The sequence below is a fragment of the Mytilus galloprovincialis genome, chromosome 6, assembly GCF_965363235.1.
Source record: "Mytilus galloprovincialis chromosome 6, xbMytGall1.hap1.1, whole genome shotgun sequence".
NCBI classification, from domain to species: Eukaryota; Metazoa; Mollusca; class Bivalvia; order Mytilida; family Mytilidae; genus Mytilus; species Mytilus galloprovincialis.
Genome location: NC_134843.1, coordinates 94098252 through 94242430, shown reverse-complemented (window position 1 = coordinate 94242430; position 144179 = coordinate 94098252). Strand labels below are relative to the sequence as shown.

Below are 144179 nucleotides of genomic sequence, written 5' to 3'. Positions count from 1 at the left end.
GAAAATTTCAAGGAGAAGATAACAGAAATGAACATCGAAGAGTACTGGACTCTATTTAAAACTCACCTTTTTCAAGTAATGGACCTACATATACCATCTAAAAATCTGACATCGAGATTTAACTTACCTTGGGTGAATCAACACATCAAGAAGATGATACGTAAAAAAGAACGACTATATAAAGTTGCAAAGAAATACCAAACTAAAGAGCACTGGGATAAATTCAAGCAATATAGAAAAGCAGTAAAGACAGAACTTGATATATCGCATAAGAAGTATATATTTGATATGTTAGAAGTAAGTCCATCAACATCAGAAGCTTCAGCAAACACACAAGACCAATACAGAATAGGGAAAAAGTACTGGAAATACATCAAATCTAAAAAGAGAGAAACAGTGGGAGTATCAACACTCAAAGTTAATGGAAAAACATTAGACAACAGCAAAGGAAAAGCAGAAGCACTAAATGCACAATTTCAATCAGTATTCACGATTGAAGACTTTCAAAGCTTCCCTAAGATAACTGAAAATAAAACATCAAAAATACCAAGCCTACACATTAGTACAGAAGGGTTAATCAAACTATTAAAGGGAGTGAACCCAAGCAAGGCAAATGGTCCAGACAATATATCATGTAGAATATTGAAAGAGTGTGCAGAGTCAATATCACCATATTTACAGTTAATCTTCACCAAAACACTGAAAGATCAAAGTGTACCACAAGACTGGCTTATTGCAAATGTCATCGCACTATTCAAGAAAGGGGATAAGAGTCAACCAGTCAACTATCACCCAGTGTCCTTGACATCAGTTTCATGTAAAATAATGGAACACATTATATTCAAACACATAATGAACCATCTTGACAAGCATAATATACTTGTGGACTTCCAGCATGGCTTCAGAAGTGTGAGTCACAACTAGTCATAACAGCAGAGGATATAACTAGAAATCTGGACAATAACCAACAGGTAGATATGCTTATATTAGACTTTAGTAAAGCATTCGACACAGTACCACACCAGCGATTGTTGAAGAAACTAGCATCATATGGTATCGATGGAAACATACTTGCATGGTTAGAAGGGTGGCTGACACAAAGAGAACAACAAGTCACACTGGAAGGAGAAAGATCAAGTACTGCTAAAGTAACATCTGGCGTACCACAGGGAACAGTTTTAGGACCATTGCTGTTTCTCCTATACATAAACGACATCGGGAACGACATTACATCAAAAATTCGCCTGTTTGCAGATGATAGCCTACTTTACCTAGCAATCTCATCAAAGGATGACTGCAAACATCTTCAAGAAGATCTCGACAAAATGGTAAAATGGACAAAAATTTGGCAAATGATATTCAATCCTTCAAAATGCTATGTCCTTACAATAACCAAAATAAGGAAAACCATCAACTTCAACTATAACATCAATGGTCATATCCTGGAATCAGTCGCATCAAACCCATACCTAGGAACTGAACTCACCAACACCATGTCATGGGACAAACAAGTTAACAAAGTTGTCACCAAAGGAAACAAAGCACTAGGCTTCATACGAAGAAATGTTGGATCATGTCCAGAGGAAGTAAAAAAACAAGCATATCTTGCCCTTGTCCGACCGCACCTTGAATACGCTTGCAGCGCATGGGACCCTCACCTACAAAAACATATATATCAGATTGAGATGGTCCAACGCCGTGCAGCACGCTTTATCAAAAGCAATTACTCAAGAGAGTCTGGAACAGTAACAACTCTTCTAGAAGAATTAAATCTAACACCACTAGAAATAAGAAGAAAAATAGCACGTATAACGCTCTTTCATAAAGCCATCCATGAAAGAGTTGCTATACCTATTCCAACGCACATTATAAAACCAAGAAGAACGTCGAGACTCCATCAACCGAACACTAAAAGATACGTACAAATAAGGCCAAAGAAAGATATCTACAAATACAGCTTTTTCCCTAGGACCATCAGAGACTGGAATAAACTACCAGATGAACTATTAGAGATCGAGAGCAGTGAGGAATTCAAGACCAAACTCACCAAGCTCCTCTGTAGTGGCTAGCAACATAGTCAATCGAGATTAGTAGAAAATGTTTTTAACCTGCACCTGTATATAAATTTTTAGCACAATTTTGGAACCATTGGTTGTAAATATTGAAGGTTTATTGTCATGTTGGAGGACGTCAAAAGTTAAACTATACTTGAGTGATGGGTCGAAGTACCCTTTTCGAGTGACGACTTCGCTATGTCGTAGATGTAGATGTAGATGTAGATGTAGAAAAATAAAACAGCCTTGCCAGAATGTCATAATTATTTGCACTATGATATGTGTTGCCAGTTGGTTTTTTTCAAATATATTTTTCGTACAAAGAATTAAATAGTGAATAGAACTTATAAGAAGTAAAAACCTGAATGCCATGTATAATAAACACTTTCTCAGCATCACTCAACAAAGCATCAACCATGATTTTATCATAAAACTAATATCAACAGGGAAGCATGGTAAGAATAAATAAACCGGAAGTGTGAAGAATGCGAAAAACGTCATCAACAATTGGAAAATGTCGGCGCCCTGTGCCTGGTGATCCCAAACAAATCTCACATCAAAATTCCTTCTTTATAGAATGGATGACCCTCTGTAAGACTTATAAGCAAAACTTTTCGTAGTAGAATACACTATTTTCCTCGAAACGAACAGAAAAAGCATACATAAGAGAACAAAAACATGTTTATTCACCTGAAATTCCTCATTGAATCAGATTATCCAAAAAGATGTGATATTTCTTTCACATACATTTTGTTCCACTGATAGACTAAATGTAGCTGAAACAATGATAATTAAAAATAGAAATTCTTTTAATAAAATGGCTTTTTGCAAAGGCAGTGGCTATTTGACCGGCACCTGCAAAATAGGAAATTTGTTTAGCCGGCACTGAATAAAATTGTTCATTGATGTGATTAGTCATGGTAGTAGAGAATAAAAAAATCTTCATAATAATTTAAAATCTTTTTATCACAATATCAAGCACTAAAAATACAGTACAATCAAAAATAAAATATTGAAGATGTTCATCAGTCAGGGGACTTACTGACATAAGTGATTTTTAAATCACTTATTTGAGTAGCAAATTCGAAGTTTTGTCACTAATTAGGATTTTGTAGTTTTTTCAAAATTTTAAACACATAGGTGTTAAATAATATCTTTTAATTATTAAAATTGAAAAAAATGAACTTTTTGCTTCTTTTAAGTAGCAAGGGTTATGCCTTTGATGCTATCATGTAGCTGAAAATTCTATTTTAGTTGAAAAAATGCTATAATAATGGCTTTACATAATGAACTGATACTTTCTTCAAAGGTTTCCCCCAGCAGTGGGAGTATTTTTCCTGTGAAGTTCAAGGTTTCATCTTTCAGATTATGTAATAAAATTCTACTGTTCGCGATAAAAATTTCACTGTTCGGGGATGTTAAAATTAGTGGAGGTTTTTAAAATAATGATACTTAAAGAAGTTATTTTTGGGAAGGAAATTGGTATGGTACTTAAACAAGTGATTTTTATGTCATTATCCTAGATTCAGTACAAGGTCAAACTTGAAATGACCTGGTCATCCTAGACAACACAGATGTTGGTTCTGATAAGTTTAGAAACATAATTAGTTCCTGGATCATTAGCAGTCTGTGCCAAAAACTATTTGAAGCACTAGCCCTATCGGCTAGTTAAAAAAAAATATTACTAGCCCAAATTTATATGTACTGGACCGAATAAAATCTGTGTCACCGGTGAGGATCACGAAGTGATCCGAACCAGCTAGGGGGGTATGGGGGCATGCCCCCCCAAGAAAATTTTGGAATATTAGATGTAAAATCCTGCATTCTGAGGTTACATTTTTATGCAGTTAATCTGCATTATGCGAGCACCCTAGATTTGTGGTCTACCCAAAAAATGCTGAAATACTTGCCATTGTTATTATCTAGCTGGCTACTATGTTATATATAACTAATTGAACACTTTTTTAATACTTTTTATTCTAGAATATAAAAAATATTACCATAAAAACGTTAAATGGTCGTCGATTTTCCCAAAAGTTTTGAAGTTGCACATAGGAAGTAGTGCTCATTAGGAATTCTTGTGTAGTTTATTATCGCCTGTGCTTTTGGCTAAGATGTCAAAAAATAATTGTACGAAATATTTAATCGCCGAAAATCTTTCAGACAAGTAGTTAAGATTTCCCAAATGGCAAAAGTCGTAGGAATATTGTTTGTCGTCAATACGTAGTACAACTACGTCAGTAGTCTATTATATAATAAGTTCAACTGTTCATGCTGTTGGCGGCAATTTCAAATTAGAAGACGAAATTCGTATCTTTTCAATTTGGAGGCAGGGGTTCAAATTAGCGGTGGTCCAAGGTCCGCGACCTTCCACTTCCGAATTGGTTACTAGCCACGCCCGACGGGCCTTCCACTCTGAGACAACTATATCACAGCTAGAGTAGTCTCAGTTCCACTTGAAAGAAAATAAAAAATAGCTTTGCAAACCTTTTCGCCAAAGTCTCCAAATCAACGATCTTAAAACTTATTTTAATCATTATTATTCATGACAGCGATGTCAATTTTGTTCAATCGCTAGCTATATACAGAAAATCGCCGACAAAAAATGTGTTAATACGAGTAAAATCGTATCTGACTGACAAAAAACAACATTTGAACACAATGACAATGGCTGCCGTGAAAAGACAATTACAATTTCGGATCCGATTCCGGAAGCGGATAAGGGTAATTCCGGGTTTTCGATGAATCCAGGCAGGTGACAAAATACATCTATGTATGGTATATGAATAATATAAACACTAGAATTAAAAACCAAAAGATATTTGTAAAAGAAAGAAAAAGCAGAAAAATATTTTAAACAGAAACTCAAAATCACTTTTGACAAATTTTAATGTCAAAATCCAATACAATGTGACAGCTTGGAACAGTATATCTAACAATATATGTTCCTGGTCACACAGTTTAAATTTTCTTTATCAGTGATAAATGTTGATAATGCATGTAAGATGCTTTTAAAGTGTAAACATTTTACTGCAATTTTGAAGGGGTATTTTTTTTTCTCAATTTTGAAGGATCAGTTATAAAAGTAGCTGGAAGATTCTTACTTTATTTTCACAAATAACTACCTGAATGTAGGCAAATCATATAATATATAGGTGGCGTCCTTTGGGCCACTCTACCCCCTCCTGTTTGATAACTTTGAAACGGATGACCTCTCAACCATATACATTCATGTATGGGACTATATATATAACTAATCAAATGAAATATAAGGGGAGTCCATGGGGTGACCCACCCCCTCCTGTTTGGGAACTTACGAAACGGTCGAGATCCCCACCCCTAAACAATATATATTGATGTATGGGTCAATATAACTAATTAAATGAAATATAGGGGGAGTCCCCCTACCCCCTCCTGTTTGAGAACTTGGAAACCGATGAGATCCCCACCCCTAAACCATATATATTCATGTATGGGACAATATAACAAATCAAATGAAATAAAGGGGAAGTCCCTGGGGTCATCCTATCCCTTCCTGTTTGAGAACTTGAAAACCCTCGAGATCCCCACCCCTAAACCATATATATTCATGTATGGAACAATATAACAAATCAAATGGAATATAGGGGAAGTCCCTGGGGTCACCCTACCCCTTCTTGTTTGAGAACTTGAAAACCCTCGAGATCCCAACCCCTAAACCATATATATATTCATATACAATGTAACCAGACAATATAACAAATCATTTACATTTACTATGGGCTGGTCAGTCAGACCTCACCTTTGATCCTTGTAGTAGTGAACATTTGTCTGATTTGTGTCGCATAACTATTGTACTATATATACTCAGTTTTCTTTACAGGGAAACTAGTCCATTCATACTATTACATGTTCGTACTAAGTCAACACGTACTACTAACAGTCAACTAAAACCAACGTTAACTACCAACTAGAACAACTACAATCATTGCGAACTTGTACCACTGCAGACTCACCATAAAAAATATACATTTATATATTCATTGCTATTGAAACCTTGATCACATATAAATTATTTGCCTTAATAATTAATTCATTAGATAAACATAAATGTACAATATATGAATGTTTAATGCCACATCAGAGGCGGATTTAGAGGGTTTTTCAGTGCCCCCTTTCCTTTTTGAGAAAAAAAATTGGTTGATTATATAGGGAATCACTGAAGCATGACTGGAGCAGGTCCTCTGGTAGGCAGGCAGTGGGCCCCCACTTATGAAAATTTCTGGATCCGCCACTGCACATAATTACGTTTGCCTGGTTTTTGGTTAACTGCCTTCAGCGCTTACAGCGCTTTGATTGTATCTGGAAGTGTATATAACTTTTCAAAATTATAGAGTTTTTTCTCCATGTAATATAAAAAATTCTACTTTCCTTAAAAAAAAAAACCTTCTCAAAACTGTTGACAAGACTGTTTAAGACTCTTTTCTTTGAATTTAAGACATACATGTAAAATAAATATTTACATGTAGATATAAACCCCTTGCCATCACATTTTGTTTAAATTAATTTCTCATTCAAATTTGACTTTGGAAGTTAAAGAGATCATCTTTTCTGATGCAGACCAAGAAAAGGAGAAAAAAGTCAATAAGTTAAAATTTTATTCTTCATAATTTTTCATATTATTTTTCAATTTGCTGAACAACTCCTGTTCAAATACAAATACAGATACAAATTTGCCTCCTTTTACCTGCTCCTTACCAGTTAATGAAGCTACAAAACATAACTAGATTCTCGTACTGGAGCCAGGGTCAGGGACGACCGTTCGTTTAATGAGTTTTAAATTCTCGGACCCGTTTATCCTCGTATTTTTTTTAGCCTCCGTAACTTGGTCGGACTTGCGAGACGGCCTTTTTGGGTGCCTTTCATGGTCTCGCACTTTCCGACAGTGAAGCCATGTATATTAAACGATGTTTGGGACCAAAATTATGTGTACACTTTCGAAGTGAAAACAAAACTGGTTCCACTTCTTCATAAAATTAACGGTAACCAGTCACTGAAGTCGTCCTAATAACCAATCGTCTAAAATACACACGATGTCAAGCGGGCAGTTACGAATTAATATCTTCCGACGCAAAAATGTTCAATGTTTTTTTATTTTCTGTTATGATTATATTTTATTTAGTCTAACGATTAAAAAAGTGCACACAGATATGCACTAGACCAGTCGGACTATCGGCAGTGTACGTTAACTAGTCCGAGCTTATTTAAACTAGACACGGGCTTCGGGCTACCGCTTAACGTCGCAGACTGCATTAGTATTCTATATTTAAAACTACAATAGAATTAAAATTACTTAGTCTAGTGATAAATGTGTACTACTTAAATAGGTGATTATTAAAGAAAGACAACTCTTACTTTCAACCTTTTTGAACAAAATGTTACTTGAATCAGTGATTTAGAAAATCACTCATTTAAGTAAGTCCCCTGACTGTTCATACAAATAAATAATTTATAACTTAAAAATATTAATTAAAAGCATGAAAACACCATCAAAAGATCAAAGAACTAGCTGCAAACTGCAGTTCAACTGAGGAACTCTGTTTAGTCTTTAAGACCAACTTAAACCAGAGTGTGGTAAATCACATCCCGCACAAAACCCCTTAACGAAAAGACAGCCTGCCTTGGCTCACACCATCAGTATGCAAACTTAAAAAACGCCTTGACAGATTGTACAAAAACATAGAAAGTCAGCTGAACTTGCAATAACATCAAAACTTAAAGAAACAAAGAGAATGGTACAAAGAGAGCTCCGTCGTTCAAATTTTCTACCAAGGACACATACAATGAATACGAGTTTAAATCCAGATGCAATATGCCAGGTCAATATCCCTTAGCAGAGGAACTCAACATCACAGGAAATGGTTTACTCAAACTTCTGAAAAATAATAAATCCAAATACAGCAGCTGGACCAGATAATATAAAACCTAAACTACTCAACGAACTGGCTACAGAAATAGCCCCAATCCGAACGTAACACCAGTATTCATTAATAGAGTACGCAAGTCCAGTATGGGACCCATACTTTAAAACAGAAATAGATTGTCTAGAAATGGTCCAGAGACGAGCAGCAAGAAATGTGTCCAACAAACACCATAATCACTCAAGTGTCAGCAAAATTAGTGAGCACCTGGAATGACCATCTCTGCATGGGAAAAAGGAGAAAAGACGCTAGACTAACCATGTTCTATAAAATAGAATACAACAAAGTGGCTGTAACTAAGGAAGGTGGTCTTATGCAACCAGCACCACTGTCGAGGAACATGCACGACAAAAGTTTCCAAATTCCAGTTGTTTGATACGAATTTCAAAAGGACACATGATTTAACATTTGCAATTCTTACAAAACCAATTCTTAACCTTTAAAAGTTGTTTTAATCTAGCACAAGATAAACTTTGCCACTCCAAACAGGAACTACACATAACACTGGCATCCTTTGAATCTGCACCATGTGTGCATATGTTGCATATGAAAATAGGGTTCTTTTTCTTCTCTTTATATAGCTTTACGCTCTTAATAGCTTCCCATGCATCTTTTTGACAATACTTTTTGATTAAATCAATGTTTATAATTGAGTCCAAACAAGGGGCAGTTAAAAGTATCTTGCTTCAACTTGTTCCTCAGATGTATTAGTATTTTAATTTTTAAAATATATATATTTAATTTGATAGTTAAAAGTTTAAGTGTTTATATGAGTAACAGTTACAAAACTTTTTTAAATACAAAATTTTGATATATAATTATCATTCTTACATTTTAATTCCATTGAGATATAAATTATTCAGTGCCGGCTAAATAGCAAATTTGCTATTTAGCCGGTGCCGGTCAAATAGCCACTGCCTTTTGCAAATGCCTGCAGTCAATTGTAGATGGTCAAGTTTAGCACAATTTTCAATATAAAATCAATCAACTCAAATAATTTGTTTATCAGGGTGTGCACTAGTCCAAATAATTATAATAATGAAGTCTGGCAAGGCTATTTTATTTCTTGGATGCCTTCCTATGATGTCATAACTTCTGGACTTTGAGAGCAAATTTTGGGGGGAACTTTGCGACCTAATTTTGACATGAAATTTTTATTGCCGGCTGGAAAATTTTACGTAGTTTAAAAGTCCTACTTTTTTTGTGCTTATTGATGCAAAATATTTCCAGAAATATCCAAAAAAAATGATAAATTAAGACAGTGAGGGGACTTACTTAAATGAGTGATTTTCTAAATCACTGATTCAAGTAACATTATTTCCTCAAAGGTTGGGAGTAAGAGTTGTCTTTCTTTAATAATCACCTATCTAAGTAGTACAAATTAATCACTAGAAGAAGTGATTTAATTTTATTGTACCTTTAAATATAGAATACTAATGATCCAGGGACTAATTATATTTCTAAAATTATCAGAACCAACATCTGTGTTGATAGGATGACCAGGTCATTTCAGGTGATGACCTTGTACTGAATATAGGATAATGACATAATAATCACTTGTTTAAGTATCATATACGTCAATTTCCTTCCCAAAAATAACTTTCTTTAAGTATCATTATCTTAATAACCCCACTAATTTCAACACCCCCGAACATGGAAATTTTTATCGCGAACAGTAGAATTTTATTACATAATCTGAAAGATAAAACCTTGAACTTCACAGGAAAAATACTCCCACTGCTGGGAAAATCTTTTAAGAAAGTATCAGTTCATTATGTTAAGCCATTATTATAGCATTTTTTTAACTAAAATAGAATTTGCAGCTAAATGATAGCATTAAAGGCACAAACCTTGCTACTTAAGGATGTACACCTCTGAGGAGCCAAAAATTTCTAGAATTAAACTTTTTTTCTTAACCTGATTTTTGGGTTCATAAGACTGTAACAAAATAATTGGTGAAGAAAAAATCATATGGTGGTGCACTTCTTTTTTCGCTACGGCCCTTTGAAAATGGCCAAATTTGGTGATTTTCCCATTTTTCATCGATTTTTACCTATTTTTGGACTATTATCGTGAAAAAAATCACAGTTCCACAATTAAACTTTTTTTCATACTTTCTATAAAGATGAAGTGGACCAATCTAAATAAATTTTACTGAAAAAAACTATAGGTAGGTGTTAATATAAGAAAGTTTTATCATATTTTGATGCTTTTTTGTGTAAAATTTACCATGCTGTCAATTTTCAATTTTTGTGATTTTTCTCAGTTTTAAGAACAAAGTGCATAATATTTCAACTTTTTTGTTATAAATGATTGAAAAAATACATATCTAAGAAATTTGAAAAGATCAAAATAATATGGGATGTACATGATTCTTGTAAAATCATTTTTCGTATCCCTCACCCATTTTCTCAAAATTTTGGCTTAAAATACTGACTTAATTGGTCGTAAAACTTGAAAACTGGATTACTCAAAAACCGTTCATTGTAAATACACAATTTTTTCACAGAGTTTTGTTTGATTATTATATTTTTAAAATTTGTTGATATTTTCCACTTGTATCACATGTTTTGGAAATAATTCAAGAACGAGATTTCAACGAGACTGAACGAGACTGAAAAGTCAGAGGAATACATCCTTAAAAGAAGCAAAAAGGTCATTTTTTTTCAATTTCACTGATGAAAAGATATTATTTAAACCTATGTGCTTAAAATTTTGGTAAAACTACAAAATCACAATTTTTGACAAAACTTCGGATTTGCTACTTAAATAAGTGATTTAAAAATCACTTATTTAAGTAAGTCCCCTGACTGTAAGACACAATTCCATTTGAGGTGGACAAATATTTATATTGCTTTCAACATGATATCCCAGAATTCCAAAGAAACGTCACTTCAAGTGAATATAAAATATAAAACTCAGTAAAATTTAATGGACCAGAATTTCCGGAACGTTTGATTTACATTATCCGGAAATTCGGGTCTGTCAAAATTTTAATTTTATACTTTTCGAAAGTGACATATTTTGGTAGTTCTGGGATATCATATTGAAAGCAAAATAAATATTTATCCACCTCAAATGGAATCGTATCTTATTTTAATATTTTTTTTGGATATTTCTGGAAATATTTTGCATCATAAGCTCAAAAAAGGTAGGACTTTGTAACTGCGTAAAAATTTCTAGCCAGCAATAAAAATTTCATGTCAAAATTAGGTCGCAAAGTACACCCCAAAATGTGCCCTCGAAGTCCAGATGTAAAAAATGGCTTCAGTGTTAGGCCAAATAAAAATATATGTGTGGTTCCAGTATTTACAGTGTTCTCCCCAGGTCTTTTATGCACAGCGCTTTTCAGCGCTATTGCAATTCCCCGCTGTCCTATTGCACTGACCGCAGCGCTATCCCACGCAAACGCGTCGCTATATTTTTTTTCGTATTTTTCAATTTTTTTCAAATTTCCCGCTTATTTTTCACTTCGGATCATGTGATCGACTGGTTTACGATTTTTGAAAGAATTATTTCCGTTGTATTAAAGTAACTCTGCGGGACCAGTCTAATAAATTTTACAAAATGGCGTTTTTGAAAGATCAAAATAAACAAAGATTTCAACATTGACATCTATTTTTTCAATTAAAAGAATATATATAGAGGCATATATGAATGAAATGAGATGAAATGAAATGAATTGACCGCATTTCCCGACGTCACTCACAAACTTGTTTTACGAACTTTGAACAAACGAGGATTTTAAAAACGATCAAACACAGGGGTCTGTTACAAATTATTTGCCGGGTTTACTATCCATACGAACCCCGGAAATGAGCAAGTCTTTTAAGTATTCATTATCCCCTATTCGAACTTATAATTGTTTAGTCAGAAATTCTACCATTTGAGAGCATATGATTAGAAAAACAAACACAAGCTGATACGACTTGAGAAATTTTACTGTCTCGATGTCAAGCTTAGATGAGGCCATTTAAATATTATAAAACGTTAAGGTCATAAAAATGAGAAATCTTTATGCAAAAAAATGTTAATTCCTGTCAAACGTCGTAAGGTTAACAGTACACTGCTACAGTTGGTTACAAAACCAAACACTGAAACAGAAGCTGAAAATGACTTTATTGTTGGTCCTTACATGTTCTGCAACATTACCTGATATATAGTGCTAAGAAATCTTCACACAGGCATGTCTGGTGTAGACCCATCATGGAAAAAGACTTCTCCTCCAGTTTTATACATAGATAGTATGAGGATTTAATATATGAATTTACAATGGAGAAAAACATACTCTTCTTCTTTATCCAGACAATAACATTAACAAACAAAGCCTCATTAAGGGTTACACTGTAACTTCCATGAGCATGATGAGGACATCATAACAAGAGGAAACATCAACAGCATAATATAATAAAAACACATAACAAAACAATTACAAACAAACCGCGCGCCGCGATAAAGTTACTGAGCATTGTCGAAAATTACGCGATTACCACAGCGCTATCCAAAAATCCTGGGGAGAACACTGAGTAACCCGACTGACCCTAGTTAAAACCCCCTGACCCTAGAACTTTTATTTTCATTTCTGAAAAATAAATTTTCAAACGATCAAGTTTGAGGATTGTGAATTAAAATAATTAAATTCATAGATTTCTGAGATCTGAATTTCCATCACAAGTATCTGTTATGGCTAAAATGCAACAATTCATAACAGAATGCAACAAAATTAACTAAAAACTTATCATGACTGTTTATTTTACAACCAAACACATGTAAAAATGGTGGACTTCCGGTTGGGGCGTGTATAATACCGGAAACAATTTCGGTAAACACACAAATTTTTTCAGGATTTTGACATTCAAAAATAAAAATTAAAAAAAAAAAAAAAATTTGCCGACCTACCGACCCTATTTTTAAAAAGTATGTAACTGGAACCACACATATATCTTTATTTGGCCTTATGATGTCGTAGGAAGGCGTCCCAGAAAAAAATAAAATAGCCTTGCCAGACGTCATAATTATTTAGACTAGTTGTGCACAAGTCACTGAAGTCAGGAAAAGTGGGGTCTGGTCTATTCCCTGCCTGAAAACCCCATATTTCTGGTGTTTTTTTAAAATAAACAGTGGTCTACACAGAATTCCTTTGTCTATTTCAATTTAAGACATGCAATGTTCAAAAGGGCACATTCAAACTGCATCAGTGGTACATGTTGTATTTGTAATAAGGTATTTCAGGTACAACAAAACATGAATGAACTGAAAAACATACAAATCTTTTGTTTAAATATTAATTAATCTGTAATCAAGCTGGATGCTCCCCGGATATCTGACATTATCTGAGTCATGAATTTTATTAAAAATGTCTTTTCATTGAATTTAAATGCCCAAGGGATTCACTTTTCTCTTTGTTATCTCCAAATTGATGATTAAGGTATGAATTTGAAAAAAGGAATTGTTTTCGTGGTTCTGTAGTGAATTAGACATACCATTAGACTTGAAATTATCTTGATTTTTGAACAATAAAAACACTAACTACTTGTATCATAAAATATTGTTATTGCATGTACATGATGTAGAACATGTAGAATGTGCCCATTTAAAGATTTTATACCATTAATTGTAATAAGGGAAAAAATCCCTGTATAATGTTGTTTTTTTTTTTTATCCAGAAAACTGCCCAGGGTGTACCCTGAAAACAGGGAATACCCCACTTTTCCTGATTTGAGCCAAACCTGTTTATTTTTGAATCAACATGATCAATGGGCCGTTTAAATACATGACTACACTAGATTGAAAAAAATAAATATGTGAAGACTGTATATAACCCATTGTTTGCTACATGTATTATACTTCTCACCTTTTCATTGCACTGCAGCAACCCAGTATTTATACCAGTATACTTTCCAAGAAGAGAAATAAAACTATTTCATTGTTATTTCAAATCAGACTCATGAGGGTGTCAGAAGTGAATGCCTAGAAAGTCATCTAGCATGTCCAGTCTAACATGTCTAAGGAAGACTGAAAAAGTTTACCATAAAAATGGTGCATGAATAAAAAAAGAAATTGTCTACATATATGCATGAATGCTATAAATAGAATAAAAAAGATTTAATGTAGTAAATGATCAGAAAAGATAAATAATTAGTAAATTTACTTTTACAATTAAAAAAATATGTGTTTATTTCTGCAGAGAATTTCCTGATGGACCAGTGGTAAAAACATTGAGATCCAGACACAAAGGTCCTGTTGAAGATGGGGTCAAGACTATTAATTGTGGACCATTCCTCCGGAAAACAGGGTTGTCCTGGCTTGTGACCTGTCAATATTTGTGGTGTGTGAAGGACATCTGTGGGATAATCTGTTGTGTGTTTACATGGATGTTGATATTGTATGCAGAATATGTTGTTTTATACGTCATGCTTTGGCACAATCCATATACTACGTGGAGTTTTATAAATGCAGTCATCTTTCAGTTTTTTGCTTTCATGGCAATAAGTTCACACCTGAAAACAATGTGGTCCGACCCTGTAAGTATATTAGTGCTTGATACAGGTCTGAATTTGGATTGTAATTAAATATTTGACACTTGCACATAATAGGTTTCTGACACACATTGTAAACATGGTTAATAATAATTTTTGCATGAAGATTTCCATACAGTTAAAATTTATGTATCAGTATTCAAACTTAAAGTTTAGCTTCACAACTAAAATCAATTCAAATTCACCTAAAATTACCAAGCAAATTTATAGGGGAAAAACATCACACAAAAAGCTAGAGTTTGAGCAAAACAATACAGTACAAACCACACTCAAACTGGAATTGAATTCAGGCGTGCTAGATGTAACAGGATCAGCAATGTTTGCTTCACTTGTGATCATGGTGATAACTGTATTAAAGTATGACATTGAAATGAGTTATATACATTTGCACATGAGTCGAAGAACTGATCATATGCATTTTATAGTTAAAGATGGAGATGACACCAGGATATGAGTAGCAACAACAATAACATATATAGCAATAATAAATTATGATTGGGCATGTTTTGATATACAAACTTTATTTTATCGTGAAAATATAAATACAATTTAACAACATTTTAACATGTCTTCATTATTTTAGGGATCTGTTCCAAAAGGGAATGCAACAAGAGAGCACATTTTACGCATGGGACTTCGTGCTGGTCAGGTTGTCTTTAAGTGTCCTAAATGTGTTAGTATCAAACCAGAAAGGGCACACCATTGCAGGTAATAAAAATACATGTCTACAGAGTTTCATTGTTATAAACATTTAAAAGCTTTTATTCTTATTTATATTACGGTACAGAGTTTTCCTTTTTATAACCATTACAAAATGTTCAATTTTATTTATATAAACGTTCTTTGATTCTGACGTTCTTGTTAATTTCATAGAATTTTAATTGTAATCAAAATTTCATCATATTCCTTCAGAGATATATATATAATAACTGTTTTCACAGACAATTCCCTAAATTTGCATAGCATTCTGTGTCATTTGGTTTCTTGTGAATAGTTGTCTCATTGGATTTCACACTACATCTTTTTATATATCTGAAAACCTAAAATGATTCTGGTGCATTTTATAAAAAATGATGATAAAACATGTATTACACTAGTACTGTACACATGTATTTCTAGAAGACATTCTCTCAATTGAATTTAAAAGTATTAAGAATAATTAATAAAATAAGAAGAAAAAGCAGACACCAAAGAGAATAAGAAGTAAAGTTAGCTTTCCTACAAAAGATAAACAATACAAATCACTTTCAAAGGCAATAGTAATATCATTGACGAGCGTTATAATACATTATTAGTTTAGAGATAACTCAGTGTGTATGAACAGTGAATAATAGAATAAGAAATTTCGGAGATGATGTATAAATTTATGTTAGCCTTCAAACTAAAAAGGCTATATTAATGCTATAAATTGGATGTTAAACTTGAAAATCTTAAGAATATATATTTTTACTGACATGTGCTTCACACAACTTTTTGTAATCTTCCACTTATTCTGCTATGGTACTGTGGATGAAATATTATTTGTTGGTTACCAATTATTGTGGGTATTGGTGAACAAGGAATTTAAATGTTCAAAAAATTACAAATTCTATTTAGACTTGAATTAAGACGTTGGCACAAAATAAAATATTCCCCAAAAATGCAAGTTTTCCTCTATCCACAACAATTGGTACCAATGAAAATAAATGAATCCTCAGTACTATATTTTACAGGGGAAAGAAAAAAATGGAGAATTGATAAAACAGTTTCATGAAATATTGGTACCAGACAGGTGTATAGTACTAGTGGAGAGTTGTCTCATCGAAAATCATACCACATCTTAACGGTGTTCTGTATTATCTTACTTTTGTTTACGTTTATTCAGTTTACCATATTTATAACATGGACTATACCAATGTATTACCTTTATTTCAGTGTCTGTCAGAGGTGTATAAAAAAGATGGATCATCATTGTCCATGGGTTAATAATTGTGTTGGAGAAAATAACCAAAAATTTTTTGTTTTATTTACAGTAAGTATTTTATAGGAATTCAATTGAACACTTTTGAGTTTGTTGAATTACGTCAAGAACTATGGTTTTAGTAAACTTCAATAGTGTGTTTAGGGCGTTATCAATTACTTACCCTTGTTGAGGAAAACTATTATGCTATATTACACAAATTATTCTGAAAATTAAATTCTTATAGCACTGCTGTTAATTAGGAATTGTAAATAAATACCTACGAAACATCCATTCTTTCTAGTATATCCTGCATGTTGACAATCATTATTGCTTGATAAACTTTCTTAGTGTAGTGATGAGGAGGTACCCACAATCTGGTAAATGAAGTTATAAAGGTAAATTTGAGGATGTTTCTGGTGAAGGACATTACTTGAAAGGGGTCTATTACTTCCAATTCAGTCATATTACTGTTAAATGTCTTTGGTCAAGTAGAAATAAAGAACAATAATAATCCACTAAAATCACAACAACCAGAGAACGTTTGATATAAAAAAAAAATTGCCAATAAGGAAAACTTCAAAATATCTGAGATACAGTACGGGTAGGGACTTATTTTTATGGATGTCTTAATCCGTCTAGATGTCAGACTGGTCGGACAGTTGTCCCAGTGTAATAAACGCCTGCTGTGCAATATCCAAGTGGAAGGTCGTAAATCAATCTGTACCAGCTTGATTAGAATTAAATTTTACCTGTACAGATATATTAGTATTTATGGAGGATAGATAAATGTAAAATATTGTTTTGTATTCAAAGAGAAAGAATAAAATTAAAATTAAATATAAGAATTAAAATTAAAATTAAATATAAGAATGAAAATTAAATAGAATTTTTTTTTTTTTATAATTTGAAAAAGAAATAAAGACGATTTTTAACAGTATATTGTGTTTCCAATTATTTCAATAGTTTTGTGCCAATAAACTATTTTGTATTTGTATTTGTAAAACGTAAATATTTCATCTAATTTAAAATAATAAGCCTAATAACAACCAAGACTGTTTTCAATAGAAGTTTAAATCAAATTGTTGAGACTTCAATCCCGTAAATTATACGAGTTTTCGTTGATGGTTATATTATTTCCCCCTTTTAACGTCCTGTTCCTTTATATGTTATTATTAGAAACTCAATTTTAAGTATAAGGCCAACGTATCGTATTTATATAATATGTATAGGCATTGTGAATTAAGTTATTTTCCTTTTGATACAACTTTCCCCGTAGGAGCCTCTACATCTATTCACACCTGTCAATCATTTCTCGCAAATGAAACATTTTGGTCAGACAGATCACTCGTGCTTTCTATTTTGACATATTTCCCGTTAATCTATTTGAAAGTCAAACAATTGGTTTCTTTTAATACAATATTTATAACGCCGAGATCTTATTTCGATTCCTATTTTTTTATTATTTTTTTTAAATTGTCGACACTCGAGATAATGCCTTTCTATTTTCATGTCTGAAATTTTTTATGAAAATCGACGGTGTTATAAATATATTTTACAAATTGTATCAAATCGATACACGAAAATCAAAGTTTAACCTTATATATATAGTTTATTGAATAAATGCACATTTATACCCCAAAAGGGGTTGAAGGCTAGTCGTACTAGTCGTGATCAGCTGTCTTTACTTTTTCGTCGTACATCTAGTCATACTAAAGCTCGCGCAGTCAGTATGATTTTTTTAAATCAATGTTGTATTATTTCCGAAGTTTGAAGGAGGTCTCCAAATATAGATTTTTTAAATGGGAATCCGGGAAATGACTGATAAAAATAAAACAAAAAATAGTTAAAGAAGACTAAATCTTGTTTTAATTATTCATGTATGTAAATCGATTAAATTTCTATTCTGGTAAATCGATCAAGAGCCTCAAAACTAAAGCACAATACTGTCAATCCTTCCACATCAAATTTAATCATGAATGGATTTTCCCACGGTCGTTCAGTAAGGTCACCTGTGTTTACTGTGACGACATTTCCCGCCATATAAAACTCTCATGCAGTGGACAAAATCGATCTTTAATATCTTTTATTAGCATTCAATATTATTGTGAGTGGAGTCAAGTTAAAGTTCAACCACGTGCACACACTGTTGATCACTGATATGTGTATCATGAAATTGTCTTTTCACGGCAATTTTTTCTTTTAGATTGCTATAAAAAATATAACATACAAGTTTCCTTTTTTACATGGATTGTGCGTAAATTAATATTATGCAATTAAGTTCGGGATTTCGGGATCTGGGAATTCTTTTTTCGCGATGTCGGGATTTAAATTTATTTAAATTCGGGACATTGGGACTTCGTGTTTTAAGCCCGGGATTTCGAGATCCGGACCCCTTTTACCCCTACCCCCAACACAGACTGAGTATTAAATACAAATTATAGAAATATTTTGTATGTGACCGCATCAAACTAAAACGTATGCAGCAGCACTTGAGACAGTATTCTGCTAATCAATGGATTTACGTGGAAAATAAATCAGTAAAACAAAAATAACCGTAAGCTTCAAGAAATAGAATACATGTAAAAATATATATGTTTAAAAAATTATGCAAACAAATAAGAAAAAGATACAACAAAAAACAAAAAACAAACGAAAAGGAACATAAAATAAAAATAATTTTTTGGAACAAAGAAAATAAATAGCAGTTGAAATATAAAACCATAATTAATAAAAATAGGCTATTTTTATTAAAACAAAGTTTTCTCCAGTACTTCACCTGTAAAAATATTTTATGTCAAATACGATGCAGAACTAATATAATCAATAAAGTGACTGAGAGATTAAAATTACAGGTAACCTGATTCTGAAATCAGTGAACCGTATATTCTAGCAACACCGATTAAGATGAAAGGACCATTCACACCTGGATCTGTTGATTAATGACCATACTACCTACCATAAAAATGTCCGATTATTCATATCCGACTAGACGGATTAAGACATCCATAAAAATAAGTCCCTACCCGTACTGTAGTTGTGTCTGAATGGAGATTTAGGAGCCTGATGAGCTGCTTTTTATGTAAGAATAGTGCTTCTTGCAATATACAATTAACTCATGGATTCAGGCTATATGGTAGAACAATCTTATTGTAATAAAATGTATTTATTAAAGGGATAATTCGCGATTTTTCACTTTTCATCTTATTATGTTCATAATACCATAAAAAACATATTCACCAAGTTTTATTTTGATATGAAATCTAAGAAAGAAGAAAATTGGGAATTATTAATTTTATTTTTTGAAACTTCCTGACTTATGTGACGTAGTTTAAGTCTTTGATGCATGCCGGGAGTGAAAATATCTCATTTAAGTCTTGTTCGTTAACCATCTAATAACGCGATTTAAAGCGCATCGACGACTTTTGGTGTAGCTATTAACCGATGAAAAATAAGTGATAGCCATGCAACTTTTAAAATTAGATCGTGTGGATTTTTTTAAACGAATTTTAATAATAAAAGTAAATCATACACTAGAATATTTTTATGATTTTTTTTCTAAAAATACTTTAAACAAACATATGAAACTGACATGATCGATAGTGTATTAAACATACAAGTTTGTATTCTGACCTTTTTGCTTCATTCCAGCAATCATTTTCACTTGCTTGCACGGTGGAAACAATAAAATGTGTATTATTTTGTGACACCTAAAGAATGTGGAATGCGTAGTTTAACTCAAGGTAATTAAAAGATTAGCATTATGTAATTCTAATCTTTTGATCCTCATTCAGTGAAATCTAGGTGTCACGGTTCACTGGCATTTCAGGTGTGAACAACATTCCGTATCAAATGTAAACGGGAGTCAGACAAAGTTTCAGACACATGAATGTAAAAAAAAATAAAATAATCAAAATTAATTAACGGGAATAATAAAATCGCACAATAACTGGATAGCTGTTGTATATTTTTATATTTTGCATAAGATCACTTTTAATGAATTATGACTTTTGATTACTTTAGTAACGATATAATACTGAATTATTTTAATTGAAGTATTTATAAATTAAAATAGCCTTCTAAACACGAGTTTATGAACTAAAAATTGTACTATTTCAAATTAGGATCGGCAGCCTTAAATATTTCAAACAGATCATTGACAATTGCAATTATATATTTTAGTCCATCCAATTACCTATTTAGGAATTAATGTGCTCATCAAAATATTTTAAATCTCACAACACATGAATACTTCAGATATTTGAAAAAAGATGTTTTAAAAAATTGACAGAAAATTAAAGGATCTAATTGGAATGGAATCAACAAATTACGAACAGATATGCTTTTTAATTGTGAAAAACATCAACAAAATTTATACATAATCGGGAATGTCCTTCTTAAAATACTCTTCGTCTCACACCGTAACTATATATAATACTTTAGCTATTTGAACAACAATGTATTAAAAAAAATGAACGAATTAAATGTCACCTTTCCCTATTTTTTAATGTAATCATAAGTCTGTTTCAACTGGCAAGAATACCACAAAAGCGGACTAGCAGTTTATTCTTTAAATTGCTGCCATTGAATATCAAGAGAGAAAATAAATCCCGAAATTGATTTGAAACTTTTTATACTCTATAGTTTTCCTGGGAAATATTCACATCCCTCGGTATTAGTGTACTTCCAGTTGCGTATACATTACATGCATGTCGGAACAATTGTGATGATGACGAATTTCTTCCTTTTTTCGAGAACAGTCTAATTGATATATAAATGTCCATAACTTCGATGAGCCAAATGAAGTTATATATCGACCTGTATTAAAATCTTTTCTTCTTCCTCTTTTGGTATACAATAGTCTATCGACATTTGATGATTACATACTGTTGGCATACATGGACTTGTCATTTTACAAAACTTTTACCCCAATTTACGCAAAATGTATCTTTCTTTCTTATGTTCTATGTATACATGTATATATTTTAATTTGCGCTATAGTTCCGTAACTTATAATCCAGGCGTATGTACGAATGGTCGACAAGTGCGTACATTTTTTTAAATCAATATTTGTAGTATGTTCCAATCTGTCCTTCACCATTGACAACGAGTATATATTACATTTTACCAAATTTACCCTTGGAAAAAATACGTATATAGATTTATATTTCATCAAATCTTTTTGGTTTTTTTTTTTGGGTATTATTTATATTTTTATAAATAAATTTCTTTTCACCAGAAATTTTGTCATAAACAAGCCTATGAGTTTAGTAATATCACTTTCGGACACGCAAGATAGAGATGTATATTATACACCTAATGGGTCAAAATGGAAAGTTATAAGTTATCGGCCGTGTACACTTATCAATACACTAAGAAGTGAAACGATGCATGAATTTGCAAACTTGACAGGAAATCGCTTGAATACCTGGACGTGTCACCTCACACCCCCTACAATACCTTTGGGAGTAATACCTTTAGCCATTCGGGTGATCAGTGGAGCTAAGATCCTAATTTAGTTGAATAAAGTTTATTGCATAAAAGAATTATGAACTAATTAGATTTCCGAAAACAATTCAAGTTTCACGGAAGATCTAGACTTATTTATGATTTGAAATTTTGACTTTTTCACTAATTCCTATATTATCAGTCTAAAAATAACAGATCATGGTTATTTAAAAAAAAAGAAGAAAATTTTCCGTATCGTTAGTTAACTAGTTAACTAGTCGGATAAAACAACCGTACGATTGACGAGATATGGGCACGCAATTACGACTACATCGGGTTACTGTAGTTTTGGTCCTTAGACATATCGTGACTGCAAATCGGACAAGGTGACAAAATGGCCGACTGCAGAGAATTGATACTCTAAATTAAAAATCGATGGTGATCTCTTATCTAGCAGAATAAAACTTTAATATCTATGAATTTGAGCATTTTTATACAGAATAAACATATTATCAATTTTTGATTTTTTTGCGAAGTTTCCCTTTAAACCTTTAGTACTTAAAGTGATCTAATATATGCTTTACAAAGTAATGTTTATTGTTTTTAAAAATATCATGAAAATTTTAATACGTTCATGATATATTCTCATTTATAATAATGAAATTTGAAATGCATTAATGCTTTGAGTTGTGAAACACATGATGGATTTTCAGGAATTCTCTGTTGAAAGAGAAGGAGCTTTAATACCACTTGTATATGAGTGAAAGTAAACAATAGATCAAAAGCAAATAAACAAAGTTATATCTTAATATATGTTTTATTTTCTATTTCAGATGTATATATGTTTAATATCATTCCATAGTTTATACATGTCAGTATATCATTTTATCACCTGTGTTGGGAAGGAGTGGAAGTGTAAGTATACTTTATACATAGAGGCTACGTATAGTGTAGATGTCAGTATATCATTTTATCACCTGTGTTGGGAAGGAGTGGAAGTGTAAGTATACTTTATACATAGAGGCTACGTATAGTGTAGATGTCAGTATATCATTTTATCACCTGTGTTGGGAAGGAGTGGAAGTGTAAGTATACTTTATACATAGAGGCTACGTATAGTGTACATGGTGTACATGTCTGTATATTTTACTGTGGATTCATTTATTTTAGTGGGTACCAATTTTCGTGGATTGCGGAAAACTTGCATTTTCGTGGATATGTAATTTCATGGTTTTGCCAAAATCTGCATATTACCTGGTAGAAAATTTGTATTTCGTTGAACCTGTACCCACGAAAACCACGAAAATTGGTATCCAACGAATAATAGTGAATCCACAATATCACCTGTGTTGGGAAGGAGTGGAAGTGTGAGTATACCTTATATATTGAGGCTATACATACTTAGTTTTAAGTGTTGCTAAAGGTGAGATAATGAGAATATTAACTATTAGACAGTGGCTGGAGTTTTGCCAGAGCATCATTTTATAACTGGTTTAAAGGTTTTGGCTAGGATTTTGAAGGCTGTAGTCCTCCCATTGCATGGTCAGTAATGATTGGATTTTACTATGGATTAAATATAACTTTAACTAAACACTGGTACATTTTGTGGTGTATCTTGTATTATTATTATATTCAGTAAGCCGGGCCCTTATTAAGGAGTCATAACTTTAACTAAACACTGGTACATTTTGTGGTGTATCTTGTATTATTATTATATTCAGTAAGCCATTATTAAGGAGTCATAACTTTAACTAAACACTGGTACATTTTGTGGTGTATCTTGTATTATTATTATATTTAGTAAGCCATTATTAAGGAGTCATAACTTTAACTAAACACTGGTACATTTTGTGGTGTATCTTGTATTATTATTATATTCAGTAAGCCCTTATTAAGGAGTCATAACTTTAACTAAACACTGGTACATTTTGTGGTGTATCTTGTATTATTATTATATTCAGTAAGCCATTATTAAGGAGTCATAACTTTAACTAAACACTGGTACATTTTGTGGTGTATCTTGTATTATTTGTATATTCAGTAAGCCCTAATTAAGGGACATAACTCTTAAGAATCACTGGTACATTTTGTACTGTATCTATGTATACTGTTATTAGTATTTTTAGTAAGCCAAAATTAAAGGGACATATCTCTAAAGAATCACTGGTACAGTCTGTATCTTATCTTGTATTATTTGTATATTTAGAAAGCCCTTGAAGGGCTTATTCAAGGGACAAAGAAACACTGATACTTTGTGAATCATATCTTGTATTATTATAATTAACATATTATTAAAGTAAGCGCTTATTTAGGGGACATAACTCTAAGAAAACCTGGTACATTTTGTATCGTATCATGTATTGTTAGTATATTTAGTAATCAATAGTTAAAGGAGACATAGTAGTGAACACATGGTAGGGACATGCACAATACCAGAACCTGTAAGGATGAATACACAATATTTTTTTTTGGCAATCAAAAATAAAATTTAAATAAAGAATTGATGACCTACTGACCTTTTAATTTGGCCTAAAGAATCACTTATACATTTTGTATCATATCTTGTATTATTTGTATATTTAGTAAGCCCTTTTTAAGAAGACATAACCTTATGCCACACCAATTTGATTCCTTGTTCGACGGACCTGCCCTCACCTATTTTTTTCAAAACAGAATTTTTTTATTTTTTGGGATACGATTGCTTTCAAGCAATCTGTAGACTTATACCGGTGGCTCAAAGCATTGTCCTCACGTCAATCGTTTTACTCTAAACATTAAGGAACATCTCAGATTCTTATGATTGTCTTGCTTTAAAAGGTAAAAACAAACAAAGGGATTGAACTTAAACATTTTAAACAACTTTCCTATAATGTTCTTTTCATAATCTTCATGTTTGATAATTCCCTTGACTTATATGCTTGTTTTTAACAACACGGAAAATCAGAATTAAGCAGTACTTATATTTAGTGTTTTTATAAATTTAGAAACACGTCAGAGGGAATTCCCAGTTTTGATAAAATGCGAAAGTTCTCTGAATTCCGATAAATCTATTTCTGTCATATAAGAACTGAAGTGGAGTTTTTCTTATATGTTACCGTTATGAAACTGATATTTGTGATTGTACTTCCATAAAGAAATAGAGAACCATCTAGGTCGTTTAATAAACATATAACATGTATAATATACGTTCTTGATCCAGGGTTTGTTTTGGAATTATGCGCATGCGTATGGTTTTCCTGACTTCAAGGGGTTTTAGATTGAATGGTTGCTCTGGATTCCCCACTCAATTAACTAATTTATAACTAATGGGATCTTTTCTATGTATGTCTGCTATTGAGGGTTATTGTTGTTGCATAATTTTAAATCATATGCATCATTTAAATTAAAATAAATGAAGTCCACATCGTAGAACACCCCTTCAGGTGAAATGGAGTCTTCCATATTATCGTTTCGAGTTGTCTCCCTTCCGGAAGTAACTTCTGTGAATTCTGAATCAAAACAACACGTCGAGTATTAGCTCGTTCTGTCAATAAACGTCGTATTATATTAAAAACGATCGCAATTTAAACCGATAAATGTGTACGGAAAGGAGTCATGATCACTGACCAAAAGGAAATTCAATATTTAAGAGTTAGGAATGGGGTTCCTCCTAGAATTAACGTAGGAAAATAGGTGATAAGATACGAAGTGAAATACCTTCTCTCACTCGGAGTCTCAGTGACTGCTGTGGAAAATAAACTTGGAATTGATAGTACAAAAATAAAACACAATAGGCCTAATTACATTGTTCATACACTTTTATCCGGGGTTGGCTATTTTGTAACTATTTTACATGTGCAGTTGAATTAGTTATGGAAATAATATTATCCAGCTACATGTATACATGTTTCAATGAAACAAGGGCAATCGTATTCCTCAGAGCAATCTGCTCTTTGATTTTTACATTCCTGCTTGCATCCGGAAATTTAATCATGTCCATTTCCCGCACTGTTTTTTTTTGTAAATATTATAAAAAGATATCTACATTTGTTTTTAAAATCACAGTCTAACCTGTATGTAACGATTTTAAACATAAAAGCACCCCACCACACTTTGTAAATATCTGTGAGAATATTTGTTTCAGCATGAAACCTATTTATCCAAAGTGGGAGTGCTCCGATATAAAATTAAATTTATAACAGCGGAAATACCTGTAAAGAACAAAAAATTGGTTTCTTTCCCCCTTATATTCCCTATCAAAAAATGTTCGTTGTTTGGATATATAAATTAAATTGTTGGTTTTCCTGTTCGAATTGTGTATGCTAATAAAATTTGGGGTCCTTTATAGCTTGCTGTTTGGTCTGTATCAAAGCCCTGTGTTAAAGGCCGTACTTTGACCTGTGTTTGTTATTATCAGGTTGAGAACAACCCTCCCTCAGACAAGGGGTCATTTTACTGATGTAGAAAAGAAAATAGAAATACCAAGGATTTGTATAGTTCTTCTATACAAAACCTTTGAAAACTTAGAATTTTGTACCCAAAAAGAGGAGAGTTACATCATATTTTAAACAACTTTTCTAAAAGAGGGGTCCACTTATTTTGAATAATATTAAACTGTTAAAGTAAATGTGTCCAGGAATATTACAAAATTCTTGGACATGTTTTGACCATTTAATACCAGATAGATATATAGTTCTTTGAGAAAATATGAGCCCTTTTGTACAAACAAATATATTATAACTTATAAAACATGTAAAAGGGATATTTATAACATTAAGGGGTTGCCCCCAAACTGATTATGACTTGGATGGAGAATTGTCTCATTGTCAGTCACACATACATAGACCAGATTTAATTATTTCTTGGTGAACAGGGAAAAAATACTTCAGAAATTTAAAAAGAAATGTCAAAGTGCAAGTGATAAATCAAGTTTTAATATTGTCAAAACCTACTATTGTATGTTTACAAAAAAAAATTATAATCGCTCGCCTTTACTTTTCAACCTTCGCCTCAAAAATTTGCAAATTAAATATTTTTTATTAAAATTTTCAAATTGCTCGCTCTCCCCAAATTTTGGAGTCCAAAAATCCGTAGAACAAGAAATTAAATTGGTGTGGCCTTAATAAAGAAAACCTGTTTCCATTATAGTATTATAAGTATATCTAGTAAGTCCTTATTAAAGGGACTTATCTCTAAAGAATCACTCAAACATTTAGTATTCTATCTTGTATTACTAGTTAATATTCAGTAAGCCCTAATTAAAGGGACATAACTATAAATAATTTCTGGTACATTTTGTTTCTTATCTTGTATTATTAAAATTGAGAATGGAAATGGGGAATGTGTCAAAGAGACAACCCTACCATAGAACAGACAACAGCAGAAGGTCACCAACAGGTCTTCAATGCAGCGAGAAATTCCCACGCCCAGAGTCGTCCTTCAGCTGTCCCCTAAACAAATATATATACTAGTTCAGTGAAAATGAACGCCTTACTAAACTCAAAATTGTACACAAGAAAATAAAATTAAAAATCATACAAGACTAACAAAGGCCAGAGGCTCCTGACTTGGGACAGGTGCAAAAATGCGGCAGGGTTAAACATGTTTATGAGATCTCAACCCTCCCCTAAACCTTGCACATTAAAATTCAGTTCAAGAGAAGTCCAAGTCAGAAGATGTAACCAAAGAAAATAAACAAAATGACAATAATACATAAATAACAACAGCTCCAGACTTCAATTTAACTGAATTAAAGATTATGTCTTCATCATATGATTATCAGGCACAATCCTTCCTGTTAGGAGTTTAGTATCATACCATCATAACATATATGAGAAGAACATAACCCGTGTCATGCCAACAACTAGTTTTTAAATAAATGTGGTAAGTTCTGATGCAAAGACCCTAAGTGAATCAATATTAACGCCAAAATATGCAATCTTGAATGACCTGACAACAGTATTGTAACTCTATCCCTTCTTATTAAGTCTATTGAAAGGTTTTGTTAGCTTCTGAGGTGAATACTGACATTTTTGTGCTTTATATAGAATATTTCCACAAAAAATTGGATGTGAAGTTCCTGAAAGTATAAGAAGTCTGCATGTTGAGCTATATTTACGAATGATGTCCTTATACCGATGATAAAATTTAGTAAATGTTTTGACTTGTTTGTGATATCGAAAACCCTGGTGTAATAATTTTTCAGTAATACATAAATTTCTCTCGTTTAAATCTAAAACATTGTTACATACACAAGCGAATCGTACAAGTTGAGATATATATAAACACCGTAAGATGGTGACAAGGGAACGTCACCATCTAAAAATTAACTAACGATAATTAACGATAGGAAATGAAAAATCATCTCATATATTAGTATATTTAGTAAGCCCTTATTAAGGGAACATAACTCTGAAGAGTCGCTGTTACATTTGTATTGTATCTTGAATGATTATTATTATATTCATTAAGCCCTTTTTATCATGATTACGGCAATATAAGTCTAAGAAATCACTGGTATATTTTGTATCATATCTTGTATTATTGGTATATTCATTGAACCTTGATGAAGGGGACATAAATCTCAAGAAACACTGGTACTGGTACATTGTGTATCATATCTTGTATTTATATAATTAGTATATTCAAAATAAACCCTAATTAAAGGGGACATAACTCTCAAGAAACACTGGTACTGGTACATTGTGTATCATATCTTGTATTTATATAATTAGTATATAAAGTAAACCCTAATTAAAGGGGACATAACTCTCAAGAAACACTGGTACTGGTACATTGTGTATCATATCTTGTATTTATATAATTAGTATATAAAGTAAACCCTAATTAAAGGGGACATAACTCTCAAGAAACACTGGTACTGGTACATGGTGTATCATATCTTGTATTATTTCAAATTGGCATATAAAGTAAACCCTAATTAAGGAGACATAACTCTTTAGAATCACTAGTACATTGGTGTCCATGGTATTTATAAATGTATTTTGAGCTTCTGACTAGTTACATTGGTTATTGTGCCACAAGCTTTGGGGTATGCTTGTCCACAAAGAGGACATTAAAATACCATGCCTCCATCACTTGCAATACTTACTGAATTTACATTATATATAGCTCTCAAGTGAACAATTCTTGCTTTATTCTTATAAAATTCATGTCAAAGCTCAATATCAGCAATTTATTCATTGATCTGGAAAAAGTAGAAAAATCAATGACTTTCAACTATTTTTAATACTTTATATTGGTCGCATATTGGTATCATGTTTGTGTCGTCGTTGTCCTCGCTGTCGTCCGAAGACATTTGGTTTTCGCACTCTAACTTTAGTAAAAGTAAATCGAAATCTATGAAATTTGAACACAAGGTTTATGACCATAAAAGGAAGGTTGGGATTGATTTTGGGTGTTTTGGTCCCAACAGTTTAGGAATTAGGGGCCAAAAAGGGCCCAAATAAGCATTTTTCTTGGTTTTCGCACAATAACTTTAGAATAAGTAAACAGAAATCTATGAAATTTTAACATAAGGTCTATGACCACAAAAGGAAGGTTGGGATTGATTTCGGGAGTTTAAGTCCCAACAGTTTAGGAATTAGGGGCCAAAAACAGGTCCCAAAATAAGCATTTTTCTTGGTTTTTGCACAATAACTTTAGTATATTTAATTAATAGAAATCTATGAAATTTTAACACAAGGTTTATGACCACTAAAGGAAGGTTTGGATTGATTTTGGGAGTTTTGGTCCCAACGAATTAGGGGCCAAAAGGGGCAAAAATTAAACTTTGTTTGATTTCATCAAAAATTGAACTATTGGAGTTCTTTGATATACCAAATCTAACTGTGTATTTAGATTCTTAATTTTTGGTCCTGTTTTCAAATTGGTCTACATTAAGGTCCAAAGGGTCCAAAATTAAACTTAGTTTGATTTTAACAAAAATTGAATTCCTGGGGTTCTTTCATATGCTGAATCTAAACATGTACTTAGTTTTTTTATTATGGGCCCAGTTTTCAAGTTGGTCTAAATCGGGGTCCAAAATTAAACTTCTTTTGATTTCAACAAAAATTCAATATATGAGGTTCTTCAATATGCTGAATCTAACCATGTATTTAGATTTTTAATATTAAGAACCGGTTATTAAATTGGTCCACATTGAGGTCTAAAGGGTCCAAAATTGAACTTTATTTGATTTCATCAAAAATTGAATTCTTGGGTTTCTTTGATATGATGAATCTAACCATGCATTTAGATTTGGGATATTGGAATACCACAAAGGGATGGTAAGAATTGTCTTTGGGAGTTATGGCTCAAACCGTTAAGGAATAAGGTGCAAAAAAGGGGGGGGGGAAGGTTTCCAGGTTAATGGACAATTACTTAAAGTCATATAAAACCAGTGAGTGGTGAAAAATAATGTTTATCCAATTCTTGAACCAATGCATGTTTATATCATAAACTTAGCCCTCTGTGCACCATTTTATCATTTTTTAAGCAAATATATTGTATAATCATCAATTTATTTTCTCTCTATCTGTTATGATTTAACAAATATGGCTGCTCATTAAATGCCGTGTTTTGAAGCCAAAGTTTACCGATTGTCACCTTATAGTAAACAAATAACAAAAAGCATGGGTGTTGAGCACGTGTTTAACATGTACAATCAGATAATTGTTTATTTTAATGACAGATTCGTGCGTATTGCGATCACCGGATTTTTACGAGGAGGGTTACGCTCAGGTCACTATGCATATGGAAAATATGTCGGAGAATTGCTTCCTGGAAGCAAGCAATTAAAAATAAGTAAACTTCTTCTAAATGTGGACAAATTAAAGAACTTTCCTCAGAAAAAAAGTATATGTACATAAGTTGTATAATGCAAACTATCCATTTAATTATAAAAAACATATGCATATTTTTTTTTAATTTGAGGTTTCTTATGACTTTAAGTACAAAACATAATTTAAAAGCAGTGTAAGATTGGTAATTGAAACTCATTTTAATATCTCACCTAAGCTGCTCTTAAATTATGTATATTGGAAATTTGCCAAAAACTTTATTATTAATAAATTCCAATGGAAATTTGCCAAAAACTTTAGTTTAATGAACTTCATTGGAAATTTGCCAATATAAAATGTTGCATTGGAGTTTTCTTTCTTTAAAATTGAGAAAGGAAATGCGGAATGTGTCTAAGCGACAACAACCCGACCATAGAGCAGAAAACAGCCGAAGGCCACCAATTGTCCAGAATAATAGTTAAATCAACTTAAATTGACTGTATGACATTTTATATTTTATGATGTATTTAAATGAGTAGTTATTGTTGAAAACTCCATTAGAAATTTGAATTGAGATCATTTTTGGAATAAGGGAAAGGGGGAGGTGAAAAAAAAATGGTGGGGTTCAATTTTTCTTATTTCAGATTTCAGAAATGAAAAAGAAAATTTCTTCAAATATCAAAGGATTAATATTCAACAGCATAGTGAATTGCTCAAAAGCAAAAAAAAATATTTTAAGTTCATTAGACCACATTCATTCTGTGTCAGAAACCTATGCTGTGTCAACTATTTAATCACAATCCAAATTCAGAGCTGTATCCAGTTTGAATGTTGTGTCCATACTAGCCCTAACTGTTCAGGGTTCGACCTTTGCCTCAACTAAACATTATGAAACTTATACACAATGTTATTACCACAAAACACAGATCAAGTTTGAATTTAGGTGGTGTCATTTATACAGTTCTTGTGTTGTCCCTTTGTAACGTTATATGCTAGTGGGGGCATCATCTGTGTCCCATGGACACATTCCCCATTTATTTCTTTGCTTCGTATTTTCAAGGACTTTATAATGTCAAAGGCATACACTTTTTTCAAAAAAATCTGAAGGCATAGATTCAATATTAAGTGGAAGGCATGTAATAATGATATGTTGCTGTTATGACTATTTTATATCAATAGATTCTCTATGTTCTGGTATAGATATTGATGGTATTACATATTCAAGATTATAATATTATGGTGCATGATTGCAGCTGTCTTAATATGGTAATATAAATTGGAACATGTAATATGCACTTCAAAATATTAATTATAGATTTTCTGGAGTCAAAGAACTTTTGTAAAGTACAAGTTAATTACTCTATTAAGTTCTTAGAGGCTGTGGGATCATTAGGTACAATTTGAATGTCATACTAATTGTAGGTTTGAAAGTTAAGTTCTAAGAGGCTATGGTATCAAAAGGTACAATTAAACTGTCATACTAATTGCAGGTTTAATATGTAAAATACAGGTTTATTCCTCATTCTGCTGTTCAAAGTGTGTGTATAAAATCATGAATATATAATTGTGTTATCAGTTGATATGTGTTTTGTTTTTGTTTTATGCCTTGTTTACTTCATTGAAGGTGTTTATTAAAATTATTTGAGTTTTTTTCTTTCATTGTCTTAAGATAAATATCGAAAAGGTGACTCTATCCTGATATTTTAAAACAGTCAAGTTTTTAGTACCAATTAACTGTCATTCAGGTTTCTAGCTGGGTTTGGTCTTCTGGAACCTTAATTTTAAGAATTGTTCACTCATCATGTCCATCTCTTCCTTGTTTTTGCATGTTGGTACATGTCGTGTTTGAGCTTTTGATTTTGCCATTTGCTTAGGTACTTTCCGTTTCGAATTTTCCTCAGAGTTCAGTAATTTTGTTATTTTACTTTTTGGTACATGTATATATGGTAAATCTATCAAAATAATAATTACTATAAGATTTTGAAGAAGAAAATAATTAACTTTTTAAAAATTGGTTCACATTTGGTGAAAAAGATATAAATTATTTGGTTTGCTGTAAACAATGTCAAGATAAGTTATGGTCTAAATTCTTACAGTATAAGTGAAATGACAAGATAAAGAGGGAAGTTTCTTGGCAATGATAAGTATCAGCTGTTATGTAATTAAGTTGTCTGATTATAGATCAGTTGTGCCAAGGGTATGAGTAGGACAGAAAGTCACTCAGAGGTTATTAACCTTACATGCAGGAAAACAATTTCATTATCTATAAGATATATAATGGTAACCTTGATATTTAACAATGTGGTAATGGTAATTTCCCTTATTAAAACTAAAGATTTGCATCTCTATTACATTTGTCTTGACAAACAAATCTTGATTTAATATTAACAGTAGTTTGAATGACATTGTAAAACTGAGGATCTTTGCATGTCTAAAGGCTCTCATCTTGGATGTTTCACTGTATAATCTGTATTTATTTATTTACCAACATTTAATAAAAATCAATTATACCCTAAAAGTGGGTACTACACGTACTGCAATCTGTATGTCCTTCCATCTATCAGTCTATATGACTGTCCAACTAATATATCAGCAACTTGAATTTGATGAGTAACGAGTTCTAACGTGTTATGACTTCCTATATCTGTCTGACACCAACTTCCTGTTAAATCCATTATCTGCTAGCTATTTCAAGAATAATGTATTTTGGAGTTTTTTTTTCAGTATGCTCAGGGTTTTCTCCACCAGCAACCACAGTTTTCCTGATTTTCCTTATATTTGAGGGGTTGCTGTTTGGTATATTTACAGCTATAATGTGTGGTACTCAACTAACAGCCATCTGTTCTGATGAAACTGTAAGTAAAACAATTACATTTGTATTCTACTGCATTTTTTATGTAACTGTTTTTTTTGGTGGAAGAAGACGTCAAGTCTTCTGAAGACCTATGGGACCGACTTTAAACTCATTGAGCCTCGGTATGCCGCATTCGTTTCTGTGTATTACAATTTTATAACAACTTAAGATTCCTGACACCGATTTTTACACATGATTAAGCATCTGAATCATTTAATTTGTAAATTAGGATTGAAAAACAATCACTATCGTAAATATGACCTTTTTATTTATGTAAATTAATAGATTTCATCTCATCCACATGAAATCCATGAACGTTATTTGTTTACTTGTAACCGGATATTTTTACTGTAGATATTTGTAGTAAGCATGCGTGAATTTGGTATCGGGACAACTCGCCCTGTTTACAAGTTCGCCCTTGAAGTTATGAATTTGCAATCTTGCATACAAGAAGATTTTGTTTTTAATAAATAAAAAGGATCTATTTCTTATTAAATTGGTGTATTTATTCATTGTTTTCCTTGTCATGTGAATTAGATGCCTTTCTACTTCAAATGGTTTGAATCTATTTATAGAATTATTCAAGACTCAGTTGACAAGAGCAGTACGTTACTGTTGGGAGAATTTGATTAAACTCTAAATGCTCATAGAATAAGAAATATAATTGAAACTGAATGTACCTCCTTCTGAATAATTTATTGCAATATAAATATAAATCCCTTTTGACAAGAGAAATCTGACTTTTGTCAGAAATATTTTTTTCACATGTGCAAAGGTAATCACGTGTGGCGGCCATATTGGTTTGTTTACAAATATGTGAAGAAGCCTCTAGAACCATGACCAAAACATAAATAGTCTCTGAAAGCGTAAACTTTATGCAATACTATTTTATCAATCATGATTATTTTCATAAGTATAAATTTGATTATTTAAAGAAATAAAATTTATAACAATTACGATTTTAGATTAGAGATTCTACTCAGACATGCTTTGATCTATTTATAGCCAAATTAGTTTACCTGTGTGAAAATGTAAATAATTTATTTACTAAACAAGTAAAGACAAACTATGGGTGGAAGATAATAATTTACATAAATATTGCAGGACATTTGATTGATTTTAATAAATATAGGATTTAAAAACTGCAAGTGGAAACAAATTTAATCATTAGCTACATAATCAGCTGATAATTTTTCTCGCAAACATCGTGGTGATGTTATTGATAAAAATCACTCCATCAATCCTCCAGCCCTTTCACATATTAAGCAATAGATCTACTTATTATTGTAGAATATTCATTGAATATACATTCATCGTCTAATTGAATATATCGGGTAATCGGATATTTTTAGCTGACATTTTTGGTATCCGATTGTCCGAAGTCTACTGTACTACCATAAATATGATAAAGATAGTAAATAGTATTTTTTTTCACTAATTTATTGACATAATACTGGTTGTAACATATTTTATTTTTGTATTCAGGTTGGGACACACCCCCCCCAATTATGAGTGGTGTCCCTTAAATAAGGGACTGTTCCTAAAATAAGGGGTCATTTTACTGTTGAAATAAAAGAAAGAACATTTTTAAGATTTTTATTAAACTCAAAAGTGGGAAAATTCTTATATTTGGAACAATTTTTTCTAAATGAGGGGTCAAATTAATAAAGAAGATATATTAAGTTTAGAAACAACAGAAAATTCTTTTGACATATTTTGACCATTTAGTATTTAATAGATGCATAGTTCTTGGGGGAAAGTTTCATCAAATAATATGAATAAAAATGTGCTCATTTTTTACAGTGGGTTGTAATGTTCTTCCAATAAGGTTACCCCTCATTTGGAGTGTTGTTCCCAACCTGTTAAAGGTCCATCTTTGTGTGCATAATTCAAAATTGGAAATTTCAACAAGCATCTAATATTCTTACGCAAGAAAATAGCTTCATCTCTTCTACCGATTTAATAACTAGAATCATGCAAACAGACTTAAGAAAAAGGCATGTAAGTTCATCATACAAATATGACACTTTTTCTAGACAATCCAGATCGTGCAAAATACTTCGCTTAAAATTGTAACCTTAAAATTGTTGTTGTGCACTAAAAACCCCTATGGGAACTTTCAAAAGTTGGCGGGTATGTAACAAGCCTTACTATTTTTATGCTCCATTTATGGGCATTATGTTTTCTGGTCTGTCCGTTCGTCCTGCTTCTGGTTATAAAGTTTATGGTCGAGGTAGTTTTTGATGAAGTTGAAATCCAATCAACTTGAAACTTAGTGCACATGTGTTCCTTATGATATGATCTTCTTAATTTTACTGCCAATTTAAAGATTTTACCTAATTTTCACAGTCCACTGAACATAGAAAATGATTGTACGGATGGGAAATTCATGTACTTATGACCTTTTCTTGTTTGAAGAAAAAAACAACATCATAACGATAATGGAACAAAGCAGCCTGGGTTAGTGGGGCTGCTTTTGTGGTAATTCAGGTTACCTTTTATTCACCTTCTTCCACCTCAGAGCTATCAGCTTTTTGATTATTGGCTACTGTTTATATTATGCAATGGATTCCTACTTATTCCTACTTATGTCCCTTTGCACATTTTTTCACTGTGCATTCTGTACAATTTATATTTATGAACAAAACTGATGTCCAAAATCACCAGAATTTAATTTTTGTTTGAAATAAAATGCGAAAAATTTAATATTTACACTGTTACCATGTTTTCAATAATTCGTGAAAGGAATTGTACTGATATAATCAGCCAGTGGTCTCTTCACCAGGTTATCAGAATAAAAGCTGAAACAATTAAGACTTTTAAGTGTGTTTTTGAAATAAAAGCATATACTAAATTTTGTTTTAATCAGAATAAATTTATAATTGACTCAATATATATTCCATGTAGCAACTACTAATTCAGCACTTAATGCATGCTCTTTGCAACCTTTTAGTTTTTCATGTGCAGAACACTTGGCCAATATTTGTACTAACTGTGATTGACAATACATTTATTTGACATTTGTAGATATCTGGATAATTTCTGACAGTATCTGATGATTCAACGAATTTAATTACAAGATTTTGTAGATTATTGAAATGTAACATTTACATTTTGTTAGGAAATTGTCAAACTGTTCTCTACTTGGCAGGAATCATTTTATCAGAGGTGCAGTAGTACATACAAATTATTACAACTTTGTTAACTTCTTTAAAAGTCTGATTTTTTTCTTTTGTATGATCATTAGTGAATTTTTTAAACATGACCAGTATAGAATTTAGAGCTTATTTCAAAGTCTGATTTGATAAAACGTATACTCCTATTTAATTTGTCTGCATGAAGTACATTCCTATCCTTAGTTAATGATATTGATTTTAGGTATTCAGATTTACAATTTACTTAATGTTGAAATGAAAAAGTTTTGATTTTGACGTAAGCTCGTCAAAGCAGGCTTAGTAATTGGAAAAAATGAATTAAAAAATATGATCTAGACAGCAAAATACCATTTAATCAGAAATGATTGATATTTCTCTACAGACAGATATTTGTTATGGAAAAAATCAAATTTTTCGGTTTAGAATTGTGTCAGACTGGTTTAAGGTTTACTTCATTAATTTTGACTCAAAAGGGACGATCTCATTATGGTATTTCTTCATATGAAACTGGAACATCTGAAGCAACAATAGCTGTAAACAACATTATCCTATATATTATTGCCTTCATCATGTTCATATGGGATGAGTACCAAAAAACATGATTAAAATCTCATAAATTTAGAATGACATAACAATATTAAAATATTATGAAAAATACACTGTACATGAAGTATAAACTCATTCTTCATTCTCCTTCAGAAAATTACTTCATATATGACTTGCACTGCATTAAGTTACTACATAAAATTATCTTTCACTACATAGGAAAATTCTACATAAAGTTGACTTTAGCTGCAGGAAAGGTTCCTCATAAAATTGACTTCCACTTCAGAAAAGTTTCGCCTGAAAATTTTCACTGCAGGAGAGTTTCTTCATAATTTTGACCTTGACTGCAGGAATGTTTCTTCATTAAATTGACTTTCACTGCAGGAATGTTTCTTCATAAAATTGGCTTTCACTGGTGGAAAGTTACCTGATGATATCTATGACACTTCCTTATATTATCATGATTATCATTCTGTGATGGGGGATTAATTGGACCTTTAAAATTTTGAATTTGGGGATTGAGGGATTGACCCTTTTAGGATTCGGAAATTCTTTTTTTCAAATTACGGGATGTCGGGATTTAAATTTATTTAAATTCGGGACTCAGGATTTCATGTTTTTAAGACCAGGATTTCGGGATTAGGACCCCCATCTTCCCCCCCCCCCCCCCCCATCTGACGGTAAAAAAAATTCTCAAGTCATACTTTTGTGATATTGGTTTGTTTATCTGTTCACTACAAAATGTCATTAAAACGTGTAAGAATAATTTTCTTTATTTTCTGAAAAGTACATTGAGATCTTTAATTGGCTAAAATTTTACTTATAAAGACTAAACACAGTGGAGGAAGTCTTTGCCGATTGACTAAGGCCACTCATGACAAGAAAAAGGGGGTTGCATTTTTCATCATTTATAATTTTTAAGAAGGTTACTCATTTAAGAACAGTACAAATAAATTAATCTTCAAAAATCCATTTAGAATTTAGATACAATGTTTATGCATATACAGTTTCAATTTTTATGGACATTTTTCTTTGTATCTTACAGGGGATAGAGAACTTAAAGAAAGATTCAGGTGAATCGGAGAAGCAATCCTATTGGTTGAGTTTAAAGTCAGTGTTTGGACATCCATTCAGCTGGAGATGGTTTTCACCTTTTTCCAATCCTAAGTTCACAAATAATGCATCGTACCACTGTGTTTGACTGGAAGGAGAATTTAATCTACAGTAAAGAACAAAAGTACATTTTACTTGACGTTGAATAAAATATTTTGTTAAGCACAGTAGCATAGTTCTATTTGAAATAAGAAATTACGCATACTTTTATATTATGTTCTGAGGTAATGATTAGATGCTGCACAATTTGTTTACCATAGTATTTTTTCAGTGAGGAAGAAATAAACTAGTATCACTGATTAAAATGATTATTATGATAAATGGAAAAACTACACAGTTTTTAAAATTATGATTGCAAAAGGCCTTTCTTCCTATTGAGTTTAGACTCCCAAAAACTGAGGTGGCTGGTTTGAAACTTGGTCATAGCAAGGTGCATTCAACTTATCTTAACTGTTTAGTTTTTCTTACTGAAATTAAGTGGTCTCTACAGGCATTTAGGATTCCTATGCCATAAAAAAACACTGCATCCATGATAGTCAAAAGTGCTAAAAGTGGAGTTAAACTCCAACAATCAATCAATCAATATTACCTTTCACCATTTGTAAGAGAAGCTTATTTACATGGATCTGTGACTGACCACTTCATATATTACAGTACACTCAATTCAATGTATTACATTTAGTTTTGATTAGTTTTGATTAGTGTTTTTTATGATTTTTCTATAGTTCTTTTAAAGAAGAATTAATAAGCTAACAAAGAGTAAATGTAAGTGTTATATATAGTCACATATCTATTTTTGTAGACTATGTTGTCCTTTAAGTAATTGATTTTTGGAAATTTTGTTTTGTTAATTTCTGTCCCATTAATTCATAACTTAAATCTTCTTTCAATCTTACAGTTTTGTAATTTTAAAATCATTGATTATCAGACCTGGTAATGCGCAACATCAAAATTTTATTCCTATATTGCACCTTCTGACATCTGATCTGACCCCTCTCTCAAAATACACATACTTGCATTAGACATCTGTTAGGCAGTTCCTTAACCCAGGCTTACAATTAAGATAGAAAATGTTATTAAAATATACTAAAAATTGAATTACTTGCATGGAAAAATATTAATTGACTCTAGATAAAAAAAATTCTAAAGAGATTTTGTGTCAATTTGCTCCTTTAGAAATTTCATTCAATCTGGTTGATATAGTTAGCATCTTTTGTCTACTCAAACAAGATCTACATGGTATTAACAATAATCAAGGTTATCAAAGTCAGTGTTTAATTGTTTGTTGAACTTACAATATCTGATTTCAACTAAGTTATGTGTCATTACATGTGTATTGTTTATTGTGCCATTTAATTACTCATCCAGAATTTTGTATGGTAACTTCATTATGTGATGGTTATTATCCATCTCTATATATTTAATTGTATTGTCAAGACTATCAATTCTGTATAAAACACAACATTGTGGTTTACTGTTTAAAGAAGTAACCATAGTATTGTTTCATTAAACATACAAATAATTAAGAAATAATTCATGGACGCCATAGATTGTTGGAAATTTACACATGGCCAGGGCTGTGATATTCAAATTTTATCCTGAGCGTTAGCGAGGGATAAAATTAACGAATATCACGGCCCAGGCCATGTGTAAATTTCCAACAATCTATGGCTTCCATGAATTATTTTGATTCTAATAGGACAAATATGGTCATTAAAAAACTGAAGCGAGGGTGGTATGCTGTGTATGTGGCTGTTCTTTTTTACTCCCTGTTAGATAAAGCTCAAATATCTTTATAAATATGTAACTTGCGTAGGTTATTTCGAGAATAACTGCTAGGAAAAAAATTTTTAATTCTTTAAGTTCTCAAACCCAACATTTGTCATTTTTAATTTACATGTTTTTCTCGTAAGCTTCCGTCAAATCAAAAGTTGACATTTTGTAACTAAGGAGCCGCCATGTTGACTTGCTGAAATGGGTAAATATGCGAATAATGCAATAGAATAGAAAATAAAATAAAACCTACCTCAAAAAATCAGTTTTAATACAATATCATACGAATTTCGATGGTTCACGTAACAGAAAACTTTCAAGTTTAGCGGTTTCATTTGTATGATGTCATGTTATGAAATGACTTAAATGCACCAAAAAGATTAATAGACTTTCACGGAATTTTATTTAATTTTTATTTTGTTGATTTCTCCAAGCTCTTGTGCATTACTTCTTTTTATTATGCATACGAATAAGAATAAAAGTTATTTTGTCTTTTTTAATTGCACTTTTTAAAACAATAAAATCTGCAAAGGATCTGCAAATAGGTTCCAATACATGTAGATTAACGTGGGAAGGATATTATAACAGCCATTATTATGCATATCTCTGAGTCTGCGCTAAGTATATTTTATCGAGAATTTTATCACAGTGTTGTTTACAAAGCTAAAGAAGCACATCATATTAGAATAATCAACAATCTATACTCAAGATTTTTTTTCACATGATTTACAAAATATAGGCATTCCCATACTATGTATGTTTTTATGCAGCAGCTCTTAATTTGATTGAATATGACCAAAAAAAATTCAAAGTAACCTATAGCTAGTAACATATTTTTTTATTATTATTTATTATGTTTACATTGTTTATTTATGATTCTATGTAAAATCAATTTCTCCCTCAGAATTTAAATTCAAAGAACACCTCTCATAAGGGCATTTTCATTTTGTGTCAAAAAGGTTCTTTTGAAAACTACAAAATTAGGTCAATGGGACATTACATTGTCTGCACATGATAAAATCAGTAAAGTTTTAAGTATCTAAAACAAAACATTATGCTTAACTCTGCCAGATAAAAATATTTTTCAATTATCCTGATAAGCATAGTTAATTGTTATTTTCTCAAATGTTCAACACTTTATTGGTAGTTGACTACATTATTTGATTTGATGGGAATATAGAATATGATACCTTTTTCTAATCATAGTTTGAGTACTACTTTAAAAAACGCATAAAACATGTTAAATCAGTCCTTGAAATATGATGTTTGTCTTTATATGATTGTTGTCTGTATAATTTGTTGGTTAATAATTTTGTCTGATTAGATGACTTGTTATATTTTGTCAATGCATATTAGAGAACAGTGTCCGATTTATTTTTTGTGTTTTGAGAACATATTTGATTTTATAGAGTATTTATCAATAAAGTGATTTATATCTAATATTATTTTATTTAAGCTTATTTGTGACCTGTTGACTTCATCTATTGTCATTATCTATCTAAAGTTTTCTTTGTATTTTTCTCACATGGATTCTGGAGACAATAGATGAATGTTCCTTTGACTAGCTTACATAGCCTTCAATAACCCTCCCCCCCCCCCATTTTAAAAAAATGTTAATGCCTCAAAAAATTTCCCTTCTTCTATCCGAACTTCTATCATCCTGAATAAGCATGTAATATTTGCTACGGAACATTAAGCAGTCATAAGCAACCAATTAGGACTTATGATACAATAACGAATAGGTTGGCAATTTTACAGACGTCTGTAGATCACTAAAAGGCTAAAGGAAATATGCACTAATAATCTTCTTATAAGTACTTTGACAAGATTTGTCATCGCACATGGCTCTTATTAGAATATATATAAGGGCATTGTTAAAAGGAACACAAAGCAATCCCTTGAAGCATTCAATCACAAAAAAGAGTATTTATTTTAAAAAAAAATAATGTTTATACAGTTCATTGTTTCTTACCCAACAAACATTGTAATTTAAATGATATCTGTTCTTTATTTTGAATATGTTTAAATAAAAACAAAAATTGTAATGTTTTATGATTATGTATAGTGATCCCATTAATTAAAACTCAGTTTTGTATTAGTTCTGACAGAATTCTTTTACTTGAGTTGCAGCATTTCCTGAAATCTAATCGATTAGCCTCAAAGTTTTGTTACTTGATCAAATGTCTCATTTTAAAATGAACACACAATTGTTTCTGCATAAAGGCCTTTGAATTTTTTTTATATTCTTCCTTGTGGTATCTTTTGACTTTTGATTGGTGATGTAGGTTTAATATTTGATCTTAGTTAAATGTATTTTGTAGCTGTATAATTCAATGTTAACAAGGGAATATTTGCAGAACTCCAATTCAGAAATTCTTGTTTAATTAGGAATTTTTGGTCCCCAATGGTTTTATATTTCGAATTTCTTTTGGCCTTTATCATTCTTTTATTTGAGCATTACCAATGAGTCTTTTATAGACGAAATAGGGTCCGTCTGAAATATAAAAATTCAATCCTGGTATTAATGATGAGTTTATTTATTAAATGTGTTTTTGGAGTAAATGTATTATTGTTTTCAAATTTTGTCATCCTAGATCCTTTTAGAGCTTACTTTAAGGTAGCGCAATACAAAGATTTTATAACTCCAACTCCCAAGTTTTAAAATGCTGTAACATCTTAATAATGCTTGAAACTTTATATAAGTGGTAGTTTTGGATAGCTAACAGATTACTCTTTCAAATTAATGCAATGTTAGTATTATGCAACAATTATGTAACCAATTATTATGTTAACTGTGTCTAAAATATTTTTCACCAAATTTCCACTTTCAAATGAAATTAGCTTCGGCATAGGTGTCCCTAGAGGGTTAATTGTATAACATGTTGTTCCTATGGCCATTATCTACAAAATGGTGTCTCAAATTTCAGATAGAATGTATGAATCAAAATTTACACCTAATTAAACATTATCTTCTTTTATGTGGATAGGATGTATACACTAATTAGAAATTTAGGAGAGAAAGGAATACCATAGGGACAATTTGAGACACCCTTTTGAAGCCTATGATGTGTTGATTAAGATTTCGTTGAAACTTTCTGTATAGTTAAAGAGATGATAGAGCTAAATTCATTCAAGTGAACTGACCGAGATTTTGCCACTAATTACATAATAATTGATTACATAATGATTGCATAATACAAATATTGCATTCATTTAAAAGATTAATCTTTGATCTATCTATATATACCTCTTTTATCATTTTTTATGCATTCATAAGAAAGTTTCAGCATTTTAAAGGTTAGTGATTGGAAGTAAAAAAATCTTTGTATTGTGCTACCTTATAGCATGGGTTTTTCTTATTGTTAAAGTCCACTCATTAACACGTTAGTTTTTCTATCTTGGTCCTTTGGTATTTCATGGATAGTTTATATTTTATTGGCAATCATACCACACAATATGTTATTAAGTGAAACAATATCAAAATTCCTTTGAGAATTTGAGTTATTATAAATTGTTATTTTCAGTGTTTTATTGATAACTTCAAATTATTCCATAATTTGCCATAAATGTTTTATATTTGGGATTTCCCCCATGATTGAGTTTTCTATGAAGTACCATGTCTAACTGAAGATCCTAATTAGTTTTGAATTAATATTCAGTCTGATGTATCTGATTAGGTTCTTTTTACATGTGATTTTTATTTAAAACTTGTTATATTTGTATTCTATTTTATGTGTAGTACTACATTAATTATTTATAGATAACGTTTATTACAGTTCTGTTAATTTCAAATCTTGATTTAGACTTCTTCAGTTTTGTTTGGTTTGATGACTATTTATTTAATGCTTCATTACATTTTTGTTTACATACATCATTATTGTTTACTGAACACTTATAGATATATCATCAGAAACATATAAAGTATGAAATATATAAAGATAATCGATGGTTTTGAAAACCAGAGGAAGTTTGTTGTCTACAATCCCATCAAAGGCAGAGAAATTCCTCCAGTTGATAGAGCAAACATACACTGTTGTCTGTCAGTAGTTTTTACAACACTGGGTCGTTGCCTCTGCTGTTGGACGTTTCGTCCTTGAATGTATCACCAGCCCAGTAGTCAACACTTCGGTGTCGACATGAATTTCAATACTATGGTCATTTTTATAAATTTCCTGTTTACAAAACTTTGATTTTTTCGAAAAACTAAGGATTTTCTTCTCCCAGGCATAGATTACCTTAGCCGTATTTGGCACAACTTTTTGGAATTTTGGATCCTCAATGCACTTCAACTTTGTACTTGTTTGGCTTATAGATATTTTGACATGAGCGTCACTGATGAGTCTTATGTGACGAAACGCGCGTCTTGCGTACTAAATTATAATCCTGGTACTTTTTGGATCCTGCTAACCTGTTTAACCCCGCAACATTATTTATGTATGTGCCTGTCCCAAGTCAGGAGCCTGTAATTCAGTGGTTGTCGTTTGTTTATGTGTTACATATTTGTTTTTCGTTCTTTTTTTTTTACATAAATAAGGCCGTTAGTTTTCTCGTTTGAATTGTTTTACATTGGCTTATCGGGGCCTTTTATAGCTCACTATGCGGTATGGGCTTTGCTCATTGTTGAAGGCCGTAGCGTGACCTATAGTTGTTAATGTCTGTGTCATTTTAATCTTTTGTGGATAGTTGTCTCATTGGCAATCATACCACATCTTCTTTTTTATATTTTGATAGATTTTCTTAGTCCAGCCCTGTTTTCTAAAATTCACTCTACCTGACAGAGAAAAAAACATTCTCACTCTTGTTGTTTGAGATAGAAAATAATAACACAAGTTTAAAACATAATTTTAGAACAGGAGTCAGTTTCCCTTAAAAAAAACTTACGACTAAGATTGGTCTTAAGTCATGAAGAAATCAGTATACTTTCGACCAATCTTAGTCATAATTTTTGTTTTTTTGTGAAATCGACTCCAGATCATTACTTTGATAGAATGTTATACAAAACAAAAATTCTGCTTTACAGAGCTTTTCTCTCAGTTATATATTTTTTATTGTTAAATGATTTGAGCCCTGTGTTAATAATGATAAAAGGAAATTTGAGAGAGAGAAAGTTATCAGAAGTTGAATTGCTGTCTTCAGTTTGTTTAGCAACTTTCGATTTGTACGAAGAAAGAACATTAAAGAATTAAATGTTTATTGCAACTAAATATTCAATAGTAACCCACAGTATTTGATCGATTTCTCCTGCATGATATATAATGACTAAGAAATGTCACTTGGTGCAGACTAATACTAAACAGATATATTATCATTACTTAATGAATATCTTTGAATCATATTTTGTTATATTTCATACCAGTTTGTTCAGTGCTAGATTTCTTTCTTTGAGTGTTAAAGTTATTATTTCTAATAAAGATGTTTTATATTTTATTTTTTTAGTTCTTCAATTACATCTTGATATGTAATTGATATTGAAAAGTAAAATAAATTGTGGAAAAAATGAGACATGTTTTTGATATTGCAATCAATGTTTACACATGGAGTGTACATTTTTAAAACCATTATTGAGGGGGTGAATGAAGAATCAACTAAATTAAAAGTTGTATATTTTGTGTTAATTCCTCAAAGTCTTACAGAGGGAATACTTTAGAGATTTCTCAAATAGTTATCAAAGGTACCAGGATTATAATTTAGTACGGCAGACGCGCGTTTCGTCTACAAGACTCATCAGTGACGCTCATATCAAAATATTTATAAAACCATACAAGTACAAAGTTGAAAAGCATTGAGGATCCAAAATTCCCAAAAGTTGTACTAAGGTAATCTATGCCTGGGATAAGAAAATCCTTATTGTTTGGAAAATTCAAAGTTTTGTAAACAGGAAATTTAGAAAAATGACCACATTATTGATATTCATGTCAACACCAGAGCATGTCTCTGAATGTCTTTTAATTATAAATAGAACTGCTACTAATAAGTCTGTTCAAATATTTTTTTTAACTGAATATGTTTTACATTAAATCATTAATGACAACCTCGTCTATAAGCAGCATGAGATTCAGCAATATATTCTATACTGGATTGAGCCAAACCGATGTGCGCCTAAATTGCTATGACACATATGAGCGTTTCAAAGGCGGCGTTTAAGTGCAGAAGTGTTACTTGCAATAGTCGCATAATGATAATTGTTGTAATGTCTAGAGTGAAAGGGTTGAAAATCACATGGCTGATCACGTTTTCTACAATTGATGAACTAAGCATATTTTGACAACTTGGTTTTGATGGACGTTTTCATTGATAATTTGCATACAAGTTTTAATTATTGTTTTTGTAAGTTATCACCAAAATATACATTTTATATAACGATATTCATGAATATCGTTTTGATAATATGGGATATTTAAATATCGATTTGGTTTACCATTTTTCGACAAAGTGTGAAGATTAAGGAGGCTTGAGGGTATAACAATTTCAGAAAATAAATAAACATTTATTTTTCATTACAAATTTTATTTATTACCTTAAGTAGTTGTTGCTTTATCATATGGTACAAAAATCATTAAACAAAATCAATTCGTGTTGGCCCCAGATTACTTTGAAAATGTAGATATCATTGAAAAAGCTCCAAATTATCTCCCTTTTGTGCAAACATGCCATTTTTTGGCATTAAAATTGAAATATCTTTTTTTAACTCATCCGTGACCTATACTTTTTATTATAATTTTCAAATAACCCGTACTTAAACTAAACTATTGTAAAATTTGAGCGATTTTAGTGATTAAGTTCTTTTTTTATTTCGATATTACCTCTATTTCTCCTATTAGTTCAACAGAAAAAAAGTACCTTTACAAAAATGTATGCTTCTTTCGAAGGCAGATTGTGAGCGTAAATGAATGGTGACCCCATTTTTTTTATTATTTTATTTTTCTATTAAGTATGAGGTAAAGTTCATTTATAGAAAAATATAGCGAAATCTTATAGTTAATAAAAAAAATTGATTTAGACCCGCGAGTCCCCTTAACAAATATTATTTAATTATCATAGAAAACATGTATTGCACATTGAGACTGAAAGAGTGCCAAAACAACATTTTCAAGTTACAAAGAAAATTAAAATGTTGAAAAACCGAGTAGATAATTTTAACAGTGAAATATAACTAAGCACGCATGTAAATTACAGGGTATATTGAAAATAAAATAATTTACATTACAAACACGAACAAATTAGAGAGATAACATACTCAGGGAAAATAAGCATATCCAGGTATGTGCATCTCAATAAAACCAGTAATATACAGCAAAGGGCACTTATAATTATTCAAAATAAAATGTAAAAAACCTAATAGCACGTCTACTATAATCTGTTCAATATATATTTTGGACAAGGACTGTTAGTGCATGACAGACTGGTAAAATGAATATATATGCTCGTGTTTGTAATGTAAATTATTTTATTTTCAATATACCCTGTAATTTACATGCGTGCTTAGTTATATTTCACTGTTAAAATTATCTACTCGGTTTTTCAACATTTTAATTTTCTTTGTAACTTGAAAATGTTGTTTTGGCACTCTTTCAGTCTCAATGTGCAATACATGTTTTCTATGATAATTAAATAATATTTGTTAAGGGGACTCGCGGGTCTAAATCAATTTTTAAAGCAATTGCTTTTATGCCGTCGCGTATGGCCATCTTTGTGACCCAGATCAGAGACTCCGCCCAGATCAAGCCATAGTATTTTGTTAAACAGGCTCCTGGTCAGTCATTCTTTAACACCTATGTATGTTTTCTAATGAAATACATAGCTTGAAACTTTAAAAAAAAGTTAGTGGATTTAAGAAGTTTCAGAATATGTTCTTGTAGATGTATTTTTGTATTTAAAGGGTCAACCGTTTGACTATCAAATAACATAGAAGTCCGAGTGAAAAAAGTACATTTTTATAAATGCGATTCCGTTTTCCGCCGTTCGTACGATGTTTCAACAAAATATGGATTCATTTCAGTTGTTGATTTAGTGTTGAAAATTTAACTGAATTATCTCGTAATAAATACGGTTTTTTATGTTTAATTTGTGTTTCTTTAAGAGGTCAGGTGCTCTTGTTCATTCATAAAATTATCGTTCATTCATACATTTATCGTAAAATCAAAATCACTACACAGGTTAATACGTAGTGTCAAATTATTACCTGTAATCTAAAAATAGACAAACTTTATTTGCGCAAATAATTTAGCGGAACGAAACCCTTGTTGAAAACACATAACAATAAGTTCGTTTTCCTTTTCTGTCAAAACTCCGTAATATTTATCGATCACCTTACTAATGAAATGGACCCGTCCAAACGTAGTAGATGCCAAGTCGGTCCAGATGAAGAGATATTTACAATTTGGTATTTTCTAGTTTATTAATACATAGATTGAAAAAAAGTACGTCTTTTTACATATCATGATCAAAACTGGGTTTGCATAACAAATGTCAGATGAAACCATTATCCTCGTCTTTTCAGTGAACAAGTCTACTACGTTTGTTGACACTCGACGGTCCACCGTGTTAGCAATTTTATTTCACATGTTTTCGAAATATTGAAGATCATTTTTCGCAATGTTTCCTGAAAATTGATAAATATCAAAGCAACGTAGAGCTGTTTGTTCTTGTTCGTATAATAAAATTGAGAATGGAAATGGGGAATTTGTCAAAGAGACAACAACCCGACCATAGCAAAACATACAACAGCAGAAGGTCACCAACAGGTCTTCAATGCAGCGAAAAATTCCCGCACCCGGAGGCGTCCTTCAGCTGGCCCCTATACAATATATATACTAGTTCAGTGATAACGATTGAATGTCATGTTTGTCTGTGATGACCCCCCTTTTCGGGATTGCATGAGAATTGTAGTTATCTCGTACCCACACGCACTTGTTTCTATCCATAGGAAGGTCGACTATCCATATAAAACTATTTATATGGATAATCGACCTTCCTATGGATAGAAACAAGTGCCTGTGCTCGTACCGCATCAGAAGGACACATACATGTATCAACTGAGCAATAATGTTTGGAACTTAGTTTTAAAAATGATGACAAAGTAACATTATGAAAATATTTTTATTAAGCTGAAATATACATTTATTCTTTACATGTTTATGTCTTGTAAGATATTTTATTTCTTTCCCGTTTTTTAACATTTGCGTCTGGAAAGTTGAAATGTTTTAACTTAATCATTTGTGTTAATGGTTAAATATAAATTAATAATGAAAATTGTTAAAATTAAATCAATAAAGGAAATTATTGCCAAGGAAGTTACAAACACTACCAGGGGATAATCCATGATGATTTCTTTTTGAGTTATATATTTCAGCACATGTATATTTGACCCCAACTTTAGCCTGGTAAACGTGTTGTCTCCTTGTGAAATATAAAACATATTAAAAATGACTTTCTGCTAAAGTCTTTTATTTATATAAAGTTAAAACCTTCTTACTTTTAACTAGACAACACTCATGTCAGGTTTAATTCTTGTATATATGTGGATGAAAAATAAAAGTCCCCAAACATTAACATGGCAGCAATTGCTTTTACAGCCTTTAAGGCTTTGATTTTATTTACTATAAGAGGACCTGAATGCAGCGTCCATATAGTAAAAAAGGAAATCTTCATATTAAATGGAGTAATTCGAGATTCACTTAAACACAATGGTATGACACATCATCTAAATTGTAAAGTAACAAAAATACCGATCTTCAAGGAAAATTCAAATCTGAAAACACAGACATAATAGGTAACAATGTACAAAAAAGGGGTGCTGCAGTCTGCATTGTGTTATATTTTTATCACTATGAAAAATAAATAGTTATGACAACAAAGGAAAACACGATATGGTCGCTTAAAGACAAAGATACAGATCAAGTGTTAGCAAAGAGGAACGAAAGATACCTGAGGGACAGTCAAACTCATAAATCGAAAATAAACTGACAACGCCTGGTTAAAAAAGACAAAGACAAACAGGCACACAATAGCACACATGACACAACATAGAAAACTAAAGAATAAGCAAAATGAACCCGACCAAAAACTAGGAGTGATCTCTAGTGCTTCGGAAGTATAAGCAGATCCTGCTCTACATGTGGCACCCGTCGTGTTGCTTATGTTATAACAAATCCGGTAAATCGTCTAATTCGGTAGGTCACATTAACGAAAGGGGTAGGGAATTGTAGTTACGATGTAAGGAACATATCCGATATCAATTGTGAAACGGTTATTGCATAGCGGTCAACTAACTCGTGATGGCGTCCGTAAAATTTACGAAGGGATTATTTCAACTTCACCATTTGGAACTCTTGGTTTAATAGCTTCCCTGTGAGCAGCAACCCTCTATCAAGAAAAACATGATAGGAAATGAAAGCACGGGAATATCGTATCAATTTGGAGATATATACCCCGTATGCAGGTGCTGATGGAATTATGCTACTTACAAATGGAAAGTTCACACTTGGAAAGCTGTCATAAAGGTTTTCTTTTCAACCGACCCTCATTGTCAATTTCTAGATGTAAGTCAGGATATGAGGCCGACTTAACTGTATCAGTGGTATCCTTTATCTCTAGTTAGCAACATGACATGTGAACTTTGGTGGCCAAGTCTAAACAAGCATAGAAAAGAACCACTGCCAAGTACTACAACATAACTGATACTGATGACATGGTAGCTGTCGACATGAACAAGCATAGAGAAGAACCACTGCCAAGTACTACAACATAACTGATACTGATGACATGGTAGCTGTCGACATGAACAAATACTTACAAAAGCAGACAAAAAGTTCTACCATTCAAGATTTCATACATAAATACTACAGCCGCAAAAGATTGTAAAAACTAGTCCTTCACAATTGAAGGCTGTGCAAAAAGCGATTGCATAAATCGTCACAGCTAGGTCACTGGAGATATTCAAGACTATAATGACTAATACTAAGTGGTCGCATCAACAATGTTGTTTTTAATTATTTTTTATTGTGTACAACTTACCATAATATATACCATATACCTTACTGAGTTATTACTACACTGACAGATCAATAGAACACAAATTGACATAACTGCATAAGACATCAGTAATGCATTAAAACGAGAAATGAGGGATAATGCAGAATACAAGTAGATGTATAGATATTCTTGTAAATAGGTTAAAAAGAGACCACAAAGTATTAACAAAAATATCGAAATAATGGTAGCAAAAAACAACTGAACTGAAGGAATCGCAAAAGGTACAGTTTATGATACAAAATTGAACTTTCTCTATAGGGATGTGATAATTAAAAGCTTATTTGTGAGCTGAAATTATTTTCGAATGCCAACCGAATTACATTGTTTTGTGTTATTTGAAGGCTTTTTTTTCTCAAATTTTAACAGACAATTCTTAATCAATGATTTGTAAAGTAATACTTACTAAACACATCATTGTTTTATTAAAATTGAAATTGTCTGAAGTAAATAGTCCTTGTGGATATTTTGACTCAATGTCAATTGTTTCTCATTAAATAAGCAATTATCTATTTTTTCAAATATTGTATTTCGGAAATCATAGAAATACGTTATAATATTTTTCTTGCAGCTAATGAAAATAGACGACTGAAATTTCTTTATCTATAAATGTCGAATTGCCGCCCTCAAATTGTCTTATGTGCATATTCATGTCATTCAGTTATTATTTTTCAATATTCATTATCGACTCATTTATCGTCATGATCGTGCTTCATGTGAAAAGGTTTTTACGTTGTAGATTATTACCATTTTCTGGAATTTGCAGTTTCGAAACGTTTTTCTAGAAATTTCATTAAATATTTGACGTCAAATATATGTTTTGTCTACACTACAAACCATTAAAGTCTGAAATGGCCTATATCTGCCTATATCTGTACTCGACTGATTTTTACTCGACAAGTCTGAATTGGTCTGACTTTTACTTGACATTACTCGACGCCAGTCTGAACCATACTCGACTGTACTGAATCGTACTTGACCCTAATCTTTGCCGTTAAAAATAGTCTGAACTATTACTCGACCAGTCTGAAACAGTCTTAACCCATTCTCGACCTGTACTCGACCTACTTTTCCAGTCTAAACCATACTTAACCAAAGGTCTGAACAATACTCGACCAGTCTGAACCATACTAGACCAAATAACCTCTACTTTTTAACTGTCAAAATAAATTTCTTTTTAACTGACATATATAACCATGATAACAACAGCCAACAAAATTTATAAATTGTTTAATCTTATATTAAAAATATATCTATTTTTATATTTAGGATAAAAAATATTATATATAATTTATATCAAAATGGGATAAAATTAAATAAATAAATAAAATTGTTTTTCTGATTAGTGGTGAAATATAAAGTATTACCGCTGCTTGGGGCAAACTCATAACTAAGATCACACCTGGTCAGAGGTATTAAATTCTAAATAACATTTATTCAAAATTGTAACATCCTGTTTATCTTAAATAACAAGGCCTTCCGAATATACTAGATAAGTAATACACGAATTTAAGAAAATAGGGCTTTCTTTTTACCTGTAAAACACACATGTACTGAGGCAATTAGACCATATTGAATTGCTTTAAGTATGCCATGTCTTTAATTTGACAAAAATTACTTAAATTAATTGAAATGAATTTTTACTGTTACTTTAGAACACATTTCCTTTTTTGAAAAGATTATCAAGGATTGCTATGAAAATTATATTATCATGATTATATTAAATTTTTGGTTTAATAAAAAAACAAAACAATTGAGGTCTCATTTTTTAAAATCTTTTCAGTTGTTTTATATACTATTTTATAAATATATTAATATAAAAAAAAACATTCACTGCATTATTAACTAAACTCAACTAAATTTCAAGTTCTTGTTTAAATTTCATTTTTTATTAAAAAAAATATTTCCTAAATTGATAAAATTCAGTTGATAGAAACAAAGAATAGGTCTATGTTGGTTAAAACTTGGTCGAGTATGGTTCAGACTAGGTCGCGTACGGTTCAGACAAGGTCGAGTATGGTTCAGACTAGGTCGAGTACGGTTCAGACTAGGTCGAGTATGGTTCAGACTCGTATAAAATGGTTAAGTACAAATCCAGACTGTTCAGTATGGTTCAGACTACAGACCAATTCAGTCCGGTCGAGTACAGATCAGTACAGTCGAGTACAAATATAGGCCATTTCAGACTTTTACTGGTTTGTAGTGCTATTAACAAGCTTGCTGTGCTCTTTATAAATAGATTACATTTAAAATTAAGGTGGTTATATTCAGTTATCAAAAACAGACACTTCAAATTGAGTTTACAAACACTTTCAAATAAGTCGTTAGGATGTGAGCGTGTAATGTCACTTATGATTGTAGACATTTCCCGTTGTTCCATATTCTCTGTCTTTGGTCTTATCAACGGCTCTAACCAGCTTGCATAACATGCAGAAACAAATATATATTTTGAAACAAGAACAAAAACATTTCATGCTGCAACTGTTTAAATTAAAATAACTACAATACCGAACTTCAAGAAAAACAATTGAGACAGAACGTCCCGTCACGCAATTAACTTTTGTATTTTGCACGTATTTTTATTACATCAGCAACAATTTTTAAAAATTGAACGAGTCATTTACTTTATTCTCCTTACTATATTATCATATTTTGTTTGCATTTGTATTACACCATCATCTTAAATGATATTTAATCATAGATGAATATTTGTGTATATTTGACGTCAATCGACATTAATCAAAACGTGATTACTAGTTTAGAATTATTTTCTTTCTTTTTCACTTCCGGTTTCTGTTGTCCGAATGGATGATTGATTGTTCCTGTTATTGAAACTGAAGTATATTCTTCTTTATTTCAGTTAAACTTTTAAGTGAATTTGGTAATAACCAGAGAATAAGATCAGACGAGTAATTGATGTCATAATGATCATTGAAATGTCAACTTGGTTTTTCATGAGGATATTGAACTTGTTCTCAGTGACTTCTCAACATGAACATTAGTCAGAAAAATATCATTGAGCATAGAATTGCTAGTTTCAAAACCCCTATATAGAGCTCAGTTCTCATCAGAAGATTACAGAATTTTCATTTGGTTTTTTTTTAAGAATTAGTAAAAATAAGAAGATGTAGTACGATTAAGAATAGATAATGATGTTCATTTCAGTAACATTGTAAGTCAGGAAGACATAACGACGCATTCTTGGACAAATATAGCACTTTTTCTAAACTGATGCATGTAAAGTTACATTGTAATTCTAGAATAATTGAAATTGTTTTGTAATACTAGTTACACATTGTAGATATTATGACAACTTTTCAGCAAAAATGTCGTCTTTTGATTTCTTGTTGATAGGAAAAAACTAAAACGAGCTATTTCCTGTATTGCCCTCACTCAGTGAACAAAGTTTTCACACCATCACGACGTCTATTATGGTTGATATTTATTCATAGTAATATTTGTGTACATTTGACGTCCATCTCAGTTTCTCAAACTTGATCTTTTGTATAGAATTAATAAATTAAAAACAACACGTTTTATATTTCATGCGTCTCACGCGCTTTTCTGGATTTATCTTCATCAGGAGCGCTCAAAACCCGAGGATGTATAAATACCGAAACCGTTGATGAAACCGTTGATGAGCTATATGACAAAAATATCTAAAATAAATAGCCAAATTCATCTCAGGTCAACTTTGCCATGGAAGTTGAAACCTTAGTTTTTTTTAATGATTTCAAAATTTATCAATGGACTATTAAGTGTATTCTATTTAATATCTGTTTTTGTTGTTTGATGTTTGATTGTTTTACACAGAGAAACACGTACTGTATACATACCCAGGACGAGAACAAATGAGTATAGGTAAATTCTGCAAAAAGAGTCCACCATGATGAAGGGCTGTAACTTTGAATGCCATTTGAAAAGAGGGCATATTGAAAAGGAAGTTTTTACTTGGAACTAGTCATCTACAGATCCTTTTATTTTATTGCAAGCGTTCTTTGTTGATTGTTGACAAAACATCTTCTTTGAGAATAAAACGTACATTGTATAAAAATATGCGGACAGAAAAATATCTATTTTATACATTTTGTAAATTATGTCTTAATGTTTGATACGTCGTTTCGGAATACTTATCAACAATATCTTGGTACCTTCTTTGCCATAACCTTGGTTTATCAACTTTCAGAGATTGGTGACCTGTAATAAAGACTGATTGGCAGTTGCAAGTTCTTGAATATCTACTTATTTAGGAAATGTATATTCAATATTTAGGTGAAGTCGGTATTTTGCTTTTAAGGTGGGGGAATAATTTCAAAATTGAAATTGTTTCGTGTGTTTTAGATTCTGGTCCTGAGTTGACCAATAATGTCAAATTCGACGTGTTTGTCTAAACTTAAGACAGAGAACGCGTTAGAACTAAAACCGTTGAAGAGCTATGCACCAAAATGACCTACAAACATAGTCAAATTCATACAAGGTCATTTTTTTTTCTGAGGAAGTTGAATCCTTAGTTACTATCAATTTTATTTTATTTATAAATTATTTCATACAGAAAAGTTTGTAATAAATCAAGTCAGAACCGAAGTCCTGCCTACAGAGCTGATGGTACCCTCTGAGATTGAGAATCTTTTATGAATAAAAAGTAAGGTCACAAAAATACTGAACTTAGAGGAAAATCAATTCGGAAAGTCCATAATCACATGGCAAAATCAAATAACAAAACGCATCAAAAGCGAATGGACAAGAACTGTCATACAAGAGAAAGTCGTGTATACATTAGTATTGTCATCGTACGTCGTATTACTCGAAAGCATGTACAGTTTTATCATTTTCAAAACAAGAAATCTGTCACAAACCATTAAGAATATTAATTTCAGTTTCCGATTCGCCTTGATATAGATTAAAACAATTATTTTTTGAAAAATAAAACGCTTTCTCCCATTTCACTTTTCAAGTAATTCTGGCTTTGCAATTAGATAAATGAACTTGATTTTGTCAACAACACTATCATTAAGTCGAACAGACAAATTAAACTGTTCCCGTATTTGTTATTGTATCGATACTGGAAATTCGTTTAAGATTTATTATTGAAAATAGTTTAATACAAGAGATTTGATGTAGAAAGGAATTAATTTAAACTAAATTAAAAGTAAATATCAATATATCTGAATAAATTTTTAAAAACGGTTATAGGTAAAACGAATTTCATGTAAACATAACAAAACATGGTATGATTCCCAATATAACAAATCTCCATCAGACTCCAAATAACGTTTACATTAGCATTAATAAATCACCTTCCGGTTTTAACATTGAGCAGAACCCTTCCAGTAGCAACATATAAAGGACTTTTAATAATAAGGATTAGACATGAAACAGACAAATACAGAATGTAATGGGAATAAACATATTTGCAGGATACCAACCCTTCCTATACTTTGGTCCGGGTGTTACAGCACAATATCAGAACAAACTGAACAAATCAAATGAAACTCTAAACTCATGCACAAGTACATGTAAGTACTAGTAATACTTTTACTAAATAAAAAGTAAATGTTGATATCATATATACATTGTATAAAATAGTAAAAGTGATTTTACACGATGGAAAGTTTGATACATTTTGAAATCCGTTATTGCGTTTTTGTTTTTATTTCATTTTTTTTTTTTTTTTGCCATTTTTTCTCTTTTGCTGTACACCCACCCGAGTGAAGTATCAAGTTATGTTTATTGTGTCGTCAATAACACTTTCAAAACGGATGAATGTATGATTATTTTTATTAACAATTTTACAGCTCATCGACGATACATCTTCCCACTATCTAATAAAACCAAGAGTAAAAGTGCTATCAAATTTAATTACTTTTAGATAAAAAAAATATGCAACTTTAAAGAGCCAACCATTGTTTTTCTTTGTATTCATTTCACGCATTTGTCCAATAAAACAACTTTGTCTCAAAACTTTCACAGAAATGTTACAAAACAACATAATGACTATATATCCTTTTAGAGTTTGCTATCTTCAGTGCAGTCGGTCTTCTATAAAAAAAAAAAAAAAAAAAAAAAAAAAAAAAAACCATTAACAACTGCGTTATTATTGTTCATAAACTGAGGAAATGATATAAAAGCCATTTCAAAGTTCCTTTCTCAATTTTATCATTATAACATTGTAAAATTTCCAGATTTTGATATTTTTCTGATTAGTTTTTGCGACAAATTAATATTTGAATTAAAAAAAAAATCGGTAATTTAAGTGCAGAAATGTCAATTGTGATGTCTCTCTGATATAAGAAATATGCCGCAATAGACAAATAACGGCTGTTTTACGTGAACATTTTCTCATAAATGATATAATGAAATATAAACAAGAACCTTGGCTCTCACGCTTTGATTTACGTATTGCAGCATTTCTAATCTCTTCATCTTGAGACAACATATGCGTTACGTTAACACTCTTGCGAACTTTTAAATTTTAACTCGATGAATTATTTTCAGATATAGTGGTTCATGTAACAAGTACCAATATATAATTAGTGCACATGGTAATTAATTATATTCTACTTTGAAATGCTTAAAATCAATTTAAAGTTTAGTCCGTTTTAATTTGAATGCAACATTCAGAAATATTTATGATCCAGAAATGAGAAAATATAAAATTTATCTCTTTCATCTGTTGCACTGTTAAATTGATAAAGATGTGTTTGCAACATTAATTCTTTATATTGGACCATCTATGATATGAGAAAACGACTATTATACACAAAAACAAAAACGAGAAGTACTTTCAAACATTGACAAAAAAATTTCAAAGCACTTAATTTTGCATCATCAGAACATTTTAGGCCAATAACAGTATAATAGGTGGGTGCTTTAATATTGCATAAACAAATAATTTCACAACATTCTGACAAGTCTGAAACATAATTGGTTTCTTTTAGACGATCAAATCTTTCCATTTATTCGATTTTAAATATCTTTCATGATATATGGTCCTAAACTACATGACAACTCCTCTCCTTTCCACTTCAAACGACATTTAGTAATATCTATAATTGCGGAAATAGCCTATTGAAACAGTCGTTATAAACTATTTCAAACGCGACATATTAACAACATGATTTGTCCATAACAATTTCTAGTCAAAGTATGATTGCAAAATGCGACAGGATCATTAAAAAAGAATAAATCTTGTCCTTCTGAACAATAAATATTGGACTTCGGAACAACAAACATGTCTTTTGGGAAACATGTGATAGCACTTAATTTGTGTTTTGTTTTGCATTTCAGATGTTTTTTTTATTGAATAAGTTCAAATGTTCGGAAAATTGATTTTAAAGATTTAATATTGTTCAATAATTAAAAGAATAATATTACACCGCTCATGATCTGATGGCAATTTTATGTTTTTGGTTGTGACCCTAATAGGAACCGTTTAAAATAGTAGGACACAGAGTGCGTTTAATTGTGCTGGGAAAATAATTTAATGATAAAAAAGAAGATTTCAATTCATAAGTTTGGATAATGAGAGCTGAATAATAAATGTTGTTTGAGTTATCATGAATAAAAGGATGAAATCAATTGTCACATTTTAGACTGATTATTTACTTTTAACAGTCTAACAGCGAAGGTGTACGAAGAAGAAAATAGATATATTAAAATATGAATAGCCACATCGTGCAATTCATATTTAGACAGTTATGACCGGTTCTCAAATCTGTGTATAAATAAATATATCACAGATATTCTCTCACAACTCATCACTACCCTTTGAAATACTTTCTGATGGTATCATTGCACATAATGCTAGATAGAAGACTTCAATACTCTTTCAGGATGGATTAAGACTGTGAAGTCGTTGATATAAATCAGAATTATGATACCCATGCTGCGTCAATCTGTAAAGACCAAAATGTTGCAAAACACTTATCCTACCTCCATAACAAATATGTTGTTGTCACCGCAGATAAAGCCCCAAACAACACTTTTATTGTGTGTAAATACTATTCCATTACCTGCTTGATAAATGAATTAGGTATTGATATTTCACTTGGGTAATTCAACATAATACCCTCACGGCACTTAAAAAAGAGGAAATCCTGGATAATCATAGGTCTGTTCTTTTTTCCTTTGGAATTTCAACCAAGGATGACGAACTGAATCTTCCATCACTGTATTGGATACAGGAGTGTCCTTACAAACAACGGTATATTGCTGGGTCTTCCAAGTGGTTCACGAAATCTCTTTCTAAATTGTTAACATCTATTTTATCAGCAATCAAAGACGGGCTTCAAAGTTACTGTGAAACTTCCTATTCTAGAGGTGGCGTGAATCAGGTGTGGATACTAAACATTTACAAAGATCTTTTAGAGTACATACAATTTAAGACTCTTTTATCTTGCAATTGTATTAACACATTTGACTTTTCTACGCTTTACACATATATTCCCAATTCCCAACTAAACGCCAAGTTGAAAGAGTTGGTATTGCTTTGTTTTCTACAAAGAAAGGACAAAGTAGATACAAGTAGCTTGTCTTAGTTAGAGATAAATCCTACTTTGTAAAGAATCACTCTGATTCAAACAAAAAATTCTCTGCAACTGAAACAAAATTTTGTAAATGTATATAGTTGTATTTTGCTGTCTTTCATTTGATTGTTTCTGTTTTGGATATGGTATTATCTATTTTATTGGATTAATTGTTTTGCAATGCCTTCTTGTCAGTAACTGGTAGTAGTCCTTTGTTAATTTATGTAATAATAATTTTGTTTTAATTTTTTTTTCCTGACATCGTACGGGGCGCCGAACGGGACTCTTGTGGTTTTGTACTCGAAATTCAATTTTGTACGGACAAAAGTGAGTTCAGTTTAATAAATTTGTAGCATACTACAAATTTGAATTTTGACATACAAAATTATCTTTCAGTGGACAAAAGTTACTTTTGTCATGACAAAATTCATGTTTGTATCACAGACTTGACTTTTGTTACCTAATTTGAAAATTGGGCGACAAAAGTCAATTTTGTATGCAAATTATTTTAGTTTGGATTCTGTGAACTAATTTGCATACAAAATCGAATTTTGTCTCACAAAATAGAATTTGGTTCACAAAATTGAATCTTGTCTCACACAATTGACTTTTGTGTTTTAATTTCCATATCAGGTAACAAAAGTCAATTTTGGATGCAAAAAGGTTTATATTTGCATACCTTTTTGACAAAATTGACTTTTGTCAGGACAAAAATGAATTTTGTCTATAAAAATGAATTTTGTCTACACAAATGAATTTTGTCTACAAAAATGAATTTATTTTGTCTACAAAAAAGAATTTTGTCATTACAAAATTGAAGTTCTCATAAAACAAGTCTGTATCACATAGTTTTGTAAGACAAAAATGATTTTGTTATGACAGAATTGAATTTTGTATACACAAAATTGATTTTGATTACAAAAAGTGCAAGTCCCATTCGGTGCCCCGTACATCGGACTCGGACTTCTTTTAAACTGTGTTTTAATGTGCGTATAGCTGTGTGTTTGATTTTTTTACATTGTCTAGAGGTATAGGAGGAGGTTGGAGATCTAAAAAACCATGTTAACCGTGCCCGGAAATTTAGAAATGATCCTTGTAAACTTATCGCTCCATTAAATAAACTTATTCTAAAAGGTTACCAATTCAACACTGTAACAAGATCATTGAATATTGTTTTTATTTGTATAAATATTGATTTTGTTATCAGTAAATTAAAAAAAAAACGCTCAATATTACTAGTATGTTATATACATATATACATTCATGTTATCTACAATCTGTCGATACCTGTAACTGGCATTGCACAAGGTCATGTTTTTCTCTGACTGTTTATGACGTCTTTACACTAAATCTATTGAATTGTTTTACATTGTCATATCGGGCCTTTTAAAGCTCACTATGCGGTATGGGCTTTGCTCATTGTTGAAGGCCGTACGGTGACCTATAGTTGTTAATGTCTGTGTCATTTTGGTCTCTTGTGGACAGTTGTCTCATTGACAATCATACCACATCTTCTTTTTTATATTAACCCCGCCGCAATTTTGCGCCTGTCCAAAGCCAAGAGCCTCTGGCCTTTGTTAGTCTTGTATAATTTTAATTGTAGTTCATTTATATATTTAGTAGTTTACTATTATCACTGAACTAGTACACATTTTTTGTTTAGGGGCCAGGTGAAGCACTCCTCCGAGTGTAGGATTTTCTCTCTGTATTGAAGACCTATTGGTGGACTTCGGCTGTTTTCTGCTCATTGGTCAGGGTGTTGTCTGTTTGACACATTACTCATTTTTATTCTCCATTTGATAGGTATTTTTATGAGAATTTTGTTTATTAAATTTAAGGTTATACTGAGATGTTCAATTTAACGACGTCCTGACTTTTCTGTTCATATTCACGGCTTTGCTTTTATCCACTGCAATTTACCTAAATTTGTAACTCATATGTCCTCATAATTAAAATGCCAAATTACTTTTTTCGTTAAAAGTGAAACATTCTCGATTCTAGCTGTTTTAATAAACAACATCTGATTAGGTTAATTTTCAAATATTGTAAGGTTTTATATTCCAGCGAACAATACAAAAATGAAATCATCATATATACCAGATATGTACTTTTTGTATTTGTGCTAGACGCGCGTTTTGTTAATAAAAGACTCATTAATGACGCTCGAATAAAAAAGTAGTTAAAAAGTTAAAAAATAAAGTTGAAGATTATCCAAACATTCTGTCAAATACAGCTATAAGGTAATCTATTCCTGAGAAAGAAAAACCTTAGTACTAGTATTACAAAAAGTCAAAGTTTTTTTTATTAGAAAACAAAAGAATGTTTTACAGTGCTATGCTATTTGCCATGGCCAATTTGTAGATCGACTCTATCGTCTCATGGAACTGAGCCTGTTCTTCCAAACAAGATTCCAAGTTGTTTAAGATCATGTCTTGTAGAAGAATTTTAACAACAAAAAACCGACAATGATTAAAAAAAATCCTGTTGTTTATAGTCGACAACATATTTATTAAATTTAGCTAAAAAGCCCAAACAATGTATGAAATCGATCCTACATAAATTGTTTGAAGGATAGGATATCTTAAGTGTCTAACATCCACTTGTAAGAAGTGTTGCAGATATCACCCGGTATCAAATGTCATCAGTACCGGAGAAGGAAGTTGATGAACCAGGATTATATCAAAGAACGTCTTAAACTTAATTACGTGTTATAGTGGTTTTTCATTTGTCTTAGTAATTTATTACCTATCCTGTTAAGTCCATTTTTGATAATATCCCTTTGGCTTGGATGGGTACTTTTACATACCGCCATTTTGTTATTGTGATAAGGTATTTTTTTTATCCTCGTCTTCCTTTTTTGTGTGCTTTAACTGCATGCTATTATTTTTTATTCTTGGTTAACATATTTGTTTGTTTTATAATGATTAAGATTTTAACTCAATGTTGACTGCTACACCCCTTTTACCTTTTAATGTCTGTTTGTTTTGTTCAAACCTTGTTAATATAATTGGATTGTATGCGACTGTCATACAAGTGAGAGGGTAAACTAGCTATAAAATCAGGTTTCTTCCATCATTTTTATGTAAGAAAATGCCTGAACAAAATCAGGTATTTAATAGTATTTTTGAGATTTTGATTTTGTCATTTGATTAGGGACTTACCGTTTTGAAATTTCATTGGCGTTTGCTGCTTTTATTTTATTTTGATATTTTTTCTTCTTTTTACACTAGCATTATTAGTTATCAGAAAACTCGTCTGTATTTTGTCGATTGCGTGGTATTTTGACTCAGTGTAAACTTGTATTGAGGATATTCATGGATAATACCTGCATAGCAGAGGACGTGTACCGTGTATCAGTCCTTTTGCTGTTTATGGGATTTTCCTCATTGGTTTCACTTGGATTGAATATTCAATTTTATTGTACGACATTTCAATATCGGTAAACAAATTCATTACTTTTGCCAATTAGTTACTCCCCGTAAAGTAATATTCAGGAGTCCAACTTTACTTTTAAGAAAGTTTCTTTTATTTAAACATCTTTGTTAAGGGCATTCGATACAGTTTTGATACCGTATTTAAAGTTTAATGAAAATTTCCATATAGGCAATTTTTTACCTGATGAAATCAAATATGTAATTAAAAATATTTCTTCATGTGCTACTTTTTCAGTTAAATGAGGTCGACATATTTGTATTTAATCTCCCTGCAAAATGAAACAAAATGTCGTTTTACAAAATAGAGGTCCATACACTCGGTTTCAAATTAAATCAGTGGTAATGATAAAAAGCAGTCGAAAAATGCATCTTTTCCCGATATGTCACAGTTTGAAGTCGCGAAAATAACATTTTACGTTAGTTACGTCATAACCTCCCCTGTAACTGTATCGTATTAAACGAATGCTACCTTGACGTGTACTGTCTCAATGAATTGATTTGATTTGAATATCGGTAAATAAATAATTAAGTACGTGAATTGATATGTTTGCAGTCGATTTATGTGTTCTAATGTCTGTGTCACATAGTTTTTAGAAGGGTTCTTGTTAACGCTGATTATTCATGCATTTGCTATGTTGTGTGTTTTTCTAAAAAGAAATCATTGGAAGGTACCAAGACCTTGTTGATATATATTCCGTATCAAATTCACAAATAATACATGATGGTCTTGAAGTATAGATTCGAGATACTGACGTTGCTTGTCATGTTAATAACGTGATACAGTATTCTTTAATTTGTATTCATGAATATTACTTTTATTGTGTAGTCTGTTTTAGGGGTGTCCATTTGACGTGACTTTGTACTTATATATCCTGTCATTGTCTTATTGTTCTTTGATGATTTTTGCATTCTTGTCATTCATTTTTGCTAATATGCCTCTTTGTGTGTAATGTTTACATAAGATGTGGCTCTGTACATTCCGTTATTGTTTTATTGTTCCATGAGTATTTTATATTCTTGTCTTTCCTTTTGCTAATTTGCTTTGCCTTTATGCCATTTTTGGATGATACACATGACTTGGCTCTGAACATCCCGTTATTGTTAATGTGCCGTGGTAAAATGTTTGTTACATATTTGTTTGTTTTATAGTGATTAAGATTTGACACAATGTTGACTGCTATACCCCTATTTTTGAAATTTGTACCTATTATGGCTGTTTGTTTGGGTCACACATCATTGGCAATACAATGGTATTTATGTGACTGTCATACAAGTGATAGATTTAGGTTACTATAAAACCAGGTTTAATCCACGAAAATGCCTGTACCAAGTCAGAAATATGACAATTTGATGTGTATGAGATTTTTATTTTGACATTTGATTAGGGACTTTTCGTTTTGAATTTTCCTCGGGGATTAGTATTTTTGTGATTTAACTTTTTACCAGTATTTCGGATTTTTTACCATGATGTTATCACTTTTTCTTCGAATCATAAGTTTGAATATCCCTTTGTTTTCTGCTGTTTCACCTTTTCAATATATATTTTAGCAAATTCATGTTATAGTGCAGTGACTGAAGGCAGATTTTTTGGAATTTAATCTCCCCCGAACATACACCTACATAATATATCATTGGAAAGAGGAAATCGTGGGCCTGTCGTCAGGATATGGTCACATTTTTTTTAAATTGAGGTCAAAGGTCATATGTAAAAATCTGTGAAAGTTTGGGAGGGTTTCAATTTTGACATTTTTTCCTATTTCTAAACTCTACCTATTTACAAATGATACTGTTTTGGCTTTAGTAATGTTTGTTTTTATACATAAACCTTAATCATTGAGATTTTTTTATCAAAAAAAATCCTAAAACGACGTTTTATAAACAAAACTTCAAAAATCAAGTTTTCAACCTATAAAATGTTTAGAGCACCTTACCCTTATGAAAAATATCAACTTAAGGTAACAATCTAGTGTCATGCAGGACAATACTTTAAAAATATTTTTTAAACTATCATAGTGGGTGAGTCATCAAACCAAAGCCACAGAACACTACAGTCAAATATGACCTCAAATTGAATTTGAGGATACTTCAGTTTTTTTTTTTTTTATAGACTACTCGTTGCTTTTGGTTTTTTTTCACAATTATTATTGCTACCATTGTATTATCTTTCGTTGTGTATTTAACTATGGTTAATATCTATTACATTAAAGGTTTTGTAACTATATCCCCCCTTTTTTCCCTTGCAACGCACTCCAAACTTCAAAAGTGTTCCATACAAAAAAAAAGAAGATGTGATATGATTGCAAATGAGACAACTCTCCAAATGAGACCAAATGAGACATAAAACAATTATAGGTCCTGTACGGGCTTCAACAATGAGTTAAATTCATACTGCATAGTCTTCAATTCCCGAAATGAATAATGTAAAACAAACAAAAAAATCTAACGAACTGATTAATGTACAAAATAAATAAGAAAGAAACAAATATAGTATATAGAAACAAACGACAAACACTGCATTACCGTCTCTTGACTTGAAACAGACACATACAGATATTGGCGGGATTTAACTTTTTTAAGGGCACGCCAACACTCCCCTAACCTCGGGACTGAAACCGTGTGTACCAGTGCAACAAGCTTTATACCAAATCAACCGTTATCTCCATCATCTTCATTTTCATCAACCGTTACAAGACATGTTTTAATATTTCTACACATTTCACTCATGGCTACAGGTCTGCACATGAAAGGTTCTGCTCAAAGCAACACGTTATTTTGAGTTTTTCTTTACAAGTACAGACAAGGTATTGTAGGAAGTCCGAAGACATTTGTTCCTAAACAAAATACCAGCTTCAAACCATCCCTATCAATTCATCCAAGATTTTAAAAGAGATCTAAAAGGGGGTTTAGGAAGGTGTGATGACATCCATATGCTTGTCTGCAAAGATGCTGGGGAAACATTTTACGAGACGTACACACTATCTTGAATTCGCTCAATTTCCTGGTAGGCAACACATTAGATAGCGTCGCACTTTATTTTAAGTAGCATAAAACCCATTGGCACTCAATGTTTCAACAAGGTGTTTTGAACCAAACTCATGGTACAAAAACGATTGCCTCAACAATTGCTTAGCATTTCCACAATTTCTCTGGTGCCATTTCCTGAGAATAGTCTTGGCTGTATGCATTTTCATTGAGTAACCATATGCATAGAATGAATTGCAATAAATACGAAGGCATTGGCTGAATTAAGAAGGAAGAGACAATTCATCCGAAGTTGGGTAGTCTTCTTTAGAGTTTCGATGCCTTTTCTAAGTAAACTTGCAGCGGAATGAAATATCTGTCCGTTATTTGTGTCTATTACAGTTGACATTGAGATTTTGAGGTCAGTTTTCAATTGACTAGAAGCTTATATGGCATCTTAAATAGTTATTTTGCTACTAAATAGTATGTTATATTTGCCTTGAACTTGTTGAAGTTGTTTGACAACTGAATTTCTATTGAAATAAATTAGTGTAAAATGCATTTTACATGTAGAATATTTTAAATTAGAATCAGCCGGAAGAAATGATCTATATTTATCGAGTAAGTTTAAAAGATGGACGGGAAACTATTTCAACTTTAACTTTATCTGACACGGATAAAACATTTTTAATACGCTCATCTGATTCAAACTTGAGTAATTTTTTTTTATCGTTCTAAAATGTTTTGTTGCAACAAAATATACAAGCGCTCCAGTTGAACGACTGCATTCTAGAACGTGTACAAATACCCGAAACTGAGAGACAACAGTCAGATAATTGTATGTCGTCATTAAATATTAGACTAGAAGCTTCCTCGCTCGAAAATGGGGAACAGATAGGTTTACTTGTGTAAGTTTTGTAGCATGAACGATGATAAACTGCCTCTGACTTCTTCAAATTAACAGCTATTGCATGAAACAGCTTGATGTTCACCTCATCCAATCTTTTTATGCAATGCAGATACAAAAAACGACTTCCCTAAACTGGTAAATTGACTCAAAATTTCAATCGATGTTTTTTTTTTTTTTTTGGCATATTATGCACTGCATAAAATGTAACGACTTTTGTCTTTTCTTTGAACTTAATGGACAAGTTGCAAAGGACTTGACATATCACGGAATATTTACTGAAACTATCCGTCAATTGTTTTATTTTACAATCAGACTTTTCTGACAAAGTATATTTGATGTTTTATAACGAAAAAACATAGAATATAAACATATACAAACAAAGTATGTGGCATATATCAGTGCACTTTAATTGAAAATATGTGTATATAATAGCGAAAAGGGTAGTAATTTCATATATCATTTGAGAGCAGGCCACAGACCACAATTAATTCCTCTATCAGTTCTTTATAACCTTTTGCATCATTAAAAAAATTGCACCATGCACTTTTGTCCAATTTTTTGTGTGTGTAATGTATTGTCCTAGTCCAAATATATATCCAAAATTCAGAAAGATTGAAGCAATCACTTTTACAAATTTAGCCAATACACATCCATACCCCTATTGACAAGTCAAGAGATGTTCCGAAAACTGTAAATATCACCTTTTTGCACTTGACCTAATCACTCATTCCATATCAAAATCAGTTAAAATACAACCTCCAAAAATTTATTTGACCTCTCTTCTTTCATTTCCACCCAAAAAGATTTAAGGAATGAGTGAGGAAAGGAAAGAAAAAAAATTAAGGAAAAATACACTCTAATTAAAAGGAACTATATTCGTGGACAACGAAAAGCGGGGTCATTAATTGTGGTCTTGGGCCTATTAGGGGCCTAAAACTTGACCAATTCTAATAAAACTTGGCATGATTCAAGCTTAGTATATTATAAAACAGGTTACAAAGTTTCAAAGCCATATGATACCAAATAAAAAAAATGTGGCATTTTTTATATCTGAATTTTGGGTGCTGAATTGTGGCGTTGAATTAGAACAATTAAAACTATCAAATTTGAGCTTCTAAAAACCAAAAGATACCAAAACTAACACTTTTTAATGTCTCTATGTATAAGTTAACATCTATTTAAAGCAACAGAAAGCATATTTCATGTATCAGACTTATGCAAAATGGCCAGAAGTTAATTTTATATGAGCCTGTGCCAAAAAATAGAGGTTTTCAATTAGGGTGAGGCCTTATATCAAATGTAATATTTTTCACTTACCACAATTTTCTGAAGTTGTTAAGTTATCAAACAAACTTTAACAGGTTATAAATGTACTTTTGATGGAAATATAAGTTTCAAATAGCATAACGCATGTGGATAAAATGGTCTTTAGCAATGTTATGCTTAAAAAAACAGATTGCCAGTTTAGGCCGTTCCCCACATTTGCATATTTAAAAGCATATAAATGATATGGGAGATGGAGATATACTTCTTTTTGCTAAAATCTGTGCTCAGATATGATAAAACATGGAGCCTGGATGTAACAAGACTGTCACTTTCAACTATATATGCAGACAGTATGGTCTGATGCAAAGTTTATTAACTTTACTGTTTAAAAACTGAATGAAATGTCAGCCTCAAAAGGCCAATATTTAAACCACTAGCTATCCAACAGAAGAAAGTAAAGGTAGTCTGTGAAACAGAAATGGTTAAGCAACCAGTAATAAGTGTTTTTGATGTAGGTTCAGTGCAATCTGTTTTGGAATACAACTTTTAAGTGCATAGAACTTCACATTTCACCTGCTGCGTATACTGACCGTTAGACTTAGACTATTAAAACAGCACATTTTGAACTCTTTTTATGTTTTTATCTACTGTTTTTTGTGTTCAGAGTTCACAAATAAGTTAAACAACTGAAATAAATACCACAAACACAAATAGATATCAGAAAAAAACTGTCAGAGAGAAATTAAGCATGCTGTTTTTGAAAAAATAGTGAAAAAAGTGAAAAAGCTACATTTTAGGCATTTAACCTGAAAAGTGACTTTTTCACAAAATTTCTATCAAATGAAAGTGAAAATCATTTCTTCTCATATAGTTTGACAAATCAATACCAATAGATCATTCAGAAAAGATGCCAAAGTAAAAATTCTAAATTTGCTGAAATGCACCTCTTAGGCCACAGACCACAATTAATTCCTCTATCAGTTCTTTATAACCTTTTGCATCATTAAAAAAATTGCACCATGCACTTTTGTCCAATTTTTTGTGTGTGTAATGTATTGTCCTAGTCCAAATATATATCCAAAATTCAGAAAGATTGAAGCAATCACTTTTACAAATTTAGCCAATACACATCCATACCCCTATTGACAAGTCAAGAGATGTTCCGAAAACTGTAAATATCACCTTTTTGCACTTGACCTAATCACTCATTCCATATCAAAATCAGTTAAAATACAACCTCCAAAAATTTATTTGACCTCTCTTCTTTCATTTCCACCCAAAAAGATTTAAGGAATGAGTGAGGAAAGGAAAGAAAAAAAATTAAGGAAAAATACACTCTAATTAAAAGGAACTATATTCGTGGACAACGAAAAGCGGGGTCATTAATTGTGGTCTTGGGCCAGCAAATTATTGACTTATACACAAAATCATAAAATGTGACGGAAGGCAAGTGATTGACTTCCGTGTTGAAATTCAAGATTTTTACTCCATTCTTTTTCCATTGATTTCTTAAGGTTTTTTTTCATATTTTGGTTCCGAAATTTTTATCACTAATTAGTTTTATTAAATATTATATGCTTAAAATATTATGGGTTAATTTTTATTACTACTATAAAGAGGAAACTAAAGTTTGAGTCTGAATTTGCAATTAAAATTACCTCAATTTTAAATAGTCTAAACTTCGCAAATTTTATAGATTAGAAGAAAATAAAATACTGAATGGAATATTTTGACATATAAAAATAGCTTCAGGAAAAACTATTTCAATTAAATGTAAGCAAACATACACATTTTTTCATTTTGAAAAAGGGGGGTTGAAACTCTCCAATATACTACCAGTCATTTAAACGACGTTTTAGAAAAAAAAGTGACCGTACGAAATTCTGACGACATGGCAAAAACTAAAGAAGACATATTTGTCTTTAAGTTAAGACCATTTTTAGCCGTGTGTTATTTGGGGAGATTAAACTCGCGATCTAGACGACTTTTTACACTTCTGTCACCGCACTATTAATAAAATATTATTTATGTCAATCGCGGTGTGGATTGAATCACTTTTGTTTCTGTAACTCTGTTAAATTATATCCATATGTACACACTTATTTGGGTAGAACTATAGATACATTTCTGAATCATATTCTTTCAACGGAAACACCAGTATTATGTATCAATACAAGGTAGGCATGCAACGTTTTCAATTTTTATAATCTATATGTACTTTTAAAATTAGTAAACTATCCAATTGGGTTCAAAGGACGTGCAAATGAACAACCATTTGTCTCCTTCAATAACGAACAAAACCTATGCTGTAAAGTAAGCTATACAATACCCTTGCATTGTGGCCTGGTTTCTGCTAAAACTATAAACAAATTACAAATATGGTAGACATCAAATAACGACAACCTTTAATCACAGACTCATTACATGCTTGTGAGCGCATATCACTTCCTCCACCGTAGGGCAAAGGTTTAACAGCATAATGCTTTTTCGTCATAAAGCTGCTGACATATTTATTTATTCATATATACTGTCCTTTCATATATATGTTTGTGGTTTTAGCATTTTGAAACTCAATTCATCAGATCGACAAAACACAATACAACGAACAAAACAAAAAGACCTTAGTAAAGTGGTTCACATCAACTGTATGGAAAGATAAAGATAAATATCTACTTTAAGATGAAAACAAAACCTTTTTCAGATGGTAATGCTAATAACGATAATAAAAGTTATGATCATTAATTTTTTTTTTTGTTATTATTGTTAGTAGTATCATTATTATTCGAATTATTGTCATTATTATATTATTTTCTATTTTTTACAACCGTTATGAACTATTTCAAATAAAGTGGTTTGATTTTGCCCCAAAAAAGACAAAAAGCTCAACAATCTAACTACCTGGACTATAATTAAATGCTCTATTTCCTGTTCTTAGGAGAATGTTTTTTCTTGGCTTCGCGTTTTTTGCACTGAATTTTTAAAGGTGTTTTGTTTGTCCTATTTCAGGGCATTGCTATTTTATATCAATATTCATAAGATCTTTACTTATAATAATATAGGGTTATTGCATGAATATTGGGGAATATTGTCCCAAGTAGAATTTTATATTACACGAGCTTGCGAGTTCAATATATGTTCTACGAGGGACAATATTCCCCAATATTCATGCAATAACCCTTTTATTGTATAGCAATATAATATTTGAAATCAAAAGTTGGTTTAAACTAAGATTTTGTCGTTGATGGCGTCATGAATTTTGAAGATTTAATGCACTATTGCAATATTAAAATTTATTGCACGCTAACGTTTGGTTACTTTCTGTGGGAAATATAATATTGCTATACAATAAAATGCGTTATAACGTAATGGAAAATTAATGTAAAGTCGACGCTCATAAAACACAAGACCATTACCTCTTATATAAGATCATTATATGTTTTATACATTAACAGTCTTTAAGATAAAAAGGAAGACTAAGATGGATGAAGAGATTGCACGAAAACATTCAAACATTTCAACAGAAACTCAAAAAAGGTACACAATTTCTTTAAAGTTGCATTAAAACACAGTTATAGCTTCAAAATTCATAGCGCAAAAAAAATATAATGTTTTAATTTTAAAATATTTTATTAACAAGAAAATTATATTTGTAAGTAACAAATGCATATTAATTTTGATTGAATTATTTATATACAGTTATTCAGCTTATTCAAATAAACATATAGACATCCGTCCACTCTCTTTACATTCATAACAACTTTCTTAAAACACACTCGCAGTATCTTTATGAAGCTTTTACACGATAGCAACAACACAATTATATCATTTTGTTTTCATATAAACAAGAGATTGTTCCCTATATTCGTTTTCAATTACATATTTCTTAAAGAAATCAAATCATGCATATGCAGAAAGAAGTGCAATGGAAATAGCTTACATTGAAAGTTTGTTTATCTATAGTCGAAGGTGTTTAAGAGTTTATCTTAGTTTACACGAAATACAGTTAGTACATAAAACACGATGTTCAAATCAAACCAATGCACACAGTACCTTGCATTTATACACATATTTTTGAAAATATTGCAGGACCATTCAATATACACAATCGAAAATCTAGAAATATTTCTTTCGAAATGCAACATCAAGAATAGTTAAAATCTTTCAATAATTTAAATATAATCTGCTTGTCAACCTATACTAAAGATTGGTATTAATTGATGAAAATGATCATTATAAAACATTAACTGTTTTCCAACTTAAGATATCAATGGGGTTACAAAAGATGCGTGAACACAGAGTGAGAGGGCCGAGTGAAATGATGCCGATTGCTGAAATTGTCAGTCAAACATGTGTTTAATTTACTAATGGCTATTGAAAGCAAGGTTCTTGTGGATATTTACCAAACAACCAAAGCAATTAACGATACAGTAACTTGATTGATCTGTTATTCTGATGAATTTAACAACCAACCCGGTGGCAGTGAACTGAAACATAAGTTGTACAGTTACATGTTGCTATAACTTGGAATTATCCATTTCAACAAAAATGATGAAATATTCTTTAAACAATCAGAATCAAGACTATTTGTATCCAGCTTTGCATCTAGAAAACTGCTTCTTTTTCGATTAGGGCTAGAAAATGTTTCAACCGAAAGATTCAGGAATTTTGTTTGGAATTTTCCAAAGCTGTCCATGGTTCTTTGCTTAAATCAGACCGAACCAAGCTTTTACATAACAACCAATGCACCATCAAAACTATGTTTTGCTCTGAATTGTAATACTGTATTAGAGCCGATTTAATCACCATTCGTTTTACTAATATACATTTACTGTTCAATCTTGAAGAGGATTTTTTTATATATAAATATATACACATTGATGATTAATTTAAAGTAATCTATGAATCTTTCGAAAGTATATAAATGCAACATCACCTTCTTGATAACAAACAGTAAAATGCTCTTCCGGTTTGACTGATATAGAACTTTTCATTCGACATAGATTGAAACCAAACCTCTCCTGCTTTGTATGATTGCTTCTTCCTCATAGTTTTTTTCGGCATGATTTCTTCACAATTTGTGAAAGCGAAGGCAACTTATTAGAAAGCTATAAATCTGTTGATTCCTTGAATATATCGAGATTTATCATCACTCTCTTGCCGTTAATGGCCGGAGATGGTGGAACTGAATTTGGAGTGTCTTTTTGTGCTGCTTCTGTCATTGCCGACAATTTGTGCTGTAAATGTCGATTTCCTATTTTCATATTCCTTTGTTTTAAATATTCTAATTGCGTATACAGTCTTCTAAATTCCTCCTGTAGAATTTAAAGAAAGACATTTTTAATTACCTCAATATTTTCAATATACTACACGACATAAGTATGGTGAAAATGTGAATATTTAAATTCAAAATACTTGTAGCACTGATTCATGTCGACACACAAATTATCAAATCCGTTTCTGCATTCATTGGTAATAAATACGTTTTCTCTTGCAACATTTCATAAGAAGTTGTAAAATATTTGGTCCGTTCTATGATTTGTTGAAGTTTGTTACTGCATTTTCTGTTTATGGTGCATTTTCAGTTACAATATTGGTCATATTTAACGTTTGAGTTGCTTAGAATTCTCAACCATAATTGTGAAATATTTTCATAGATTTAAGATCAGAATGAATTAGCACATCATTGAAATTTTCTTAATCTTTTGCCTATGAATTATGTAATGTAATCAGTTATAAAAAATATACAATAAAAACCGAAACAGCTAGACTACATAAAAAGGCATAAGATAAGTACCTGGATATCTTTCTCTAATAAGCTTTCACATTCTGCATCGTCAACTTTGTCAGAATAGCTAATGTTATTTGAATTGTTTAATAGATTTGTGTTATATGTATTATTTGGTGATTTACTCTTTTTTGATCCACCTTTACTTATCATTGTTGTGTGGGAATTTTCATCATTTTTCCCTCTTCTATATATATGGTAGGCCTGAAACAAATAATACATATATATAAATGTTGTCATTCGTTCAAATGAATAGTACAACACCAAGCATTTTATTGATGTAGTGATTTACTGGAACAACAACATTTTATCGAAGATTCACAAACACAGAAATACTACCGAATCTGATCTTTTACTATGTAGTTTATCGAAAAGTGAAATTCAGGAAACTATAATTCCGATTCAAATTCGTAAGCTTAAAACCTTCATTTGTTAAATATCATTCATACGCTATACATGATAAACAATATAAATCGATAACAAGATATCATAAATAAATTAGAGCGTTCAACCATTTGCCCTATACAAAACAGACAGGTCTTAGGTTCAGTTTGTTAATTTTAACAATTCCTGCACTAAAGTGCTGGTTATTGCATGACGGCTCTTCTCGCCGATATTAAAGAAAATAATACAGGATACTTGAGAATTAACATGAAAAAAAAAATCAGAACTATAACGTTTTGTCATATTTCAATTGTAAATGGAAAGAAACTGGATAAAATAAGGTAATTATGTACAGAGTTGGCAATTGAAACTTATAACTCTCATGACTGTTTCGTCCTTATATCAATGTCTGGTAACAGTGTCTCTATGTTCATTTATAGTGAACAAGACCAAAAATTACAAATTAAGAGGGCTCAATCACGAATCAAATAAACATTTATTTTTTACATAACTTTTAAGATATATCAAATGAATTAAAAGACCGAGAACAAATATTTTGGTACAATGACTGACGCAAAATTATAAAATTGCTCACTCGAACATTCATAAAGGAGAAGAAAGGAAGAGGTAAAGTTGTTTTTTTTTTTAATAATCTTTAAAATTTTATTAGTATGAACTAAGGAGTAGGAAATATTAAAAAAAAACAATAATTAAAAAAGCATGGTAGAAATGTTAAATCAGTTAATACATGGCTGATGGCGACAGACATATGATGTGTTCACTCCCAGTTGAGTTCATCATTTTTGTTTCATCAAATACTACCTTATCTATACTTTCAAGTGAATACTAATTAACATAGTTTTCTAGGGGGAAATGAGCACCCACGAAGCCGTATCTAATTTTCAACTGACATGTTACAACACATTTTGGTTTTGGGAATTTCAATTTATAGATTACAGCATAGTTACATATCATTTGCCCATTGGATAGAGTTTTGTGATACGGAAGATGACTAGACAGTCTGTCCTCTTCATCGAACTTTGCTTTATATACATATTGTATTGGTATTAAGTAACTAATTAACGATGAATGACTTCGAATTAACAATCTGATTCATTTGCTTATAGATTTTTATCATTATTAACAATAACATCTTGTCAATGGATAATTACCGAAACATATTTCATTTAACGTCGATTGTTTTGTTCGTTCAAATTTCGTCATCTGTAATTAATCATTGATAAGGTTGAAGGCAATGACCCATGCTGACAGTTCTCTCGAAATGATTTCTTTTGTCGAGGGACTTTGCACTGAATTCAACCATCTATATAAACTTGCTAAAACTTAATCAAACAATTCCCTGTACACATTTTAGAAATAAATAACAGTTAAATATCACTTCATTATTTAAATTTGAATTTATGTAACTGAAAATGAATCCCAGTGCAAATAAAAAAAATTGCGTTGAATTTTGACTGGAATATACATTTTGTGTTTAATTTGAAGAAACATAGCCAATGAAATCCTGGTATAAATCAATGAAAAGTTTACGATTAAATGTCACTTGAGTAACACACAATGTGGAAAGGCTAATATATACAGGTTCATTCATTTCTGATCACATCTAAGAAATATTTCAATAATTTGGAACAGAACTGTTCTATAAATAATAATAATTTATGATAAACTTGTTGAAAACTTTTCTAAGGTAGAATTGTCAAAAACTTTCTGTCAGAAACATATCCGAATAATTGTTCTGGAAACTGTTATAAAACTGTTATCCGGACAATTTCCAGCAAGTTTAATGAGAGGTTAGAATGTATTCCAGTCGTTTTGTTAACAAATAGCAAATGCAAACATACAGCCGAAACCATGTATTTTATAAAGATTGATGCGTTTTGACATTCAGGCTCGATTATAAATATTGTTAATGAACATGCATCAAAATATCTTGAACATACAATAATGGAACAATCCTTCATTTCAAAAATAAAATTAATTGTCCTTCTTAATCTTAAGTATAGTCATTTTAGATATCAAAAGATTATAACAAATCCATGTTCGTTTAATCAATAATGTAATGTAGAATTTAATTTTTAGTATAATTGTTGACCTATATCAAGTCCATTTTAAATGATAGGTATGCATTGTATCAGAATCAACAACTTATCTATCATTTCCACTTAAGTTGAACATTTTACTTTTTGTCACTGCACAAATATACACAAAACAAACAATCATCACAAAACTACATTGATAGCTATTTCAGACGTAAGATGAAAAATAAACGACAGCAGTGCCATTAAACAATATAGGATAAGATTTTGATTTCTACTTAATGATGTCGTTAACGATTTTTCCTTCTAGATTTCTATTTCGTGTATTCATGCAGCTTTTCTATGTAGGAGAGTTTTATATGAAAATAAACGGTCTTTTTGTTATCTTGCCTATTACTATAGTGTCCTTTCATGACCTTATACTATAGATATAGGAAGCTGCAGTATAAGTGCCAATGAGACAACTCTCCATTCAAGTCACAATATATAAAAGTAATACTATGTTCATTAAAAATAGTTATCAAAGGTACCAGGATTATAATTTAATACGCCAGACGCACGTTTTGTCTACATAACACTCACCAGTGACGCTAAGATTAAAATAGACCCAACATTCCAAAACGTTGTGTAAAAAAAATTACATATCATCGAATGTATGCTAATCAGACATTCAGAATACATTGTTTGATTTTTATGTTAGAATATTTGTCATGTGTTCAAATTCCATGTGTACATGCAGTGAAGAAATGAAATGGCAATAAATTTATCATGACTCAATTGCATGTGAGAACAGTATTAATGGATAATATACACACATAATTGCATTTCTAGTGCAGTTATAATTGGTTGTATCCTTACTAATTAAACATAGCCTTTAATGTGGTTATATGATCATTACCTTACACAACAAATCAGAGGTGAGACTAATGCGCAAAAACAACGATTTGCTATTCTCGATCTGTTATACGCATTACCATGACCAATTATAATGTACATAAACATACGGTTTGATTCGCGAACAACACTGATAGCTATTTCAGACATTAGATGAACAATAAACGACAACAGTGCCATTAAAAAATATAGGATAAGACTGTGATGTCTACTTAATGATGTCGTTAACGGTTATTTCCTCCCAGATTTGTTTTTCGTCTATTCATGTGGCTATTCTTTGCAGGAAAGTTTTTGATGAAGATAAAAGTCTACATTGGTAGCTTGAATCGTTTAGTCCTTTGCGCTCTTAAAACAGTTTATTCGTGTACTCAATGATGATACTAAATTTCAAAGAAGGAAAGTCATTCTAATGACAATCGAATGCAGAATGTAGATTTATACTAGCACGTTAAAGACAACTACTTTTCAATATCAATATAAATATGAAGATGGTATAATTGCCAATTTGACAAATCCCAATCAGAGAACTTTTGAAATAGAATTTAACAATATTACGCCACTGCACGTCATTCAACAATGAACAAAACCAATACTGCATAGCAAGCTATATAATGCCTCGAATAAAAAATCAAGCAAGAAAACCAAGTGCCTTATTTATGAACAAAACAACGAATCATAGATATGATAAACAGCAATAAACGACAACTAACGAATGAAAAGCGCGTGACTTAGGACAGGTATATAAAGTATGTGGTGGGCAACCTATCCCTATCCTAAGACACAACATGAGAACCAAATTCTAACGTCAGATGAAATGGGCTCATCAAATTCATCAAATCGAAACATAGTAGAAAAAAGTAACAAAAACACTGAAAGGACGTTGCATGGTATGCATATATTCGTACAACAAAAAAGACAATAATTACAGATCTGATAGAAATCGTAGTTACTGATGGTTATTCCAAAGCCAATAAGAAATTCAAAAACATTCATGTATTAAAGACTAAAGTATCAGTCTGTACACATCCAACACCCAATGGATAAAGTGCAATGGTTACCATTTAGATTAATGTTATGAAAGGGATTACTTATTTTACTCGGACCGTTTCTAAAATTCCAAGCTCGGTAAACAAACGCCAAACTTTAAAAATTTGCGTGTAAAGAGTTTTCCGTTTAAAACTGAAATATTTAGATCAAAGATAGACAGTTTTTTTCCTTTTTTTTTAATTGATTTATTTATTTAAAGTAAGGGCTTTAGGGGTAAATTTCAGCAGTACTTAGAAAATTGTTTATTATTTGTCAAAAAAAAAAATCATTAAGATAACAATGAGTAATGATGATTTTATCAATGCAATCTCACTGGGTTTTGTCATAAACTGTTATTCATAACAGTACAAGAACATGTTATCGAAGGGGCGCTATTAGTGACCATATGAATACCTACATCCTACCAATACACTTTATAGCCGAAACGATTTTTATCAAATAGGAAAAGTCTTGTTTGATAAGATTGTGTGGAAGTGAAGTGTAAATAGTTATCAAAAGTACCAGGATTATAATTTAGTACGCCAGACGCGCGTTTCGTCTATATCAGACTCATCAGTGACGCTCATTTCAAAATAGTTATATAGGCAAACAAGAACAAAGTTTAAGAGCATTCACGATCCAAAATTCCAAAAACAGTTAAAACAGTTAACAGTTGAAAAATCAAAACTGTCAGAAAAACCAAGTTGACCACCAAAAGTACGTTATTTACCTAAAAGATCCAAAGAATTTTTACTTTCCAAAAAATGTTGATTTCACTATATTCATACGTTTACTACAATTGTTATTGATGATTCTTTGATAGCAGTAAAGTAACTATAGTTAAAATACTGACCTATGTTTGTATCTACTAGATGCTGAGACAAAACGATAGTGTCTGTTGTTTGTTGTTGTTGCGTAGTTTATGTATCTAATACGAACAGTGACCTTCAAATATTCACGAGAGGCCTTAAGCTTTAATATGGATATAATAGAATGGTTTACTATGTAGAAGAATTTTTATCTTCATTGTTAAGAGTTTTACCGTTTACAATAATTTTTACAATAACACGTTATGGCTTCTTTTATGACGTCACATTTTCAAATCTATTGTAGATGGGGGCGATATTTTGACTCCCGTAACAACTTGGCTATAAGAATCATATAAGAATTCAATGATTTACAGTAACAAGTTAGAAGTATTTTATTCTACACTGATGTCTGATATTACTTGCGAAAATTAAGACTAAAAGTTCAGCTGGTTTTTCGGTTTGTATACAAAATAATAGGGGTTGTCTTTTATAAAAATAGGAAAGAAACTGGTAGTGAATGGTAGAATAAAACAAAATACTAGATAAACTGACCAATTGTTAAATTAGTACTATATGTTGATATATTTGATTTCAAAAAATTTTGTTCACAATTTTCAGTTGTATCATTTCTCGAACTTTTTAATAAAAGTTTATATTTTTATAGAATTAAAGAATATAAGCTACTTTGTTCATTCAACGTGTACATATCTATATATGTCGAGAAGCCTCAAAAGTATTATTTTCATCTATGAAAGCTTTATAGATTCTTCATTGTACGTCATTTTGTGACGACTTAGAGAAAACAACTTTCCAACTATAAACAAACAAGTTTGAACAAATTTAAATTAGATGTTAATGATAATGTGTTTATTCAATGTAAATAAACAACGTAAATTAAGCGCTACCTTGGCCTTCATTAGGGTCAATATGTTGTTTTTGTTTTTACTCCTTTATTTTTCGACTTTTATTTTCAAACGGAAACAAAAAAATCAAATCTGCAAAATATTTTGGATTTTTTATTTAATTTAATTTATCAAGGGATATACTATACTGTTAAAATATTTATGAGACACAAAAAATGAGATTGATCTTTGTTAGGTGACATAAGCACAAATAGAATCGATTTAAACGAAGATATTTAATAAGGATATTAACACCAATTTTGTTATTTCAAAACCATTTTCTTAAAATAAACATTGAATTTTTTTCATAATTAACATTTGGTCTTTCTTTAAATTAATATATTAATGGTTTACGTCTGGAAGATAAAAGCATGATATTCCCTCTGTTCTGTTAATGATTGTTTTATGTTTTTGATAATGTTTATAGACCTATTTCCTTTACGATAAAGTTTATCAACATGCACTGAACAGACCAATCACATTTACTCGAATATTTAAAATGACTGAACCAGGAAGCTATTAATGTCCTGTTATTTTTTTTTTTAATCTTTATTAAGAAACAGATTATCTCAACAGTATGGGTCCCCAATGCTCTTCAATATCTAAATATATTTGTAATTGTTTACTTTTTTAAATCAATAGTATCTTCTATGAACAAAACGCGTATCTGATGTATGATTTATTTACTGTTTGAAATAAAGAATAAAGACAACATTTTTATTTTTCATTACATTTATGCTTTATACTCGTATCTTAAAACATTTATCAACAACTTAAATACATCAGATATCGTACGTAGTTGATTGTAGGAGAATAAAAGAAAGTGAAATTATAGTAATACAAATGCGGGGCATCCTTAATGCAATAAAAACACAAGCTGATATGAAATAATAAATAAATTATAGTTGCCAATGAAACAACTACCCACCCGAGACCAAATGACACAGATGATATCAACCATAGTTTATCGTACAACCGCCATGTTTCCAACGATTGCAAGCATATATTTAACTTTAATACATTGTCTTAAAAAGCATAGGAAGAATCTAGCAATAAATCCTATGATACCGCTATTATAATAGACAAGATACAAATAGAAAATAAAACATTCATTATTCGATAAATAGGATAAAAAAATATAAAATAAGATAAAACAGAACGATACTAACTTATTTCGAAAAACTATACGCACGGCACTAAATAACTAAACTTCAACTTCATTAATATCTGGTTGGTACAATAGTTGCACTATATTGCTTAAGACAAGGACAACTCGAATGAAATGAGGAGGATATAGTTGCAATTATCAACGACGGAGAATATCAATGCGAACCAGTGTCATCGATATTCCGTAATTTTAAACTTAAATAAATTTTAGCGAAACTTCCGATTCATTGATTATTGGTTACTTAGTGTCCGTAAAAAGGGAAACTTTAACCTATCTGTTCAGACCCTATGTTCGGTATTTAAGAAAGCAGCACTATTTAATGAGAATCTTAACAGAACGCTCTCTTTGACGTTACCTCAAACTGCGAGAAGAACTTTTATACTAGTCTTTACGGGCATGTTGTTCAAGCTGGAATGTCAGTACATTTGTTATGTAGTAACATTAAATTTAAAACGGTTTAATAAATTCCTTATATGCAGTTATCTGTCGAGGAAATCATGATAGCTAGCATAAACTCTGGAATATCAACTAAAAAATATTTACACCATATGCAGGAGCTACAGAATTGATGCTACATAGGAATGGAAAGTTCACAATTGAGCGGCTGAATTCATCTTTTTTCTCTTTTTCTTAACCTTTTAGTTGTACACTGATCTTCTTTATGCCCGCGTCACACTGTCCCGATTTTTATATACGATGGACACCCGAATGCTAAAATTGTAAGTTCGTACGAAGTTGGTCCCGATCTCGTTAAAATACCAAAAAGTGACCGAAGCAAGTACGATGAATAACGAAGTCTATACGATGGTGCCGAAATTGTATACGATAGCAAAAGATGAACATACGAAGGTTAACCGAAGACGGGTATTTAAGCTTCATATCTCAGCCGTAGCCTACACGATGGATCACGAAGGATACACGATGGATTACTAAGGCTACACGATGGATTACGATGATGGCGCGATGGCCATACGATGTCTAAAAAATACGAACAGAATTTCGACAACATATAGTTTCTGTACAAGTCTGCCATGCATGGCGGGTAATCGATCTTTTTGTCTAATTCTTATAAAACTTAGTTTATTATCCCCTCGCCTACTACAAAAATGTACGTGTAGATAAAATTGTTATGGACACTCTAGAACCAAAATGCTCAAAACTTGGTATGGTGTTACTCGTTAAGAATATCTTAAGCTCTATTGACTTTAAAGTTCAAAGGTCAAGGTCACAGTGGCAGTTGTAATACAAGGCAATATCACCCTTGTTGACACTCTAAAACCAATATGCTTCAAAAGATTTTAACCACATTTGGTATATTATTCCTCCTTGTAATGATCTGACATTTTTTACGTTCAAGGCCAAAGGTCAAGGTCATGCAGATGGACTTGTTTTTTCTCCTTGAAATAGCATAATACACAGGAAATTGGTTGCTCATTTCTTTACCTGCTGGTTCTAACGACAATATTAAAGGTATTTCCAGTTACTAAATGTTTTGGTTGATTTCTAAAAGAATAGTTTATGTATCAAATATGCATATTCAATTTACCATTTTCTGCATGTGTCATATACAAATATAGTGTCCATATTTGTCCCCAATATGTTACATACGAGGGGATGCCACGCTTGGCATTGCCTTGTTTGAACTGTAAAATGTGTGCACTAGTCTGAATAATCACCCATAATTATGCCCAAGTTTACTGATCTATCTTAAAGGTAAGGTAATGGGTTCGTTGGTCCCTTTTATTCAAAAAGAGCTCTTTCCAGGAGAATATCACAATAATATAGACAAAAGGAAGGATGTGGGGAAAGCAACAAAGGCGGCAAAATATGACATATAGAAAACAAAATGGTTATGGAGTAAACATTCGTGTGACAACAACTCAGACGATACATAAAAAATCAGAATAATGAATAAAAAGTTGGTTTCCCTATATACGTGTACCTGCAGTGTTGGTGTACGAGGCGCGTTTATTTAAAGGAACCCCAGCATGTAATGATATGAAACAATCCAGATGGAAAAGGCCTGAACATATCGCTCTTATCGTAACTAACGTTTTTGTCTTTTCGTGTTGTTGTTGTGAATGGAAGAAATTGAATATGTTCCGACATTGTCTAATATAAATTAAAAACTCTAAATTCTTTGTCACCTTTAATTATGTTACTTGATATAAAAAATTGACAAAAAATAATATTTTACTTGTAAAAGTAAATCCTGAGACGTAATAGCTGCTCTTTTTGTTCCATTTGGATTAATAGAAACAACGCTGTCGCCTTTCTTGTTCTCATAGAATCATATGATATGAGCTCCATGTTTTGTAAACGTCTTTCTTAACTGTCGTATTGGACTGACCAGTGCATATTGCGCATAGCACTTTAAATGTATTTTAGCGCGAAAATTAATTTAGCTGGATTTATTGCCGTCGTAGTTCCATCTTGTCGCCTTCGTACTTTTATTCGATGGCAACACGACGGGATTACGAGGTCTTCACGAAGTCGTGTTGCCATCGTAAGACCTTCGGGTACCTTCGTGATTCATGCGTGTAGACATCGTAATGTCAAAACTGCCCGATGGAAACGATTGAAACACGAATGCAATACGATGTGAAAAGATGCATTCCCGGTGACATTACGATATTGAGGATGGTGATACGAACTCAATACGAACCCTCAATATCGGGCGCACCTTCGGGGATTTTTTAACATGTTAAAAAATTTAGAACCCTTCCCGAAGTTGTCCCCGAAGGCTAGAAAAAGTGGCCGATGATTACAGATGGTTAAAGATGGCACTACGAATAGCCCGATCTGGATACGATCAGCCCCGATTTAAAAAATTTCCATTATCGTGTTGCCATCGGCGTAAAAATCGGGACAGTGTGACGCGGGCATTACCACTTTCTAGAATCTAAATGTAAGTCAAAATGAAACAATACTTGAACACTTAAGTTAATCTTAAACAACAAACACAAATCATTGATACTAATACCCGACATTGAATCTATCATTTAATATGTTTTTTATTATTTTATTTACATACTTACTTTGCTTCCAAATAAGAAGGCAAGTGTTACTGTCGTTGTTAGCTGTGTATGAATAAATATTACTAAATATACCAAATCAGGGTTCGATGGAAAGGGATGCTGTAAAAATATCCTGAAATATGACGACAACAAATGTTAAATTTAAATTAATTTTAATCCCTTAAATGATTGAATACATATTTTCAAGCTGGGTGTACTGTCATTTTTTAAGGTAATTCTCTTTTTTTTTCCCCGTTTTGATTTTAATTTTTCATTGTGACTTTCCTCCTCTATTTGTTGGTCAATTAACGAGGAGATCGTCAACTTACTTCATTCACATGAATAACTCACAACATTGTGAGCTAAGGAAGATACGTAATTTGAATAACAACGTATTGAACCATCTAACGAGCTACTACCCAATACTAATTGATATTCTGCAGATGACGTAAAATCAAAATGAATATTTCAGATGGAAAATCATTGTCTAGTGTTTGCAGACTGTATTAATTCTGTATGTTGTTTCTGTGAATAAGACTAGAAAAAAACGAAAAGATCACTCCGGAATTAAATATTTGGACCTTCCTTTCAGATTATTTATATTAATAGAAACGTTGGCAATGAAACAACAAGTTGTTATTAAAAATTAATGTATAACAATATTGTGATTTTTATAAGCGAAACAACAGAGATACAATCATATTTAAAATAAAACAAGCAAGCCTATGATGCATAGACTATCCTTCATGTTGTATTTGATTATCATCTTTTTTATGGTAACTATAAGAAAATATTAATGCCAATCTTATTTGAGTGGGATAAGATTTATGAGTTTCTACTGATTGAAAATACGCATTTGTCATCATTAAAAGTAAACAAATTGATACTATGTATTTGCAATGTACCATAATTTTGATCATGATTTACTTAGTCTTCATTTATTATATATGATTAAGAATGGAAATCGTTGTATTATTAAAGGTTGTGGATTTATGTTGCATTAAATCGTTAGGGACATCATAAGAATTACTTTTTGCATAAGTGTACACGTACTACCTGTACTAGTGTTTTCAAAAAGCCACGGAAATATGAGATTTCAACATTAAACAGTAAATAAGCAAATTGATTTTATCAGAGGATGCAATTTAAATCTACTATAGATATGACTTACATTGATACATTAAGAAATAATGACAACAGAGTCTCGTTATAAATAGCCCAACTGATAAATCTGCTTTCATTGAATTCAGATGGGGCTTTTCTTACGACAATACATAGTCGTATTCCCCATATCAGGAACAATAGTTCAGCTGAAATAATAAAAAAAAATATTATACTAATTCATTAGACATGTGAACATAAAATTGCCCTTTGGAACAACCCTTGAAAATAAGTTAATACCATAGTCTAGCAAGTAAATCAATCAAACAAAATATATTATACCTCAATAATTTGACTTCCCAAGTCCATGTGAAGGGACAATGATATGTGTGCATATATATCCAATGACCTGCTCGCACTTAAAATTATTTCTATGTTCTGTCAGCTATTAAATCAGAGGTAAACATGTACTTCACATTTTATATTAATAATTTCAATAGCTTGTTCTGTTGACTGTTATGTTTCATAAAGCCTGTACACTTAATTTGACAAGTAACAATAATAGTAATAATTTCAAATATTGTTTTATACGGACTTATGATGATTTTGGTTATGATATATTAAATCATTTTAAATAACTGATTTACATTCTTGAACGTATGGCTCTGCATTCTGTCGCTTATGTACTTATATTTCAGCAGAGTACAACTTTGCCCCAGACAGTGTATGACATCTTTGCACTACATTGAGAACATGGTTCATTAATTTTAGATCGGTTCTTTAAAACATCGTTGCATTGCTTAACTGAATGAAAGCGTTTAAAGATTATATTTGTTGCTGAAGAATATAATGCAATTTATATTATGGATATGAAATATAAATGATTGGCATAAGGAATTACTCGTTTAAGCAAGTTGCTCGAATTCTTAGTCGTATAGCTACTATCTCAGACTATTTTTGTTATAAATATGCATGCACAGCAGTAGCTAAAGTATATCTATTATTATAACGATCATTAGATTAGTAGCTTAATTGTTGAGTGTGTCACACGTTTCTTCTGACATTCAAATGTTTGATTCGACTGTCCGGGATAAAACCTAATGCTTCATATAACCGAGTAAATGGTACCTGTCACGTTTGTATAGGTGTCCGTATATGAATCATGAACTTACCAATAGCAGCCGAATGGTCCCACCAATCAGCTGAACACTGGAAGGCCTTCAACTCATTATAATGTTTACCTACAAAGAGACATGTATATCATTAAATTAAAAACATGGCTGTTAAGAAAGAACATTTTGCCTTTATTGACATAATCGTATAGGTGAAATACAGTTATGTTCTCTTCTTTTATATCGTGCAGGTTTTTATTATCTAAAATGTTTTATGGCAAATGTTATGCATGGGGCCTATTAACATGTTTATAATACTTTTTTATTACAACGTCTGAAACCATTAACATGGAGAAACAATAAAATAATGAAATAATATAATATCTTTATGGTTTAAAGTAGTCGCTTTATTACTTATCCTATTATAATACTGATAAAAAAAAAATTCTTTATAGCCACATACGATATACGGTCAAAACTTTGAAACATAATTTCGGTCTATTGACCGAATTAACAATACGAATTCTTTCTTTCCAAATGGAATTTCCTGGTTTTATGGTAATTTGATTAACAAAACTCAGTTAGCTATCAAACACTAAGGAAAATATTAATGATCAAAATCTTACAGTTCTTTTGAAAAGACAAATTAAATGAGTTGTATTTACATATCTTTTGGTAAAAATTCTCTAAATGAAAAACATATTTCAATGAAGTATGTCATCGGGCGTCAATTAGCTATCTAGCATGAAATAAACATATCAATTATTGTCCTTTACAATCTTATGTTTAGCTGATTTCTTTTGTTGAGAATAAAACTTCTCTAATGTTGTCATATTGCATGACCTTTCAGCATCTTAAATTTTTTTGTTAAAATTACAAACACCTTTATTTAAATGATTTGTGGTCTACCGTCCATTTGTGGTAAATAAAAAATAAGCTACTGCTTAGTTATGCCTTAGTTAGAAACACAACTTCAAACAATTATATATCTTTCATTTTTTTGTCATATTAACAATATTTCAAACTAATATAAAAGAAGTTTGAGATCTCAAAGAATATGTTTAAACACGCCAAATTTTCTGTGCCTGTCCCTGGTCTGAAAAGAGCCTCTAGACTAGAACTTATAAGTTTTTAATTTTAGTTCATTTATCTGTTTTATAGTTTGGTATTCATTGAAGGAAAACAGAGTTGGTTTAGAGGCCAACCGAATCCCGCCTCTGGGAGAGGAACTTTCTCGCAGTGTTGAAGACATATTAGTAACCTTCCCCTGTTTTCTGCTCTTCGGTAGCTAAAAGGTTGTCTTTTTGACACATTCGTCATTTCCATTCTCAAAGTATTCATATTCAATATCATATAAATCACGAAATATGGTATAATAAGAACTTAATGTTATGAGTTTACTTTTCTATTTTGGCTAGAGGTATAGGGGAGGGTTGAGATCTCATAAACATGTTTAACCCCGCCGCAATTTTGCACCTGTCCCAAGCCAGGAGCCTCTGGCCCTTTGAGATATTATGGACATAATTGTGCAAATCGTGATACAAGCATGAAATTTGGTATATGGTTGGACAAAATGATAATTAAAAAAAAGTCAGATGCTGGCCATAAAAAGATCTCATTTTTTCAAGATGGCCACCGCTCATTTTGAAAATGGCGTCATATTCAATTGCTTAAATTTCGTAAATCATTTGATACCTGTGTAACAGGTATAATCCAATATCAGTTTTAATAAAACTTAAAGTACAGTTCCTAAAGTACGAAAAACCAATACCTATATTAAGAAAAAGAGTGACTTCCGGTCCCAAAATGACGGCAAAATGTGGAAAATGTCAATTTTATCATTTCTATCAACCGTAAGATATTACTGACTTTTTAAAAGTTTAAACGCATATATAGTTTGTTTAGAAAGACAGATCGCTTATCTTATAATTATCTCACAGTTACCAATACACAAACATGTACACGGTAGGCCTGAACGGTAGTATTTACAGTTACCAACACAGCTGAATTTCTGGAATCCGCATTTAAAAAAATCAAGACACGAGGATCAGCGCCCATTTTGGTTTCCAATTATCATTGTTTTTTTTTCTTTAACCCAACTCCTGTGGTCATGACCTGGTACATGAACCTGTCGAATGCATAAATCCAGACGTGCCCAAACATGTCCACCTTGATATATGCTTCTCCTTTGATGTGCTCCAGAAGATTAAAATCGTTTGCAAGAAAGCAGCAGCCTTATGATGCTATTGCGCCTACCACAGGTAATGATAATGATTGTGTGGCAGGCGGAATAACATAATAAGGCCGCTGCTTCCTTGCAAACGATTTTAATCGTGCCTCCTTAACAGCAAACGGTGATGTTTCCGTAAATGATGCAAACAAATACTTCTATGATGTCCATGTCTTCATAAAAAATCGGGCAACAATGTCTGTTACATCTGAGAATACTTCCAATGTCTGCCAAACTGTCCTTTGTACTCTCCAATGAAATGCCGACTCAGTGTCACACCCACAAAATGCATGGAATAAAGGCAAAGCTGCTACACGAGGACCAAACGCATTTGATATGACATGTACAGGAAGCAGTCGAAAGTATTTATTACTTAAAAAACCTATCCACAATTTGTCCTCACCTAATCTTGCGAGCACTGCAATTTCTAATACTACTACATCTATGTCAGTAATACTTAAAATTACGTTTTACAACCATTTTCAGCAGCATGCTTATCATGGATAATTTTTCGTGTATCTGCTTTTTTACGGTTACAAGGGGATAGCTGCGAAGTATCCGTATTGAAATTGCAAAATACATTTTCAACTTGAGTAGCATAAGCATTTTCATAAGTCTCTAAAGAAGCAGTTCTGTCGGCAAAAAAACTTGAACAATTCCGTTTTGTTATCATCTTTACAGAGAAAAATACTCAAAACCCTTAGCGTTCTACCAGAACCAACAACTTTCCGTCTAGCACAATTACTTTACTTTTGTTTTTCTCCCAGCCTTTAAATAATTAATTTAGTAAACAACAAATCGATGTCTTCTCTTGGATTCTTATTGAAGGAAGATTTATGTAAGGCAGTATGATATCATTTACATAATCATCATATATGTTTTCCCCAAGTGGTGGCAATAAATTAACCATTGCTGCCCCACCAACGATAAATGCGTCAGAATTTGGATCAGTTGATCGCAAATCGCAGAATGTTTCAAGTATATCAATTTGCTGCGATTTAGTACCACATCCTAACACATAGACGGAGGAGCAGTTTGGTTATAACGGCTAAAGAAGAAATAAAAAATCTAGAACAGAGATCGGAATCAGTGTTCAGGTTCTCTAGCTTTGTTTTTTGACAAAGAAGTTTCCAGTTTCATTTTACGGCTCTTATATGGAAATGTTAAAAAAAGCAGATTCTCTTTCGTTTCGCATTTGCTTCAAAAGATCGTGCTGTTTTGACCCAATATCTTCGAGTTTATGTACATATCTTACCTACTTCTGAATCAACAATTTCCTTAAAAGAGTAATTTGTGTACAAATCTGACGACTCTTCTAGATATGGATTATCAAACTTATTCATCACTTTAGAAAGCCTTTAAAGTTTTTCGAAGAAATCCTTTTGTGTTTTCGTAGAGTTTTCATGACGTCGTTCTTCTGTTGTAGAATGACTCAAACCACTAAATCTTTTAAATTCATCTACCAGTCTACTGACTTCTGGTTCAGCTACCATCTGTCGTCTCGAAGGTATCTTCGATTAAATGTATGGTACCAACATCGCCGTTCACGACTTATTATTCTGTGTTTGTGTCTGATCAATTGTAAGATAAGTCATCAACTTGCTGGCCTTACGTACAGTAAAAATTACCATTTTCAAATTTCATTGCCACGTGTGGTTGATGTTGTTGAAGGGAAGCCATATCTAGGAGATGGATGGGTAACATCGAGCATGCTTTACACGATCAACACCAACATCGGTATCATGCTTGATATGGACTGTTTGTAAATTACGATATCTGACTCGTGAAATGAGCGTACTATTGAAAGAACATGAAGTTCTTTATTCATAATTGAACGCCAGAAATTAAAGTGTGGTGTATATGACAATCTTTCCTTACACCCGTTGATCACAGTCATGAACTATATGTTCTGTGTTAACGGTTTCATAACGGCTGGTATTATCAATTCAAGCAAACCACATATGCAGTTATCTGATGGGCGTGTCTATTCCTAATTACATTTGAACATACATGAAAAGCATCTGCTATTCTAGGTGTTGCAATATCGGATTCAGTGGCATCGACCCAATGGTGTAAAATAGTCAACAAAGGCACCAGGATTATAATTTAATACGCATAACAAGCCATTTAATGTACAATCCACCAAACATGACGATAAACGTATGTTCTTCGTACAAGTCTGGCCATTCCAACTGTTTGCCCGATATTTAGAAAGTTAATCAGCTTTTCATCTGATCCATCGAATGCTTGATCATTGCAACTGAAAGGGCGTGTTTTCAAACAGTGGCATCAAAAGCAACACTTTATACTAGAACAGAACCTAGATGCTTAGAGAAATGAACCACGATCAAGATATGTTCAAGAAATTCAAATCCTCATCTGTTGGATGAACTACGATTTTCATTATTGTGCCCTTGCAGTGCGTGTAATTTGTTCTTTATTAATAAAAAGTTTGCGCATGCGCGAACTTGTTAAACGTATGTGTATCATAACCTTAAAAATATCATCAAACAAATTCATACCATCTTTAAAAACTCAAAAACGTTAAGCATGTAATAAATAATTCAAATGTTTGTGTGTGAATTTTGTAACATTTTCACGCATACGCAAACCAAAAAAATGTCAAATATTTATTTCTAGTATAAATGTCACATGTTAATAAGGTATCCACCAAACCTGGTAATATTTTTTACTCAGAGAAGGTCAACGAAAACTTTTTCCAGAAAAATAAGTATTTCAATCTGGAAAAAATCAGCCATTTTAAAAAAAGGTGGTTGCCATCTTGAAAAAATAAAATTTTCTTATGGCCAGCAGTTTTTTCTTAAAAAGTATGTAGTAATGATGCTTCGTGCTAATTTTCATGCTTGTATAATCATTTGCACAATTCCTTTGATTTTGCTTGCTAATATCTTCCACTATAGCTTGCATCATTTTTTTTTTTTAAATAATGCCTCTCGGAGCTAGAGAATATGCCTGAACGCCTGTGACACTCAGCAAGTGACGGCAACAACTTAATTCAAATATCCTTTTTGTTTTCGGATGTGCTTTTTCTAGGTTATTGCTATTTTGTAAAATTAAGAATGGAAATGTGTATGTATATTATTGGCATAATAATATGTGATAGTAGCCTATATTACCTTGAGGCAGAAGTTTTAAACAACTATTTAGTTAACGAATGAACGGTACAGCTGTCATAATTTATTTTAACAGATAAAACAGAGTGATAACTTATACTCTCTATGCGAATTAATATTTTTAGATGACGTCAATGTGAAAGTAATGATAGTCCCCAAGCCATACAAATATTCAAATCGTGTGTATGTTATTCATATCCACATTCTTTATAAAACAATAGTTTAAAACCTTTTGTCTTTGTCTGTTTTAAGTCAGAAATATGGCAGTTGTTTCCCACGTTTGTTCCGTTGATAGATATCATTTGATTTTGTCAATTTCTATGATATTAGTTTCAATCTGTTTCATAGAGTTCAGACAATTTCAAGTCTATGAAAAGTGTTAAAAGAAGACCATGTCCTTATAAGTTTAAGGGGCTACAAGGGTATTTCAATGAAGCGCCCTGTTCAAACCAAATCGTAAATTTCTCTTAACAGTACTTTGCCTTTCCATCAGTTGTTGGATAAAATACGAAATCTGCATAATGTAACTAATTTCTAACCCTTGTTTTTGCTAATCTAGCTTGACTCGATAGATATGTTCTTACCTTCTACAACTTGTGGTGGTCCTGCTATTGTTCTGGCTGTTAAATATGCAGCAAATACAAATATTATAAGCAAAAGTCTTTTGATCAAATCTGTATCTGATATTTTCACTCGCTGTGCAGATCGCACTCGAAATACTACTGAAATCCTAAAAAATTAAAAAAAGCTTAATAAAATACACAGAAACATTTTTTTAAAGTTGTAATATGATAGACTATTTCCAACAAGACAAAACTCTATGAACATACATAGTTGATTATGGTTGAATAAACTTACTGTGTTCAACATGTCGTGCTAATTCAGAACAAGTCGACAATTAATCTTAATTTCCGAGCTCAACAAATTTGAATGATTAGAAATTCAGACTGTCAATGGAAAAGGAGAATATGTGGATAAGGGAAGATATGGTTAATATCAAAAAGCCACAAACTGACCACAAATAAAGGCAACAATAGAATACTGCTGTTCGAAATTCATACATCGATTGAGAAAAAAACAAATCCGGATATAACATAACAATGGCCGTTTTCCTGACTTGGTACAGGACATTTTTGGAAAAAAATAGTGGGTTGAACCTGGTTTTGTTGCATGCCAAACCTCCCGCTTGTATGGCAATGTTAAATATAAAATTCAAATGACAACATTACAAATAAATGGGAGAGCATATAGGACAGAGAAGCACACGAATAATAGCTAACAAAAGGTACCAGGTTTTAAATTTAATACGCAAGACGCGCGTTTCGTCCACAAGAGAGTCTTTTGGATTATATAAAGTGCAAAGCCAGTGGGATGTCCCCCTGCAAGGCACTTCAGTTTTATCGTTCACATTGGAACATGAGAAATGTAAAAAGGCTTACAAAGTCTGAAAAGATTGTCGAGAGATACACATGGGACCTTTTAAAGTCAGAGAAAAACTATTAATGTAATTGAAAAAAAAAACAGACGACCATAGGACGAGCATATTTTTAAAAGATGGACGAAAAATACCAGAGATATCAAACTTCTAGATCGAAAATAAACTAACAACACCATGACTAAAAAGGAAAATGAAAAACAGACAAATAATATGACCAAGACACTAAATTTGAAACTAAAGAATAAGCAACACGAACCCCACCAAAAACTGATGGTGATTTCATGTGTTCCGAGAAAAGTAACCAGATGCTGTTCAACCTGTGGCAGCCGTTGTGTTGCTAATGTAATGACAAACCCGGTAAATAGTCTTATTCGGAAGGTCACTTTCGTGAAAAGTGATCGGAAATGTAGTTACGACACAAGGAAAATATCCGTTAACATCTGTGAAATATATATTCTATAACGGTTAGCCATCTCGTGAAGGCGTCCGTAAAACTAAAGAATGATTTCAACTTCACCATTTGCAACTCTTAGTTTAAAATTTCCTAAAATTTAAAATGGATAAAACGGACAAACTTATAATGAAGAAAGAACCAAATGTATGCTTTTGCCTATTCTTGCGTTTACAATACGAAGACTGTTTCTGTTCTCTGCTGATTTTTTTTACTTCTTATATAGATTTGGGATGATTTTCTGCTTAAACTTTTGTATATACTTCTGTCTTTTGATGCAGGCCTGTTTAATGTGAACTTTTCAGATTTGTGCAGCGAAATATTTCAGCTTTTAATTTTGCTTGGATCTCTATCATTATTGATTGGAGAGTCACTAATGAGTCTGGTGAAGATGAATTATCCTCGTGTAACAAATCAAAATCCTGGTATCATCATCAGTTTTTGATGTTTCATATGTTTCACAATTATTTGGCAATTTTATATGAATATCCGTATTTTTCTCTATTTTCAAAACCATCTTTCCCTCAAGGAATACGCATACATTTGTACCCCGTTGAACAGTGTCAACAGCTAAATAAAGCAAAATTTATATTTCATTTTAGCCACTTTTGAAGAAATGAGAATTTTGAAGTCCAAATGACATTCTTTTTAAAATATATAAAGAGCGCAAACATTTTGAATGGACTTAATCTAAATATTGACATTTTGTGAAGGAAAGGATGAATAAAGAGTTTACAAAATGACTGGCCTTCCAATTCTGCATTCATGGATTCAACCAAACAAAACAAACCTATAGACTACACAAACGCCTCCACTGTCCAAAATCCTGTTTAGTTAATTGCTTCGCAATCGGTTTTTGTCCAGCAATTTTTGCTGTATTATGGAAATCTACTTCCTTAACCACTTACAAAACCTTGGACGCAATCACATACCATTAATCATGACTGTCTATTCGTCAAAGAAAATCATACACTGATTTAAATTCTATAATTGCACTAATGATGGAAACAATTGTGTTTATCGCCAGGGTTAACATTACATATCCTTAATACTTTTTTCAGATCCAAGTTGGTAACCTTTTACTAAACTATTGGTAAAGAAATGGTTATTCGAATTTCCAGTATTTTGTTCGATTACACGTGTAATTGTAAATCTTTGAAATCAATATGAAATCATAATATGGAGTTACTTTTGCCAGCAGTATTCTGCATCTTGATTTTTTTATATATTACCCGCGAGTTTTGACATAATAGAAGTTGAACATTAGTGTTTGTGTCCAGTGATGTAAAGTCATATACACCTTGAATGTATCTATATTACAAGTGTTTTTCTGAGGAATTGTGTATTCCATAATCTCGTCCGACCCGTCGCACTCTCAAATCAATATAGGCTAATGTGAAATGTATAAAATGTTCAATAACAGTTTGGCTGGTGATAAAATTACTATAAAATGTCAGCATCGCTTTACTGTTACGATTTGATGGACATTACCAATTTATCGAAAGACAAATTCTCTTTACGTAATGAAGAAACAAATATAACAGATTTGGAAGTAAAGTGACACTGATTATTTATCTGTCTAACGTCTTATTGAGAGAAAAGGTTAACAGTCAAGTTATTAAAAGACGTTTTTGTCTCATATATCTGCACCTTTATTATCATTTTAGCTAAGTCAATGATATTTATCACTTTTGAATGCCTTATTGCCAGCATCCTTACAGTACTTCATCTTATTTCCTGAAACGGTGTTCATTATCAGCATTTCAAAAAACTACTTATTAGATTAACTGTATAGCGTAAAGACACAGGAGACGTTTTGATAGAATAAACTGCTATATTTTAAACAAATTGGCTACATATTTGATTTTATTGTTCTGTAAAGGAATAAAAACTATATGAATAAGCTGGTTACGATAACCAGAAAGAGGCTGATAACAATAGGGTTAAGTCGTCTAATGCAAATTTTCCTTTATTGGAAGAAACACTTTGTACGAATCAGTGAGCGTTGCTTTTGTACACCAACAAATAAATAGTTCAGTGGCGATTACAAAGAAGAAGAAAAATAAGCAAACAAGAAAACTAACCATCTCTTTTGTGTATTTAAACAATAAGCAGACAGACAAGCGACAAGAAAGACAAGTACACTTCTTATCTAGATTCTACAGAGGATATGCCTGAAAGAACTATAGACGATATTCTGTTTTTTCTTTGAACGACCAAATTATTTTATATCTCTAACTTTGTGAAGTACATATTTTGACCAACTGATGTACGTCAAACCCCGCAATTCTACATCAGAGTTAATGATAATCTAACCATTTTTGTCCCTGGATTCAACATACATTAATAAAAAATATAAGTAAGAAAGCAATGAATGAAGTTGTTAAATTTGATATATGCTTTTTCTGTGGTTCTCTTTAAATATTTGTTTAATTTATTTTCATTAAGATTATAACACTATTTTGACTGCTTTACTTCTATTTTTGACATTTTTACCTGTTATGTCTGTTTGTTTTTTTCACGCATTGTTGTCAATATAATGGAATTTGATGCAACTGTCATACAAGTGAGAGGTTTCACCTAGCTATCAAACCAGGTTCAACCCACAATTTTCTACATAAACGAATGTCTGTACCAAATCAGGAATATGACAGTTGTTATGCGTTCGCTTGATGTGTTTGAGATTTTTATTTTGCCATTTGGTTAGGGACTTTCCGTTTTGAATTTTCCTCGGAGTTGAATATTTTTGTGATTTTACTTTTTAAAGGCTATACGTTTTAATTAACTATTGAGCGGGATTGAATATACTAATTTTATAAAAACAAAATCTATGTTAGTCAGCTTAAACGATTTTTAGCTGCAAAAAATACTTATTAGTTATTAACTGAATGAATCACATTATCTATGAATATCATTATGTTACCTACATAAGTGAATGTCAGATTTAAGAGTTGTCGCATTGGCAATCATACCACATCTTCTTTTTTACATTTAACTTAGATAGAATTTTTGCATCGGTATTGTTATGTTGGCTATATTTATAAACATCTAAACTAAAGGAGTCAAAATTGTCAAATACAAAGAAGATAAAATCATTGTTCACCAGCAGTGGTTATAATATAAAAAAAAGTGTTTCTACAAAAATTTTCATAGCCACAATAGAAACAAAACTGTCATGCAGCTATGACAAAAATTGTGAAACATTTGTACGATTCATTCTTACCTCCATGTCTTCAACAATAGAGCACCATATGATATAGAGAAACCAATTTCCCTAAACCAGCACCGTAATATACATGTCAGTACACTTGCTTCAAAATACCCAGTAATCAACTGGAAACAAATATATCAGAAATGACTAATTCTGCTAATATGCAGGCATTTGAAAATATATATGTCATTGTTTAAAAGTGAATCAAATGCCATTCATTTTTATTATTATCATGGGTGTATGCACATTTTTTGAATATTTCATTTTCTTTAAAGACGCTCAACAAATTACGATGCTTGTTCTTTGACTATATTTCCTTTCCAGCGGCGTCTACCATATGTTACAGGCGTAAATTGATCTCCGGGAAATCTTTTTTTTTTCTTGTTGTTAATGGTTTTCTGATTTTTTTTAATTGAGTTCAACCGGTTGACCCGATGTGAATCTACGTAAATAATGTCATCGGACAATCGGGTAGTACTGTAACGTAAAAGCATCAGTATTGAAACTTAAGAAATTTACGGTAAAATTGACGAAAATCGTTTTCTTCTATTGATTTTGCTTTGGAGCATTTTTTTTTTTGTCTTCTTTTATTCAGACTTAAATGAAAAAAAATACATATACTTACTGGACAATATAAGAAAAATGCACCTAGGACAATCAGACGTAATAATACTGGACTTGCTGCTTTCATTACCTAGAATTATAATGAAAATGTATCAATTATAATGCAATGATACTGACGAGGTGTAACAATGCAAATAAGCTCATCATGGATACCAGGACTAAATTTTGTATATACGCCAGACGCGCGTTTCGTCTACAAAAGACTCATCAGTGACGCTCGAATCCAAAAAAAAAAGTTAAAAAGGCCAAATAAAGTACGAAGTTGAAGAGCATTGAAGGCCAAAAATCCTAAAAGTTTTGCCAAATACAGCTACGGTAATCTATGCCTGAGGTAGAAAAGCCTTCTTCCAATTCTAACTAACAACATTTCACTTATAATTATAAGCTAAAATATTTTTCTACTGATCAGTTGTAGAGCAAAATTCATTAAAACATAAAATATTTAACTAAATTGGTATTTTGAAAGACACAAGAATGCAAGGCGGATTGAAAAATTTTGCGTCGGGATTTAAAATTTATTTAGAAATAATGTTTTTGAGACGAGTGAAAATATAAACCTTAGATATACTTTACATGCTGTTTGGACCAATTAGTGATCTTTTAACTCATAATCATTATTTGTTCATATCATGGATTTATAAATTGATCAAAAACGAAAAAACGGAATAAATTTAAAACCTGCTGCAAGAAAGGAAAAGTAAAATTACTGAACTCCAAAGAAAATCAAAAACGGAGAGAATTTGTGACACAAACTAATAAAAGAATATGGGGTCGTGAATGTCTACGTAAATTTAACAGAAATATGATGATTGTTGTCCATTCGTTTGGTGTGTTTGTGCTTTTGATTTTGCCTTTTGATTGGGGACTTTTCGTTTCGATTTCTTTTCGGAGTTCAGTATTTGCGTGATTTAACTTTTTGGGAGCAGTAATTATCTGAGGCACGGATAGTCAACTTCAATCGTCTACCAGAACATGATGTTGGCGCCTATTTAACTTTGGAAGCATATTATAACAATTCAAAAATACCCTTAAGAGGCAGCAATCAAATAATCAGATAATTCGTTATAGTACACGCAATGTCTGGGATATCATATATTCTTTAGTGTAATAATATTTGACGTTTCGTAGGAGTTTGATGCTAAAAAAATAATAGTTCACAATTGGAATCAATCAAAAATCATCTTTTTGAACGTTATGTTTAGTTCTCAATCAAATTCCAACTGAAAGGGGCTTGGTGGCCGAGTTTTTTAAGTTTAAAAAAGTTGTGAGTTCGAACCCCGATCGTGTGGGTGGAATCAACTCCAATATCTATTGACTATGGTGTTGTCTGTTTCCCTGTCGAAGGTCGGTGACTTTCTCCGGGCACCGGTTTTCTTCACCAATAAAACTATCCGCCACGAAATAGCCCACACGTGGCGCTTAAAAGTGGCGTTACAACACCACTAATTAATCAATATAAATGATAGTAAAGTTATAAAATACATTTTACTGTTTTTTGGTATCTTTTGTTCCATTTTCAATGGGATATATATATGTAACTACCATATTCACCAAACTTGAAATTATTTAATGATTGTATATCATCTGTATAACGGAAGTTAAATAAAAATGCTAGCTTATTTTCATTATTCTTGAGAAGCTTATTTATAAAGCCAGTCTTGTTACAATAAAGGAAACAATTGACGAGAAGAATAGCACAGACGATTCTATAGAAATGCTAATTGTCTCCTAAAGTACACGTCAATAAAATAGAACAAGTCAATAAAACCAAAAAAACAACTTGATTAAATTTCAATATATTTTTTTTTATATTATTGTCTGGTATCCAATAATATTACCCCTTTTTTCATCAAGATTTTTTTTAATCATTTGATAAAAATGAGTAATTAAAAGCACGTAAGGAAGTAATATTGATGACATATATTAGGAAAATAGTACTTTTCTAACATATAATAATAATACTGAATGAAGCAAAATGATCATATATTCAAAATGCACTTTCAATATTTAGCTAATCAATCAACAATTAAATGTTAGTGGGATCATGCTACTAATACAATAAAAATATTAGCGTATTTGAAAATGATTAAATAATTACTTAAAGGTCATTCCACTATAATGCTAAGATTATTTGTCAATCTTTGGAAATCCGTAAAATTCAAATTACAAATAATTACATTTGGAGTAATTAGTGAAATTACCCGCACATTTGCAAACCTAATAACTCTTATAACTGTAATGCGCAAATAGTACAATTTTCAAATCAACTGGTGTTAAAATTGAACAAATCGTTATTCGTATTAGTGACGGGTTAAACCTGTATTATAATTCACCTCCATTTATGTTTTAAACAAAACTTGTTTTGGAAGAAATGCTGTTTTTCGAGTTCTGAAGAGTTTTAATCTTTCGGAGCACCTAACATCACCCCGGTTCTTGATGGGGTTCGTGTTGCTCAGTTGTAAGTTATTTATGGTTTGGGTTTATTCTGTACTGTTGCATGGCTGTATGTCTGTCGGTCATTTAAATGTTTCTGCCATGGCGTTGTTAGTTTATTTCCGACTTTGTATGTCAGTTTAGTATCTTCTGCCTTTCTTTTCCTCGTAACGAGCGAAATATGTATAGATTATCGGAATTTCTACACATTAATATCGTAAAATATCAGCCGCGAGCAACAATGTGAACCTTTTTGGCGAGTGAGCGTAGCGATCGAGCTAAAAAGTTTCACATTGTGTCGAGCGGCTGATATTTTACGATATCTATACGAAAAAAAAACCGATTATCTTTTTATCGTTCTATTACTGGTCGTTTCTTTCTCCTTAATACAATTTTACGCTTGACAAAAGCAAGCTTGATAACGTCTCCTCTCGCATTGTGACGTCGCTGATAACTTCTCCTCTCACATTGTGACGTCGCTGATAATGCCTGGTCTTGTTTTGAAGTCTTGATACGAAAATTACGGAGCAACAGAGCAGGGTGATATAGGCGGAGGGAAGGACGATAATATTTCTTAAGGGGGCTCGCGTGAATAAATCTATTTTTTTTTCTAATATAGGATTTTGCTATTTTTTCAATAAATAAACTTAATCATATACCTAATAGAAAAATAAGATAAAAAACATGGGGTCACCATTCATTAAAGGTCACAATCTGCCTTCAAAAAAAAGCATGCATTTTTGTTTAGGTCATTTTTTTCTGTTGAACTAATAGGTGAAAAAAGTAATATCGAAATAAAAAATGAACTAAATAACAGAAAACGCTTCAATTTTACAAAAGTTTAGTTTAAGAACAGCTTATTTGAAAAAAAAAAAACAATAAGAAATATAGATCCCCGATGAATTACAAAAGATATTTCAATTTTTAAGCCAAAAATGGCATTTTTTCACCAAAAGGAGATAATTTAGAGCTTTTTCATTGATATAAACATTTCAAAAATCATCTTTGGCCATAACGAACTGATTTTATTTTTTGGTAGATTTTTGTACCATATCATAAAGTAACAACTAATAGTGTAATACATATAATTTGTAATGAAAAAAAAATGTTTAAAAAACTTTGCTGAATTTTTTATACCCGCAAGCCTCCTTAAATCTTGTGTACTGCAACAAACAATTTTACAAGCCAGTTAATTTCAAATTCAATTCAAATGATATATATGACATGTTTCTAAAATTACAATATATAATATCAATAGACAAAAACAGGTAAAAAACGCTGCTTTATCAAATAATTACACAAAAAATCATAAATGCAATTATTTAACTTTTTTCCAAAAACAAGTGTATTTATATTTATGCAATTCATAACTTTAAAATCATGATCTATTATCATGAAGCTAAAATAGAAGACTTAAAAAGATGGATCTAGTTGTATCATCAAAATATATGCTATAATGCTTGATACTGAAACATTTGGCTGAGGTTTGAGTAGCGTTTTTTCCACTGAATGTTTGGTTTTGTATTTGTAAACCCAATAAAAACAACTTTCTCTCTCGATTTTATGAACATTTTGTTTGTAATATTCATGTTTTGTTCATAATGTTCAACCTACACATTGATTTTGCAAATGCTAGCAATGTCAAAAATTTGCTGCATTAAAGAAAAATTTAACAAAGCAATTGTTGTTATTTCAACTTTCCAAGCGGATGTAATTAATGAAGATTTCCAATCCTTTCTCCCTACAACTCATCACCAGATAAAGAATTTTGATTTTCATTCTCCGTCGTTAGATTTGATTGTAATTACACACAGCTTATGAAGCTGCCTTTATCTTCATCTTTATTGATAGAAATATGTTATGAACATTAAATAGACTTGACAAATTTCAAATTGAAACGACAAATTGCAAAACCATGTTTCCCTAAGGGAACATTATTCAAAACGTCAAACTTATCCCTTTAAAGTTTTTCAATTTAGAAAGTCACATTTTCAAAGAAAGAAGATTTTCCGACGCTTAGAAAAACTCCAAGATTAATTAATGAAAGTTGTATAAAATGAGTGTAATAGCTTCTAAATGCATGCCATAGTAAAATGGCATGAATTTAAGCTAAAGCATGTGAGAATTATCCCAACTGACAGCTTTCTAAAAAAACATATCAGGCTTTCATTGAAACCAAACATTGCTTTCTTTAGAAACAAAACACGTTACGTAATCCAAAGTTCTCTTAATCTATTAATATCAAATATCCATTTTAACTGTCAAAATAGAAATCTAATCTGTCATTTAAAGTTACGTTTAGAACAGAAAAAACGAATTATATAATTTGTGACTTAACGTTCAAATCAAATCTCGTTTATGTCACAGTGAAGTGTGACACAAACAGAGAGAATTAATTAAGCATATAAAAGAAGAAAGGGAAGAAATCTTATTGCCTTTTAAAGATAGAATGGTGAACATAATTCAAATTGTAGTTCGTTAAAATATCAATTTAACCTCTTGTATATAATCTTGTAAATGTAAAATAGAGCAATACAGATGTACATATCTAATAAACGATGTGAAGCTGTCATAAAAGGTAGTAATCAACTTTTTTTCCAAAAAAACAAAAGCAAAGACATTTTACAAAAGAGGGGCGAAAGATACCAGAGAAACAGTCGAACACAAAATAAAAAATTGACGCCTTGGCTAAAAATGAAAAAGTCAAACAGACAAATAATAATACACTAGAAACAATATAGAATACTAAGACTGCGTAACACGAACCCCACTAGAAACTGGGGATGATCTCAGGTGCTCCGAAAGGGTAAGCAGATCCTGCTTCACATGTGACACCCGACGTGTTGCTCATGTTATTACAAACCCGGTAAATTGTCTTATTCTGTAGGTCACGTTCATGAAAAGGGAAGGGTATTATAGTTACGACGTAAGAAACATATCTATATTTTAAAGTTATTGGGAATTGCTGACATAAAATTTTTAGAAGTTCGCTGTTATATAATTTCAAAATCATTCAGATGTAAAGGAAAGATCAATAGATCACACTAGATGGGTTTTTTTTATTGATGGCCGATGTTATTTAGATTACGAATAGTTTTTGATACTAAAAGAACTCTGTTACCACAGGCTGTAGTTAAAATGTGATTCAGAAAACAATATGTTTTAACACACTCTTCAAAAGTACCAGATTTAAAATTCCATACACCATACGAGCGATGTGTCTACATTGTCGCTATCAGTGGCTATTGAACCACGTCAGTTTAATGGAAATATCGATAAAAAAATGCGAAATATAAGTATGACAATTTATTGCTTGAGTAGAACAGTCTTAGTGTTTCGCATAGGATTAACATTTATAAACAGTAACGTAATCGACATTTACAGAAGTGCTGACTATTTCATATTTTAGGAAATAAATTGGTTACCAGTAGTGCCAGCGACAAATTGGATGACAAATCTCAATACATGACATGCGTTTTATTTCGCTTAGCGAACTTTTCGTTCACATGAGGCTCTTAAGCGTCGTTCAAATTAAAATATTCGAAAGACTAAATCAAAAACAGAAAATTAGGTCTTGGCTAAATCTATTTTTTATACAGGGTCTCTGATTACTATCACTAAGTGGAATACCAGTATGTTTTATCATGATAAGACTTATGAGTAAATTACAATATAGGATTACTTCGCCGGATTATATTCGGATTACCTAAATCAATTTGACCTTACGTATTAATATTATTAAACATCACAGTGTCAGTTCATTCATGCAAGAGTGGCTGGTTCGTAGCGTTTAAGCTAACTTAGATTTTATTATTTCAGTGTTCCTAATTTTGACATTTAAAATATTAAAATCGTTAGGATAAAATACAATTAATTTTCACATTTCAGTTTCACATTTTTCATGAAGACTTTCTTTTGAATAACAAAAAATCTTACAATTCTACACACATTAATGGGTTTCAAACGTGAAGATGTAAGCATATCTATATATATGTGTTTTTAATATCGCTAGTATATTTAAAAAAAGTCACAGCATTCTAAGACTGGAAATTAAACATCTGGAGCCCATACTATTCAGTCACTAGTATTCCTTTTAACTAACCTTTACATCTCTAAACTGCACTGAAAACCATATCAAAAGTGGGATACAGCACATTACGATACATGATATTCCAAGTAACAGACTTCTCGTCAACCAATCAAGTGACAGAATACATGGACTTCCGTCTTCACACGTGTCACATCCTACAGCACATGGTTCACATACAAATGTATCATACCTAGTAAGTTCTCCCTGAAAATTTATATGATACCAAATAATTCAAAATGTAATTGATATCCTCTTTAATAAAGAAAATTTAACGATTATATTCACACGTTAGAATACTTATTTATAAAATGTTCTTCGCTAATTGTTCATATTATCTACTCACTGAATGAGAGACTTTTTTACCTATTTAATAGACCCCCTAACAAAAAAAGAATGTCTACACTTTCTATACAATGTTGAATACGAATAAAACTAAGATAGTGTAGGTTTATGTAACATACACACATACACATTCATAAAAGAATAGATGTCTTTATATAAATTGATTTTGTACAGGAAGATTGCATATTAAATATATTATTAATTGATATTTTTAAAAATTTATACTTTTAAAAAGAGGAGCAAAAAGTTTTTACATTTTCAAATCCGGGTCTTATATATTAAATCTCTACATTGGTAAATGGCTGTACCAAGTCAGGAATATAACAGTTGTTATCTATTGGTTTGTTGTGATTGGGCTTTTGATTTTGCCATAGGATTTATGACTTTCCGTTTTGAATTTTCCTCGGGTTTCAGTATTTTTGTGATTTTACTTTTTTCTGTAATGGACGTCCAATGCAATGTCATGTATTTCCAAAATGACGTCCAATTTTTTGTCAATATAGATTTCTATAACACATTGTTCAGCATAGCAGGCCTAGGTAAATGGATATTTGCAACAGTAAAATAAATTTTACGAAGGTCAAGTTTGAAAGACAATACAGTTACCTCAATTATAATGCATCATATCTTATTCCTGTACTACTCACCCTCTCTTTCTTGGCGAATTCTGCTTCTATCTCAGAACCATTGTAGTATCTAGGACTAGCTGATATATCTGGAAAGTAGTAACCGTCCTTACAAACACACTTGTAAGATCCTCGGCGAAATCCGAGGCCCTCTATCGGAACACACTGTAAAAGAAAGTACTGAAACTTATAACATTTAGTTGGATATATACACTTTAACACTCAACATAATTGAGATATGAGATACTGTTAAAATAGTTTTTACACACATTGCCGCATGAGATTGCCATCTCGGCGACTACTCACGTAAGGTGTTATAAGACCAGATGGATTTCGTACAAACTTTAAAGACTGGCTGTTTGAGATAGTTGAGACATAATTTGTTTAGGTCTATCGATGTGTGTCATCTTTTTTACAATTTGTAAAAGTATCGAAATGAATATGAAATGAAAAAATGATTTTAACGAAGTAAACAAAAAAAGTATACAACCAGTTTCAAAAAGCGACCGAAATCCCTATATTTATCATCTTACCAATACTATGATCCCTTTTGTCTTTTAATTTTCTTGTGTCTTATGTTCTCCATTTCAATTTTGAAATCAATTGCAGCACCACATGAATATATTAGGCGAATAAAGAAGGACACGCTATTTTGAGCTACAATTATAAACTTGTCATAATATGAGGTGAAAAAAGGCCGTACTACTTAAAACGGGAGTTGTGAGAGAGAAGTTGGTATGCTAAACAAATTAATAACAAAATATTGATTCATAATAAAAAAAAATGGGAAGTCCATAAAAGCTAACAAAATCGAACGTTAGACTATGTCAATCAATGGCGTGGTACATATATTTTTTAACAACCATAGAGGATAGAACCTTATGGTTGTAAATCTACCATTAACTCCGACTTGTATGTGACAATTGTTTATTTTTGACATGTTTACATATTATGGCTGTCTGTATTGTTCACACTTTGTTGTCCTTAAAATTGAATTTTATGCGACTGTCATACAAGTGAGAGGTTTAGATATATAACACCAGGTTAATCCATTATTTTAAATACATTAGGAAATTCCTGTACTGAGTCAGGAATATGACAGCTGTTTTTCATTCGTTTCATGTTTTCGAGCTTTAAATTTTGCCATTTAAAAGGACTTTTCTTTTAAATTCTTACTTTTATAGTAACGGTAAATTGACAAAAAGACATAATTGGTTAATATGACAATAATCAAGATTCAGCAGCCAACATGTGTAAAAATACATCACATACATCCGATAAGACTATATATATCAAATGAAATCCTGGAAACTGCACTCTGATGATATTAATCAAAGCAAGGAAAAATATATACCTTTGTTGTTTCCTGTTTACATTTAGCTGAACCAGCAAAAACGTTCCGCTCTGTACTCCCTGGTATATTTGGACACTGGTCGATATCAACCTTTTGTAAGTCAATGTCGATCCCACTCGTTCCTCTATAAAATATATGAGCAATTAATTAATGTTTACAATACGCAAATAAACATCAATATTTAATGTTACATACTGCCATTTGAACAAGTTATTTAATTCTGTGTAGCTGTGTAGGTGTCTTATTTGTACATATCAGTCTATTCAAGAACAGTTGGGTCGTTATGGGCAATAAGTGAATACCATACAAATCTATTTATGGAAATTGCTTCAAAGGGGTCAAAAAAGGCAGTTTCTCATCATGGAAATCTATACATCAAAATAACTTCTGTAGAGAAGTCAACCATGTAATGAATCCAAACTCTGCAGAACATAGCCTTAATAGCAGTATTCAAATCAAGTTGTTAATGAGTATGTCAAACACAATATTAGAAAGTAAATTGATAATGGTAAACTAAAACTAAAAGTATATATATACGTTTCCTTATTGTAATTTTGATAACAAAATAGTTTAATATTGCACAGAATAACAATTTCTGTGTTGGTTCTTTTTTGTTACTTATATTCACATTGTGATACAAGTTTGTTTACATTTGAGCATCACTAGACGTAGTAATAGATAACCATGTATCTTCTCATGATGTTTATACAACTTTAATGTATATTTATATCGTTTTGTGAAAACTTGTTTCTTTTTATTGTTTCCTGTGACCACAGTAACGTAATAGACACCTCAAAGGAAGGAAATTGACACTTCATTATAATGTGTTTTCTCATGGGACTATTAATGGTGCGATAAACTCAACCATGTTGCATACAGAATTTTATGTTTCTATAAATGATAAGGACGACCTTGATGGCAATTGAAAATTTACTGAATAATATTAGTCGGTTAATATATTATGTTTTGGCCACATTTTGTTTTCCAGAGAACTGTTTAGATTGGGTTTAATGAAAGGAAAACAGCAAACTAATCAAATGAATCAATGGATACCAATTGCGCTCCTCTACTTGCATATTTGTTTTTATATTCCTATGAAGCAGAATTTATCCAAGGGCTTGTACAGAACGGAGAAAAGAAATTAACCCAGTCTTTAAATTTCACCATCATATTGATGATGTACTGTCTCTTAATAATAATAGATTCAGTGATCACTTAAATTTAATATATCCAAGTGAATTTGAAATTAAAGATACTACCGACACAGACAAATCTGCTTCATATTTAGACCCTTTTCTCGAAATGACTACTGAGGGTAGGTTGAATACTAAAATTTATGACAAATGTGATGATTTTAATTTTCCTAGAGTCAACTTTCCCTTTCTGTGTAGCAACATCCCAGCGGAACCAGCATATGGAGTATATGTGTCTAAATTGATACGTTACTATAGCGCTAGATCAAAGTACGTTGATTTTGTTGAACGAGGAATACTGCTTTCTCAAAAGTTGCTAAGACAGGACTATGAACCAATCAAATTAAGGTCATCACTCAAGAAATTGTACGGTCGCCATCATGAGTTGATTGGCCATTATGACGAAAGTGTGTCAAAAATCATATCTGATATTCTTCCTCAGTCATCATAACCTTCCATCATTACCGAACTGAACAAAGAAATAACACAACGGGTGCCGTATACGGTGCAGAAAATGCTTACCCTTCCGGAGAACCTTATTTCACTCCAGGTTTTTAGTGTTGTTTCTTATTTATCATTAGTAACTGTTGATGTAAATGTCCTTTGGTTTTGTGAGTATATGTTTACTCCTTGGCTTTGATTGTTATTGTCGTTTTAAAATGCTAGATACAGTTAAGTAGTAAAGGTAACTATACAGAAAGTTTTATGATGGTTTGGGTTGTGTGGTTTTTTGTATTGTGTCTAACTCGAATATTGGGTTTTGACAGAGACACGATTAATTAAATATCATAAAAAGTGATTTCACAAAAATAATGAACTTTTTAAGGAAAATTTAAAACGAAAAGTACTTTTGTTTGATGGCAAATTCAAAAGCTCAAACACGTCAAACGAATGGATAACAACCTTCATTTTCTTCTCTTGGTACAAAACATATAAGAACATACAATTCTGTGCTTTTTGCAATTAATTTATAAACCAGTGTCCTTTTTGTCTGACATTTTGCTTGTAGCAAACAAGTAGCAAGAATGATTTCATTTATGTTAAACTGTAGAAGCTTTTCACTCTTTTTAAATTAAGTAATATAAGATGAATTCGACAATTGTTTTTCATTATCGAGTTCTGAAAAGTTTATTTCGAGATGCATTTATTCCAATTAAAACGGAAGCCAAAATTGCATATTTTCCGGCAATATTAATATTTTTGACAGGAGTATGACATTTGAATTCAATAAAAGTAATCTTCGAATCATGCAGTGCTTGTAATTAAATGAATCACAATATACGACTCTAGTTCAAAGATGAAAAGCATGGAAGTGATATATATGCTGATGCAGACCACCTTTGACATATGCACATAAATTGATTTACTTTCAGAAATAAGAATTATTAAAAAAAGAAAAAAGACTTTCATATATATTAACAAAACAATTATACATTGTAGGTACATATGCTAAAATATCGATTTTCCCTTTAATAAGATCTGATTTTCAATGTGTCCAATATAAACCCCCTCAATTGTAAACATTATTTCATTCACACGACGATTAGTGGGACAGTTTTTGCGGTCTGTTTTTAATTATTGTAGCATGTTGTTTGGTGTTTTTTTTTTTGTAAAGGTTTCGTCTTTTTTCTTCTTGGTCTGTTATTATACCCTATTTATGTGCGCATGTCCTCTACCTACTTTTAGAATCATGTGTTAACCCATTCATTCATCAAATGGAAAATATTGTTCGACGCAATATTACCCAGGGCTCACAGTGTAGTTATTGTATAACACTATTCGCGTCGATGCGCATGCATAATATGAATAACATTATATTATTAATAGAACATATTTGCTACAAATAATGAAAACAAAACGTTAAGAATTAGTACAATGTGTAAACATTAAACATTTATGTTTTATGGTTAAGGCGATTGGTTTCTGCATATTCATAGTAAATCATTACATATTGATAGGAAAACAAAGCAAAATCAATCTAATGTTTATAAACAATCACGTTAATACCTGAAAGATAAGACAACCTTGGCCATAATAGCGCTCTAATCGGTTAATTAATCACGTGTGATTTCCTATTTTATACTGCTTCAAAGTTATTTTCAAGCATTAGTGTTATCGAATGGGTATCAGATTTGAAGGTGAAAATAAAGAGATTTTTAAGGTTAGAAACCTTTCAGTGATTTCTGTTATTGTTGTCGAACTTTTACTATCGAAAAAAATCATAAAATTACCAGAATACGAATCAGTATTATGCAGTAAACAATAACTTGTTGCGAGAAGATATTTCAATTAACACACTTATTCTGTATAGCTTGCTAAACACAATAAATTCTAAATAACTCTTAAAGACACCATGTTGAACTATAGTAAAACTGTGTCCAATGCAAATGTCTGGAAAATCATTAATCTCCCCGGTAGTCTTATGTTAAGTACCCTTATGAGGAGTACTAGTATATATAAGAGGGACTGCAAATATTTCACTAAATAAGACTGAACGATTTTCTACTGTCAACTTTTCTAAAGGGGTGCACTCTTTTGTAAGCTTTTATTTGTTATATTGATAATATTTATCTAAAATAAAAATACTAGATAATGAAAAATTACGATACACTCACTACTGTGTATAGGATATCTTAAAATCTTGCAGTCTACCAGCAGTGTTTTTTGTTAAATAAGGATAAAATTATTCAAAGTTAAACAGTCATTGATATCTTTGACAGCTTAGCGTACGGTATATGCAAAAGAAGTTCAATAACAAAGATCAAACAGCTGAAGAGGTCTACAGTTATAAATGGAACTAACATAGATTTACTGTAGGAAAGTTATCTACAGTTACTGTTGCCTAAGACTATTGAGGCTTAAACTCTGTAACATTTATTTGTTGTATTAATGTATACTTCCGTTTTAAGGCATATATCGTTAAAATATTTAAGCGTTTTGCGCACATGAATTTTGAATTGTAAAAAAAACCTCACAATATATAGAAGGAAAACAACATTGTACGCCGAACGCACGTTTCTTCTACAAAAGACTCACCAATGACGCTGGAATAAAAAAGATTAATAGGTCAAAACACGTAAGCGAATAAGCATTGATGACGCTGTTGTTTATAAAAGAGGGCTAATTGTGAAAAATTTTTGTACCACAAACTTGTAGGAACATTTAGTTCTGTTTTTTCTTATTTTCATTTTGATCTTTCATTCTTCCTTTTTATCATTTGTCACTTCTAGTTTGTAATTTCTCATTCCATATTTACATCCCTTAGCTTACAAATTATTATTGCTTAGATTCTAGCTTATACTTGCTGTATCCAAGTTGCCATTTTTAATACTAAAATAGCATTTCACAGTTCTCAGTTGACATAGCTTAGTCCAAAATTGAAATAAAAATATGTTTAATATCCAGAGTACATAAAACTTATTAAAACAAGCTGCATGTTACCTTATACTATTCATATTTTAAACATGTTTAACTTTATTGTAGATCATACGTTACATTATTACCAGTTATGCAATGCTTATAATTGTATTTGCAGACAATTATTGTTTTATGTTGTTATGTAATTTATAATAAATAGAGACACCGCAACGTATGGTCTCTAATTATATTCATTGTTTTTCATTTAATGTAAGATAATTCCATAGTCAGTCACATCTTATGAATCATATCATTTTTTCAACTTTTCTTGTATCAAGTTGGAAGGAGAAACATTGTTCAATTATTTGATTTTGGATGTAACGCGTCGTCTGATTGGTTGACCGTCATAGACATAATTTTGTCATGTGACCATGACGTCATCAACGTTTTTTTCACGATTTACGAGTCAAGTACTGTAATAATTTGTCTGTCTATTCGAAATAACATACAAAATTATTCAGTGTTTACCACATGTTTGATGTTATTTCTTCATAGACAGAAAAAATATTACAGTCATTCCTTAATTAGAGTCTATGTTTAGGATTTATGGCGTAAATTAAGAAGTTAACTGTGATTATAGAGCTATGTGTCATCCATGTACTGAGTTTTATTGTATGTTTTCATATATGATTTGTAGTTCCATTGAAAGATGAAAGGAAAAGGATTGAGCTTTACACACTACAGTATTCATTTCAAGTCATTGTTAGTTGTCTTAATCTTATCCACACATGATATTTGGTTCATTAGGAAAGTAAAAATAAAATATCAAAAACAAAAAACAAAAATAAGTGATCATAACAGATTTGTTATTGTCGCTCTATGTTGACTTCCAAGCAAATCAATTTATAGCTTGAAATATAGTGCAGATTTTTTTCTAGCTAATTACCAGCTTAATGGAAAGGAATCAAACCGAAGTCACTTTAATGTTTAAAAAAAATAGACATTTAATAACGGACCAGTAATGTTGTAAATCAAATCAACAGAAATGTTATAACCGTCTTTTTATTATTTGAGAAATATGCTGATATGAATGCGAAGTAATAGTTAATCAATTATGTTGACACTAATCAAATAATAGCTATAAATTTGATGCAACAATTGTCAATGCATTGTCAAGTATTTATTTATATTGCTTCAAAGATCAAAACATTCTGAAATCATGATCAATTTCACCATGCCAATTATATAAAATATCTCACAGCATCAAAGAATATGTGTCGGATTAAAATCATAGCCGTGCACCAATTTATTTATCTGGCCATGCTAATTTAATAGAAACAAAGCACGTATTGAATAGAGTCAAGTATTAAAAATCAATTTGCTAGTTAGAGAATAGAATATAATGTGAAATCGTTAAAAGAAATTTGGATGACATGTGATGAGAACTTCGCTATGACATGTCAAACTATAATTGCTATGACGAACAGACACGTTTCAGGTTAGAATTCCACTAAAGAATAATAAAAGACACAGACGCTGTGCGAGATAAACGCCATTATAATTCAAACTATAGCGTTAAAACGTAGTGAACTCGACAGCATCACGTATTTCAAATGAACATACTTTACTGTTGGTAAACTGTCGTAACCAGATGATATTCATTGCTTAAAATCTATGGTTCGAATTACTTACACTTATTTTTTTGTTCTGCTTTTCAGAAATATATTCATTGTCATCAAGTTACATTTTATCATGGCAAATTGTTGCACTTTGAGTACATGTGTATCGCACAACAATTTATTCCTGTTTTTTTTTCAAAATGTTTCTATTCATTTGTTTTTCAGAAAATAATTATGTGTTGTTCAGAACTCCTAATTTTTATTAGTTAATGCCACTTGCACTCCTGAAGTAAGACGCTTTGTTATAATTTTATACTTCGAATAAATTTCAAGTTATCAATATAAAAATAGAAATGAACCACATGTAACGTTGATTGAAATCGGTACAATGCTAACATCCATTGCTTTATTTTCATTAAATATGTTATAACAGGGGGGTCTCAAGAGAAAAAACATTTGTAAAAACTGATATGAACTCATCAAATAAGTTCGCTTTAATAAAAAGTAAAATTAAAGGGTTTTAAAAGTGAGATATTGTCTAACAACATTCCCGAAGTTAGTGAAACAAATAAACCAACTAATTTTATCGTTCTAAATCACGCAACGAACAAATCTCTCTTTTATTCAATTCTTGTGGCAGTTATTGAAGTCTTTATCTCCAATAGCGTCTACGGTTATACAAATTTAATATCAGATTCTATTTAGACTGTTTATATTTAGATAATCTTTAACAAAAGGTCATACCAATATTAAATTCTCGACAAAAATCGTTCAGACGGTTTACTTCTAGTCAGAACAATTTAATAAAAGTCGAGCACGACATCATAAATCTAATAAGTTAAGTTTTTTTTTCATCGAAATTACCTTTTACAAAAGAATCTGTATTTGCATAAAAGTTATATGACTAAGTTAAGATTGCGGTTTTTTTTTTACTTACACCGTTAAATATTTTAAAGAAGATGCAATATGTCTGTTCTTCCAAATCTTATTTAAAAGAGGGACGAAAGATACCAAAGGGACAGTCAAACTCATAAATCTAAAACAAACTGACAACGCCATGGCTAAAAATGAAAAGGACAAACAGAAAAACAATAGTACACATGACACAACATAGAAAACTAAAGAATAAACAACACGAACCCCACAAAAAAACTAGGGGTGATCTCAGGTGCTCCGGAAAGGTATGCAGATCCTGCTCCACATGTGGCACCCGTCGTGTTGCTTATGTGATTACAAATCCGGTAAATAGTCCAATTTGGTAGGTCACATTCATGAAAGGGAAGGGGGTTGTAGTTACGACGTAAGGAACATATCCGATATCATTTGTGAAACGGTTATTCCATAACGGTCAACCAACTCGTGATGGCGTCCGTAAAATTTACGAAGGGATGATTTCAACTTCACCATTTGGAACTCTTGGTTTAATAGCTTCCTTGTGAGCAGTAACCCTCCATCAAGAAAATCATGATAGGAAATGCAAGCACGGGAATATCGTATCAATTGGGAGATAATTGTTAACCTACAGAAATGCAAATTCTACATATGAAAGGTTAAACAAATTCCGGGTGAAGTTACAAGAAGATATAATCATTTTGTTATCATGAAAGCTCGAAAAAAAGAGAGAAAGTGCAATACTGCTATGTACTCATGGCAATGTTATTTCTATTATATTTTATACACAATTACGACATTCGTGCTCGTCGATCCTTGAATATAAAAAAATGTAGCCGGTACCACATTCAGCAGAAGTAGCAGGAACAATATTAGGCATCATGTGTTTAATTTATTGGACAAAGGTAAGACACAAATAGTCATAATTGCATATGCAATGAAGATGTATTGACTTTCATATATATTGGTTGTACTTACTTAAATTTAAAAGTTCCATTTTTATAACCAAAAAATGGAACTGTATACGTCATCATCCAAATATTTCCACCTCCACAATCAAAATATGGTTTGCTCCAGTGTCCATGTTCGTATGTTACCGATATCACTCGATCAATTATGCGTTCGTCGTGGTGAGTACCGTTATAACGAGGCTGTATATAACCTGAAACAGAAATTGTATACCAATTATACTACTTGTATGTCTTGGTAAAATTAATATTAGTAATGCAAATCGGTCTGATGGTTATATCTAAAAGTCAAATCCCCAAAATACTGAACTCCGATGAAAATTAAAAACGGAAAGTCCCTTATCAAATGGTAAAATCAAATAATAAAACTCACCAAACGAATGAAAAACAACTGTAGAAAATGGTGAATTAAACCTGATTTTATAGCGCTAAACCTTTAACTTGTACGACAGTCGCATCAATTTCATTTATATTGGCAATGATGCATGAACAAAAAATGTCACAAATAGGAGTACAAATACAACTACATGTAGATAGAACTATTGTTAAAACAATAAAAAGGTTTTATATCGCCATTATCTTTTTTTCTTCAGATTATCCAAACTTTATATCTAAAATCTATGTTATCATTATTTTTATTTACAATATTTATCCATGAGATTGTAGGTTTATTTTTCAATCTTTTTTCCGTACATGTACACTGCAAGGTAATTTCGAAGTTTTTATATAATAAAATTTTGTTCTGTGCGTGTTAAACAATTGTGTACTTGTCAATATTTTGCATCCTTTAAACATTGGAAACGAATTTAATTAACAAGATGACGATTTTGACAGAATAACAAACCATCGTGATTATAGTTCATATTTTCATAACATCAGCAGTTTTTATTAATAATAATATTGCAAAAAATATATTGATAAGATGATTATCAAAATAAGAAGATTTGATTTGATTGCCTTTGATACAATTATCCAACAAAGACCAAGTGAGGTAGATGTAACCAACAATAGGTCAGCGAATGACCTTCAACAAGGAGTAAACTCCATATCGCATCGTCAGTTATAAATGGCTTTCACATATTAAATGCAAAATAATACATACCAGAAGACCAACTCAACACTCCCTTATAAGTGTCCTTACAAACAACGGCATATTGCTGGGTCTTCCAAGTAATCCACGAAACCTCTTTCTAAATTATTAACATCTATTTTATCAGCAATCAAAGACGGGCTTCAAAGTTATTGTGAAACTGCTTATTCTAGAGGGGGCGTGAATCAGATGTGGATACTTAAAAATTCCAAAGATCTTTTAGAGTACATACAATCTAACTCTCTTTCATCTTGCAACAGTATTAAAACATTTGACTTTTCTACTCTTTACACTAGTATTCCACATTCCAAACTAAAGGACAAATTGAAAGAGTTGGCATTGCTTTGCTTCGTTAAAATTAATGGCCAACGTAGATACAAGTATCTTGTCTTAGGGAGGGATAAATCCTACTTTGTAAAGGATCACTCTGATTCGAACAAAAAATTCTCTGAAACTGATATTATCAAGACACTTGATTTCTTGATTGACAACATATTCGTTACGTTCGGAGGACGTGTTTTTCAACAGACTGTCGGCATTCCAATGGGAACAAACTGTGCCCCTCTACTTGCCGACTTGTTTCTTTATTATTATGAGGCTGACTTCATGCAGGAACTTCTTAGGAAGAAAGATAAGAAGTTAGCAATATCCTTTAACTTTAAATTTCGCTATATAGATGATGTTCTTTCACTAAATAATTCAAAATTTGGTGACTATGTGGAACGCATCTATCCAATCGAGCTAGAGATAAATGATACTACAGATACAGTTAAGTCGGCCTCATATCTTGACTTACATCTAGAAATTGACAATGAGGGTCGGTTGAAAACAAAATTTTACGACAAAAGAGATGATTTCAGCTTTCCAATTGTGAACTTTCCATTTCTAAGTAGCAACATTCAAGCAGAACCTGCATACGGGGTATATATTTCCCAATTGATACGATATTCCCGTGCTTGCATTTCCTATCATGACTTTCTTGATAGAGGGTTGCTGCTCACAAGGAAGCTATTAAACCAAGTGTTCCAAATGGTGAAGTTGAAATCATCCCTTCGTAAATTTTACGGACGCCATCACGAGTTGGTTGACCGTTATGGAATAACCGTTGAATGTGACCTACCGAATTAAACTATTTACCGGATTCGTTATCACATAAGCAACACGACGGGTGCCACATGTGGAGCAGGATCTGCTTACCCTTCCGGAGCACCTGAAATCACCCCTAGTTTTTTGGTGGGGTTCGTGTTGTTTATTCTTTAGTTTTCTATGTTGTGTCGTGTGTGCTGTTGTTTGTTTGTCTTTTTCATTTTTAGCCATGGCGTTGTCAGTTTGTTTTAGATTTATGAGTTTGACTGTCCCTTTGGTATCTTTCGTCCCTCTTTTACTTTGGACAATAATGCAACATAAGAATAAGAAATAGTTTGAAATTTCGACTCATCAAATCAAAGTTAATTAACAACTTAATTTTCGATGTGTTTGCGAAATAACTTAAATAGAAAAATCCTATATATATATATATATATTGAAGTATTAGTATTGATAGAAAAAACAATTCTATAATTTCAACTTCAATCTGAAATTAGCTGTGAGAATATAATTAAAAAAAACAAATAAACGTGTAATTGAAAATCACATCAGATAAATCTACGAAAATGACACATGAACAGAAAAAAATATGTCCTTACATAAGCAAAAATCATCTATGATTCATAAGAACCAACAACACTACCTACAAAATGATCTCAGAATATAGGACAAGCATATCCTTAGTTTTTATAAAAGCCATGTTTATATTTTGAAATTTCAACCATTGAGTAAAAGAATGTACTAAGTATACGTCACTGAGTCAGTTACCAACCAACAAAATATATTTCCAAAAGTAAATCAACAAACAAACAACCAACATATAATACAAGGACCAGGTTAGTCTCTTCCTCATATTTCATGGTAAAAGTCCTTTGCAATTTTAAAATTAAATTTGACATTATTTTGACAAGTTAGATTTGAAATTCATTTTTCGAATATTTGCTCTTATTGTTGTCCTTTTTTATTTTTATTAAACAAATTAAGAATTTAATCAATTCTTATATGTGTAAATTTTACATCAAAAACAAAATACATCCACTTCATTTGAGCTTTCATCGTTAGCTGTCTCATCATGCTCATTTTCAATCTATTTCTGTATAAATCTAAAATCTTGCTATGTTAATATTCTTCTTTTAGACTTATAGCTTAACATGGAGTTTAATAGCACTTTAGGAGTTTCTTTATATTGACATACATATCTTCTTTTGAGTCAGCAATAGCAGCGTGCAAAAATATTTAACCTAAAATAACTTCCCATTATTATAATACATACTTTATCAATAGAGATACTGTTCTAACTCTTCTCTAACAACCATCAATACAAAAATGTATAGTATAACTGACGAGCTGTAAAATCCGTGACTATACAAGGAATCAGTGGTGATCTCAAATGAGATCAATCAAATACTAATTTGGTTTAAATTGAAGCAGACAGTCAGAATATACATCGTTATCTTTACATTTATCATTGTTATAAGTGTCTGTAATCTTCAGGTTTGCTATGGTATAGACAAAAAATGATGACACGGTCAACATAGATGTTAAGACCTCTATGTCCAATTTATATTAGTTATTATACAATGTAAAATAACAATCTATTGGGGATTAAAAGTAAGAGTAAATAAAACAATTCATTTGTCTACGAGCTAACTACACCGGAATTGATAGACAAAAAATGTTATTAAAAAGATTTACATAATCAGAACCACCTTGGAAAGATTTCTTAGAAATCCAATGAGTATAATGATGTGGTGAACAATAAAGAAATGATATAAAAAATTAGTGTCACAAAAAATGACTACGATATGAAACTATTTTCTATCTGCTATAAAATAAAGATATTTGATATGATCTCCCCAACGAAGGTCAAATGACGTGAATGTAAGCACTTAAAGGTCATCGTATTCACAGTTACTGATAAGCTAGTTCTCAGCTGTCTTCTACACTTTGTTCATGGACATTTGAGTGTAGCGTAATACAAGTGGATTCTAGTTTAAGTTACTGAACACTTGTTTTAAACCAATAACAACTACCAAATTAAACAGCTTTTTTTCAAGACTAAAAGTTTCAATCAGCATACAACCAACAAATTTAATGGTACGACGACATTTAACCTTGAACCATGCCACAATAAAGATACATAATATAGCAAAGTTAAGGGACCAATAAATGTTAAGTTTAATTTTAAACATAACATCAAATACCGATACCAACAACACTGAAATATTTACAATGGATATCAATTGATATCTTTTGAGAATAAGCTTATTAAAATGATAAATGGATTTACATTAATCATATATACGTGTAGGTGATTTATAGTCACCATTACTTTAAACATTAGAAAGAAATATCCCATTCGTACAATGTAGTAAGAATTTTCCAATATAGTCAAACTTTCAAACCAAATAGTGGTATCAATGAAAGAATATAATAATTATGCATTAATAGTATATAGATTACGTTCATTGAAATCTTTAATGTTATAGGCGAATCATTACCAAGTTTTGCCATACTCTTTGATTCATAACAATATGTGAACAAATCATCTCTTATGAGAGGGTTGCAATTGGTGTTCATAGGAAAACATACAACCTGCAGATCAACGTTATTCCTGAAACTGACATTGATGTTGTCAGTGATTAAAATTTACAGCTTTAATCATCTTATCATAGTTCCAGTTAGTAGATGTATATATTTAATATATAGCTTTTTAAAGTAGATTTATATATTTAATATATAGCTTTTTAAAGTAGATGTATATATATAATATATAGCTTTTTAAAGTAGATGTATACATTTAATATATAGCTTTTTAAATACAAAAACCAGGCTTTAAGTGAGTTGCAGCAAATAAATTATAAGATTTCGTATGCTTTCTATACAAATTTTGTCTAGGCGTTCATAGCCGATATTACTTTTGCTCTCTTTTTTATCTTAAGGTTAACATTTTTCTCTGATATCAATAAGAATTCAGATCATGATTTATTTTATTTGTTTTCTACCGGACCTTACTTTACTTTACAGTTTAAAAGATAAACGGGAGCCTCCCATGTCTAGCTGCGAAATTTTACGGTTGGTATATTTTATAATCTCCAATACAGAAAAAAAAAAATTGTAGAGAGTATTAACCTGCCAGAATCATCAATATACTTTCTTGTTTACACAATAAACGTTAATTTCTTGATTTACATCAAATTATTTTCCTTAGGAATTCACTGAATTGAGATTTCCGTTTTAATTAACACGCTTTACATACAAAGCCACGTTGCATTGTTACAAGAATGAAATGATTGATTCGATAAAGTCACCGATGAATGTTTCAGTGTAAACTACAAAGCAAGTACAGAACCACCGCTGTTTAATTTAAAATTTCTTAATAAGCTAACAAATAACCTTTACAAAATGCGGAACAACGTCTTTGTTATGTGTCCATATTCTTATCCATTTTATATGGCTCCTTTTGGGGAATCTCGAAAATTATATATTATATGTTAACGAAAGGAATATTTTGTACGACTAAGAAGACATCCATCCCGTTTCCTGTTGTCATCAAATTGGTTTAAGTAAAATTGCCTTTTCTTTTTCTATTTGAATAGATTTAAAATTGCACATGGGTTTTAAAACTCATAATTGAAAGACCAGAAGAGCTGGAAAATCTGACCTTGAACTCTTTAAAATAAAAAAATAAAAACTTATAATTTATTTTGCACAAGTAAAATATGTTAAGTTTCAAGACACAGTGTGTGACTTGATAGCCAAATTAAGATCTTACTAAAACAGATATAAGCTTTGTTAAGCTCTTTTTATAAGAAATCTTAGACACAATGTCAGTTTAGGGTAATTGGTAATGTTGTGATTAGTTCAATATGCTAATATTACTACATTGTCCACAAAGGAACTAAACCAGAACAAAACAATAATACTTAATCAAGTAGATCAAAAAGTGTTTAGACAATCAAAAGCTAATTCAAATATAGTAAATAAGATCGCACACAGTAAAGTTGCAGTGGTACCAATTAAAACAATAATGACGATAATTTAACAGATGTATAATAAATCTATTTAGAAGTACAACAGTCGTTGAGGAAGCATGCTTTCTTTAACAGGAAATCATTTACTAAAAGTCTACCATATGTAGGAAAACGGTAGACATGATTTGACGCAATTACTAGTAATCTTAATATTTTTCAATTTACCGAATTCGTTGTTTATGAAGATATATAACTTCATTTCCATTTGCTTTGTGGGATTCGTTCACAATTTGTCTAGATTGCTGACCATTTCTAGTTTGACATTTGGAACACAGACGGTTAGCTACATAGACTAATACCGATATATCATACTTATATAGGTCATGCTTAGCTGATTGTTCAACAAGGTTTGAGAACAGAACCAGGGGTTTTACTGTCGCGTACAAGCGTTGTTTATATCGGATCTTTTGGGTATCAAGATTAGTAAAAGATTCGTATATTTCTCAGTATAGACACCATATATTGCTTGAACGGTATATTTGTATTGGCATTAAGGCCTGGTCTCGGCTCTCACCTTTTGATAACATTTTTTTTAAATTGGCACATAATGTTCAGATATGCATTGGGTTAAGTAATATAATTGCCAGGAAACGTTTCGCTTATTATAATTTTTATACTTATGTGGTGACAAAAGAATTTATTTTGAATATTGATACTTTTTTTGCCATATCAATTTTATCATAAAAGCAACATTATATTCTAACGTTTTTCTTTGTTCACATGTTTCACATGCAGTCCTTGGCAAAATGTAACCAACAATAAGATACTGGTGACATACCTATAGACGTTTACTTTTGATAATTGAGACTGGAAAAGAAACTTTTAATTCAAATAAATTAAAAAAAAACAAATTAAAATGTACAAGTGCATCAGAACTTTCTTTGATGTGATACCTCTTTCTAGTTGTGGCCACACATCACCTAATCAAGGTAATGTGTAACAGACAATAAAAACTGCAAGGTACAAGATGAAAACTTTTCTACATATACATGCATCGTCAATACAAACGAACTCTCACTTTAATAAAGATGGATACAACGGTGACAGGTTCTCAGAGAAAAAAATCATTATCTAAAAACGTGATAACGCTTCTTACGTAATTGTAATATCATCAAGATTCAATATACAAAGGAAATGCTACAAAATTGCAAATAATATTCATAAATTCAACTCGATTACCATATTAAATCTCAATATAATACTACTACATGCAAATAGACCAATGTTCATTGTATTAAATTCTGTTCTATTTTACCAGCATAGGAAACCATACTTTGGTAGTTCATGTCACAAATATAGTTTTTAGAGCCATGAACTATAATTAGATATGATGTAAAATATTTGACAAACCAAACTAACAAGAAAATAGTTACCAGGGTTATAATTTAGTACGTCAGACGCGCGTTACCAGGGTTATAATTTAGTACGTCAGACGCGCGTTACCAGGGTTATAATTTAGTACGCCAGACGCGCGTTTCGTCCACATAAGACTCATCAGTGACACTCATATCAAGAAAAAGCAGTATAAGTGAAACACTTGAATCATGAAAATATTGATATAGATAACAAAAAAAACAGTACAAGTAAAGCAGTTGACTTAAAATAGTACTGTAATAGAAAGATATAAAACACATACAAAAACAGTACAAGTAAAGCACGCACGTCACTTATGCTATGATGATGATGTAATTGATAAATTAAAAAAAACACATATAATACTCACTGTTATTAACAGCAAAATCAATTTTGTAAACTATTGATGAAAAATCATGAAGACTTACAATCTAATGTCGGTGTACAATCAAAGAAAAGACAGTACTCCAACGCCCATCCACAGCACAGGAACACGCGATCGTGAAATTTGACCATAACACATCTTTGCAATACAGAAAAACAAATGGACCATTCTAATATAACTTCCACCTATAGATAAGCAGCAAACTGGTGTCCATTTCAACAGTTAGAGAAGCAATAAAGGCAACAGCAGTATACTGCTGTTCGAAATTCATAAATCGATTGAGAAAAAACAAATCCGGGTTACAAACTAAAACTGAAAGAAACACATCAAATATAAGAAGAGAACAACGACACAACAGAAACACAAAAATGCAACAAACAGGGCAACAAATTATAATATAACAATGACCATTTTCCTGATTTGTGATATGCCATTTTATTCGAAAAATCGAATAACAACACCATAATGACATTCTTCATGAAACAGTTATTCAAGTCTACATGAACGATTAAAGCAGAATTCTTAAATAAATATATTGCAAAAAGTAAAACCCTGACAGATTAAAATGCAAACATAATATGCACAAGAATCATCTAATACATGAAAACTTTGAAGTGCCAAACAAATCAAGCTATTTACTAGTATGTACTTTTTTGTTTTCTATTCCGACATCGGACTCGGACTTCTCGTAAACTGAGTTTTACTGTGCGTATTGCTGATGTAATTCATTTCATCCTTCTTTATATTTTATAAGTGAGGTACCAAAAGAAAGAAGAGAGATTTATCTTTCAAATAGAGTTAATTTCATTATGACATAATTATTACATAATTAATTATTATGTAATTAGTTGCTATATTGTGATGTCCATACTTGAATGAATTTAGCTTCTTTGGTATTCATAGCATCCTAAAATATTTTATAGATTCTTGCACGACACAGTTTGACCTCCAAAACCGTGTCTCAGATTCTTCCAATTGTATTTCATTCTCTCATAAATCTACAATGTAGTTTTCAACATCAATTCATAAGAGACCACTAAATTCAATTGGGTATAAAATTTGTTCTATTGATGTTTTTGCAAATCTGAGACACGGTTTTGGAGGTCAAGCTGTGTTGTACAAGAATCTATAAAATAGTTTGGGATGCTATGAAGAACAAAGACGCTAAATTCATTCAAGTGTGGACATCACAATATAGCAATTAATTACATAATAATTAATTATGTAATAATTATGTCATAATGAAATTATCACAATTTGAAAGATAAATCTCTCTTCTTTCTTTTGGTACCTCACTTATAAAATATAAAGAAGGATGAAATGAATTACATCAGTTTAAAGTTGTCTGATTGGGAGTGAAAAAATCTTTGTATTTTGCTACCTTAAATGAAAATATTTGTACTCAAGACCCAATTGAAAAAAGAAACATAAACACTTTTTTGTAATATTAGTTAGCATTTACACGAAGCACGGAAAGGTTAAGTTATGTTTGCAAATCATTTGACAATCTTACTAAGCTCATGGATTGAAAAATGAACTATTAATGAGCAATATTACTAAATAATACGACTTGGGGATTCTATTCATAATTTTCCTTGTTAACTGAAATTATTCAAAATTGAAATCAATATTTACGGTCAAATGTGACAGTAATTTTATAAATGAGGATAAACTACGTATATGTATCAATGTGTTAAACTTAAGCGTGTGAGAACGTATTAGGCAAAGTAAAGTGTTCATCATCCATCATAATATCCTAAGATATATCCATTTTACTTTTTATTAAATTCTAGGATTTCTAGTCTGAACTTGTGTCAGACTTTATCGTGACAGATGACGTAAAATATAAACCAGGACGTTTGCCATTTAGAACGGATAAAATAAATCTGGTATAAAATCAAACAGACCAATAGGCTTAAGTTTGAAAAGTGTGAACTATATAATTCCTAAAGGAATAATAGCCATAAAAATCATAAAGGAATATTTAATGGAAATGGGAATGTGTCAAAGAGACATCAAAGCGATCAAAGAACAATATTTTTCTTCTTTGTTTTTTATTTGTATATTTCGTTTTACTTTTACCGATAGCGATGAGGTTCGAGAAAATACTTATATAATTTAATTGAACCCTGTAAAATGTGTATTTTCCTATCACAAAGTATTCTTTGGTGACCTTTTATCCGTTTTTGTACAGGTACTCAAAGTTTGTATTTAGATATTTTTCGTTTCTGTTGATTATTAGCAACTTGTCTCGAATAATGTAAACTTACAATTTTTACAGCTAACCAAACCGTACAGAGGAATACAAGCTGACCTCTTAGGGTATATATGTTACAGTGAATTTGTATAATCAGGGATTATGTAGAATCACTAAAAACATTAGTGATTATATAGATTCCCGGAAAATGACCAGTGATTTTATATAATCACTGATAATTTTAATTAACATTCTACAAATTCCATAATATGATTTCAGGTCGATCTTAATTCTCTCCGCGCCAGAAGTCGCATAAGGCCTCCACGCTGCTTTTCCATCCTTTTCTATTTTTTGCCGCTGTTCTGGCTACGTCCCAACTTGTCCATGGTTGGTTCCTTTCTCTCTCTGTTGTTCTTCTCCATGTAGTTTTTGGCCTTGCTCTAGTTCTTTTTCCGTCAGGTGCCCATATGATTTCAGGGATTATCAATAATTAAAAGCTTCAAAGATGATATCTCAAACCAAATAAACTAGTGGTTCAAGAAGGTTTTGAATAGTCTTACTATCTGATTTGATGTGGAGAACAAGGTTTTTTTTCTAATGTTGATATCGTGGTAAAAACAGATGTGAATTTGCTAGATATGCCTGTAGAAAATCAGGGCAAATGTGTAATAGTCGATGCCATTCATATTTAGTTTGTAAATAAAATGTTTAATATTAAAATATTATACATAACATTAACATTTATCAAAACGACTGTACGCATAAAAATAGTTTTAATGACAATTTCATTTTATTTCATATTGTCAACCTAAACACAATTGCTAAAACAATACGATAGAAAGAATAATCATTATGTAATTTAATATTTTCATACTGACTTCACCAACCCGCCCGTGTGGGCTCGCTTGATATTATTAATACTAATACAGTCAATATCAAAAAAGGGCTCGCTTGATATTATTACTGATAAAGTCAGTATTAAAAACAAAACATCAATTATAATATATATATTTTGCTTATCATTTAATTATATTGTGCTTATCATTTAATTATTTTGTGTATAACATTTCAATATTTTTGTGTCTTTCATATTAATAAATTATGCCTAACATTTTACAATATTAAGGTTATTTTTTAAGATATTTCAATATGTTATATATTTTAGTATCATGTCAGTTATTCTGTATAATCCCTGACGTTTTTTCTAGTGATTATACATAATTCCTGAAAGTTTTAGTGATTATATATAATCCCTTAACAAACCAGTGATTATACATAATCCCTGAAAATTTTAGGGATTATACATAATCCCTGATTATACAAATTCACTGTAACATATATATAACGTTTTTAATTCATACCAACGGCAACTAAGATATCTCCAAAACTTCTTTGAATGTGTAGATACAATTTGGTACATTTTTCACTGTTTACACACACAGTCTTGCAAATTTGGGTTGCTTTCGGTTAATACATTTAGGTGTACATATAGTTGAAACACAAAATAGATAAATACATTATTTTTCACACCAGACGTAAACTATACATTAACTTTTAACAAGAAGTGCAAGCCATGCAACCCAGCCAAAAAAAAAACATTCCGAACATTAGTACTGTATCTGAGGACACTTATTGTCAATTCACAATATCGCAAGTAAACATCCAATATTTAGGTAAATAAAGGAGGGAGTAGAAATGAAAAATGAAGATTATTCAACCATTATTAAAAGATTGATGCCAATAAGCCTTTGGCAGTCTAATTTAAAGTCATAAAAAATCTTTTAAAAGATAAAGTTCTTTAAATAAATCTTTTCTTATTGAATTTATGCTAATCATTTGTGCACAAGTTGCATAATTTCATATAAATTCTTTATTAATCTAAATGAATACATAAATAAATATTGTTGAATATGTAATCAAAAGGAATTCTCTTTATCTCTTTATATATAAATCCAATGTTCAATGCATAAGTACTAATACAAGTTACATCAAAGTACACCGATCTTGTTCAATTTAAAGATTGATTTGGATACACCAATATGCAATATATTAATTTGCATGACAAAGCTTAATCCCAACGTTCACAAAATCAACATGTAAGATTCCACAGTAACGAGCTACATGCAAATAATTTTAAAATGGTGTGTATTCGTCAAGGAAATAGCAACTTTTTAAAAACAAACACCAAAACATTAAGGTTAAAATGTCTTGTTTACATGTAACATAGGCAAGGTGTTTTCATTATATGTCAAACTCTAAAGTCCATACATTTAGTAACCGAATTTCAAAGAGACTATTAAAGACAAACAAACAAGTTAAATATACTAACCATGGAATTACATTTCTATTATAATGAATATGTTTGCTTTCACAGCATGCTCTCATCTTGAAATTTAAAAATTTGTTGAAAGTATATTTAACCCTAAAAATTCATATAAAATCTCTTCTTGAGATTTTGAAAATAACCATTTAAAATGAGACTATTAACGTAAATAAAAAATTGCTATGATACAAGCACGACATGGTATTAGAAGAGAGTGCAATGCTAAACTCCAAGGGAAATTCAAAACGGAAAGTCTCAGGACAAATGAAAAAAATAAAAATGAAGAGAGAGCCACTGTCTAAAAATATATAATATACATGTACTGAATAATTGGGTTTTAAGTAAACTCATCATAAATACCAGGACTAATTTTTTTATATACGGCAGACTCGCGTTTCGTCTACAAAAGACTCATCAGTAACGCTCGAATCCAAAAAAGTTAAAAAGTTAATAAACCGTAAATATAAAACATCTGCCATAACTAGCGAAATGTACAAACAGTATCCATTCATTGATATGGACAAAATTTATGTTCAAATCAACAAATTTTTTGAATAAAATACCAAAAGAAAAACGGGTATTAACGAAATCTGTCGTGAAAGCTTTGCTGCAGAGAAAGTTTTATTCGCCGGTTGAATAGAAACAGAATTGGCAGTAACTGGTCCTCATAGATAATAAGTATACCAGTAAAAAGTAAAATAACAAAAATAACGAACATCAAAGACAATTCAAATCGGAAAGTCCTTTAACAAACGGCACAATCAAAAGCTTAAACACAGCAAACGAATGGAAAACAACTGTTATAGTTCTGACTTGTTACAGGCAATTCCTTATGTGGGATAATTATGGATTGAACCAATTTTTATAGTTAACTAAACCTACAAGATGGATATATCCTTTTTTTTTGTTAAATAAATTGGTGAAACTAAGTGTAAAGATGAACAATTTGGTAGAACTGTTGTTCTTTTCATGTAACGTATTCAAAATGTAATAAACAATAATGTAAAATATTTATTTACGTATGTATCTTTGTATTGTTTAAAGCTCTTGAAATCTAAACTTTAGTCTGCATAAGAATTATTGAACTCTGAATGTATCTTATTTCTGTCGCGGATAATTTAACATTATATTCTACAGTATGTACGTTATTCAATCTATAGTCACTTACTGGAAATGGATTCAGCATAATTTCATGCATTACAATCAATCTCATGAAATTTCTACAATAAAATTTACACATTTTATTGAAATTTTATCACTGATGCACGCATTTATTGAGGCTAGAAGCCTTTATTCTCACGAAAACATACAGGATAAAATATCCTGTTGATTCATATAGCAAATGTGAAAATACATTACTATATAAATATTTTTTTCTCTTAAATTAAAACCTTGTGTTTGGTCGCCACTCATAGTTGCATATGTTGTGTTTTGAATGCTGTTGTTCTTCTTCTTGTCTTTTTCGTTCCGCGCAATGGGTGTTGTCAGTTTATTTTCAAATAATGAGTATGCACATCTATGTGTATCCATCTGATGATTTACGTCAACCTTTTTCAACTGATTTTTCAGTTTGTTCAAATGCTGAACTGCAACACCACAACATATCCAGTTTAGAAATAGGGTTGGGCAACCGCTCACATGGTTAACCTTGTTATATACTGTATGTATGTGCCTGTCCCAAGTCCAGAGCCTGTATTTCATTAGTTGTCGTGTGTTGCTATGTTGCATATTTGTTTTTCGTTCTATATTTTGTACATGAAATTTGCGTTTATTTTTCTCGTTTGAATTGTTTTACATTTGTTATTTAGGGGCATTTTATAGCTGTCAAGGCGCGTATGGGCTCTTCCTATTGTTGAAGTCCATACGATGACTTATAGATTTTAATTTCTGTGTCATTTTGTCTCTTTTTCAAATGTATGTTCCTTTGGTATCCTTCGCCTGTCTTTTGCAGATGATATTGCGAATGCTCCAACGTCATGAAAATCTGTCTTTTACTTATAGGTTAAAGAACAAATTTTCCATACTTGAAGATAACACTTCATATTTTGTTTTTGTCTCTAGCACTTCCTTGATTGACGTTTTTCGGGAACGTTCAGAGCCAAGTATTTGAAAGCCAAGATTGTAGGTGTAAACACCTGAAGCAATGCAATAAAAAAAGAACAGCTTAATCAGTCCAAGGTCAACTGGGATTGTGATATGTAATGTTTCTTCGGTGATGATCGGGGCAAAATATTTGAATATCAGATCATTATACAATATTTGAAGAGCTGGCAAACTGAAATGAAAATAATTTGACAGAGGCGTATAGTTTTGTATACGGTGCAGGAAATGCTTACCCTTCCGGGGCACCTGATTTCACTTCCGGTTTTTAGTGGAGTTCGTGTTGTTTCTCAATTATTATTTATAACTGTTGATGTAAATGTCCTTTAATTTTGTGAGTCTTTGTTTACTCCTTGGTTTTGATTGTTATTGTCTTTGTTATGTTTATCCTGTAGGAAACGATAAAAAAAATTGTGGCTGAAATTACTATTTTGGTGATGACCTCCATCATCACATGTGTCAGACTAAACATTTTCCTATAAATGTAAAAACAACAAGAATGTGTCCATAGTACACGGATGCCCCACTCGAACTATCATTTTCTATGTTAAGTGGACCGTGAAATTTGTGAAAAAACTCTAGTTTGGCATTAAAATAAGAAAGGTCATATCATAGGAAACATGTGTACTACGTTTCAAGTTATTTGAACTTCAACTTCATCACAAACTACCTTGACAAAAAACTATAACCTGAAATTTGCACTATCATTTTCTATGTTCAGCGAATTGTGATATTTGGGTCAAAACTCTAATTTAGCATTAAAATTAGAAATATCATATCATAGGGCACATGTGTACTAAGTTTGAAGTTGATTGGACTTCAACTTCCTTACAAAAAACTCATCATAGATACCAGGACTAAATTAAGTATATACGCCAGACGCGCGTTTCGTCTACAAAAGACTCATCAGTGACGCTCGATCCAAAAATGTTAAAAAGGCCAAATAAAGCACGAAGTTGAAGAGCATTGAGGACCAACATTCCTAAAAGTTTTGCCAAATACAGCAAAAAACTACCTTGACCAAAAACTCTAACCTGAAGTGGAACGGACGGACGAACGGACGCACAGACCAGAAAACATAATTCCCCTCTACTATCGTAGTTTGGGTATAAAAATGTGCTAGAATAGTATTACATCACCTTGAATATTATCAATCTAACTGAGGTCTTGTAACTAAAATGTATTCTCTGTGCCCAAATGATTGAATCACGAAATCATATGACTAGCATTAAAGGCAATAACATGAAAGTCCTAAGCAGATTTTTAAATCCTACGAACATACTACTATCATTTTCTGGAAAAATGGAAGACAATTTGAATATTTAAATGATCAAAGGTTCAATTTAAACAATTAATCACCCACGCCAAGGATGACATAATAACTTCTTAGCATTTCCATTTTATTGCTTGTCTTTTTCCAGGACATTAATGTATAAGCACAAAAGATAAATACCAAATAAAAATGTTCTTTCCTTATAAGCTTATTATTCCAACCCCCACAGTCAACAGATATTGAACGAATTACCATGATCTAGCATTTGTTTGCATCATGAATTGCTAGTGTTATTACTATTGCCTCGTCCAGAAATGTACGCTCTTGTTCTTATTCGGAATAAATGGCTCGTGTTATTGAATTCCGAAATCTTTTCATGAAATATTTTTTTTTTACTCAGACTGTTTCAAATGCAAATAGATACAATTTATGTTGTTAATAAGACCAACATGTCATCTATAAACATTCAAAAGAAATGTCATCCGGAAGCTCATTCATTTCATTTGAACGTTTATCCATGGTTATATGTCTGATAACTACATGGATGTTCAATAACGGCCGTTTAAAGTAATGTTATAGTTTCCTTAAATGTTGTAAATAGAAATAAATGGAAGTTTTAAAGTAAATAAAATGATTAATTTCTGGAAAAATAGGTTATTAGTACTATGTAACACGGACATCAGAAATTGTTCAATAAAAGCAACAAGAGAGTTAAAAGGACAAAAGAAGGGGAAATTTTCAAAGCAAACACACTTAAAACAATGCATACAACTATCAAACAACAAAACCAAATTTGGAATAATGCCCGGTACTTCAAACGTCAAAATTATAGAACTTTTGGACTATTTGCCCCTGTGAAATTTTAAAATTGTTTGTTTAAACATTGAACGACAAAAATATGTGACGTATGAAATTTTCTGACGTCACGCGAATCAATGAATGTGTGTGTAAATAGATGTTTTTGTGTTCTGATAAATTGTTCCTTTTAAAATTGTTTCACGATGATGACTGCTGTACCCATATTTTGACTATTTTATTTATTATGTCTGTTTAGTTCACGCATCATATTTTTATTGTAAATATAACGAAATTTAATGAGACTGTCAACAAAGTGAGAGGCTTAGCGCTATAAAACCAGGTTTAATCCACCATTTTCTACATTTGAATATGCCTGTACCAAGCAAAGCAATATGACAGTTCTTGTCCATTCGTTAATGATGTTTTTTGTCATTTGATTTTGCCATGTGACTATGGACTTTCCGATTAGATTTTCCTCAGAGTTCAGTATTTTTGTGATTTTACTTTTTAGCAAGCATGTAGTGTGTTTCACGACAATAGTCTAATTGTCAATATATCAAAACGATCTTTAAACTTTAAAAAAAAAATTTGTATAGCAGTCTTTGATACTCTTTGATATGATATCGGGTATACATTTAATAGGAATGCACAAACCGTCAAAGGTTTAAGTTAATTAAGTTAAGGTGATGGAACCTTAGTCTTTTTTTATATTAAATTTCATGAATTTATCAACAGAGAATTTGAAAAAGGTATATGACTAAAAGGGACATCAAACGAAATTTAATAAAAGGAAAGGTCATCTTTGATCAAAAAACGTATTTCATTCTGACATATATGTTATTATTCCTTCGTAATTAAGTGCATCGGGTAACGACCGTAAAGCTTGTGAGGCGATGCCATGAGTTTTTATTTCAACTTATATTTGACAATGAAGTGTGTTTACTCGAATCAAGCACAAAAACTAGAGCATATATATGTATAAAAAGGGCTATGGGTGTGTATATATTATATGCCAAAATCCGATTCCTTGTCCAGATTTGTGTATAATTTGCGTGGTTTTTTGTTGGATCAGCGTTCAGATGTTTTACGAAGTTTTTTTTATTTATAAACATTTCGGTCTCGGCCATCACTGAAGTGACAGTTAATCCCTGGTCACAACGAACAAACGACACATCTATGTAGTTCCACGACATGAAATTTTGTCAAATCGCGGGTCATCTGTGATCGTCGTACGACAGTCGCACGGTATTTTGAGCATCGTGGCGCGGGCGTGGGACGAAAATTGGACATGCACCTCGTTTGCTTTACGATTTTTTGTCGTGTCACTGTCTTGTGACTGTCGTGCTATAAACACATTGTCGTAGGTACCACCATAATCCATTTTAATAAAAAAAAAATAATCGTACGATTGTCGCACAACGGTCGTAAGACAATCACACGACTGTCGCAAGAAACTCGTGATACAGTCGCACGATTGTCTCACGAATACCAAATTTCGTACGATGCTCGCACAACATTGATTTTTCTGTCGTACGACAGAGGTACGTTTGTTGTGCAACATATTTTCGTTTTTGTTTAGAAGAATACAATTCGACAGGAATGAATGTTTGAAAAAACTTACAGTCTGCCGGAATGATTACGCTTGGCCTTGCCTAATAGGCGCCTTGCCGGAATCCAAGAAGAATAAAATGTGGTCCTGTTAGCGTTGATGCGAGTCTGTAAACAGCATAGAAACCAGCGGAACACCCCACGTTGGTGGGTTAGACCATGGATCGAACTGCGACTGATGTTTGGGCAGTATAGTACACTGATGCAAGAGTTGAAGTCTGGTATGTTTCAAGAGCTCTTGCTGAGAGTCGCTCCTCGCATCATTAGCCCTATACATCGGGCCTTCTTTATATACTAGTAGTTCGGAGTCAACTGCGCGAGTGACCACTGTTGTGCGATATTAATACGACAGTGGCACGACAGTGACACGACAGTAACACGACAGTGACACGACAGTAACACGCGCATCCCATGACATAAAAACCTGCAAAATGGCCCAAAACAACTCACAATTGTCGTACGACTGTCGCACGACCGACTTGCGACAAGCCCAAGATAGTACAATTACAATTTTTTCTGGTTTGTACCCATCGTGGAATCATCGTGGACATGTCGTAGCTGATGTGACCACTCGAAGTATTTTTTTGACATTTTGCACGACAGTGCCACGACAACTATTTAATAGATCTTCCACGACAAAAAAATCGTACGATCTGTTGTGACCTGGGCTGTAATTGTCAATTGCGCATCTGGTTATGGACAATACCGTTAATAGTATTGTATCATTAAAAGTGTGCATTCTTAGAAAAGCAATTACACTTGTGCATACAGTCACGATGTAACCGAAGCAAACCAGCTGGTATGTTAAATGAAAAAATAAGATAACAAAAATACGGAACTCAAAGGAAAATTGTATACGACAAGTCCCTACGCAAATGGCAAAATCAAAAACACGAACACAGCAAACTAATGAATAACAACTATCATATTCTATACTTAGTAAAGGCATTTTCTTATGTAGAAAATGTGGATTAAAACCTAGTTTTATAGCTTGTCGAACCTCCAACGTTTGATACAGTCTCATGAAATTCCATTATATTGACAACGATGTGTGAACAAAACAAAAAGACATAATAGATAAAAATGTGAAGAAAGGGGTACACACTATTTGCCAAATGGTACATCTATCTGATCTATTTTATTACACATGATACATAGTGATTGAATTATTTCACAATTAGAAATAGTCCGAATCAAAATATTGGTATTCAAAGATTGATATGAATAAAAATACTTTTAAAAAAAAAGAATTATACAATAACAATGGAAGTTTAAAATGTATATACAAATCAAACAGGACGTCTTTGATAATATGCACACCTATTGTTTTCTTTGTTTTCCTTATCTCGAATTTGGATTGGTTGATTTTGCTTGTTTAAATTGCAGAAATAAAAACCGAATACCCAATAGGCAGGATGTTAAAATTGGGTCAATTCGACTGAATGATTGCAATTCGGATTTCACTATACATAAATGATGACGTTCCTGGCGACAGTAAAATGTTCTATCTTGGTTGTTGCAAAGGTTCTTTGCGTATAGTGATCTCACAACTGTCCCTAAATGTGATATCGGATTTAATTCAGGCTATTGTGAATGTATGAATTGTTCTCACTAAGCTGTGTTATTTTCATTGTACGATATCCCTGTCTTGAGTGTTTCTTCTTTTAGATAATCTTTTATTGTTTGGGTTTTTTTTTTAATTCTTTTGAATCTTAACAGTCAATTTGTTAAGATCGATTTTTGCATTTTTGAGATTTTATTTTTTTTATTTTTTTTCTCTGTATTGCTAAAGCATCTTTCCAATCAAAATACATAACATGCTCTATATGTTTAGTTGCTTTAATGTTTGTTCGTTCTGCTGAATTCTGATACTTGACGTTGTCTTCAATGTAACTTTTTGAGTTAGTTTCCGTGAAAACTTTAAAATTGTATAACATTTTAATTGAGACCTAACATAAAGGTAAATCCTAATCAAAACACACAATGTTATAGATCTTCATCTAATTTTATAAGGGCAGAATTATTTCTAAAACAATTAATAAAACTTAAATTTGACCTTGTTTGAGAAAGCAAAACACTCGTGAAGTCTTTTTATTAATAATTACGAACTGTTCACGCAAAAGTTATACATGTAACCATATCATTTTCTGTAATGTTTTGTAATGAAACTCGCTTTATTATATCTAATACCTATGTTGTGAAAATAAAATTGTTTGAACTTTTCCTCTTTTACTGATGGTAATTCATCAAAGCTCACCTTCAAATAATAATTATACGCCTTTTAACAATATCCCAGCCTTACCTTGGTTGGAATTTCTTTGTTTCATATTTGCTACATTAACTTTTTTCTGAAAACTCGCTTACAACAGAAAATTATCTTAATCGTGATTACACTAGAATATTAATTTGCTTGAAATGATCAAAGTTAAATTGATTATGGTTTATTGCTTAGCGTAATGTTTGTTTTGTTTAGACAATATTCTAATATATTCTGTAAACAATTTGTTTGATATTGTATCTTATGATCTAAGCCAGAACTAGTGACTTATATATAAAAGAACACACATCTGGACATTCTATTTAATGCTGATATTCTGTGTGGCAATAACGTAAATTACGCTATCATTTAATTCGCAAAAACAAAAAGTCATTGAACAATGCAAAAAAGAGTTACTTCCCTTCTTTATATGTATTTCCATGCACGAATTTCTTTCTCTGAGCAATATGAAAATAAAGAGATCATGGAGATATGGTATGATTACCAATGAGACAAATGTCCCCAAAAGTTCAAATAAAGTGAATATTTGGACTATAAGTCTTTTTTCTAATTCATATATTATTTGAATGTTCTACTTAGGAACGTCAATCTTATTCTTTTGTATACGTATCATTTTTATTATTGTAATTCATTGATGATATTTAGGTTACCCTAAGGTTTGCGACAGGTACCATAATATTAATATGTTTTCGCCTATGACACCTCTAAAGTTGTATTAAGGTTGGTTTTTTTTGTAGTACATGTACTAAGATGAAATGAAATGCGGACGTGTTTCATATATTATAAGAACAGTTATCCATAGAGTAAAAGTAATCAAAGTGACACATCAGAATTATGTAGAAAGTAAAACTATTTGCATTAAAATAGTCCCACTTGTCTCATAGTAACCGATCAGCGGACATGTGTCGTGAAACTTCAAACAATTAATCAATAATAAGCTAGAAAAGCTTTTGTAGTGACTAACCTTCAACTAAACAATTAGATATTTCAAATGTCACATTAGCAATTTTTAATTCAATTAAAATAATTTGTTATAAAATATTTAAGAATGAATTCTGTTTTTGAGCTTTATTTATCTAGTCTACCCTTATATTTAATGTATGTTTTATGTAAATTCAGGTGTGGCTGTCACCGTTTGCCAATTGAATCGGTCGGATGACATTTAGAATTCGTAAAAGACGTAAGAACCTGCAATGTATGTGACTCATATGAAATAGGTGATAAGTACCATTATCTTCTTGTCTGTAACTGTTTTAGTGCAGAAAGAAAAAAAAATACTGCATTATTGTTCACAAAATGCAAATACTGTAAATTTTAATTAGTCATTCTCATCAAATGATATTATGTATTTAAAGATTTATTAGATATGTATTATCGATTGTCGTACCTCCTGTTTAGTTAATCGTGGTAAACATACACAACCAAACGTACTGTCTTTTGCTATATTTGTTTACGAATGCACTATTATTGTATTGAAAATCTTTAAGTTTTCGATGTAACATTATGTTAATGATATAAAATATTCGTATTCGTATTCGTATTCCTAATTTTCTAAGTTCAATTAAATAAAAAGTCCTTTGATGGAAGTATGAACCAAAACTTTAATAACCATGACACTGAATTAAAAATAATGAAATTCGTCACACGATGACAAAAAATCAAAATTTACATTGTTACTTTTTTTTCTTGTCTTCAAATTAAAAAAAAAGTAAAAGGAAGGACTGACAAAACTCATAGATCAAAAATAAACTGACAACGCCATGGCTAAAAATGAAAAAGACAAACAGAAAAATAATAGAACACAGGACACAACATAGAAAATTAAAGACTGAGCAACACGAACCCCACCAAAAACTGGGGATGATCTCGGGTGCGCCAGAAGGTTAATCAGAATCTGCCCCCCATGTTGCACCCGTCGTGTTGCTCATTTTATAACAAACCAAGTATGAGTTTAATTAGGTAGGTACCATTCATACAAAGGGAAGGGGATTGTAGTTACGACATAAGGAACATATCCAATATCATCTCTGAAACAGTTATTCCAATACGGTCAACCAAATCGTGATGGCGTCCGTAAGGTTTACAAAGGGATTATTTCAACTTGAACTTCACTTTGGAAAAGAGATCTTGCTCCCTTTGTGCCAATTTTTATGTTACTTATGACAGGGTTATAAAACTGTTAGAAGTCTATTCGAAATTGTGAAACGAAAAACGAATGTTTAGCTATGACAAAATTAATATATGTGGTGTCCTCTATTAGGTATGTGCTTTCTATGCAGACAACAAAAGTATCGTGGTGTCCGAAAGTTTGAAGTCAACATTCTCATTGAAAACAAATATATATTTTCAAGATAGTACAAAGTATATATTTTTGCTAAACGTAATAACAGAATATCTAGCGATGGCAAAAACTTGTATAAATTACATTACTCACCTATAGTGTAGTTAAAGTTTTCCAACTTGCTCGCTTTTACTCGTGCTGAATAAAACCATTCTGAATCATTTCCAAGATAATCATATTCCACAGATAAATCCTTCACATTTAGTCTCCCATCTTCTGTTCTATGAGAATAAGGACAAAATAGTCTATAGTTTTTAAATTCCTGTTTATCGTAGCAATTCCCAGCAGCAAACAGTTCGGGGTCCCCTTCTAACATAGACCTTACAGCCGAAAAGAAAAAGTTTTCGGATGATAGAATATTCTTATCTGCATCTTTCCAAATACGAGTTAGAAAGTTTGCTCTATTTACTGCAACGAGAGCCTGTGCTTTAAACCGCTTTTTTCCGTATTGTTTTATCACACCATCTCCAAGAGTAAAATTAGTACCAGTCGTACAATTGTACTTATTTTGTTCATACTGCTCAACCAGTTCAAGAAATTTTGTGACAACATCGGAATGGTCAATATGGTCCGTATCTGTTATAGAGTGTCCAGGCATTTGGGAAATATTTACAATACTTACCGAAAATTGAGTGTCCACTGTATAATTGGACACAACACTGACAGCAAATGAAACAATTGACGTTATGAAAACGATTGAATAGGTATCGCCCATTATAATTGTTTATAATTCCAGTTCTATCACAGTTATTATATTCAAGACTTTCGTTTTCTTTTAGACTTTTTTTGTTAAAACAATTTTTGATTAAATAATCACATGTATTTGCTATGTCTTTTTCTATCACATCTGAAATATAAAAAAGAAAAGCGTTGTTTTATATTGAAGAAACAAATTATCTCACTGTTCCATATTATGATGTGTAAATAATTCTAATAGATAAAATGAGAATATCTTGATATAGTATTTCCTCTTACTAACAAGCTCATATTCTTAAATTCCAACTTATTGATAGCAACTACTTCAAGTGATTTATAGCCGTATAGAATGCTTATTTTACTTAGCGATCGATCCAACATTCTTTCAGCAGATTTCAGTTTTGAATGTCATTTCCTTCCCCAAATTATATTAGAGTACTTTGTATCCTATCATCTGTACAGACAACGATCAATCAGTTCTACTATTTTACAATGTTTCCTTAATTTCAATAAAATGTTACAATAAGAACCAAGCTTGTGGTCATTTTGTATTATAGTTTACGTCCATTAAGGTTCGTTGTTTTTATGGGTTTCATGTATATAGACTATGATGTTCCTCTGGTATCTTTCGCCACTCTTCTGGTCACGTTTCAATTGTTTCACATTTTTCATGTCTTGACCTATAGCTAACTGAACTGTAAGGGTTTTGCTCGTTGTCAAAGGTCGTACGATAACTATAATTGCTACTCACTGTCACGTCATTTAGACTCTGGTTAAAGTTTTCTTATTGGCAATTATATCACATATCGAATGATCACTTTTATCAAACTAAAATGTCAAAATACATAATTATAATAAACAAATAGCAATTAGACTTGCATGCTTTACCTCACGTGACGGTACCTTTGATAAGACTATTCCTGGGGGTTTTGACAAACTTACTGTCTGCATGCATCTAATAAAGTATTCATAAGAGAGTACACAATTTGACTCGCACGACTTCATATGCAATGCAAATATTTAGTTTAATTTATCAGTTGACGTAATTGTCTCCCCTGTTTAAACATTTTCTACAGAAATATGTACATTTTTACAGATTCAAATTTGATACCGACTAGATATATAATTTAACTTGTGTAAAAATTGAAAATAATAGATTCCATCAATTTCAAATACAATATTTTTATGATTTTGACGACTGCTAGTAATTGTTAAACAATATCTTTTTATATACTGTTCTGTTTTGAAATATTGAATGTTATAGATAAACTATTAAGTGTCTAACGAATAAAGCTGTTAAGGACGTTTTGGATATATCACCAATAAACAGCTGTTCATGCCATTATCACATTTAATTATTAAAATTCATGTTACTCCTGATAACATTCCGATATATTAATTTCGATTCTGTATGCTTCAGAAATCATTCGGTTTGAAGTGTTTTCTTTCTGTTATTTTCTCCACAGCTTACTAATTAGAATGATGATATATGAAAAATGAATTTTGATAAGAAAAATATACAATTTGATGGGTAAACTTCGTTAATTTGAGATAAATGTTGATTGTCGATAAATATGCAGAATACTCATCGCGTATTGTAGTGCTCAATAGTTTTTCACATAGAAATGAATATCGTCCATTATAAATTCGTTGCATATGATAAGAATTTATTCTTACACCTTGAACTATATAATATTTGTGCTGTCAAATATTTCATTGATATTTTTTTTCTGACTAAGTATTACATATACAAACTTTTTGTTTTTCCATGTATTGCATATAATTTTTGTGTTGCCATGTATCACATGCTGCACACCTACATCCCATATAATTTTTGTGTTGTCATGTGTTTTGTGTCATGAAGCCTTGTATAGTAAAGAAATGCTTTATGAACCCGTGAAAAAGAACATAAATACACCTCTTGTATATTGCATATATAAATGTATTACATGTTCTTCCGTGTTGCCAAGTGTTACACATACTGTTTGTGTTGCCATGTTATACATATACATTTTTTCTTGCCAGCTAAGCCCATCCCGCGAGTGATCTCTATGTGTTGTCCTGCGTTCTTCGTTTTTCCGACGTAGTCGGTATAGTTTCGGTTTGTGCCCTTTGAACTTAAGGACGCTTAACTATGGCAACACAATACGCATGCTCGAAAATCCTTTCTGTGATTGGACAAAATGCTGTCATGGTGGGTTATTTGGTTGTGTTTGAAAAAACGTCTCGTTAATTATATGGTGATGGAAAGCAAATGAAAAACTATAAATATTTGAATAAGAACTTTCAAAGATTTATGTTTTATTAAAATAATTGTTTCTCCAATAGCTCTTTGCATCCGTGACAGCTGTTTATTCGGGACAATTATATAATTTTTAATGTAAACTTTGTTGTACGAACGTAGATGACTTTTAGAACGCACCTACGCATGTGAGATTTCCGCGGGGTTTTGGTGAATGTAAACAGAAAGATACGAGGACCGAGAATACTGAACACAAACAGAGAAAACGTTATTTAAATGGTATCTTTGTGCTTCTGAAGGTTATCGAAATGATAGTTTTAAACATAATCTATACTCAAATTTAAATACGTCGGATATCTTTTTTAAAGATAGTTCTTGTTTAAACATTTTTTCCCTTTAAATTTCGAGACTATGAAATGTCAAACAACTCTGATTGGCATGCCGTTCAAGAAAAAATTTCTTTCCCACAACTCCCATAACTAAACGGATATTTTCCATTAGAGGCTTTCTTTATACTTGATTGTATAATTCAAGGACTATATGATGTAGATCCCTTGCCTTCCTTTAAACAGATGAAAAAAAAATTCTTTAAAAAAATTCTCTTCGTTATTCAATAGGAGATATTTTGACTTTGTTATAATCAATTTTGTTGAATTTCTGGTTTATAATTTATACTAAAACAGTTTTGTTATTATATATTTGTTATTTTATAAAACTCGAACTACGATTACAATAGTATTTTGAGATCGTATGATTACAGTTGAAACTAAGCAGATAAGATGGACGCCATTTGATGACGTCACTCCATGTATCATCTGCATGATGAACGAACCGATTTACTAAATGACATTTCTGTTTCGTTCAATATGTACAAATAGTTGATTTTTATGAAATGATAAATTGAGTTCTCTGTCAATTTCAAAATTTAATTTTCATTTCAGCCACGGGAAATGCTAGTTAATTCCAATGAGAGCAATCAATACACAGAGAGTGTAATAAATTTGTACTAATTGCACTTGTAGACGTTCAATTTCTGTAGAATAGTCGTAAACACAGAACATCTTCGGGTCTGTCTTGATTTTTCCTTTTATCCAGCTATCGACCTTTACTATTTAAATACAGGTGTACAGATAACACGGAGCGATATACGTATACTAGACGTATATATTATTTGGTATCCTGCTTCTGTTGCAAGCAAACGTTAATGTCAAATTACTATTTACGTCTAAGTTGAAATCGGGGTCCTCATTGCAGTCCGCGTTTAAGTCATGTGGATTTCTTTCAAAAACATATTCATCAATTGGGATGGAAAAACAAATGTACAAAATGAATTGCTGGATAAAGACAACAACTGTTTAGTGTCATTACCTATTAGCTGTATTTTTACTAGGCTTGAAACACGAGAAATAGCTTGCTAAAGCTCACATTACACCTGTTTCTTAGCCTCGCACAATTACAGCTGATATTTAAAGACACTAAATAGTTATTGTCTTTATATTTGTCTAACAAATTTTCACACTATATCCCAATTGTTTTAATAACCCAATCTCTAAGTGTTTCTTAATTAGGGAAACCGGAACTTGACGAATTTCCATCGTATATTTGTATTATTCCACAAATGAGGGCAAATACTGGTTTGTTTGTTATGTATGCCAGGTTTTATGTGGCCCGTCCACATGCGAACTATTTATATCCGTTTAAAACCTATCTGTTAGTAATAGTTTCAATTACTTTTCATTATTGTTGATCCATCTTCAGGAAATCACACACGAAAAAGATGCGCAGCATGTTCACGGATGCCGCGTGCTTAGAGGAGAAGCAGCGAAGATCTGTTGTGCCATGTTGTTTTTGTCCTGGTTATTGTCAATTAATTTGACAACTGTAAGCTTAACTATGCTATGCATTACCCAAGGAAAAAGTTTGAAAGACTAACAGGGAATAGTTTAAAATGTGAGAAAAGGTCTTTACGTACATCTTTGATGAATAGTCCAGTGCCATGATCATCTGTTAAATACATTTTATTCTTATCATCACTAGGATTTAATGTTATCCATTGGTTTCAGAACAAAACATGGTTGTAATTCATCTTCTGTTGCTGTTCACAATTTAATCACATCAATAAATACAATATTTGATTAAAATTGTCATCCAAAGCTACATGAATTATTGGTTCACAAAAGAGCCAAGGTTTTCCATTATCACTACCCAATATACAAGTTAACTTCATCAATCATCTTTGCATTTGTGTTTCAAAAAGATAAAGATTTGACGCACAAGGTATATTATTTACATTATTTTCTAATATAAAAGTTTATTCAAATATCTAATATGGTTATGCTGATACCGAATAGTTGTGTAATAATGGTTTGGATTTGTATTTAATCATATCACTTGACTGTGGCTATTCTGCAGGGATTTGACGGTCAAATGAGATGCTTTATTATGTAGAAATATAGAAACACTAGCTGACGTACTCGGACTAACATGGCGTTGATAATCGCAGTCTACATCGATTTTATATGCATAGCTTTACTCTAACTTTGTGTTTTGACTGTTCCTTTGGGTCATTATAAATCCATTAGGTAGCTGAAAATGTGTTGTAACAGTTGTTTTTAAGGTCATGAATGATCAGAAAGGCATCATTGCTGTATATTCATTCATACAGACATTAATGATGACGTCAGATCTTCGGTATGAATTCATTCACAATTTGTAACCTTAGACTTTGAAACGTTGTTGGATATTTATTTTGGTAGCTTTACAATATCAAACATGCAATGTCTCTTTAGTGATGTTTCAGACCGAAATTTTTGAATATTTAAAATCTAATACAAATGTTGAAGAACCAAACAAGTAATCAGAGCTTTGCAAGATGGACCTATGTTTCTATTGCTGTGTATTTGTTTATTCTATTTTGGATAGAAGTATATACATGTATATAGGGAACGGATTGAGAGCTCACAAAACATGTTGAACTCCATCGCATGTTTGTGCCTGTCAGGAGCTTCAATTCTATGCAAGTCTTGTATGGATTTTTTAAATGTGAACTTATTCTTATGTTTCGGACTTTAGTGTGACGTCCGTTTTCGCTGTACTAGTATATATTTTTGTTAAGGGTCCAGCTGCAGACCACCTCTGAGTGCGTGATTTTCTCGAGTGCTTTTTTCTGCTCATTGGTGTGGCTGTTGTCTCTTTTGGTACATTCACCGTATTAATTCTCAATTTTACCTTAATTATAATTCTTTATATTTCCACATAAATTCCTTATATGTCCTTAGAAAGATTGAACTGTGTTCTGAAACAGAATATATCTCCTTTTTTTATTTAGTAATTATCGCTTATACGACGTTGCACATAAAATGCCTTCTTTAATTATGGTGCAATATTGAAGCTATTTGTCATTTCAATTTATAGGATTTAATAGCTACAAGACTGTTATATTTGTCTTACAATATAGATTTAACCAAGCAGAAAACAAGTTTTCGAAGGCGATATCTAATTTTATACTCGATTGATGCAGAGATTATGGAAATCCTAAATTCACATCCGCTCTGGTAATATTGTTCGCTACTTTTGTGTGAATTTACTATTCCAGGAGCGAAAATCCTCTTTTATGGCTAAAGGAAGACGAAATTTAATTAAAATTCATGATGATATTCAATTATGTTGAAAAACAATTAATACGTCTTCGTAAATCAAATTGATATAGAAAATTAAAGAAATCTGGAATTACTGGCAGTTAGGGCTAAATTATTGCTTCGATTCAACCGTAAACCTCTAGCTCATGGCATGGGAATATTGCTTAGATATTTGTAAGGCAGAAAATGAAATTAAATTATGATGAAATGTGCCGTGAAAATTATTAATTAAATTATTTTATTGGAAAAGTAAT

The 144179-nt window shown here is 31.4% G+C and overlaps 3 protein-coding genes across 3 annotated transcripts in view; 1 reads left to right on the top strand and 2 right to left on the bottom strand.

The window, feature by feature from the left end:
- The window catches only part of LOC143080768 (exosome complex component RRP42-like), a 12012-nt gene extending 9441 nt beyond the window's left edge, over positions 1-2571 (bottom strand). The window contains exon 1 of the mRNA XM_076256790.1: positions 2416-2571. Within this exon, the coding sequence (XP_076112905.1) occupies positions 2416-2472 (57 nt within the window). The 5' untranslated portion in view covers positions 2473-2571. The remainder of the gene's footprint in view (positions 1-2415) is intronic.
- LOC143080767 (palmitoyltransferase ZDHHC3-like) lies at positions 2556-41580 on the top strand. Its single transcript, XM_076256789.1, has 7 exons — positions 2556-2645; positions 14202-14538; positions 15137-15261; positions 16468-16564; positions 22774-22855; positions 33424-33554; positions 38300-41580. The coding sequence occupies exons 1-7, from the start codon at positions 2632-2634 to the stop codon at positions 38453-38455; spliced, it is 942 nt and encodes a 313-aa protein (XP_076112904.1). The 5' UTR covers positions 2556-2631; the 3' UTR covers positions 38456-41580.
- Positions 41581-71887: 30307 nt separating this feature from the next.
- LOC143080766 (metabotropic glycine receptor-like) lies at positions 71888-138165 on the bottom strand. The gene is made up of 13 exons (XM_076256788.1): positions 137443-138165; positions 114494-114677; positions 106456-106579; positions 105123-105266; positions 104146-104337; positions 97612-97680; positions 96999-97108; positions 92471-92616; positions 86583-86651; positions 85481-85619; positions 84331-84442; positions 74062-74256; positions 71888-73579 (listed from the first exon to the last, which is right to left on the bottom strand). Exons 1-13 carry the CDS (start codon positions 138062-138064, stop codon positions 73373-73375), a joined length of 2313 nt encoding a protein of 770 aa, XP_076112903.1. The 5' UTR covers positions 138065-138165; the 3' UTR covers positions 71888-73372.
- Positions 138166-144179: the final 6014 nt, after the last annotated feature.

What these genes read in the sequence shown, in the direction of transcription:
- LOC143080767 (XM_076256789.1), top strand. An exon ending in AAACAATGTGGTCCGACCCT is followed by an intron (nt 14,539 to 15,136) that starts GTAAGTATATTA and finishes TCATTATTTTAG; the next exon opens with GGATCTGTTCCAAAAGGGAA. An exon ending in TGTTGGGAAGGAGTGGAAGT is followed by an intron (nt 22,856 to 33,423) that starts GTAAGTATACTT and finishes TTTTTTTTTCAG; the next exon opens with TATGCTCAGGGTTTTCTCCA.
- LOC143080766 (XM_076256788.1), bottom strand. Translation starts at nt 138,064, where the DNA reads ATGGGCGATACCTATTCAATCGTTTTCATAACGTCAATTGTTTCATTT. An exon ending in AATTCGCCAAGAAAGAGAGG is followed by an intron (nt 104,338 to 105,122) that starts GTGAGTAGTACA and finishes ATAAATTTTCAG; the next exon opens with GGAGAACTTACTAGGTATGA. An exon ending in GGACCATTCGGCTGCTATTG is followed by an intron (nt 85,620 to 86,582) that starts GTAAGTTCATGA and finishes TTATTATTTCAG; the next exon opens with CTGAACTATTGTTCCTGATA.